Source organism: Caretta caretta, chromosome 9 (assembly GCF_965140235.1).
Source record: "Caretta caretta isolate rCarCar2 chromosome 9, rCarCar1.hap1, whole genome shotgun sequence".
NCBI classification, from domain to species: Eukaryota; Metazoa; Chordata; order Testudines; family Cheloniidae; genus Caretta; species Caretta caretta.
Window position 1 is genome coordinate 78,370,763 of NC_134214.1, and position 144,179 is coordinate 78,514,941.

The 144,179-nt window shown below is 45.3% G+C and overlaps 1 long non-coding RNA gene across 1 annotated transcript; it reads left to right on the forward strand.

Annotated features, from left to right (window-relative positions):
* The first annotated feature begins 37,992 nt into the window (after positions 1-37,992).
* LOC142073224 (uncharacterized) lies at positions 37,993-94,541 on the forward strand. Its single transcript, XR_012669990.1, has 2 exons — positions 37,993-38,114; positions 94,295-94,541. It is a non-coding gene; the product is annotated as an uncharacterized LOC142073224 (long non-coding RNA).
* The last annotated feature ends 49,638 nt before the right edge of the window (positions 94,542-144,179 follow it).

Sequence of the window (144,179 nt, forward strand, 5' to 3'; positions counted from 1 at the left end):
TCCAATGGTTAATTACTCTCTCAGTTAAATTTTTATATCTAATTTCCTGTCTGAACTTGTCTAACTTCAGCTTTGTGTTATTGGATCAAGTTATACCGTTCTCTGCTATAATGAAGAGCCCATGATTAAATATTTGTTATCCATGTAGGTACTTATTGACTGTAATCGAGACACTCTTAACCTGCTCTTTGTTAAGATAAATAGATTGAGCTCCTTGAGTCTATCACTATAAGGCATGTTTTCTAATTCTTTAATCATTCTCGTGGCTCTTCTCTGAACCCTCTCCAATTTACCAATATCCTTCTTGAATTGTGGATACCAGAATTGGCCACTGTATTCCAACATTGGTTGCACAAGTGCCAAATACAGAGGTAAAATAACCTCTCTACTCCTACTCAAGAGTCCCCTGTTTGTGCATCCAAGAATTGCATTAGCCCATTTGGCCACAGCATCTTATTGGAAGCTCATCTTCAGCTGATTATCCGCTGTGATCCCAAAATCTTTTTCAGAATCGCTGATTCCCATCCTGTAAATATGGCCTACATTCTTTGTTCCCAGGTAAACACATTTATATTTATTAAAATATATCCAGTTTACCAAGCAATCCAGATGGCTCTGACTTAGTGACCTGTCCTCTTCATTATTTACCACTTGATTATTTACTATCTGAAAACTTTATCAGTGATGAATTTATGCTCTTCTGGGTCATTAGTAAAAATTTTACTAGACCCCACTAGAAACACACCCATTCAAGGACAATTCCTGTTTACAATTACATTTTGAGACATATCAGTTAACCAGATTTTAATACATTTCAGGTGTGCCATGTTAATGTTATATCTTTCTATTTTTTTAATCAAAAGTACCAAGTCAAATGCATTATAGAAGTCTAAGTATATGACATCCACACTATTACCTTTATCAACCACACTTATAATCTCATCCAAAAAATGTCAAGTTAGTTTGACAGGATCTATTTTCCATAAACCCACATTGATTTGCATTAATTATATTACCCTGCTTTAATTCTCTGTTAATAGAGTCCCTTATCAACTGCTCCATTATCTTGCTCAGGATCAATGTCAGACTGACATGCCTGCAGTTACCTGGGTCATCCTGTTTACTCCTTTAAAATATTGTCACAAAATTAGCTTTCCTCCAGTCTTCTCGAACTTCCTCAGTGTTCCAAAGCTTATTAAAAATCAACATTAATGGTCCAGCAAGTTCCTCAGCCAGCTCTTTTAAAGCTCTTGGATTCAAGTTATCCAGACCTGCTGATTTAAAGAAGTCTAATTTTAGTAGCTGCTGTGTTTTGCTAATCTGCATAGGGAGCAGAGTCTCAAACCATGTTTTCACTATCACTTGTACAGTGGTTGTGGGACTTGTCTATATGCAAGAGTTGAACTAGTTTAACTTTCCAGTACTGGTAACTTAACAAACTGTACTAGTTTTAAAACCAGTTTAGTTAAACTGGAGCAAAGCCCTATGTGGACGCACTTAGATGAGTTTAAATCTGGTTATGCCAGTTTAACATTCACCTCTACATTGGCAGGTGCAAGCTCCACCGGTAGCAGCCAGACTTAAAATGGTTTAGAATCAAACCATTAGTTAAACCTGTGCAATTTGGTGTGTAGGCATCATTTTTGAAAAGGCACAGCCTGGCTTTGACACTTCTATGTCCTGCCAAGGTTAGCACCTTTTTCCAGGGCAGCGGAAATGTAGGGTCAATGCCTTCCTTTCTGCTTCATTGACTTTGCTACTACCACCAAATCCCAGTGGTCCATCTCTGACTCTAAAAGCAGCAGGTCAGGTTGAAATGATGCCCCGTATCACATCAGCCAAGCAATAGTTGCAGGACAGCAGTGTCCAGTGCCAGAGAAGGTGTAATCAATTAGAGCAGAACTCCATCCAGCAGGTGGTCTCATAATTTGTGTGTGTGTATGTAACTTGCACATGATCACAGTAGCGATCAGGACCCTTGTTTCAGAGTAGCAGCCGTGTTAGTCTGTATTCGCAAAAAGAAGAGGAGTACTTGTGGCACCTTAGAGACTAACCAATTTATTTGAGCATAAGCTTTCGTGAGCTACAGCTCACTTCATCGGATGCATAAAGTGGAAAGTACAGTGACCCTTGTGCGGGTTTGTAGGCAGTGGACCTATTAGCTGGAAACATGAGAGAGCTTCCTCACTTGCTCACCACAGCTACCACAGGCTTGTCTCAGTTGAGAGTCTCCTCCCCCTTGCCAATCTGGTAGAAGCCATGCTGGGTGGATCTTGGTTGGAAGCCACTTTGAGCTGATAGCTCAGGAGGGCCATATTGGTTTCAGTCTGTTCTTCAAAATACAAAACAGCATGTTCAATCTGCGAACGCCTTGCCTGATGAGCGATGTTAATTGTGTGTGAAGGATCTGCCAACAGCGCACAGTATTCAGCATCGTAGGGACTTTATTATTATTACTGTTCTTCTGGCAGTGGGAGAACAGCTATCCTGCTTGGTGATGGCCTGGGGAAGCTAGCAATGAACAGGAAACCAGGCTTTGCTGCCCTTCAGCTCCTGTGTCTGGAGGGACAAGCAGGTAACAAGGGAGTCCCTGAGATGTTCTGTCCTCAGCCTGGGAGAAGCAGGTGGTGAACCTCTCTAGTCACCTGATGCCATGAGCTCTCTGACTTTAGGGATTTTTAGGGACACTGGCCAGGTATAATAACCTCTCTGGGGAACGGCAAATAGGTTTGGATAAAATACGAAACAACCTGAGTCGCCCAAAATTTGATCTGAAACGAGTCCCTGGGAGAGAAGTAGGTGTGGCATAGTCCTCTCTACACAGCCTAGACAGCTAGAAGTGCTTGAGCTTTAATCCTGCTGCTACTGCCAGTTCTCTTTGTGACCTCAGATATGACCCTTCCTTTCTCTGTGTCCTCATTTCCCCCTTTGAAAACTGAAGATAATGTTACTTATGTACTTTGCACTGGGGTAGCAAGGGATAACTGACTGCAGACTTTCCAGGTGGTTGGAACTGTGTGCCATTGCCTTCTACAGTATCAAGAATGGGAGGAGGAAACACAGGGGTCTTTGGCCATGGATCTGTGCACTCTTTATGCCTGGCAAATGCAGACTAAATATGGAGAGAGACCTGGATGCAGCACTTGGTCTGAATCTCACCTCTGTGGGGAGGACGATGCTCTTTATCTGGAGAAATCCCCCAGGGCACATGTTGGGGGAGAGAGCACAGCAGGAGTTGTTCTCAGCATACACCAGGGCTGAGAGTGCAGCCCCATGCCATGATACAGGTCACATCCAGGTTTTAGGGCCACCCTAGACATTCCAATTCCAGATGTTCCTGGCCTGGTTTTGATTTCCTCACCTCTTTTAAACTGCTAGAGGCTATGACTCCTGGAGATGTGATAGCCTCCTTGGGACCATTGCACTGCCAGATAATCTGAAATGGTACCTCTAGAAAAAGGCAGTCAGAGCAGACTTTGCTGGCACCCCCTGCTGATAGATTAACCGAAAGGTGTGCGGGGTGCAAAACAGGCTGGTGCACAGTTGCAGCTGGGACCTGAAAGATGATTCAGTATCATGGGGGGTATTTGGGGAACAATTTGGGGGAATGTTGAGTGCTTCCTCCAAATGGTGGGGTTGGAGCAGAGCTAATGCTGGCAGGGAGGTAAAAGAGAAAGAAAAGAAAAAATAGAAAAGAAGAAGCGCTCTCCTTGGTGGGAGCTGAAGAACTGAGGCAGCCTCAGCCAGCACGTACAGAGCAAAAAGAAAATATTATTTCAGGGCAGAGTAGCACAACAAGCCTGAAAGAATCCAGGGGTGAAATCCTGGCCCCACTGAAGACAATGGCAAATCTCCCCGTGACCCCAGTGGGGCAAGGATTCCACCCCATTTTAGGTTCTTTGGTGTGCATGAGTAGCTCAGAGACATCTCTTTGTAAAGGTGGCCCTGCCATCTCGCAAGGATTGATTGTGAGGACACAATAACTCTGTATTTTTAACCCCTTCTTTAATTTTTAGAAGAACAACCAGATACACTTTGATATATTTTCAGAGAGAGAGAGAGAGAGAAAAGAAAAGGACCCAGCGGATGGCTCCTAAACTTCCCTCCTGTTGCAGAGAATAAATGAAGTGCTCTCCATTTCCCACTCATCTACCATCCTCCACTAAGCCTGTCATGGACTCATCTGTGTATAAATTAGCTTTTCACAGTGATGCTGTGTAAAATTATTTCTGTCATCCTTTTATATGACCAGTTTATCTCGTCAGCTTGTCAGTCTTAATTCTGGAACCTTTCTCTCCTCTTCTGTGCGGATGGAGGCCACCTAAGTTGTCCTCGCAAAAAGAAAAGGAGTACTTGTGGCACCTTTGAGACTAACAAATTTATTTGAGCATAAGCTTTCGTGAGCTACAGCTAAGTACTCCTATTTTTTTTGCAAATACAGACTAACATGGCTGCTACTCTGAAACCTAAGCTGTCCTGTCTCCCTAAAGCAAACAACAAGCCTTTCCATAACAGTGTTCACCTTGCATCCTTTCCAGCTTCCAGGATATTAGAATGCATGTTTGCCAAAGACAGCAGCCATTTACAGCTCTTTGAAGTTTGACACCGTAGCTGAGCGAATAGTTCGTGACAAATCATTTATCTGACCAATTTCACTGGTTTTTTTTTTCTATGCAGAGATTGTCATGTTCAGAAATTGTATCCAATTCAATGAAATTTATCGAAGTGGCGTCTGCTGTGTGGCCCCCTCTTTCAAATTTGACCTGTGCTGTGATTGGTTACATGAGCCTCCAGGTATTTTTTCTGTCCCCATATTTGATGACAGTAACTCTTTTATTCAGGCTTCTGTTATGAATGTTCATGGAAAGAGCATTTCGAATCTACTCTCTGGGAGCCTTTGTGCTAATAGAATTGGTTTGTATGTGTGCTTGTGGAAAGAGAACCCGTAAGGGATGCACATGATGCTGGGGCATATTCATTAAAGAGTCCAAACAAGTAGTCACCAACATCCTTTTATCACATTCCCTCAGCTCTGCTTGTCACACGGTCTTGTCTAGGGAGATAATGTCCAGGAGGGGTAACTAGGAGCAGTATACAGAGGATTAGCAGACAGCTGTGAATTGCACACATTACAGGTCATGATGCCTCCTCCTAAGTCCCCAGAGCATCAAGATGGAGTTGCAGCCTCATAATTTACAATCTAAATATTATGTAATCAGGGAGCTGAGTCCACCATATGCTGCTGCAAAGCTGTGTCCCCCATTCTGCTCTTAAATCTCCTCTCCCACTCCACTTTCACCCTTACAAACACCCTGACATTTGTCCCATCTGCACATCCAACCCCCACCCTCCCTTCCTTCCTTCCTTTGTCCTCTCCCACCCAGTGATCCCTTTCCCATCACTGGCTTCTCAGCCACCTCCCTCAATTACTGCTACGTTTCTATAGTACAGTCCTATTGATAAAAAGCCATGTGGCAGTTTAGTGAATTATGAGAAAGACCTAGTAAGTCCCATCAGGCCCATCTCCCAGGGTTCAATGGAGGAATGCTCCTTACTGTAAATTTGCTAGCATTTTGTCCACTTTAGTGTTAAATGTCTAGGTGATGGAATATCCACCACATCCCTTAGGAGATGATTCCACAGCCTGATACATCTCACTGTCTCTCTCTTTCTCTTGTTCATCTCCCTCTGTCTCCTCTATTTATATTGTGCTTTGATTTTAACAGTTGGTTGTTACTACTGGTTCCCCGGATTGTTCTCTTTCTGTCTAAGAAATATTGTGGGTTGTAATTCTGTCTGCTATACCTTGTGAATATTTCTGGACTCTGGGGTTTCCAGGCTCCAGATGTGTTGACCAGGCATGGAAAAACTCAGCATTAATGAAAACCTTTTGAACATAAAAAGTCGTATTGCGCACTAGTGACATCATGTCCGTGAAATATGACCTGATGATGTCACATCTGTGAAATGAGTAATGATGATTGTCTTTCTTTTCTTTTCTTTTTTGGCAACTGACCTTTTTTTGGCCAGACCTGTTAAATACACACATATGTATCATAAATATGTACATTAAACCCAGAAGTCAGGAATGCTGCCTTGTGGCCATCAGGGTCAAGAAATCTGACAAGATAGAACTGCCAATGGGGTTAATGTTTCCTAACAGAAACTCCATCTCTGACACGTATGTCAGTGGGGAGACAAAACTGGCTAATACGTTCCTACCTAGCAATGTGCATCGCACATTTCTGCAAAAGGAAAGGAGCTGGGTTCCCACATTGTACCTATCCTCCAATCTCTTCCCTTCCTCCTAGAAAGTATTTGCACTGAAACAAATATTCTGTTGCTCACCTTTAAATGCTTCATAAACTCAGAAAGGGATGATTTCCCCACCCATGTATGGAGCATTGAGCAACAGACCAACTGCATTAAGGTTTTACTTTCCCTTCCACTGAAGCATTAGTTACTGACTACTCCTAGAGTAGGATCATGACTCTTATGGACCAGTTGCCAACCAACACAAACAAACTGTGTAGCTTTCGGACCATATTAATTTCAATGAGTGAAGGCATTTATTGATCTTCTGCAGAAGAACACACATGCCGAAATGACAGGTTTCAGAGTAGCAGCTGTGTTAGTCTGTAACCGCAAAAAGAAAAGGAGGACTTGTAAATTTGTTAGTCTCTAAGGTGCCACAAGTCCTCCTTTTCTTTTTACATTCTGAAATGAATACCTCAATAATGGAGATGTATCATCTGCTATATGGGAAAACGCGGATTTGTAAAGAAAACATAAAATTTATCTGACCAAATCAGACTATTACTCCATCATTGCTCATATCTTGCCTCCAATGGTAGCCAACTCCTAGGAACGCAACGTTTCTCACCTCATGATGTACTCGGCCAGTTGTACAATGCTGTAGGTGGGAGAAAATATTCCTTCCTGACCCCTCTGACAAACCCATTGCACTCTAATTATCTTTCCAAGATTAATTGCAGACGTTACTCTATATGCTAACATTTCTAACACAGTGTATTTCAAAATATTATAAGCAACAGTCTGATAAAATATCAGTACCAAATTGCCCAGCTTTCTTATCTATAAACTACTGTACCTGGCAGAGTACTAGTGCCGTATATGTTACATGTGTCATACCTTGGATTGCAAATATCATGAGCATTGGCCAATATGGTAATATTCTAAGTGCACTTTCCTCTTTGGCACATATATTTTACATGTGTGTGCGATATCTTTTATGAAACATGTTGCCATGCTCTGGGAAAGGTCTATTTTTTCCATATGTCGATGCTTTTTAGTCTAAGCTTACAGCATGCTTTTTTAATTTGTCCTCTCCCTCGTCCCTTTTAGCTTTATTGTTCATGGATCATCTTGTCCTGTTCAGGTTGTGCAGACTGTCAGGGCTATCTTGGGTGACCAGCGCTCAGACACACCACTGGCAACTGATATCCTGAACAGAATTGGTTGGGAATTTTTTGACAAACGGGTGCACTGGAAAATGCAGATTTATTCAGACTGAAGCTTTTCAGTGTGAACATTTTTGAAAAAAACTTTGAAGACTGTCAAAACAGTTTGTTTGGGCATTTTCAAAATGAAAAATTCTGGTTTTCTGGTTCAAAATGACTTTTCATTTAGACACTTAGGCTAATTTTAGAAAAAAGTAATTGGTTGAAATCAAAATGAAACATTTTGAAATTATTGAAACAAAATGTTTTGATTTACCTGGACCTGCATCTTCCTCCGGCATCACGACCCCGACCCTGATTTTCAGCTCACAAAAATGTTTGATATTTTTTCTGACTCGGGAAGGGAAATTTTTTAAAATCGCGAACATTTTAGCGGGATGGGAAAATCATTCCTCTAATCATGAGTGAGGGATTTGATTACACAGTGCAATGGCATATCCATTAGAAAAACACAACAGAATGGTCTGTCCTGGGGTGCACTGCAATTTAAAATTTAGGGAATGTCTACCCAGCAAAAGCGGAGCATGGGCTCGCCTTGATCCCAGTTAGCAGGGGTGATAATAGCAGTGAAGACTATGCAGGGCGGGCTTCACGGCAGGTAGTCGGGTGACGAAACAATTTTTATAGGGGGTTGGGTGGGGATGACTCGGAGACATTGAACCAAACTGTAAGCACTGTAATGGAAACCACTTCAAGCCAGGGGGTGCTGCCACACTCCCAGCACCCCTAGTTCCAGCACCTATGCAGGTAGTACAAGCCTGGCATGGACCTTGTATACGTATGCGGCTCGCTAGCTCACTCCATGTGGCCCCAGAATAGGAACAGGAATGGTGAGCTCCAAAAAGTTCTGAACTGCTGTTCAGCTCAGCAGCCAAAAGAGAGATCGAGAGTTGTTATCTGAAGCTGTATCCAGATTTCTGTGAGCTAGAAATCTGGTGAGACTGGGTTTTTCTCGTCCAATAGACCCTGATTCTGGGTTGCTCAGAAATACCCCATGAGCTCCCTTGCTTGGGATATTTCTGCACTTCACTTCCAGTCCCAGACAGAAATAGGAAGTCTAGAGGCTCTTCCTTATAAGGTTTCCTCTTAGAATCATAGAATCATAGAATATCAGGGTTGGAAGGGACCTCAGGAGGTCATCTAGTCCAACCCCCTGCTCAAAGCAGGACCAATCCCCAACTTAATCATCCCAGCCACGGCCCCATCAAGCCTGACCTTAAAAACTTCTAAGGAAGGAGATTCCACCACCTCCCTAGGTAACGCATTCCAGTGTTTCACCACCCTCCTAGTGAAAAAGTTTTTCCTAATATCCAACCTAAACCTCCCCCACTGCAACTTGAGACCATTACTCCTTGTTCTGTCCTCTGCTACCACTGAGAACAGTCGAGATCCATCCTCTTTGGAACCCCCTTTCAGGTAGTTGAAAGCAGCTATCAAATCCCCCCTCATTCTTCTCTTCCGCAGACTAAACAATCCCAGTTCCCTCAGCCTCTCCTCATAAATCATGTGTTCCAGTCCCCTAATCATTTTTGTTGCCCTCCGCAGGACATTTTCCAATTTTTCCACATCCTTCTTGTAGTGTGGGTCCCAAAACTGGACACAGTACTCCAGAGGAGGCCTCACCAATGTCGAACAGAGGGGAACGATCACGTCCCTCAATCTGCGGGCAATCTGCTTAGTAGAAGACTCCCACCCATCTCTATTAGGGTCAGCCAGAAACTCTGTCTTATTACACAGAACAAAAGGGGCCCAAGAGTGTTTCTTACAGGGATGGAGAGCTCTCAGCAAGTGGCTGGTTTGGTGACTGTTCTTTCAATTAACTGGACTGGAACCTAGATGAATATTTCTCTGATCTGGAGAAATGCATTTCACTCGACGGCCAGAAAGCAGGGCCCCAGCAGCCTGTCCAGATGAAGTTCTTGTCAGGAAGATCAGAGCCACAGAGGTGACAGAGGATGGGTTTAGGGACATGAACAACAGGACTCAGGAGGAGAAACCAGAGGGTGAGAACACTGATGGAATTCACTTACTCTCATAAGACAAACAAGGACAGGGGCACAATTAGATTATCACACTGGATCTTTGAAATGATTCAGACCTGATAAATGTGGGAGGGGGGGATTTCACGGCTTTTGGAGTTAATGAATTGTAGCCAAAATCTTTAGTCTATATCAGCCCATACAGAGACTGCAGACCAGTTCTAAAAAGTTCTCTTGACAACTTTTGTCACCAGCAGTGGAGGAAGAAAAATGGGGACCTTGTTGGTTCTGGTAAGTAGGTATAGCATCACCTTTCCCAGGCAACAGCACTCCTGTCCAGAGGGCTTTGTGTGGGAACCAGCAGAGAACAAGGCACCTCAGGCACACAAACTCAGCCTGGTGGTGTCAGGAGCAGCAGTCAGAGATATGCCTGTTTAATGTAGGACATCCTTCAGCCCAATAAGTAATTTCTAGTCGTAAACTGACAAGAATCATTCTCACCATTTGATTGGTTGGTGTCCTGGAACTTAATTTTCTAGTATTGCCTGGTTCGTAGGAAGGAATGGACATGGCATGTCTGAAATCAGGGGTACTTATGCACACGCCAAAGGAGTAAAAGCAGATCATTCTCTCTCTCTCTCTCTCCACTTACACTACTACAATTATCATCATGATATCTGAACACAACCATTATGTTTGTATAGTGTATATTAATCTTATAATTGCACCAATGAAGTTAGAGCAGTAATGACCTCATGGTTGGATACTCCTTGGGGATGAATGAGCATTTGGAGTTTTCTGGACCGCACCTCAGGCTCCGAGCTCTTCCCATCCTGCCTCTAAGCCCCAGGAAATGATCTGCAGTCAGGCCATTATCACTTCAACCCATGAATGGTAATGAATCAGAATTGTGGTTGACTGAGGGAAAATGGTCTCACCAAATTTGCATTGTTTTGTTTTGTTTCCCTACAAAAAAGTTTAACAAAGCAATGAAACAGACATTTGGCTTCTACAGTAACACTCAGTTAACCCCTTACATGGCAGTCCTGCTTCCACTGAAGTCAAAGGCAAAAATAGTCCTTGGCCACTGTTGTCTTTGGGAGCAAGACTGGGCTCGAGAAAGGAAAGTCTTCCTTATTACTGAACCTAATATGTGTGTTTGTAGCATACAATGACGGGACTTCAGTGTTTCCGTTGTAGGCTGGGTGGGAGCTCTTTAACTCAAAACACTGAAATTGAGTAGTGGGATTTACTGACAATGCTTGAATTGCTGAGTTATCTGCATTGACTAAATTTCCCAAATTCTACCCCAGCATGCACTGGGCTCTGTTTAAAACTTGGGATGGAATCTCTGGGGCCCAGTCCCTTTTAGGATTGTTCCTAAATCCTGCTCAGGAATCTGGAGGCTTAGCTCCAGCACCTGACAGGCCACACTGTGATTCTTTGTCAGCCCAGTGAGCTGGGACTTCCAATTGGAGAAGCAAGGCCTTTACAGAAGAATCTGGAGCTTCCATCCTGGGGAAAGGGCTGCCCTGAGCCTGGGAGATCCATCTATGCAGCCTACTGGGTGACAGTTCTGAGAGCACCTCATTCAGAGCCAGGCATGCCATGTTCTGAGGAGCTGTTTGTCAATGTCACTGCTCTGTACATATCCTTTCTGGAGAGGCTCCACAGAAAAATACAGGAGAGTGACCTCCTTGTGTTTGTCTAATATGAAAGGAGCCTTCTTGGAGTCACTCCATCACAATCTTTCAGCACCCTATGCTCAACCTGTGAGTATCCCATAGGAATCACGCTGGTTAGCAAAACATTCTGTGCCTGAACAGACCCACAGTCCTGGTTCTTCACACCTCAGTACAGGGGTCATAAGACAAAAAGGGGTTTTTTTTACTTGAGACAGACAAGGAAATCCCAGACTGGATTTTTGATCCCTCTACTTCAGCTCCTTGAAAGAGGGTCTTCTGCCTGGCCTCACCCCAGCCTGTTCTCTAATAGCTCCTCTCCAAATTATCAGTAAGAACTTTCTGTATTCTTGAGCTTTACCCTGTCCTCCCTGATTCTTTCCTGAGATCCAAAATGGATCCTTATCTTCTACCATTCCCCATATTTGTTGCTGTGGCCTTTGCCTTTCCCAGCACTGGCCAGAAGCAGAGATGGTCTGAAATAAATAGGATAAAATACGATAAGAACACATACAAAATACTACACTTAGGAAAGAATAATCAATTGCACAAACACAAAATGGGACATGACTGCCTAAGAAGAAATACTGCATAAAAGAATCTGGGGGTTATAGTGGATCACAAACTAAAAATATGAGTCAACAACTTAATGCTATTGCAGAAAAAGTGAACATCATTCTGGAATGTATTAGCAGGAGTGTTGTGAGCAAGACATTCTTCCACTCTACTCAGCACTGATAAAGCCTCAGCTGGAGAATTGTATCCAGTTCTGGGCACCACACTTTGGGAAAGATGTGGACAAACTGGAGAAAGTCCAGAGAAGAGCAACAAAAATGATTCAAGGTCTAAAGAACATGACCTACAAGGAAAGATTGAAAAAATTGCATCTGTTTAGTCTACAGAAGAGAAGACCCAGGGGGACATAACAGCTTTCAAATACATAAAAGGTTGTTATAAAGAGGAGGGTGATAAATTGTTCTTCTTAACCACTGAGGACAGGACAAGTAGTAATGGGCTTAAATTGCAGCAAGGGAGATTTAGGTTGGACATTAGGAAAAGCTTCCTGTCAGGGCAGTTAAGCACTAGAACAGATTACCTAGGTTGTGGAATCTTCATCTTTGGAGGTTTTTAAGAACAGGCAAACACCTGTCAGGGATGGTCTAGATAATACTTAGTCCTGCCTCAAGGCGAAGGACTGGTCTAGATGACCTATCAAGGTTCTTTCCAGACTTACATTTCTGTGATTTGGATGATCCCCAAGTAACAAGGGAGAGGTGGTCTTGAGGAGATTTCCAGTCCAGTTTTACTGGTGCTGGTGGGCCAGTAATTTGGAGCAGCATCCTCACTTTTGGGGAGATATCCAAACCCTCTGAGGTTCCCCATCACTACCTTAATACACACCTGCTCTACTGGCAGGTGAATCAGTTGGGTGGCAATCCAAGGGGAGGGTGGAATTTACAGCTATCTCTGTAACATTTCTGAATTAAAGCTCTCAGTTAGGTCACACATTTAATTTTGTCTTCTCTAGCTACCTTTTTGTCTATCTACCACTCTATCTTTCTAATCGTATTTTTAATGAACTCATCACAATAATATCTAAGCACCACTTTATTGGCTGCTAGACAAACACCAGCCAACTTACAGTATTCAGACCCTCGGGATATGTCTATACTGCAATTAGACACCCGTGGCTGGCCTGTGTCAGCTGACTCGGGCTTGTGCTTCTTGGGCTGCGGGGCTGTTTAATTACAGCATAGGCATCTGGGCTGAGAGTAGAGCCTGGGCTCTAGGACTCTGCAATGTGGGAGTGTCCCAGAACTCAGGCTGCAGCCTTAGCCCAAAAATCTACACTGCAATTCAACAGCCCCATAGCCTGAGCCCCATTAGCCTGAGTCAGCTGGTGTGGGCCAGCCATGGGTTTTTAATTGCAGTGTAGACAGGTGTAAAGTGTGGAAAGAACAAACCACATTGCTCACTAGCACCCTGCTCTGTCTGATGTAAGAGCAACATTGACGGTTCTGTAGGCAAATTCCCAAGCCCTCCTTGGGCAGAAGCCGGGTACCCTGAGTGTACGTTATCAAATGGGAGGATATAGAAAGATCTTTTTGATTATATACTCACTGAGGATTAACAACCATGGTAAACATGCCTTATTTTGCCTCTCTGGTCTGTACAACATGAATCAGTAGGTTTTTTTTTTTTTTTTTTTTTTAAAAGCGGTATCATCCAGTGCAAAAGCAAATGAGCAAAAGTGCTTGTTCAGGGACTTTTCATAAAAAGGGCCCATGCCACGGCATCAGTCCTCTAAGAGGCTATGCGAGAAGCCAACCCACTGAGCCACCCCGATAAGCCACCCTCACTCATTTGGAATGCTGAGGCCATGTCTTCACTTGAATCTGGGGAGAAATAACAGATAAAGCCGAATCAGCATGAAACGAGTCTTCTGATGCTGGGGAAAGAACTGAGACCTGAATCCACCGGGAGATTCATGTTCCATGGAACATAGTGCAAGGGTGAATGTAATTGACTCACTGATATTTTTAAATATATATATTTTTAATAGTGCACAGAAGTGTGTGTGTGTAAGAGAGAGAAAATGACCAAGTGAGTGTGTGTATATTATAGCCTCCTAACTTTGACTCTTCATCTCAAAGCAAAAAAATATTTTAAAAAATTGAATCATATTCATTTAAAATAATAAAAAAGAGCCCTCTAAAAGAAGCAAATTCTTCAGCTAATACGATCCACAGGGAAACTAAACGGAGCTTAATGGTTGTGCTGTCTGAAGCAAAACCTTTGCAGCACCTCCCTGCAGAAGAACTTTTACCAGGAGTGTTAGATTTTGGTGTGGGAGGGGGAGAGAGTGGGGAGTGAAGGAGAGTGAGAGAATGAGTGGAATGAGGTTTCAGAAACTGTAAGTGCCTGATAAATGATGTCAGATGTCACAGGGTTACCCAAAAGGCCATAGGTCGTTGCCGTGTTATGTTGTCTTGGTGACAGCAGAAGTCTAGTAACCCTGACAGGTTCTTGCTGCTTTTGAGCTCTTGGCTCACCATGGCCATCAATTTCAATTCATTATGAAGAGAGACGTGTAATTTGCCTATTGTGTCATTAGCAAGCACGGATAATCAGCAGCAATATTGCAAACCCACACATCCCAGCGGCGGAGCTGGGATGAAGATGGGTGGGGGGGTGAGGGGGGGCAGAAAGGAGGGGGAAATAAAATCAAGTAAAATGGTTTTAATTTTTAAAGGAACCAGACCATTTCTGTGGGTGAGAACGGGGCTGGAATGCTTTAGTAATTTAATACGGTGCCAGGCCTGCTTGTCCGTCGCTGCAGCTCAGCTTTGCAAAGGGAACACATGGAAAGAATATCGAGGCATTTAAGAAAAACGTATATATGTTTCATAAGCTGCATGGCACACACATATGTAAATCAGGACAGGATTTCCAAAAGATATATTCAAAGATGACTGAAACAGCTAATTGGTACATTTATAATGCATCCTATCTTGCAGCATGGTTTAAATCTAATTCAGTGTAGTCTATTTTAAATGTTATCCAAATGCTGTTAAATGATCTCCCTCCACCCCTTCACCTTTCTCCTCCCATATATATATATATAGAGAGAGAGAGAGTGAGAGAGAGAGAGAGTTGTGGTTACAATGCCACACACTTGGCTAATGTTAATGTTATGTTAAAGGTATAGTATAACACAATATGCGTTAAATGTATTTAAGCAATAACAACTGCGGTGCTGAGCATTTCCTAGAGATTAATGACTGGCTGGAAAGGGCTGAAGGTCCACTTTGCACCTGAGGGTGCAAACCTTGACAACTCATTAGTTCCCTCAGAAATGCCCTGTGCCAGAATCGTCATTATTACATAACACTTAAAAAGAAAAGTGAAAAGCACCAGCATATGGATTTTTGTAATGGATGATGCTGTTTCAGTTGATCAGCACAGGGCATTCCTAGGGAATTAATGCCCTGTAGTCAGATTACTGGAGTCATCTCTCAATAGCCCATTCAACATGTTTAAAATAGATTAAGGGAGCTCATAGGATAGATCATTTTTTAAAATGTCAATTTAGAGTTAAGGACATGAAACAGAGTGACAGCCCTGGAAACGGAGTCCTCTGCGCACTGAACAGCTGGAGCATGGGGCAGCTGCAGGGCAAGCTCTCCACACACTCTGCTGGCAGCCTATGGGCCTCAGTCCTAAAGGGGGGATGAAGGGGTAGTTTAGTCTCCAAAGTCCGTTCAGTGCTTGGCTTCGCTGCTGAAACTACCAGCAAAGACAGGCAGACCTTCCCAAACCATTTCTCACAGGAGCCACCAAACAGTTTATCTTGTTGAAATTACTCAGAGGGAGGAAGTCTGGTCTGGTGGATAGGACATGGGACTGGACTGCAGGAGACTCGTCTTTAATTCTTGGCTTGGCCAAAGACTTCCTATGTGACGTGGGGCCAAATCCCTTAGGCCCAGCAATGAAAGTTTGGAGCCTAGATACCTTTGAGGTAAGTCTTTCTGTGCCTCAGTTCCCCATGTGTGTAATGGGGATGATGGCACTTCCCTATTTCACAGAGGTGCTATGAGGATAGAATCCATTAGTGATTGTGAGCTACTCAGACCCTACAGTGATGAGGGCCATCTAAGTACCTAGATAGATACTTACCTGGCTTGAGTTCAAACAGGATCCTATAGCTATAAAGTTCCATACTCCATAATGAACTAGAATGAAGACTAAACTCTTCTCTCCCCTACAAATGCTCTCTCCAGGCCAGGGCAGAGGCACCCTGATAGAGTGGAGGGTACCTTGCCCTACCTCTTCCGATTGTGCCCCTATTCTGGTGGATCATTAGAAGCCATCACTTTCCTGGCTGTCAGTTTGGTACTTTTCACCTACATGAAATTCACTATGATAAAAATGAAGAACCGTAGGACAATAATAAACAGGAATCTCCTCGATCTTGGAAGGAAAAAGGTGACAATTTAGCCCAGGCGCCACCAGCCATTGACACTGAGCCTTTTAGAACAAGATTTGCTTTTTACCAGGTTTTAAGCCAATAAGTCAACACTGTGCCTAAGATTTCTTGTTATCTTGCTAACAGTAAGCATGAGTCAGACTGCAAAGCTCTCACCCCCAGCTCTGGATAGGTCCTAATCACAATCACATGCTAATGTGATACTTCCTCTCTTCATCCATTTCAAACTCAAGAATTAACTTAGTCAGAGTTGGAATGAGGTGAGGAAATCCTCAGACGTGAAACTGTACATGGAAAACTGATCTTTTGATATTTTACCTCTGGGGCTGAAGCTGTGAAGCATCCAGAATATAAAGGAGCCAAGCCAGTGTTTTGGACTAAACTGAAACACTTAGCAAATTCTAAGCACACTCTTGGCATAATGTTGACTTGGTGCTTCGTTCCTCCCTTCTCTCAAAGGATGTGTAACTGATGGTCCTGTCACCCTGAGGCCATTTGCATTGCAACCTATGAGGAAAATCACATTGGGGAGCATGGCATATCCCCCCCAATGGCATATCACTCTAACAGAGAGCATCCATGCCAAACATATCTTCTAACAGAGCACATACATCCATAAGAGCATATCCGTCTAAACCAGGGCAAAGCCTTGCTCCTGGAAGGAGTGACTGTTCAGCCTAGTAACTCCAACGGGACTATTTGGAATAACAAGGATTACTCATATGAGCATGGGTTTGCAGGATCGTGTCATGTCCATAGTTTCCATCCATTATAGACATCCATCCATTCTAAAACTGCACAAACAGCCATTACAGAGCACCCATTCAGTACGCACATAAACACACCCATATAAAATAACAGAATCCCCCTGTTTTACCACTGTCATTCAGTACTGCATAGCCATCCAGTAGACAGAGCTCAGCATATTCATCTAGTGGAACCTAACCTTCCAGGATAACCCACTTAGCCTAAAATTTGTTTCTAATGTGGCCATAATAGAACTGTCACGGCTTTCCTGCTGATTGGTATTAGGCTGTAATTTGGATTATATTCCCCTTCTAGAATCAATACAAACTAAGCCTTGCATGGGTACATATGATTACTGCAGTCATGAAAACAAGTCAAATTTGAACCAGTTCCACTCAGATTTGAATACAATGCAGACATATCTTAGAAGTTCCTGAGTCCTGGCTCTTTCAAGAGGTTGCACGTGGAAAGTCTATTCTATTCTATACAGGTGCTTAGTACCCTCATCACCGTAGCTTCTGACTGCCATCCAGTAGTGCATTAAATGCCAAAGCCATACTAACATCTGTCACATGTGGTTCATTCTTTTTCTCATCTTCTTCTCAGGAGGAAAATTGTGTGTGATACAGTGGCATTTTCTGTTTTCTTCAAATTAAATTATATGTACCCTGTGCTATGTGTTTATATAAGCAAAAGCAAGGAGAACTAAGCCTTGCATTTGGAGTGGAAGGTGGTGAGGTTTATGGTGATTCCTCATTCCTGTGAGAGTTCATTCACAGCCTTTGACCAGCCCAGGACAAGGCTCTGTCTCCTGCACACATGACCTTTACCCTTGCAGTGGACACCACCATTGTGCAGTGGACAATTCTATCAGGGACCTCTAGAGATTTGGGTCAAATAAACACCTGTGGAGTGGAGAACCTTGGTATAGCTGCCTTCTAACAGAAGGTGGCCCAGTTGTGCATTTGCTGTTATTTTAACTTTGATTTAGGTTCCTGGGAAGGAAGCACAGCTCCCCTTCGCCTTCTTCCCTTTCCCATCCCATCTGCCAAACTGCAAACTTGCCATGCAACAAAGAGGTTAAAAATACTTAAGAGTTGGCACCTTCCTCAATAGCATGTCTGGTTGTCTGCCTGCTCCCGCAATGCAACCTACACCCAGTTCATACACAATCCAAACCCTGATGATTTGACCTGATCCCCTCTCTCTGCTCCAGCCACTTAAAATCTGACCCCCTTCATTCCATTGCTTAATCTGACACAATTACCTTAATTACTCCTCTGTAATCTATTCAAATTAAAGGCACATCAATCATGAGACAAGCCTTGGTTCCAGCCCAGCCTCTGCTGTCCTTTACAGGTAAATGAACAATTTAACTAGAATCTGACAAAATAATTGTCCTCATATGATTGGTTGCTGTCTGATCAACTGATTGATAACACATACCTGACTTGAAAGAAAACACTAGGTTAAATCATATCAGACGTACAGAGGCCTATCCGTTTGACTCTTGTGCCAAATGCTGCACACAGAACTACGTAGAGGGCTATGATGTGAATCAGAAATGTACTATACTCTGGATATTCCTTTTCAAGAGGATCCCTGTTCCTCTGGGCTTGGCCTACCCTGTGTCACTTTGCCCTTTTCACAGATTCCAAGGCCAGAATGGACTATTATGCTCATCTGGCCTAATCTCCTGCTTAACACAGCCCATAGGTTCAAACATGGGAGTTGGTTATGTGCTAGAGAGGTAGCAGTAATTTCCCATGTTTGAGGTTTAGTGCAGGATCTGACATACTCTGACCAGGCTTTACCCACTGGAACAGAATCTTGTGTGCGTGTGGCCAAGCTACATTCCACACTGCCGCAACCTGGGAATACAGCCAACCCTGGTAGGTCCCCTTGTTTCCCTCCTCTCCCACCTTCTCCTCCCCTAACTCCTAGTTAGTGGCCAGATTCTGTTACATTTACATGCACTGAGGAGCACCTTATTCCATGAGTGATTCTATAGACTTCAATAGGGCTACTTGTGGAGTGGGGTGAGTGATGGTATCAGACTGGCTTTAGATTGTGAGCTCATTAGGGCAGGACCCAAGACTTCAATTTGTCTGCTAGCCACTATGCACACTAGTAGGGTTACAGAAATAAATTGTCATCATATCAGACACCACCAGACAATATCCATGAATGCTTCCTTCTGAAAGTGCGATTATACTCTGAAAAAAATGACATGGAGGGGGCTCATGCTAATTTTCCCTCTGTGATGTCAGAGCCGATGTATTCAATGTCCTGGTCACCTGTCTAGTCATCAATAAGATGACTTTTCTAATTTCCACCTTGATCAGAGAATCCAGCTGAGTTCATTCTTCCTCTGACACTGGATCATCACAGCAGGCAGCCCTGTTGATGACGTGTGAAGCAGAATAGAATCCAGCTCCTACTTTGCTAGCTCTGCTGGCTCAGCACTCGGGGGAAAGAAACCTATTTGTTCTTGGTGCAGGGAGTGAATTCTGCCTGAAGACACAGAGGGAACAGACATGGTAAGTCTGAAGGGGTCAGATTGACATGGTTTTCTGACTGTAATAATTTCTGAATGGCTGCTGTTATTCTGTTTCATATCACCCCCTTTCTTCCTGGGTCCCTGCATTTTTTCCCTGATGTTGGGGAGCTCCCAAAGGTCTTTGCTCTGAGGTTCAGGGGTTGCCAAAGGCATCTCTCCCCTGTCTCCTTTATCACCGTTTGTTGGGGTCTGGCACAGCTGGAATCTCCACTATGTTTATTCAGCCATTTTTAGGGGGGAGAGGGGTGTAATTTTCAGCGATCTCTGACAGCATAATTAGCTAAATACAAATGAAAGAAAAACACACCCTTGAAGTCCAGGGACTTTCACATATTTTCCCTGTTATTCCATCTTGCTGGAAAAATAAAAGCAACTCAGCACGAACATTTATTAGCAATTACTGTCCAGGACACTTGGAACTCCCTGGGGCAATCTGGGCAATCAGAGCTTCCCACAGTCCACTCCCCATTCCTCTCCATTCTCACTCCTTTCTGGCCCTTGTCCTGTTCTGCCTTTGACTATGTGTTTGAGAGACCGGGCCAATTCGAGGCAGCAAAAACATCACTGAAACAGACTGCGGCCAGATATCTCCATGCAATAGCCCAGCCCTGATCTGCAATGCCAAATCTTCCACTCCGAGCTCTCACTCCAGAGTTTACTTTGTCAGCTAATCATCAAAGGGACCCAATTCCCCTTTTTAAAAATGTGAAACTCACCATAAAAGGGCAACAACAATAACTAGGAAAAGGGCAGCAGAGATGCTCAGGCCAAGTTTAGATCTGGTAATGCAGTCATGCTGGGTGCTCTTCTGTTCTCTCCCCTGTATACATACGGTGAAGGTGAAGTTCAAAGCTTTTGTAAATATGTTTAAAAAGGGAATCTGCCAACTTAGTTTAGGATCTAAATGGTAGGCTTAGATATATGTAAAACAAGGATTTGAAAAAACACCCATTGCTAAAAGAACTAGGAATGTTTCCATGAATGATTTAGTTTTTCACTTAAATGAAAACAGGTTTGGGGGGATTTAAACCATTTCCTGCAGTGCTGGGAACCTGAACACAAGAGCATCCTGTTAGTGCCTTAGAACCAGGAAGTGAAACTGACCAAGATAGGCTGCCTGTCTAAGCTGTGTGAAGTGCAAGAAGTAAACAAACAGCAACAATGGGGGGAAAGTCTTTTTTTTTTTTTTTTAAAAGTTGTTTTATTTACCTGCCAAGACTCGAGTTCAGGGTTTTGTGTTTTCCCTAATGAGCTGATGAGATCAGGAGTGTAGGAAAATGTTCTGCATTAGGCCTCTGAGAAACAATCAGCTCACAGAGGGAAAACCCAGAACCCTGATCTCATGTCTTGGCAGATAAGTGAAGAAGGAAGTGATTTTCAAATATTTTGTTTTAAAATCTGATTATCTGACATTTACACACCTAGCCTGCTACTGGGAGTGTTCAGAGGCAGTTTCAAAGCTTTGCAGGTCCTCTTTAAAGGGACACAAGTTAAAAGCTGCATATTTAGAAAAAAATATTCACATAATCAGACAGTGAAATGGAAAAAAAATAAAGATCTAATTGTTTTGTCACTACATAGACCAATACTTTGCATTTTTATAGTGCTTTCTGTTTGAAGGCACATTACAAATATTAGCTGGCCACACACGTGAGAGGTAGGGGAGACTGAGGCATTTGCAGACTGATTAAATGTCTTATCTAAGGTCACACAGGAGATTATACCCTCAGTAATCAATTGTTAAATTGGGGCTTTAGTCGCTAAGTAAGGTATAGAACCCAGATCTTCTGAGTCCCTTTCCTTTGCCTTTATCACAAGGCCATCTTTCCTCCCTGTGGCAGTGATTCTGCAAGGTGCTTAAGCACATATGTAGTTTTGACCTTGGGAATAGTCCCACTGAAAGAGGCCGTACAAGAGCTGGGTATTATTATGTGCTCAGTATTACACAGGTATTTTGCTGAATTGGGGCCTTTGTGCTGTTTATGCTCTTTGCTTAAGTTTTGTTCTTCACTCAGCATGGCCTGGTCTATTCATAGGCAGTTTCCCTTAGTTCCATGCAGTTGCCTTAATCTATCTGCGTTCGGGTTTCCAGCATTACAGGGTCAGGCTTACTGAAATCAAAATAGTGAGAACATTGTTGCTAATCATTCAGTTTGTCAAACTTCCTGAAAATAGCTCCATTATTTATTTATTTTAGTAGTTTTTGAACGCCATAAATCAGATCAAGTCCCATGAAGAGGGTCTGGTGTGTAAGCCACTAATTCCCATTCTCAGGTCATGTTACTGAAGCTGAGGCTGTCCCTTTTAGAAATGTGTACAGTGTGTGGTGCACAGCATGATGACAGCACTCCTGGCAAGATAATGATGACTATTTAGTATTTGCATTGCAGTAACACCTAGGAGCCCCAATCACGGACCAGGACTCCATTGTGCTGGGCGTAGTTCAAACACAGAACAAAAAGGCAGTCCCTTGTCCCAAACAGCTTACACTCTAAGTAATGATTATGATACCACTGTGATGGTGCACCCCATAAGGCTTTATGGAAATATGCTTATGAATGTATATATGACATAACTAGAATATGTTTTATGCTGCATATGCCATGTAACATATCTCTGTAGAGGTTATGATCTACTGAATCTATTAATCCTATTTGTATGCATGTATCATTTTTGTATTTGAATTCATGAATATTGGTTGTGTACTTGCTTGATTTTTAAGTAACCTTTGTAAAGCATTTGGTCAGATTCTATGTTTAATGTGCAAATTAAGTGCCCAATCAAGAAGCACTTAAGGGACAATGGATCTTGGAATGCTCCAATCCACGTAAGAAGTCTACTTGAGGACGTTCAAGGTAGCATGTGACCCATGGCTGCTAACCTGTAAGTTCTGAGTCATGCATGGACATGTGACTGGCCCATGTGACTCCAGAACTCCATTTTGGAGCTGGACTTTGCATAGGAGAGAGGAGGGGGTCTCCACTCACAAGAGAAAGTCTATTTAAACCCCTGGGAGACCGCTCCATTTTGTCTTCAGCTGGCTAAAGAGACAGCCTCTCCACCCCCAAGGATACCTGAAAGAAACTGGAACAAAGGATAGTAACTACAGGGGGAGTGAGTGATTGCTGGACCCAGACTAGAAGGAGACTAGTCTGTAAAAGGAAGCTTATTGGGTGAGGTTTTTATCAGTATTCAGTTTTCTTAGACATTGACTTGTATGTTCTATTTTATTTTGCTTGGTAATTCACTTTGTTCTGTCTGTTACTGCCCAGAACCACTTAAATCCTACTTTCTGTATTCAATAAAATCACTTTTTGCTTATTAATTAACCCAGAGTATGTATTAATAGCGGGGAGCAGGGCAAACAGCTGTGCATATCTCTCTATCATTGTTTTAGAGGTCAAACAATTTATGAGTTAAAACGGATTTATTTGGGGTTTGGACCCCATTGGGAATTGGGCATCTGAGTGTTAAAGAAAGGAACACTTCTTCAGTTGCTTTCAGTTAAGTCTGCAGCTTTGGGGAACGTGGTTCAGACCCTGGGTCTGTGCTGGAGCAGACTGGCGTGTCTGGCTCAACAAGAGAGGGTGCTGGAGTCCCAAGTTGGCAGGGAAAGCAGGGGCAGAAGTAGTCTTGGCACATCAGTTGGCAGCCCCAAGGGGGTTTCTGTGATCCAACCCATCACAATGACATCTTCTTGTCACACATGGTTTCCAACATTTAACTCAATTTAGGAATTGTAGATGCTTTGCCAGATTGGGGGACGATCCCATCTAAGATGTAAATGTTTCAAAACACTGCAAACACTTGGCAACACCACCTGCATAGCGCTAGGAGGACTTGAGAGTGACAGGAGATTTTTACTATGAAACACTAGGTTCCACCCAAATAAATAATTATACATGTCACATTTATTTACTGCCCTCAGTAATTCTTTGCTGGCTGTTTTGGTTTAGACATAAGTGATTTTTTAATATACATATTTTTCTTACTCTGGTGGCATGTAATAAAGCAATTGTGTAATTACTGTAGCAATAAATTTGTCACCTTGGTAAGTAATATTTAATACTTACTACGAGAAAAAAAAGGCACATCTCCCTTCTTTACGATGGAGTGATGTGGTTTGTGGTTACAGGCCCTTTCAAGGATTTGGTTGCTTTGTGTCATTCTAATGATTTAGACTCTTGAAATTTGTTTTTGTTTTGATCAAGTCTTTCCCCAATTGCCAGCTCAGTGTTATTAAAACACCTTGAGAATTAAACCACAGAAACCTACATGGGTAAGTTGGGTGTTAAATACCAAGGCACAAGGGGTTCACAGAGCCCTATCGTGCCTGGAATTTTAATGATGAATGTAAATATGCAGGACAGTCTTCAGCTCAAATGGTCTTTATGGTTTTGCTGAGGATGGGTGCATTGTCCATGCCAGTCCTGAGTCACTGTGCAGGAATTGGAATTTCCATTCTGTGAAAAATTCCAACATTTCAAAATTTGTTTTCACCCTGAAATGGCATGACATTTCAAAAATTTCTGTGAAACAAAATGTTTCAAAAACATTCCATTTGGATCAATCAAAACATTTTATTTTGATCATATCAAAACATTTTGTTTCAATGTTGGCTTTTTAAAATGTTTCTATTCTAATTTAAATTCAAATAAATTTCAAAACAAAAAGTCATTTCAAAACCAAAATCTAAATATTCCATTCTGAAAATGTCAAGAAGGAACCTCCCAACCTGACTGAGACCCTTTGCTTTGATTTTGTTTCTAAATGTTTCCACAGAAAGTTTCTAAATGCATTTTCCATGGAAAAACATTCAGTTGGATAATTTTTGACCAGCTTTAGCCCTGATTCAAAGCATTCCAACGTGGTCCTAAATCCAATTGACTTCAATGGCTTCCACTTAGGCATGTGTGTAAATGCTTTGCCGAATTGGGTCAAAAGCACTGAGAAACTGCTTATCATTGAGCCTATCTCAAGACCATGTATCAAAAGGAGGTTGGATAACAGTCTGTCTTGGAGGGTTTAGACCCATCAAATCCTGCATCTTGGCAGGGGGTTAGACTAGATGACCCTGGTGGTCCCTTCGAACCCTACGGTTCTATGATTCTACCCACCATGATTCTGGCCAAGGAGTCTGAACCGGGCTCAGAACCTGGCCATGCTGCATACTAATAAATGATAACAGTGAATTTGTCTTTTCTCAGCCCTTCCCAACTGAAAATCTCTATGCATTTGACAGACATTATTCATGCATTAAGCTCCATGATGCAGTATGAGGTGTCAGTGTCACTACCTCAAACTGAGGCACAGAGAGGTGAAGTGACTTGCCCGAGCTTCAGGCATGTTCACACTACAAACTTTTGCCAACCCAAGTTATGTCAGCATAAAGCTGCCCTAGTTAGTACATCACTTGTGGGCGTGCATACTTGGCTCCTTGTGTCAATGCTTGTGACAGTGCAGGGAGCGAACCGGTGAGCCTGCACTCTGATCACACAGATGTTAATTAGTTCCCCTTGGGAAAGCTGACAGAGATAATAAGACAATCAGGCTGGCCCGCTGGATGGGATAGGGAGTCAATTAGCCCATCAGCCCAAGGCTGATAAAGAGGCAGGAAGGAAGTGCCAAAGGGAGAGAGGGGACCAGCGCTAGTTGGGTCCAGTTACATGGTGGCCTTGTGGGACTGAGACCTCTGTTCCCCTCAGGTCCTGGGGAGAGGGGCAAAAACCATGGTGGTGCGGTAAATAGACCGATTGTTGCACAGGGATTGTTGTGGAAATGGTAGTGGGAACTTAAAATAAAATGGTTTGGTGAAGGCACAACCACTGCAGTCTGTGCCGTTTCTGAGGGGAAGAAGACGGGAGAGTAGCCATGCCCCATGACAGCACTGCAAACACTCACCAGGAGTACTTGTTTCGATGCACAGTGTGGTGCACCATGGGTGGGTACCTCACTGTGCAACTTGCCACCATCCAGTGCACATCATTTGGGAAGTTTGGCAATGCATGGTGGGGCCAGAAACAAGTTGTGCACGGGTGACTGGGACTGCAGGGTCAAGTTTCCATCATGCAACTTTCTCCCCTCCCCAGTAGTGCCATCTTTTCCCCATAATTTTCACACCTGTTCTGAAAATCCCACAAACCCACATAGGATTTGTCACTGTCCGCCATCTCTGACGGAAGCATGGAGCCTGTGCAGCTCTGCACTATTGTCATGAGCATTTCAAGCAGAGGATGCATGATCCTCCAGTATTTGCAGAGCTGAAAGAAGAACCGTGGGGGAACATGACGATTTCCTGGAGGGCAGCTGGCTGTGGGAAAGAGCAAGAAGCAGGTCAGGATTGTTGGTGACACCCATGCAACAGCTGCAAACAGTGGAGAGTTGCTTCTGGGCCCAAGAAACGAGCACTGACTGTGGGATCACATCATAACGCAGGCTTGGGATGATGATGGCTGCTGAACTTTTGGATGTGCAAGACCACATTCCTGGAGCTGCATGCTGAGCTCCAAGCCCTCTATTCACGGTCTGATGCAGCACTGGCTTGTAGGATCTCACTGAACATCATGAGTCCTTTTCCTTATCCTCCTTATCCGGCTCAGGCGTTCTGCAGGTATGGCAGTGGATCTCCTCAAGGCAGCAACAGCAGCACAGAGTTTTAAAGGGGAGTAGGGGGGCTTCCAGTCTGCAAGACCCTGGGTGATGGAGTTCATAGTTGTGACCAGAATGGTCAATGTTGGGCATTGTGGGACAGCTGCTGAAGGACTGCTAGGCTCAACATAGATAATTCAGTATCTAATTTGCCCTGCATTGACCTCAATGCATGGACCATGGCTCAACACCGCTTGGGGAGGTGATGTTACTATGCCAGCATAATGGAAAGTTTACGTCAGTGGGGACAAATTTAAGTGTGGACACATGTACACCTAGCTCAATGCACGGCAGCTTATGTTGACCTAACTTTGTAATGTAGTTTAGGCCTAACATAGTAAATAAGTGCAAGGGCTGGGATTAGATCCCAGGAAGTAGAACCCCCTCTTGAGCTGTAGCTGCTCCATTCATGAGGCTGTGCTTCCTCCAATAGCCCAAAGGGACAGCATAGCCTTCGCCATCCCTGGGGGGCTGGGCATTCTGCCAGCCTCTATGGATCCATTGAGACTGAGGACCAGCTTAATAGCCCCTGCCGCATTCAGACACTCGCTGACAAACTAGTGATTGCTGATACTCAAGAAGCATGTTTTATTCATGCCAAAAAGTGCTCTTTTGGCTGTGTCTCTATCAAGCAAATGAAACACAGAATGGGTCAGTGGGGTTCATCCCAGGGAATAATCTGTCTCCCTTAGGGAAGTGCTATGCAATGCCCCTAAGTCCTTATTGATATTTAATGGCATGAGTTTGATTCCGAAGCACCACCTGTGCACTGAATTTGTGTAGTCTCTGCATTGCTCTCTGGCATCTGTTGCTGAGGGAAAGGATTTCACCAACGCAGCCCCAAACCTCTCTCATAATGGGTTGCTAATCCTTACCCACTGCATCACATTTGCCAGCTGAATTCCCAGGGGCCTGAAACATGCCTTCCTCCTCAAGATGTTTTCTGGCAGCTTGGCAGTTGCAGGGATCCCCCTGGGAAATGGAGCAGTGACTGCGATAATAACCACCGAGCGACCCCTCCCTCCTGATAAAAAAGCAGTTGGCAGCCGGAGTGATACGCACATTACTGGATTTATATGAAGTGCTGCTGAGCAAGAAAGATTTGAGAGGCTTTAACAGCTTGATCGGACTGAGGGATGATCTCAGGACATTGGCTCGTGCCTCTGAAGGGGGCAAGAGCTTTAAAGCAACAGTACAGGAGACACTTTCAGAAGGCGAAAGTAAGTGTCCCAGCCTGTCCCCTGGAGAACTCTAAAGAGCCCCAGAGTGATGATGGGAGCAGTAGGCGCTTCGATGAGCTGTAAGGCCTTGTGCACGCTAGGAACTTAGTACTAAGTTCCCAGCAGTTGCATTCGATGGCATGGTGGTTTGGTGCCTACACCCTGGCTACTATGACTACAGCTGCACCAGGTCTGAAACATGGGTATAGGCTTCTCTAATGTAGGCTCACCTAAGGGATATGTCTCTTACCTAAAATTCATAGAGGAAGCAAGTGTTTGTAGGTTGTTTTTTATCTAGAAATCATGGTTCTAAGTGACTTGGCCTGGGAGGGGATCTTGTTCCTGCTGGAGTTACTAGCATTTCACTGATGTTTAAAGAGAATGCTTCGTGTTAGTTTGCCTTTTAATACGGGGGTGAATTTCAGGGAGGCTGTGTGTCTGATAGTGTTGGCTCGAGCCAAGCCATGCACCTCTCTGCCAATACACCTGGATCCTGATCTGCAGCACTGCCTGCAGTTAGCACCCACTCAACTCTGCCAATAGAACTTGCTCTTGATCTGCAGCTCCCCTCTGCTATTCTAGACCTGGGCTTTCCCCAGGCAGCTCTGCTGATGCATCCTGTACTACAGGCCCCTTTGCTGCGGTTCTCCACCCAGCTCTGCCAATATACTTTAGTCTCAACCTGCAGCATCGCTTGTATCAAGTCATGGGCTCTTCTTCAGCAAATTCGGCTGCTAATAATATAGAGTGCTGCCAGAATGTGTTTGAATAAACTTCCACTGGGGACTGGGCAAGGGGGACCCGCCAGACTCCTCCCTTGTGACCAGTGGCCAGATTAAGACAAGATCTCCAGAGGTGAGAAGCTGATGCGTTAACCCCTTCTGGGGTTACACACCCCCTCAGAAAAAGCTTTTAACAGGTCACCCAATAAAAAGCAGCCGCAAAAACATTCCCTTATCTGTTCTGCCATGCCTGAGCTCTGTAATATAGCTGATTCCTGCGAACCCACTCAAACAAGTTTATCTGTGTTCAAGGAATAGTCGTAGAGTGAGATTGCGATGTAATTACCTTCTCACAAACCTGAACTGGAAATCTTCACATCCAGTCATTAGCTTTAAGACAGCCAGACAGGCAATTATACATGAATAAATGTCTGAGAAATGAATCCCGGTGACTCTCAGCGCCGACTAAGCTCAGAATCTTAGGCACAGCAGCAAGCTGTCTGGCAGGGCCCAACTGTGCCTGGCTTTCCTTGTGCCAACTCCATTCTAGCAGCCTGGGCTGCACCAAGAAGCACGGTGGGATCCAAGACCCCAGGCTGCCATTGTGCATGGTGCAGGTCACCTGTCTGGCTTTCCTGTGGGCTCAGATGTAGCAGTGCCTGGCCTGAGGCTACAACACCTACAGCGTACTTCACTCTTAGAGGAAGGGGAAAGGTGACTGGAAGTTCAGCTGGTTTCTCTGTAGGTTTATAAATCCTAATGCTGAGCATATGAACCCTTACAAGCAGGTAGGCAATTAAACATGCAAGACTTTGTTACAGGGAAGGCAGCAGCTACCCAGTTATGGTGCACAGACAAAGAGCCAGAACACTTGGGGGTTTGGTGCCCAGCTCTGCCACTGACTCACTCGGTGGCCTTGGGAAAGTCACATACGGACAGATTTCCATAAGAGTTCAGGGCTTGATTTTCCAGTGCGCCACATGTACAAGTGCAGCCCAATTTTCAGAGCAGCGCAGCACCCAGCAACTCCCCAGGGGGCACTTATGGCCAGATGTTCAGAACAGCTCTCCACCCAAGGTGCCCATCAACTTTAGCCTCTAGGTGCCTCTGGAGAGTTGGAAAAATACTTCTCTCCCACCTTTGTGCCCCCCTCCCCCCGAAACGGGCAACAATCTGTATTTATATTTCCCTGTAGCTATTATTTTGAAAACCACTTTACAAACTGGACTAGGACATTCTTCTGATTTTGTCCTCTTTCCTTTGCTCAGACATTGACCTCACCCCCGACTGACCCATCATACGGGAGTGAAATGAGCCCAAGTCACTCGTTTGCTTTGTTTCCTAGCTTGTCTATCGGAATCTCCAGGGATGTCAGCACATGGTCCTGGAAATAGCCTCAAATCACCTGCAATTGCGGAACCAGCAGGGGGTGCACAGCCAGCACTGTTTTTTGGGGGAGGGGGGGAGGGGCTTACAGAACCGGTGGCTTGTTTTTCATTTTGACATTTAGGTGGCTATTTTATTGTATGTGATTATTTACTTAACAAAACACACATATTTGTAACCCAGAGGCCATTCCCCACTGGGGGGCTGGAATAACCATTTTTAACAGCACAGGAGATCAAACTTTGGGAGTAAATGCCTTTGACAGAGCCCTTTAAAGGGGGAGACGTAGCTGAAAAGATTGTTTGATTGTTTCCTGGTTGTGAAAACAGTCAGCTGGTTATACTGAGAAAGAGAGAGAGGAGTGGAAGGTGGGGGTTAGGGACTGCTGCGGATGGGAATTACATTGCTGGCATCAGATTTTTTCATATGGATGCCTGGATTCCAGTTGTTCATGGGTGGCCAGGTCTCCCTTATCTCACAGGGGAGGGTACTTCCTGGTTCCAGTGCCTCCCCTAGGTCCCTAAATAAAACAGCCCCAGCTATCGATCTTTGTTTTACATTGTTGCCTTGAACTATAATTTTGCTGTAGTACTGTCTGGCAAGGGAAGGGACTTCATGATAGGCCTTCTTTCTCCTTACTCTCCACCCTTCTGAAAGGCCGTGTTCCTCTGAGGGCTGTGCATGAGGGCTGACCCTATTTTTGCACACTGATTAGTGGAGAAGGTCTAGGATGATTCTCACTACTAATCCATGTGCAGAAAGATCCTGTCAAATTATGGTACCATCACAGTCCAGGTAACATGCACACTCATTCCATCCCAAACCATTAGAAGATTAAAACCAGACCTTTGATACAAACATGCTCCATCCTCATGCAGCTTCAGCGCCAGGCCCAAGAGCCATGATAAAACCAGTGTCTCCGAGAAATTAACAGTGCTAAAATATCTTAGACTAACCCCACAAAAAACAGCATCCGGCACACCAAGGAAAAAACAGACTGGAAGCAGTAAGAAGCTAAATTGCTACAGAACCCGGTACAGACATTAGCAGATGATCTTTCTACACTGGAATACACAAAAACTCTGCCAGATCCTCACTTACAGCTGATCCAAAGCTCAGTGAAATGAAGGAGATTCTTTCTGTTGACTTCAGTGGGCTTTGGATAAGGCCCTAAATGCAGAATCAATGACCAGAAATAAGTGGGAGACATAAGGCCCACTGAGAAATTAAAGTGAGTGAATAGTTCACAGAAAATAATTTATCTGGTGGTGACTCTAGCCACGTTTTTAAGCCTGTAGGATATCCGTGAGCAGACAGAAATTTCCTCATCATCTGAATTTATGGGACAAATTTTTTCTTCACAAATACTTCACAGGGTATGCTCAGGACTTGCTATTCAATGTTCAAGCTGCGTCACTTGTGATTGGTCACCTAGCTGGCAAGTCACATGATATTATTTCTGTTCCTTGATTGGATGAACATGACTCATATAATCAGAAGGAGGGTGAAGAAATCATGAAGATGGCAGGGCCTTGTCTCCCTGGGAAGAGGAGCAGTTTCAGGAGAAGGAGCTGATAAGTGGAATTAGGGAATTTTAGAACTTTCTTTTTTCTTTTCTGGGCCACACAGGCCTTGCCTGAGATATCGTTCCTATGAAAAATTAGGTCACTGCAAGATTTAGTGGCTGGATTTGGAGCGTGCATTTAATTTTCTATCATCATGTTAATATAAAATAATATCATGTGAGTGCACGTTCCTAGAATTGCCCAGGCCGATCATTTTCTTGCTTGTTGCATCCTCTCTTGACTAAGGGTCTGGTAAGAGACGAGGGACCTTGTTTCCCTGGTGTTACATCCCATATGAGATATTCTGACATAATGTTTGATGGTGGTAGTGTTCCCAGTCAGGAATCAGGACCACATTGTGCTAGGCTCTATATGCAGATATGAAAAAAAGACAGTCCCTGCTTCAAAGAGCTTACTGTCTTTTATAACAGAAAAGAGGTGGATAAAGAACACACAGCACCCAGATGGGAGAGTGTAGGGGAACAATAAAATGATTAAGATTAGTGTAATAAACAATGGTCACACTATCTGCCTGGCCATTGTCAGTTGCTTAGTGGACATCACAGGATAGGTGTGTTTTAAGGAGGGATTTCAATGAGGATAGCATAGTGGCTTTGTGAATTTTTACAGGGAGGGCCCCTTCCATGGCAAAGTGGAGAGAAATGGTGCATAACTTTGGAGAAGTAAGAGAAATAGCAGAGCTAGGGTTGGACTGCTGCTGGAGTAGATATGATGAATAGTCCCCAATGAATATATGGTACAGAAAAACTTTGCCACTGGGATCCCAGATGACGGGAAGACACTTGGTTGCACCTTAGCAACACTTGTATCTCTTCCATGCCACTTATCCAAACGAATCAAGGTCCTCAATGCCAAACCAAACATCAAATAAACGGTGTCAGTGCAAGATTGTAAGGTGCTATTTCTTCTGGGGACTAAGCAAGCTGCCCCTGCAGCACTCTTCCCAGCTCTGCTGGCCCAAGGTGTGTTGACCCAGGAGTCCCTTTCAGACAAAGCAGAAAGACCTGCCAAGCAGTCAGCAAAAGTTCCAATCCACAGTGCTGCTGCAGATGGGGCTCAGCAGAGATATTGCATGATATGTGGCTTAGGCATAGAACACCAGTTGTACTGTACAAGTCGCACTGTGTGCTGTAGTGTGGTGAGCTGTAGGCCTCACCACGTGTGAAGAGATGTCCAATCAGACATGACTTCAGACTTCAGAAGGCGTAGGCCAGTCTGGGAGTCTAATGTACTGCATGTTGGAATCAGAGTCCAAGCAGGTCCGTCACTCCCCAGACTAGCAGAGGCCAGCAATGCTGTGCAGGAAGCATGTTTAGCCCTTAGGAATGAAGGGGAAGCACTGCATTGCTCTCTGAGATCCTCCGTGTCGGACTCAAGAGCAATACTGATATCTCTGGAGGGAGTTTCATCCTGACTTTAGCCATGAGGATGTTATGATTTTACAAACCATATACACAGAAAGCACTTCTCCTGCCACTGAGGCCTATGACTATTTAGGAATCATAGAGTCATAGAATTTAAGGCCAGAAGGGGCCACCAGATCATCCAGACTGACCTCTTGTCTATCACAGGCCACCACCACCACCACCACCATCAATCTGGAAGAACAAGTTTTGTATTTTAAATCCAACTTCGGCCTAGCAAGGGTGTCTGTGTACAGCTGCTCCATTGCAGGAGCAAATTGGAGATGGCTCCACCATCCCTGGGGCAGGAGCCTGCCTTGCCATGGTTAGCACTCAGCTTATCTCTGGGGGACTCATCTAATATATGAGCATGTTGCTGACTGACAGCTGTTTGCCACTATGGCTGGAGGGCTTATGCTGGCTCATTAAGGGAGCCATCCTCTTCCCCTGATCCATTAACAGGGTGCCGCACCCTTTGTCTGCCATATATACAGTGCTGCTGCTTCCCAGTGTACTCCCCGTGCTGATTCTTCAAACATGTCTTCTGTACCCTTGGGCAATTGAGAAATATGTAAATGCCAATCTTATTTGCAATGCAATAATGTCTGGAGACACCAAGGTCATTATGTATTAACCTGACAATGACACTATTTAATCTTCCCGAGAGGTAGGAATCAAAGAGGAAAATATATCAAGCCCATTCCCAGGAGTGTGTCCTGTATTTGTGGGTTTATAATCACAAGAATGCAGTCTGTGTTTATACTTCCGTGAGTTAGCAAAGGGCCTTTATTACAGGGTTGTTTATTCAGAGGTTAATGCCTCAGCTGTAAGATACCCACCTCGAGGGGGAAAAGATTGTTCTGTCTTCACCAGTGATGGCTGACCTTTCAAAACTTTGGAGGTTCAGATAAGCACCCAAAAGTTTAGTTGCTTATCTAAATTTCTTTAAACATCTTCCACTTGAACAAATAGATCTGGAAGTCCTGCAGAATCTTCTTGCGGCACACCTGCTTTTGGACAGAACTCAACAATGCAGTCACCCTCCCTATCCACACACATTTTTAAAAGTTTACCAGATTTATTGGTTTTGAGTCCCGCACAAAGCCTGGATAAAGGATTTGGCCCTGGGCTTATTTTAGTCACATTATTTTATGCAGCTCTAGTCTCCACATTCATTCAGTCAAAGGTCTCTCTCCGAACACTGTCAGTTAGCTGTGATGGTGGATTTTGTTCTGTAGACTCTTGTCTGCTAGGAGTTGAATACCCTGATGCAACACACTTCACATTGGTCCCCAAACAGCCTAGAGTTGGTAATATCTTTGGTTACTGGTCAGAATTCAAGCCAGTGACTTAGAGCTGAAGACTTTGTCCCCCATTACCAAACCCTAGAGCTATCCAGGTCCCCTTCAAAGCTTTCCCTACCCTGGTTAGGAATTATGATGGATAATGTTTCCCTGTACATTTTCAGGAATTTCTTTCAGTGTTTTTTGCTGTCACAGGTTGGTAGCTATGACCTCACTACATGGAAATAAGACTGATTAGATGGAAAGATGGACTCTTGATAGGAGCTGGACACAGAGTGTGTGCAGGGGACTTTTCATATTGGATTGTGTGTGTGGGGGGGGGGGGTTGTTCATTTGCTGCTTAATAATAACATCCCAAGACTCACTCCTATCAGGTTTCGAAGCTTCCGAGTTCAAAAAGAAAAGAGTAATAAATATTGAAGCAACAAAGCATATTTCCATATCAGATAGGCACAAATACAATGGGCTCAAGGATAAAGTCCTCTGTGTTACATTCCCAGACTCGTGTCACTCTAAAACTTCTGCTTTTCTGGCAGCTAGGTCCTCTTTCCTCTGAGCTTTCCACCAGACTGATTAGACCCTGAGACACTGAGCTTTTGTGTTAGAGCTTGTAACAGACATGAAGTGCCAGCACACCTGCCCTGAGTTACCACCACATATAAAACAGAAAGACAGTTAAGGATTTTGTCCCTGCCCTCGATCAGTTTTGAGGAATATCAGTCATCAGTCGGATCACTGAAATTACTGAGAAGGAAAGATCTGCATGACCATGCCTGAAAATGCAGGTTAATCTAACCTTTCCCCCGAATTGAGATTGTATCAGAGAAAATTAAACTGATGCTGCACACGATTTTAGCCAGACTTTCCAATGCCCTTTGCTGGTCCCGGTCTGAAAGCTCCTGTCTGGTTTTCAGTGTACACATGGAAATGATTCTGATCCCATCCTCCACACAAATATCAGGAGAATTCTTCCAGGCTAATGTGATTACAAAGGAGACCAAAAAGGGAGATGGAGTCTGAGAGACAAAGCTCTTGGTTAAACAACATAGATGTCTCAAATATTTGCCAACATTTGCGAACACAAATATTTACACCGGCAGCAAAAGCCAAGGCATATTTTCACTTCAAGATATATTGAATGTTTCCTTGAGCGTGCAGGATTCAGAAAGAGCTCTTATATCACTCGCCGGCTCATTTTCCAGGCCACTGAATGCACTCACTTATTTGGCAAATCTCGTCATTAACAGTTTTTCCTCGTCTGATTTTACTGTCTCTCCTGCTTTCCCTGAGAACCCTGTGCAGGGAGAGAGAACCAAGGCATTTTTCTCTAGCAATCAAAATCGTGCCTCAAATTGCAAAATCCCAATGTCGGAGCTAGCTATTTGTGACCTTGCATGCTTCATTCTGATCCAGTCTTTCTTGAGGGGACAGGTGCATTCAAACACTGATCAAAGTCACATGTCCAAGTCAATGGAGTATAGCACTAGAGAATTTGGCCCAGCATGAGTTTGCTTGATCTGTAGCCTAGTCCTTAGCATAGCTAGGTTCTGATCAGAAGAGATCCAGAACTGGAGCACCAGGGCTGACCCCTGTGTCTGTCGGCTCTCCAAGGTCTGCAAGAAGAACAGCCTCATTGGAAGAAGGCCATTACTGAGGAAGCTATGCTGGGGCCCTTGGGTCTGGCTAGCATGTCTGGTTATGGCCCCATACTAATGGTGTCTCTTTTGGAGAAGTGCCTTTGTGATTGGAGAATCACCCCTGCTGCTGCCAGTGTTATGGCTCTTGACCCACTTTGTGTACGTGCAATGCCTCTGATGCTCGAGTGCTGCAGGAGAGAGCTCTGAACCTTCTCAGGCAGCTGCGCTCCCCTTATAAAACAGTATATTGTTCTAATAATAAACGGGAGGCTTATTTACAGTCTCAAACACTGGAAAAGTAAACAGGGGAAGCTGCAAGCAGTTCCCTGGCTGAAAATCGTAGGGATTAAACTGTGGTAATAAAACTTCAGTCAGTTCCCTCAAATCAAGGGGGATTAAGCGAGGCCATGGTCAGTCAGGCCTCAATCAAGTAACGGGAACACTAGGCCCACAGTAATGGCAAAAGCACATCAGAACAGAAATTTAGAAATGGTTGGCCAAATGAAGCTGTGGTATGGTGCAAAGCAATTAACTTGTATAAAAAGTGGAATGTTCCTAGAAATCATAATCCCCTCCCAAGCTGTTTTGCTTGTAAAAACAGCACAGATGTATCTTGCATTGGTAAGTGACAGCAGCTTATCAGGGCTGCTTCTGCAGAGAAAGAGCTAAAATGGCTACTGCTAACCCTGCAGGTCCCATGGGGTACACCTAGCCAACCAGGGAACACAAGCCAATACCCTGGGACTGAAACCACATGGCTTGATTCAAACCTTGAAAATTCACTGCAAAAAACCTGCACTGACATCCAAACAGTGGGAAAAATTATTATGCCCAGTTTGGTGAAGATATTTTATGAATGTGAAAAATTGGGTCAGAATGCTACATTTTCTCGGATTTCAGTACACATAAAAAAGCACCCCAGTTTGAGAGCTTGCAATTTTACTGCAACTATCTTGCACAGGCCTAGAAAAAGTTCATTGGCAAAGCTTTTTGAGGGGTGGGGGCACTGAGGAATATCAAGGTGTGCAGGTCGGGACAAAGGGACGTTGGCAGAGCTGGTTGGGTGCCCAGGACTAGAATAACAGGGAATGCTGCAGATCAAGACTGAGGTGCTTAGTCCCAGGACTGGAAGTGCAAGGGCGACTGTAGGTCTAGTATTGAGATACATTGGTAGAGCAGCTAGAGGAAGCTTGCCTAACACCTTCCCACTTGATGGCTGTCTTTGTCTGGCACTATCAGCCCTGTGCTTCACAACAGAACTCAGATTGGCACTAGAATTCACACCCAAAAATGCAAAAAGGAATGCACAGACCTGACACATTTCCAGTGCAGCTCGTATTCAAGAGGTGTTTCTATGCCTCAGATAAGATAATTGAAATAAGGTGATTCCTCAGATTCTGTACACTTCTACGGCCTGCCATTAATTAACCCTTTTCATACATGATTGAGGGCTGAGAAATAAATATAGCAATAAACAGATGATCCCAGGCTAAATTAGGCCCCATCTCTGTGGTTCACTGCATGGGAAGGACATGGGAGAAGCAGACACATTGATCTGGCTGTTGGTTTATGAAGCAGAAAGCAGACTCTGATGGTTTTTCTCATACCACCCCCAAGCCAGGTCAGCAAGTTATGACAGCAAATGTCCCCTGGGAAAACAGCTGGGTACTGCAGAGGCAGCTTCCATTGAGCTCAAGCCCATTTGAATTCTCCCTTATTATGTTTATATTTTCATTTTGTTTTCAAGTTAGAACTTTGTTGTTTCCAGGAGAAGGGGTCCCCACCCCAGAAATGAACTTGCAGGATGCCGTACCATTCTCCTGCTATGCCCCCAGAATTGGGAAGCTATAAATAAGGCACTTTGGAGAGAAAGACAGGGAAACACAATTTAACTCCAGTGAAATGCATTGAACATGGAGAGCTTCTTTGGAAGGGCATTGAAAATTGGAAAATACATTGCTCAAAAGATAGGGTCTGATCCTTTTGACTATGGACAATGGGGGGCATGTGTGATTGTGTATGGACTGTTTATGGAGTCTGGAGAATGAAATCCTGGTTAGGGTCAGGAGAATGAACTTAGAACCAGTCAGGACATCTGGCAGATAAAGAAGCCTTTTGAGGAGCTGAAAATGGTTAATTCTAGTATGGATGTATATTTGCTTTGGTTTTCTTTGCATAGGTCTACTAGCTCCCTTGAAAGATGTGAAAGGATAATTTCTGAAATACTGGAGAAACTCTGTCCCTAAGTTGTCTTCAGCAAGTCCCAGACCAGGAAGAAGTAGAAATCTCTGGAGAAAAGCCAGCCCTTGTGCATCCAAAAAGGTTCTGATAGCGCTTTGTATGAACTTTTGGTTGCCCCTCTGATTGAAATGTCCAAACCCATCACAAGTCCAAGCAACTGCTGGGTGCAGAGAATGGCTGCTGATTTTGCCTGAACAGCTTCTAACTCATTGCCTTAAATAGCACTCTTGTCATAAATATAAAGGGAAGGGTAACCACCTTTCTGTATACAGTGCTATAAAATCTCTCCTGGCCAGAGGCAACATCCTGTTACCTGTAAAGGGTTAAGAAGCTCAGCTAACCTGGCTGGCATCTGACCAAAAGAACCAATAAGGGAACAGGATACTTTCAAATCTTGGGGAGAGGGGAAAGGCTTTTGTTTGTGCTCTTTGTTTATGTGTTCGTTCTCTCTTGGGACTGAGAGAGGCCAGACAGAAATCCATCTTCTTCAACCCATCCTAATCCAAGTCTCCAATATTGCAACCAGTATAGGTAAGCCAGGCAAGGTGGATGAGTTTATCTTTTGTTTTATGTGGATTTTCCCTGTGTTAAGAGGGAGGTTTATTCCTGTTTTCTGTAACTTTAAGGTTTTTCCCAGAGGAGGATCCTCTGTGTTTTGAATCTGAATACCCTGTAAAGTATTTTCCATCCTGATTTTACAGAGGTGATTCTTTTACCTTTTCTTTAATTAATATTCTTCTTTTAAGAACCTGATTGATTTTTCATTGTTCTTAAGATCCAAGGGTTTGGGTCTGTGTTCATCTGTACAAATTGGTGAGGGTTCTTATCAAGCCTTCCCCAGGAAAGGGGGTGTAGGGCTTGGGGGGATATTTTGAGGAAAGAGGTCTCCAAGTGGTCTCTTTCCCTGTTCTTTGTTTAAAACGCTTGGTGGTGGCAGCATACTGTTCAAGGCCAAGGCAAAGTTTGTACCTTGGGGAAGTTTTTAACCTAAACTGGTAAGAATAAGCTTAGGGGGGTCTTTCATGTGGGTCCCCACATCTGTACCCTAGAGTTCAGAGTGGGGAAGGAACCCTGACAGCTCTGGAGAACCCAGAGTAGAAAAAGTGGTAGATCAAACCATGTGTTATTCTAGTCTGTTGTTCGATAAACAGTGCCTAAGAAGGAAGCCATTGCTTTCATTATTATGAAATTTAAATAGCTCTCTGAGTCAATAAGAGAACAACTCCTCACAGTACCCAATGGGCGTAATGATGTCCCATGCAAACTAACAAAAAGTAGCCAGAGACAAACACCAGCTCTTCTGGGCCACAACCACAATGTTCATAAGTTAATTCCCTATAGTTTGGCCCTTCATATTAGACCTGAAAATGAAGCATAAAAACCCTCTTTTTCGTCTCACAGAAAAGAGCAATGACGCAAGGAAGTACCATTACCAACCCCACCAGCCTTTAGTGTTTATAATTTAAATTAAGAGAAGGGAATGAGGCAAAGGTCCCATTTATCATGCACTTTTCCAGAATACACCTTCAAAGTCTACGAGTTGGGACTGGCTGATCTTTACAGGGCTCTGTTTCCTTTTACTAACATAAAGGGAGGGAGGGGGGAGAGGAAGAAGGTTGTATTGTGTCCAAAAAAACAAGCTGTTCACTTTTTCTCTCTCTTTTTTTGTTCTAAAGCTGTTGTCAAGCAATTAAGCGAGGACGACACGCTGTATAAACATGGCACCAGCAGGGTGTTTGGAATTCTGCTGACTCTGGACTTTCCATGCAGGAGGGGAGGAGGGAGAGAGAGCAAAGGGCAAAGGGCGAAAGAGAAGACAGCATCTCTTTCCTGCCATGGTGTCCAAATTTGAAGTATCTTCCCAGCTGGAGTAAAGGAACTAGTACACTCTGTGCCATTTATTTTGCATTCTCCTCTCTGCTTTCCTTTTCATCTGTATACGTAAATGTGGTTTGCAACTGCAGACTTTGTTTTGGGTGGCTGAGAAATTGCACCACAAGCACAGCTGCCACGCCCGGCAAGTGGCGCCCTTCAGTATGCTCAGTCTTGAAGCAGAGTTCACTGGCGGGTCCGGGGACAGCAGCCAGGTGATAGATAACATGGCAGCGTATCACTGAATAGAATTTGGAGCCCTGCAGACTTGGGATGGCTGATAGAGCTTCACAGGGTATTAAGTTAGATACCAGCAGTGCAGGAACTGCACAGGCAGATGCAGGTGCCATTCTGTGTGGGTTAATAGTTCACAGAGCCTTAGCCACTGCTAGAACCTGTTTGACTGAAAGAGAAGTTGAGCGGGTCTGTAAGGTAAATTAATAACTATGGGCACTTCGGTAGCATATTTCATCCCAGAATTTCAAAGCACTTTAAAAACGTTAATTGATTAATCCTCACAACACCCTGTGAGGTAGGCAAGGGTTATTAATTATCCCCATTTTATAGATGGGGAAACTGAGGCATAGAAGGTGAAGTAACTTGGCCAGGGAGGTAGTGGTAGAACCAGATACAGAAGCCAGGATTTATGGCTCCTTTTCCTCATCTCTAACCATTAGATGACACTACCTTTCTTCCAGCTAATTACATTTTTAGAGTTTCAGTTGGGCTCTTTTTCTGAAGATTATGGGTCTGTAAACCTGGGCTGGAAATCTCTCAGCAATGTAGACCGGCTGTATCACGATATTTCTCACACTTTTTGCTTCTGACTAGAACTGCGAGCAGCAGCCCAGTCAGTCTGTGTGGGAGTATTTTGGCACATCCATTTCTGGTCTTGACTGGATTGATGTGCAGCACGGCATGCCGGGATGTGTAGTCTCCACAAACCACACTTCTGTATTGAAAATATGTAGCTACAATCTGCTCCATTCTCGGCAAATTAGATGCATCACTTGGTCTCCAGTAAGTGGCTCTCACGCAAAGACCCTGGAAGTTGATGGGAGCCTTTCCATTTACTTCAATGGGTTTGGATCAGGTCCCAAGCATGCAACTCTGCTGAAGAGAAATGAAGCAGACCGGTGATTCCTGTATGTCTGCGTGAAGTATCCCATTGAATACTATCATGTCATTATCTGTAATCATGATTCAGCTGTTTGTACAGTACTGCAATAATGGAATGCCCATAGCTTCATTATCCGATAACATGATTGTTACCACATCACAACTTGGTCATAGAGGGACACTCACCCATGGCAAATATAACACCATCAGGTGACTGAAGTTAGCTCCTGCATTTAGATTTCTATAAACAAGATTTTACAAAGCCCCAGATTAGACATGGACCAAAACTAGGATCTTGCCTCCAACTCCTTTCCACATCCCTGGATCCCAGTGCTGGGAGCATGTTTGGGGGAAAGTAAATTGAAATAGTCAGATCATTTCAGTTTGAATAATCAAAGGTATCATTACTAACACATGGAGGGGCTTGCAGTTTGTAGCTGTTGCTTTTCTAAATATGTGGGGACAAATTCACTCCCGATGTAGTCCCATTGCCTGTAGTGGAGTTATACCAGGGATGATGGGATTATTTATTTTTGTAACAGCATCCAAGAGTGTGCTTTCCAAAGCAAATAGAATGAGAAGGAAATCTCCCCATGCCACAGAGTTTAGGTCTAAATTCTGTACCTGACTGAGAGCAGCTATACTGCTGTGCCTATGCTGAGGTGATTTATGTCCATGGGCTCTGCATGGGCAACCAGATGCAGACCTGAGGCCTAATGTTAGATGTGATGCAGTTGCAGTGAGTTAGCGTAACAAATATTAGGTGGATGAGAAAAGTTACAAGAATGTGACCACACAGTTACTCAGTCTGAGTACCTACTTACACAACTTCGTGGCTCTGTTCCTTTTAAAAGAAATGTACTCCATAGAGATGATGCTCTTAGCCTTTTATTTGGTTTATATTTTTAATCTGCCAGTGTCCATTTAAATAGCGAACAGTAGCCATGAAGATGCAAAGGCTGAATATTCAAGCCCTGGCACATAAAGTGTTATGTGGTGATCTATTATTTTATACCCAGCCAACTCTGCTCACAAAGTCCCTGTATGTTTTCCTGAATCAAGTGCTACCCTTTGGGGCATCTCAAATGAGCTACCAGAAGATTTTAACCTTGCCACCATGATAAGAATAATAACAAAAAGCTGTCATGAAATGAGCATGAGTTCCCTTGGCATATGAGGTGGACTCAGAAGCTCTTGTAAGAATATGGAATCCTGCTTTCCTGGCTAAACATATTTAGTATTTGTGTGGAGGGTGGGTTGAGGAGGGAGCACTTTATGCAAAAGGCAAAGGTGTAGAATTTGAAGGTTGCCATGGATACAGGTCAGATGCCTTTGTTCTTGCATTGTGATGTAGCTTATGGAGATTAGAGACATGCCAGCTTTAAACAAAGATGAGGGGGATATTTTTGATGCTTGAAGGAGAATATTTTCACTTTCCTATCACAGTTTGAAGTGAAAGGCATTAAATAAAAGAAAGCTGTAGACTGAACTCATGAAGGAGAGTCTAGGAACTGGCTCGGATGAGTAGTGAGCATCAAGGGGAAGGCAAATGGGCACAGGCAGCCGTCTATGGCGTCACAAAGCCACTTGTCTTGCAGTAACTCAGCACTGATACCGAGTTTAATGTTTTCATCCATTGTGTCTGTGCGCACATGGGTCTATGCACGCTTTTTGTTTTCCCCTTCTGAAGTCCCCTCATGGGCTCTTTATACTCTCAGAATATTTGATGCTGAACTAAGGAGGAGGTTTCAAACCAGGATCCATATGGGGCCTGTCAGTTGTGACTGGATTCATTTTAAAGTCCTTGTTAAGTCCAACAAAAAGCCAAAGATTAGAACTGATACGCTGGCTTCTATCCAAGTGCTGATCCTTGAAGGCTGCCTCAAGACCGCCAGGCAACTCACTCATTCCTCCCTCAGTCTCTTCTCACTCTTCTTTTCCTTTCTAATTACTTCCCAAGCTTTAGTTTATTAGTATGCTTTTGAAACCTAGGTAACCAGAGCCACATACACTTTCTCTTCTTTGTGCCTCCCTGGTACCAATCAGCCAGTTTCTCTTGGTTGGTTCAGAAGGTCCAAGTCAGCATCTTGACCACCAACATCAAATACTTGGCAGAGCTGTGGCCCTTTGGGATAATGCTTTAAAACCAGCTATTAACTAGCAGATATGTTACTGGCAGCCAAATATCCATGTCTAAAAGAAAATCAACAGGACAGAGTCTGTTAACTTCGAACTGTGCTTCCTGTTCTGTGAGTTCAGGGCTAGCGTTTACAGTTCCTCTGTCCTTGATTTCATTGTTTCAGGGATGTTTTCATCAGAATGTAGCTATGCACCTTGTAAGGTCTGTCACTTACAATTGGGAAGCTAATAGGGTCTACCTGGAAAATCGGCAGCTATCTGTCTCTAGAACACCAATTATCATGGAATCTCGATAAGCATTAAACACTAAGTTACACATATGTAACAAATTCAAGGTCAATGGGACATTCTTGGGCAATAGCAACTTATTTGCAGTATCCAATGTAGATCCAGCAGTATATCCTCACTTGGAGAATCTGATCCTTCCACCAAGTCCTGAATATATCTGAACATCAGGAGCCATCGACTGAGTCCCCTCTCTCACTTTCTATATCACAAACCAAGCATCCCTATTTGAAAATAGCTAGTCATGCCCAAAGCTGTGCACTACATCCATACATGGAACGGCAGTTGTGACAGATTAGTATTATGTCTGTAAATGTTTATATCAATCTGCAGACTCCATTCTCTTTTGGGAGCACCATGTTGACTGTAAACTGTCCTGTGTTCTTCATTTTTTACAGTGTAGCTTCCATCTTTAACTACGACACCCCCAAAGTGTTAGGAGAAATCTTTACACCTAGTAGAGGGGCTAACAATGGGAAAACTATCAAGAGTCCTCAGTCTTGAGGACCCTCCATTCATATCGGTCTACCTGAAAACTTTAGGCTGGCTATAGCCCAGAGGAACCTCTTTTCAAAATGTAGACCCAAATGGTGGGGAAGGGGCTGGAGCTAAGCAGCTGATCTCCTGACGAGGAGTCCAGAACTCTATTTAAATGCCAGATCCTTTGAGCCAGGAGGCTGAAGTCTGAGCAGGAAGAGGAAAGTGTAATAGGATCATGGGACCCTGAAAGGACACTAACCAAAATCCAAAAGGCTTTTAGAGTGTTGAGGACACTGGAGGAAGAGGTTTTGTATTCAGGTTCTTGTTCTTTTTGTGTAGGTGTGTATCTCCTGTGCTTTGTCTGTGAGTAAAGAGTCTATGGTTAAGAAGTTTCTTTGCAAAGTCTTTGTGATCCTTGTTTTAATTTTCACAAGGTCTCCAAAGGGGTAAATAGTAAGAGTTCCCAGCTGGATGGAGCTTTGGGGAGAGCATGCTTAACTAGTGAGGAGATTAGCACTGGTCTTGATGGTCCACATCCCAAGAAGTGATACAAGACAGGGGGCCTCTTCCCTGGGAATGTGCCAGAGAAGATGGATTTAGACAGTGTTTGGACATTGTTTAGACCCAATAAGCTTAAAGGCCTGTGGGATCCAAAAGCTGAGTCCAGTTCAGCAGCCTGGTGACAATCCACAAAGGATTAGCACAGCCAAGGCTGTGACAGCAATTCACTCACATGCCTCCCATATAGATAAGGCTATATACATTCCATATAGTCATTCGGTGTTTGTAGGGTTTGTAAAAAGTTACTTTGCTCCACATCTGCCACTGGGGCTACATGCAACAGGAAGCCATAAAAACATTTGATATTGTATTGTTCATACATTAATTTAAAATATGTGACCATATATAAAATATGAGGTCAATGTTCATGCAGTTTAAATTAGACAGTAGGACAATATATTTTCAGTATGCTCTATGCAGTATAGGGCATGTTACGAATCGCAGCAGATAGATGTGAAATGTACCTGGGGTACATTTGGACTGGAAACAGCTTGCAAAGCCATTCAGTGAAATATCCGGAGTGTCAGGGAGGGAAATAGGTTTGCTGTCTTTGTCTTTTTTTGTGACTACTTTAACTCTAGGCTCTCTGTCCCTGGAGTCCCACAGTATATATGCAAAAAGAAAAGGAGTACTTGTGGCACCTTAGAGACAAACAAATTTATTTGAGCATAAGCTTTCGTGAGCTACAGCTCATTTCATGTAGCTCACGAAAGCTTATGCTCAAATAAATTTGTTAGTCGCTCAGGTGCCACAAGTACTCCTGTTCTTTTTACGAATACATACTAACACGGCTGCTACTCTGAAACCTGACAGTATATATGGTGACCCTCCACAGGCAGCATAAAAAGAAGCCAGCCCAGCCCATTCTTTATACTACTGTCATTTCACAAGTTCAGTGGCCCTTTAATGAAGAAGGGTATTAAAAGGAACCAAAATTTCCATTCACTCCTGCCAGCTTTAGACTCTCTGATAATCCCCCTGTGCAGGCGGGTTTGCAAAAAGGCTCCCAGCCATCATCCAGAAACTGCCAGCTCAGCATGCAAGCACACATAGAATGCACATACTGTACATTCAGGGGATTCACATGTACAAAAACATATGCAGTTATGTCCTTCATTCTGACCTGTATACGCCCTATTGTTTCAGTCCTGCCCTCCGTACCTCACACATATACAGCTCTGTCAATGGACCCCAAACCCAACCCGTAGCAATCTTTTTCTGTTTCAGTCTTGATCCTTGCATAATTCTTTCAATGCACCTCTATTCTTCCCTGCAGTTCCAGCTACTTTGCCAGTCTGGGGATCTCTATCCAGCTCTCCCCACGTACCTCAAAACTGACCTGCAGCATAAATCATTCCAAAGGGGTATTTTTCTTCTCCACATAGTCAGTCAGCATGTGCTGCATTTTCTCTTTGATTATATAATTTCTAGAGACCAATCAGACCTAAAGCCCAGGATCTGAGTCTCCTGGATCTGAATTCTGCAGCTCATCTCCTATCATTTCTTTCTAAAGGGGAAATAAACCCTCCACTATAGTGGAACATTCTGCAGGAAGGAAACCTCCCTCAATACTGCACCACATGCTCAGAAATCCATACTTTCCTGTAAGAGGGCCGACTACCTCCTGAGTTCCATCTTGTGGCCAGCGGTCACTCTGCAGTGTCTTGACTCTGTTTCCTCCCGCTTCAGGGCCCGTTAAGAACTCCTCTAGAGACTTTCTAGTGGCCAATAACGCCCCTCCTGGGGGTCTGGATTTATTAACATAAACAGTCCCAACCATCCTCAAGGTCCCAAAATATAGTCTGTCAACCCAATATATAGTTCATGGACCCAACACCGATTCAGCTCTGCCAGTCCTGCCTCTTCTTCAGTTCCAGCCTGCTTTCTATCAAGCAGCTACTCCAGCCCTTCTAACTGGAATCCTTCCCTGCTCTTCCCAGCAGGGGCACCCCAGTCTTCCTACCTGGAGTTCTTTCTTCTCCAGGAAAGGGTCCCACACCCTCCAGTCCTGGGTACACTCTAGATTTGAAAGGTCAACAGTCAAAAACCTCTGCTGTCCTGGCCTTCAGCCTTCTTCAGTGCTTATGCTCTGGCTCTGGCTTCCAGGCCCAAACCCTTCCCCCAGCTGGGTCTTTTTCAGGAGCCTCCTCTTTGCCACAGCTTCCTGCTGCTCTTATGGGCATACACGTCCTCCTCCATCAGGCCCCAGCAAAGCTGTTAATGCAGTAGAGGTGGGCTGGAACAGTTCCTTTTTAAACAGCCCAGTCCACCCTGTGACACGAGCCTAGAGCCACAGGATGTAAACCTCTTAGCAAAATCAAAGGAGCGTAGCATGCTGGGGAGTCTTGCATGCGGATTGGTGGGACAGCAGTAACCAGATTTATGATGTAATTTAATCTGTCCAATCATCTATTTTCTCCTACTTTGCCTCGTTTTTCAGTTATTCATTGGACAGCCAAGTAAGGAGCCCATTTATTTGGGGGTTTTTTTGTGACTGGGCCTGGCTGATGTGAGGAGCTTGTTACTAGAGACGGTCAGGGAATGTTTTTTATTTCTGCAATAATTTTTAATGAAAACTAAAACAAACAAACAAACAAAAAAACAACTTTTTGTTTCCTTTGAAAGTTTTCTTCAAAAATCTTCAGGATTTTGTCAAAACTCCCCAAACATTTGGTTTCAAGCTTTTTTTGGATTTTCAATAAAAACCTGAAAAAATGTGTCAAAAATGGACATTTCCAAAGCCAAACTTTTTCACTGAAACAAAGATTTGGAATGAAAAATGTCATGCAGCTCTACTCATTGCAGGCCAGCAAGCACCATTTCAATGCAATGTGAGGCCCTGGGGCAGCTCCACGAGACCCAGTCTGTGTGCATGAGGAAAACTGGCTTGGATAAAATCCAAACTGACCCAGACCTTTACCCGAAACCACCTTAAACATCAAAGCCCTGAAGTTTGAGACATTTCACTTCATTTTCCCCCCATTTTTCTTCTATTTTCGCTCCTAGCGCAGCAATCCTGGATTCTGTGACCAGGAACAGCAGCATCAAAATACGGCAGGAAGCCCTGTTCTCATTATATTCTCAGGCCAATCAGAAAGCCAGAAGCAGAGGAAATCTCCTGGTGAGACTTTTTTTAGGCCAGTTTGTCCAGGCTGGAGGTCTAAGACTTTACTGGGCTGGCTCCCCAAAATGGCTAAGCTGTGCCTGTTACTGGAGAACCCCGGTGAGTGTGAAACAGGCGGCTTTCGTTCTAAACTCTCCTAGTTCAAAGATTAGGCAGCAATGCAAACAAATGAAGCCAGTTGCTGGAGAGGACAGGAAGCAATTACAGACCACCCTGTAAAGGCAGGACAGCAAGCAGCTTGTGTGGCTGCTGCTGCTGTTTAAACAACAACAACCCCCAGCCCGCAGAGCAGGAACATCTTTGAAGAACAATGCTGGAGCGAAATGCACAAGGGAAGCCAAGAAGGGGGATTAGCCTGTACTGCCTCAAACCAAGAAAAGGACCTTAGGCCTCACCTCCTGGGGCTAGCAGAGTCTCATAGCAGAGGAGGGGACAAACATGATGGGTTAGTGATCTCAAAGTGAATCCAAACCTAGAACACATCATAATAGTGAATCCAGGGAGCGGGCTCATCTTGGTCAGGAAGCAGGGTGGCCGGTGGGACCCCTTTCCCATCTGTGGGACCATTTTCCAGGAGGATTTTTTGCAGGAAGGAGGAAGAAGATGTTTGCTCCAGGATATCCCAGCTCAGCCTGACAGCTGGTTCCCATTGGGCTCCGGACCAAAGGCAGTTAGTAGAAAGGGTGGGAGTGGGCAGGTGGGGAGGGGAAAGGGCACCAATAATGAAGAGGAGGAAGAAGAAGGATGAAAGGCACTTAAATGAGGAGGATGGAACTGAACCAGGAGGACACACAGTGGGAGAGACAAGCAAACCTTTGAAGCGCCTCTCTATGGGGAGCCCCCTTTAAACACTACACCATGCTGGTAAGGGTGGGGGAGGGGAATCTCGCTGAAAGTTATAAGAGCCTGGGAGCCCTGCTAAAGCTGACCTACCTCTCTCTGTCAATTACCCATTTTAAAAGCTCGCCCCATTTCCCAGGGGCCAGCCTGCCACAGGCCAGGGCCTGCTTCAGTTCCTCTTTTGTTCCTGACGGGAGTCAGATGGGGGCGGTATCATTAATGATAAAGGCAGAGTTGCTTCCATGGAGCCTGCAGTAGGTCAAGCCACTTCCCCTAGAAAACTAAAGCATGTGGGAGACCTGCCCTGGGATACAGAGCCTTTCAGCCTCAGTCTGGTTCCCGGTGAACAAAATCCACCATCAAATGGCATTAATTGCTCCCCCACTGCTCGTCACTGTCAGCAGACAGGACAAGCATTGGATAGTCCCTGGAGACTAACTCCCCTCCCACCCCAGGATGGAGGCACTCTGGCAAGGTCTAGCAGGAGAAGCTGTCACCGCTGCCTATACCTATAATAGAGGCATTCAGGCTCCATCCAAGGTTGTCAGTCTGACACCTTTCACTGGTGCCAAATTCACTTATCCCTTGCCTCCCCTCCAAAACTAGTTACAGACTGAAAGTAGAGACCTCACTCGGTGAACGATGCTTCTGCCTGGGGTTATATTTAGACACTGGAGTGCCCTGTAATTTCAGTTACTTTGTAAGGGGTTATTTCTATGACAAGCAGACAGTAGCACAGCTGTTTGGGGGCCATTCACCACCTCTGCCAGCACTGAAACTTGTTAGCAAGATTCACTCCAGGGGAAGATGATGGAGGAGAATAGTGCCTGAATGCAGCATCAACGGAGCAGCGAGACATCGGAAGCACCTCCAATAATCTTAGAAGAAATCCAACAGTGATTTTTCTCAATGACTCTGGTCTCTAATGAGGTTTCCTCACTTCCATAACCTGTGCAAAGGTTCATTAGTGAGAGCAGGGAATGGACCAACTCTCAGAGTCACCTGATGACAGACGTTTTATAAAGCGATTTTAAAGGTGGTGATGTCAAAAATGTTCAGCACAAAATTTGACCATTGTTCTAAACCACTGGAGAGTGTTGCTGATATCTACAGGCCAGACTGGCACAGCTCTGTGGAATGACTGAACACCAATTTATGCTAGCTGAGGATGTTGGCCTAAAGGTCTGCTAATAAGAATCCCATCACTCAGGAGCTGAGACATTGTTTTAAATACTGTAAATAATGTGTTTTTTTTAAAAAAAGTGTAAATAACGTTCACCATCTATGTAGGACCAGCAATATGATAAGCTTTGAGCTCTACTGATGAAAAGCAGTAGATAAGAGCTAGATATTGTATTAAGTGCTTTGAGATCCTCAGATAAAAAATGACACATACGTGCAAAACATTATTATTATTTCACTGTACTGAAACAACTATTCCCTGAAAAGAGCTGGTGTCACCGCTGTTGCTGTTGCACAAACAAGGAAGTGAACCCTGCAGAGCCATCTTGCCTTCTGCTCCTAGAGAAGCACCGGGTGAGAAAACAAGCAGCATTTGCCATCTGGAAAAGGCCACTATGGCAAGGAGAACGAATGTAATTTGGGAGTAGAGCTGGCTGAATTATTTGCTGTGAATAATATGCATTGATAATGTAGCTCTTGGTTTGCAAATCATTCACAAACCGTTCTGATTTCTGTGAACGTATTTGTTAGTCCTGTTTGCCAAACAGTTTGGATTAAATTGTGACCTAATCTTGCAAGGGTGTGCTGGTGGGGGGGGGGGGGGGGAAGGGATGAGAGGGTCATGCAAGGAGCCTCTTCCCTCTTGCATAGACTGTCCAAGGTCAGGTCATAACAACAGTTTCTGTGAGCAGGGTCTGCTCCGTCCCAGCTCACTTCAGGGAATGAATCACCTGGAAATGGGTGGGGAGGAGGTAAGGTGTAGGTCCTGCTCTCTCTCCACACCAGCACAGTGGGGCTGGTGTACCAGGAGGAGGAATCTGTGATATGCAGTCCCAGCAGAGCCAGTATTTCCTCTCCCCTTGTGTTCTTCTTAAGGCAGTGCAGCTGCACACCCCACCCTGCACAAAGCTACTGACAAATTGCCCAACTGAGCCCTTTATGCCAACAGTTTCCAGCCCAGAGGTTATTTGCGGATGGTTCACTTCAGTTATTGGTTATTCGTGACATGTGATTGGCCACCAACATCACATAGTATGATTTCTTGCTCCCTGGTTGAATGACTGAAACTTTGAAAACAAAATTACCACTAAGGAATGACACACAGTAGCAAATGGTGAGTAGCGAATAATGCATAAAGCAGCTTGGGCAGATGTGTACCCAAACGGAATAACGTTTACAGGATTCACAGACATTGTCTCAAAGAAACTGGTAGCGAGCTAAATATGCAGGAACAACAGCTGACCTGATCCCATGAATGACAGAAGAGCCAACATTCCACGGTTAGCCACAAGAATAGCCTGAAATCGTACTGCGGGATTTCTTCATCTCATTCATTATTAATTTGTATTACACAAGCACGCAGGGGTCCAGTCACACACCAAGGGTTAAAACTGATGTAAAAATGTGCAGTGCTGGTGTTGTGAAAGGTGTGGCAGACTACCATTCCCCTCTCATCCTCCTTCCCCAGGACCCTGAATGGCAGTGGGTGGGTGCTGCAAGTTCTGGCCAGGTAGGGATGGAGGGGGGAGATGGTCTGAGGAAACCCAAAGGTCTTGTTAGCTTATTTCAGTGAATGTTGCTGTTGCTGTCTCCCTCTGGTTTCTGCCTTAGAACAAACACAAGGGTTTCAGTCAGAGTGGACTTCTGTGTTCCTTTCTACGCAATGGGAGCCATGAAATCATCCCTCTTTGGGTTTGATTTGATTCAAAAAAAGGGGAGAGACCACCCATAATATCTGTTTAATAAAGCACCCCAGAAGGACTCCCTCCCCCACCTCCTTACCATACCCAAATAGAGCTCTTGTGGAGAAAGACAGAAGGCAATGGCTTATTAAATTACCACAGACTAATTCAGAATATCAAGGAATAATGCGGCAGCCAGGCAGTAAAGGTATATGATCCATGAAGGAACATGTCCGACACAAACCTGCCATTGGTGTGTGGGACATGTTCCTTCATGGACTGTATAACTTTACTGCAGATCTGAAGCATTATTCCTGTTGGGTCTGAATTAGGCCACCAAAATGGAATAATGAATCTTTCTTTAAGGAGCAATGGAAAGTTCTGCATCCCACACTGGAGTGAGCAGCTCCACTTCTGTCTGGGTTGCCTGACTCTGAAGTAGCAGTGGGTATGCCTGGAAAGGGTTTGAGTTCTGCTGCGGCCTGGGAGTTGAGTAATGTAGCTCTGCACCGGGGCTCTCCTTCATAATGGGCTTGAACTCTCAAGAGAACAGGTTTCTCTGTGGTACTTTTGTTGCTTTCAGGCTGTCAGGAAACCAGCTGTGCAGAGGCATGTAGTTTCACAGGAGAGCAATGGGAGGAGAAAGTTAAAAATAACAAATGTTTTTTGACCACAAACAGTTTTAGTCCAAGACCTAGTTGAAGGTTCACATTGGTTCTTATAATCCACATTTGTTTGCCTGTTCTGTCAAATGATTCTACGGCAACATGTATGTGTTGGTATCCCCGGGACCTGCTTCGTGAGCTCTTTGACTAAGAACTGCACAACGGGTCACAGAGGCTCGGTGGCCTGGTTCCATGTCCATCAGGCTACCGAGCCACAGAACTCCTCAGCCAGAGTCTTTTAGATGGTCAGAAACAGGAGTGGTTTGCCAGACATGTTTGTTTAGATTATCCCCTGGGCACATCTCCAGGACTTGGGTCTGCAGATGAGAAATGGCAGCTGTAAAGGGAAGGGCACAGAAGTCATTGAAAGTCTCTTGCGAGCACACAGAGAAAGTCTTGCAAGCATCCATAGATGGGATATCCAGAAACATGCCTAGGGGTAGCCACATTATTTAACCAAACCCAGAAGCAGATGGGCACATTTCCTCCTTCCCTTTCTCTTTAAGATCAGACCAGGCCCTAATTTGGTACCTACAATAAGAAGCGAGTTACCTGCTCTTTATGGATCACATTTCATCTGGAGCTTCCAGGTCTTTAAAAGTGTGTGACAAGGTAACTGAAAATAACTGTAGGACTGAAATACCCCCATGTTGTATGGAGCTGTGCTGAATGAGCTAAACATGCACCAGACATGAGGAGAGGAAGAGGGAGCAGCTGTGTGAGTGTAATTGAGAGAGGGGAGGGCAGGGGAGAAGTTGAGGGGGCCACAGAGTTAGGATAAAGGAAGAAGGAAACCCCATGATTTTTAGTACCCAGTGAGACAGTCATAGAGTGGAAATAGTATCTCACATTCTCATAAAATACAGCCATGAAATATAGAGGTGGGCCTGAACCAAACCCCCAGACACAGAGACCTACCAGCTTTGGGGGTGACATCATCTGACCCTGGATTTGAGTTTTGCAAAGGGCCCAACCTAAAAGCCCCAAATATGGGTTACTCAAAATCAGGTGGCTTGCTCCCATCTCTAGGGAGAAGTGGGTTGGATTTGGGTTCTGTCCCCCCACCTGGGTGAGAGTATGTGGGTAGGGGCCTGGAAACTCAGGGTAGATGTTTCTCATAATGAACAATGGCATTGGCGCCAACTTCCCTAACAGGTCTAATCTTGGTGGAGAAGCTAGACGGGGAAGAGAGCTGGCTAGAAGATTCACCAACTTGCCACTTTATCGGCTAACCAACCTCTTCTGCACATGACTGGGACTGAAGAATAGAGAGGGGCAGGGCTGGACAAGACTTGACTTGTGGTGTGGCTGACAGTGCTGGATGGCTAGGAGACATCTGGCTGAGATCGATGGATAAGAGCAGCGCTGGAGGGGAACCTTGTCGTGCAAGGAATGGATAATCATACCTGTAAGGTGCAGTACAACAGTGCCCAAGTCAGCATAAGGAGTTACTTTATCCAGTGCATCTCTCTGCTCTCCTGACTTCCCAAGGATATCCCTGACTATACTTTTACTCTCACTAATCCTCTGTATTCTTCATGAATCCATCAAGACTTCTTCTTCCTAATCCCCTTAAGCTCCTGTGTTATAGCTGCCATCTTCTTAGATCAAGATCACTACATAACATATCTTTAGAGCCAGTCAACACCATTTTACTTTTCAGCCAGGGGGGTCTTCCCTGAGCTAAGTGATTCCCTCCTCCTCTTTAATCCTCATCCACTCAGTGCTGAGCATGCGGCTGCTGCATCATGCCCAGCTCCTGCCAGACCAGGGACCAGATGTGGAATTCAAACTCAGGTTCTGAAGATTGAATCTCAGAGCACTAACCAGGCCAGCACTGACTCATTATCATGAGGAAATCTATGTTGGTCTGCCAGGGATGTGGAAAGCTGCAAATGATGTGAGAGCTGAAAAAATATCCTTTCCAGCCAGCCTTCCACACTCTGGTTTGTATAGACAGAGAGGGTGGGATTGAATGTTCCAGCCTTCCCAGACACAATGTATGAGGCACCCCCTCCCTCGTGCCATAGCCTCCTAGAGCTGTGATTTATAATGAGAAAAGCTGATAGTCCATTCGAACCTCATAGTGGTGAACATGGCATAGCATGGATCAGGCATGAAACTTTCAAGAATGTAAGCATGTTCTTTGTATTATCTGTGAATGACTTTCACACATTTGTTGGTATAACTGATCACATGGGAGCCCTGAAAGACTGTGACTGGATGGAGGGGCTTTCAAGGATGAGTGACATCTTTCAAAATGGTGGCAGGATCGTTTGGAGATAAGTGGCTCAGGGTAAAATATCTAGGTTGGAAATTTTCCAAAAGACATTGGAACTCTATTGTTATGGATTCCTATTACATGGCAGCAAAGAGTCCTGTGAGGATCACATGTTTTCATGCCTCCTCCTCACCTTCAGCCTTGTTAGCATTTGTCCCAGGATTTGGTCCTCCTTTGTCTCTTACAAACTGGTTTTCTGGTGGTTGCCAGCAGCAGTCTAAACTCTGTCACCTCTCTCTCCCCCTGTAGAAGTGTATGGAGAGGAGAGATGACCTAGGGGAACTTGTAAGACAGTGTGTGCTGAGGGTGCACTTTAGGCACTGGCAGGCTAAGCACAACTGACTCAATTGTAATTAACAAAGAGTCTCCATTTAATGCAGGCCATTACCTCCTCAGAGGTTGCTGAAGGGCCTGTTCTTTTCCATTTTGCTCTGGCTGTTCTGGACTTATGTGTGAGGAGAACTGACACATGCTCAAGCATGATAAAGGCTAGTGGGGGAAATTCATTTCATGCTGTCAAGTGAGAAGCTCAGGGCTAAATCCCCATGTACCCGTGCTGAAAATATCCAGGCAGGCTCAGTGAGATCCTGCTGTGGGGAAACTTCCTGCTCATGAAAATTTACTGGACACTAGAGCTTTGTTACAGCACAGAAGCTATGTGCTGAATGGGATGGGACAAGAGCTGGATGGGAATTTTCCATTGGAATGATTTTCAGACTGAAAATGCAGTTTCCAAAAGATCAAAATTTTCCATGGGAAAATTTCAGTTTTGCAAAAAAAAATCAATTTCAGTTTATTTTGGGTCATTTCAACAAGCTAAAATGAAGGCTTTCAATTTCATAATGTCCGAAATTTTAACATTTTCAATTGAAATGAAACATTTAAAGTTTGGAATGTTGAAATGTTCCGTTTCAATTGAAAACAAAACAAAAGAAAAGAGTTAGAACATTTCCTTACTGATATTTTTCAGAATATTTCATTCCACATTTTAAAAAATATTTTCAAATTTTCATCCTAATTTTGGACCCAAACGAAAATGTTGAAATTTCCCACCGGATGGAAATGCTGAGTTTTCCCCAGCTCTCGGTGGAACACTGTGAAGGTAAAGAGCCAGTGAAATATACTGCATGAAATATGCACTTTATATCTGATGTCCATGATTTAAAAAGTATTAGCCAATATCCCTTTATAAATACCTTGCCACGATTACTGCCTGCAGTCCCACAGGCCGCACGTTCCACACCCATATATATATCCACACCATTCAGTGGAGGCACCTCTGTATGTCTTCCACCAAAACCCTCACCACTGTCCCTCACCTTGCTACAGCTCCCCACCGTATCCACATTTCCCATTGGTTATATACGTGCCACGGCAATTTGTTGCCCATCCTAAAACATTGCTGCAGAGGTGACCCAGGGACAAAGAGGTTTGGGTTTGCAAAACTAAATCAAAGGGGGTGGTGGGTTTCCTACCCACTTTACCCAAAGCACCCACATTTTAAGGAGATAAATGAGGGACGTTTGGCTAAAGATTCTGGCTTTGGCCAGTTTGGCTCTTCAGTCTGAACCAGGATGCTCCATCTCACTCCAAGAGTTCTGGGCTGCTTTACCCTAGAAACACTGCATATTTTTTTTCCAAATTAAGGTCATACAATGGAAGCAGAAGACATGGGACCTGATTCTTCCTGGGCACTGGTACTGACTTCTGCAGTGGTGAATTGAAACTTGGCCAGTCATGTGCTCTGAAGGGGGCTTGCCACAAAAATAACAGCACGGTGATACTGGAGGGCATTAATGGCTGCCATCAAGCGTGCCTTTGATCACTAGGCAATCACAGACCTGGTGAAAGCTGATGCATGTGCTAAATATCCTTCATTCAGGCTAAATGGAAGGACCAATTAATGTCCCTTTATGTAGTGACACAGCTGGAAACAATAGTAGGCTGCCACCTAAAGCACAGTGAAGCCTGAACATCCCCAGGACTGGTAGCAAATGCACAGATGAGGGGATTTTTTTGGCGAGCTATGTGTGTACAAGAGAAGTGAAGAAGCCAGCTGACAGCAGGGGATCAGTGGGGAGTGGGGTCATGAAAGGGAGCAGAGAGACAGAGCAGCTGGGGGCATGGAACTTACTGGAGAGGTAGCCTTGGAAGTTGTGAGCAAGGAAACTGCCTGGTGTTGTTTGTTTCTACTGTGCTCAGGGAAACAGGACTTGGTACATTCTTTGTAAATAAACAGGATTGCACCAAAGAAAATACCTGACTATCATCAATTTCTCCTTCTAACAAAAACAGCCTGGCAGGGCCACAGATATTGGCTAAACTGCTTGGGCCAAAGGGGCATCTGTATTTTCCAGCATTCCCTTCAGAGAGCAGTCTGGGGGTCTTGTATTGTTTTTAATCAATTTGGCCTTTTAATTTGTCCCCAAGCAGTGGCATGAGGCAGAAAGTGAGTATATGTTTCCTGCAGTAAGGCCTGGCTCCGCTCATCTGGGGGTTCTTCTCCACAACATCCTAATGGCTTTTTCGACAAGTTGTTCAGAGGCCCAGGTGGTGGGATTAGCAGGAAAATGTTCTATTGATCCAAAAATCTCCAGGAACACATCTTTAAAAAAGAGAAGAAGAAGAAGAAGAAGCAGCAAACAGCCCCAGGCTGGTCTGAATGGGTCCCCCGGGACCCTGGCTATTAGAATCTAAAATCACTTACAGGCATCCCAGGAAGGAGGAGAAGGGGAGTACACGTTCAAGGGGGGCTGCGAAAGAAAGTTTAAACAACTTCTGTTTCAGTTACTCACATCTCTCTCCCTCTCCCCCTTGCTCCCTTTCTTTGTTTGGTTTTGTATTAAGATCTGCAGGTGCCGGGTACACTGTGACGAATTGGAAAATTGAATGTGATATTAAGTTAATTAAAACTGCCCTCTGTGTGTTAATCTTCTTGTCGAGTTTTAATTAAGTGCTGATAAAGGCTCAGCATAGGGAGAAGGGGGCGGGAGGTTCTAGTTTCCCTGCCTGCAAGCCAGGCAGCCTATAGACACCAAGGTGCTTGTTAGGCTAATGTTTAGCTTATAATGGCTCCCCTAGCGCTTCCCAGCTCACATGCCAGGGGTGAGGGAGCCTGGTTATCCAACTAAAATATATGAGATGGATGCCCCGTAAGTGCCTGCACCCCCTCAACAGGTGTTGCCACCTAAGTAAGAGGACCCGGGAGGGGAAGGGGTGAAACTTGAATATCAACTTTCAAACCTACTTGGAAATTGAACCTGATCTTGTGTGGACAGCATCCTCACTGGAAAACACCACTGAAAATTTGCCAGCAACCTGAAAATTCCACTTACCAAAAGTCACCTTTGTGGGCTTGGCCTTCCATGTGTTACATCACAGGACAGCTTGATGACTGCACAGTTCTCTACTTTGTTGCCAGTGAGCTGGGAGTTTTAGGCCCAGGGCGTGCTGTTTGCCATCAACAGCCATTGTGATGGGCTGATCATGAGAATATAAGTGGATGGATGGGTGAGTGGATCTTAAATATAGTGCATGTGTAACGCTGACAGACCCCGGTTGTTAGCGGGCGGGATTGAACTGAGGACCTCTGGAGCTTAGTGCATGAGTCTCTACCGCATGAGCTAAAAGCCAATTGCCTGTTAGCTACCGCCATAGAGCAGTCTCTGTAGGATCACATTAGTATAACCCATGCCACTTGTTAGATGGGTCCTCTTTTTCTTCCTCCTTCCCATCACTTGAAGGAAAAGCAGAGACGGCAGATGGGTCACAGCTTGGGTATCTGAACTGAATCCTCTATGTTTCCTTGAATCCTGTGCAGTTTCAGGGGCTTCACTGATTCCTATTGGCCGATGCTGCTGAAATGTTGGGAAATTCACAAAATGAAATGCCGGTTAAAAACAGCACTACAGAATAAAATAATAACCCAGAATATAATGTAATTTTCAGGATCCAGTTAAAATAGGTTTTTCCTAAGCCAAGTCAGTTCCATAACACAGGTGCTGTGCCCCCACCATGCATTTAATTTGTCACAGTACTTCTGAGAGAGGTATGACTCATCCAGTCCGACAAGGGAGGCTGGTATTTCACTACCTTAGCTAGCCTGGGCCATGTTCCAAAGCCTGCATCCCCAGCACCACGGAATGCAGTTGTTCTACATCCCTTCCTGGTGGGAATATTTTGTGATCTAAGCAGTGGGGAGGTTGTGTTCTCTGCAGAAGAATACGAGCATGAGATGGTTGATTTTTTAATTTTTTTATTTGAAAATTTGCCATTTCAACCAATTTTTTTTCACAAAAATGTTAAAAATGGTTTGCAAAAAAATTGTGAACCTTGTTTTCACAAGCTGTAGAAGTGGCATATTGATGTGCATTGCAGGTGGAGTATATCTCATGCCCATGACCTGAACATTCATCCCAGGCCAGAACAAACTACCTTTTGCAATAGTGAGATGCCAGCTATGTATTTTAGTGAGCGTTTCTGTTTCCAGCAATGCTGGCACAACCTTTCCTTTTGTAGCAAAGCATTGTCCACCACGCTAATATCTTCCCAAAATGGTCAAGATGGTCCCAGTTTGGGGTCTAACTCTCTTCTTTCTTTATTGCTTTTAAAAATGGTGGATTTGAGACCTATGTTCCTACATGCTCAATTGTCTTTTTTTCAGACGGAGAATGTCATTTTGCAGCAGTTATTTCAATTATTGACCACAGACAGAGTTGAAATACATTTTCTCAAATTGCTATTCCTTCCTATACCCCATTAGGTCTTCTTTATATTGTGGAGTGAGCATTCCAACTATTTCTTTTTCTCCCCCTGCCCTGAATCAACAATTAAACTTTGTTCAATTACATCAAATATAAATAGCTTCTGTTAGTTCCATTTTTGACATTTTTACACCGAGTGTATATAAAGTGTCTTTCTCTTGTTCTCCCCACGAGTGTACATAAAGTGTCTTTCTCTTATTCTCACCATGATTTGCCAAGGGCTTTTTCATTATATTTTTAAGGTCGCAAACTAAAACATTATCCACCTTAATTTACCACACCTTGTAATGCCGCAACCCCCCCACAATTATTCCTTGAAATACTTTGGGACTAGAACTAATACCAAACAGAATGAAAAATTACTCGTGTAAAGCCTGACTCATCTAACATCAATTGCAACAATATGTCTCCTGCATCAGGTGTTGTAGACATAACACAGGTATATCACCTGCATTCACAATGAGAAAGTTATCAAGTGATGCTACTTTTAAAAACAACTTGTAACTGTTACTTACTCACTGACCCTTTGCTGCAGCTTTTGGTGGAAATTCCTTGGCTACAAAATTATTACTGTATATCCTGGAATATCACTGCAAAGTGCTGCAGTATCCAGCTGAAAGGATACAGTTCTACCACCAACCATTAGCTGTCCTTGTCAATCTCTAGGTGTGGGTTCTGGAGTTAGTGAAGCTATAAAGGGCCTTGTGTCACTGCTTTGCTCTTCACCGAGCGTGTGGACAGTCCAACACACCTTGGAGAGATGATTTTTGCCATTGCACTTATGGCATATTTGCCAAAATGCGTGTTCAACTGAATAGGGATTTTCACATTGGAAATCCTTTCAGCCAGTTCCTCAGCCTAGTGTAATTTGCAATAGGTCTATTGCCATCTTGGGAATTACAGTGATGTATGCCTGCTGAGGATCTGGCCCAATAGTCCCATGTTGATTTGTTATTTTGGTTCCCGTCAGTTCTAATTTGATCTTTTTTAAATGATTCAAGGTGGAGTAGCTGCTCAGTTGTCCCAACTAATAGAGAGCCCCTTCATTCAGAAATTACATAATTCCCAGAATTCACAAACTTGATCTTTAAAACCATCACCTTCACATTGTTCACCCTGTCTTGTCTGTTTAGAATATAAACTCTTCTGGGCAGGGACTATTCCTCACTCTATCTGTACACTACCTAGCATAAGGGGGCCTCGGCCTGGGTTGGTCTCTAGGCAATAATGTTAATAACCAACAATTTATAAGTAACATTTTTCTGGCATTACTGTTCCTCTTAAATGTATTCATAATCTGTACCAAATCCTCTTTATCTTCTTCTTCCTTCCATGTAAAAGCATCAGATACGTGTAACAGTAATGGGCCCTTCACACACAGAAAGGTCATTCTCTGCACTTTAGGTGCATTCTCTGTAGCCCCAATGGAAATGAGGGAAATGTCAAATTTGCGCTTAAACTGATGCCATGTTTCTGCAAGGTTCCCTTGCAAATCCAGTGGCCTTAGAAGAAATAATTGCTCTATCTTTGGTTTGAGCTAACTTCTGACATAACAAGCACGCAGACACCAGACTTGTCAGGAGAGAACGCACAGCCCTTTTAGTAACTGCATGGGAACTCAGCTCAGCCTGAGTTTGCGCTGGCTTCCAGACACACACTGTGCATGCTCAAAAGTTTTACAGACATGTTGGCATAATCCCACCCAGCCTAGTAACCTGATACCTCTCTTTACACCAGAGAACGGAAATTCAATGCTACAGAACACGGGAAGCTTTGTAGGGGGTTTCCCTGGAAAAGAGAGACCATGGACTAATTCAGGGAATCTGGAACAAAATGGTGGTGCCCAAGAGACTATATCATTAAAATAAAGACATTGCCCCATTTTCTCCCATCACTTTACAGATGTCTCGCATCTCCAGGATCTTGTTTGTTGGGAGCATGAATGCCAATTTGCTTCAGAGGCAAGCAGTGCTCCTCCTGACTAGCCACCACTTGTCCTTTTTTTAAGAACGATAAAGGCAAAGTGTGTTTTTTCCTTCTACCCACACAGACATGGGCACCCTGGTCCTTTGCCAGCTCAGGGAGCAAGAGACCTACATCAGGATCTGAAGCAATGCTGCCTTCTTAGAAGTTCATAAGGCTTCAGTCTTTAAAAGCAAGGACGGCTATAGCACTGTGAGGATGCATTATATCAATACAAACATGGGGCAAGAGACATTGGGTATGAAAATATCAGCCGAAGGTGTCTGCAGATGAGGCACATGTTGAGTGCTCTGGCAGCATGGATAGGCCTCTGCTGCCCTTCCTTCAGGGCTACTATTGTGAACTGCTCTGTATGTATGTCAGCACATGCCTCTGTCAGTGTGTTTGTGTGTCTGCCTGGGTGAGTCCGTGTTCCTGGGGCTGGGTCAGTTTTTGCTGGTGGGCCTTCATGGAGGTGTGTTTGTCTCCTTGCATGAGTGTGCATAATGGGCCTGATGCAGTGTGTATCTGGATTACTGCATGAGTGTGTATTCATCCTCCAGAAGGTTGTGTGTTTCAAGTTCAGGGGTTAAGGTCTGCATAGATCAGAACTTGTCCAAAGTTTCGGATTGTTGGATTCTGGGAGTTTGGTTCAGGCCTGCCGTCTGTGTGTGTGTGCGTGTGTGTGTGTGTGCGCACGCGTGCATGCATCCGCATGCAGCTGTGTGCCTATCCAGTGTATCTTGTTCATGTACCTGCATGAGGGTTTAACTCTGAGGCCTTGTGTGTGTTTCAGGCCTACTGGTATGTCCCCACTGGTTTTCTGTGGTTATGTGCTTGTTTGTCTCCATAGGTTTGTCTCTCTTTCCCGGTCCTTGTACGTTTGCATTGTGAATGTTTCTCTGCATGTGTGTGTGTGCAGAGAATGTGTCCCCACCTGAGTTATGAGTCTGTATTTGTGATGGTGTGCCTGCTTAGGGTGTGTGTATATGGGTGTGTTTGTGGCCCTTCAGGAGTGTGTCTGCCTGTGCCTTAGTGTGCCTGCATGGCTGGGCACCTGTGTGTTTGCGTGTCTTCATGTAGCTGTGTCTCTCTTTGTGTCTGTCAGTTGTTGTGTTTTTGACTCTGTGTGCCTACCTAGGAGTGGTGTCTGTCCCCTTGGTGTGTATGTGTGTATGTGTGTGCATAGGTGTATGGTATGAGTTTGCCACTCATCTGTCAGCTCTCACTGATTACCAGAAGGGAAGTGAATGCTGCCAGAGATTGAAGGTCACCAGAAGGACATTTCAATTATTCTGTGTCATCTGCGAGGAACTCGACTCTTGTCGGAGTCCCAGTGGAGTGCAATGAAACAGTAACTCGGCTGGAGGAAAAAAAGGAAAAGGAAAAACAGAAAGAAAGGAGGGGGGGGAAGTCCCATGCAGTCTGCACAGAAGCTAAGGTCGCTGGGATTGACAGCTGCTAGGAGATATCTCTATTTCTTGTGCCGAAAATAACACCTCTCTGGGCTACAGATCTGCGTTTTCAATTAAATATTGGGCAGTGAAGAGGGGAAAAAAACTCTGAGATAATTTCAGAGGAGGGGAGGAAATGGAAAATAGACTTATAAGGGAAGTCTGCCTTGCTGGTTCCTTTAACCTTATTTCCTCATGACTGTCTTGGTATATTTCTCACTCTCTCTTGTTCCTTATCTCTCACTCTCCTTTTGAAGTCCTAGAAAACACTAAAGGTGGCAAATAGAGAAACACCTTTTGAGAGAGGGAATCTTTCTCCTTGTATCACCCTTTGTGTGAAGAACAAACAAGCCCCAGTGGCGTTTTTGATCCCAGTTAATCTCTGAATCAGTTCCATGCCATGTCAGGTGGCAGCCACCATCACATAATCCTCAGCATTTTCCACTGATTTCTGCTTGTTTCATACATACATGATGCCTTCTGTAAGTAGTATTAATCCACAGCCAAGAAGTCCCCCTCTGTATGGATGCGCTTTTCTCACTCGACCTGCATTATCACCGAATCAGAGCAATTAGAGATGAAAGAGACCACTTAGGTCCCAGTTAGTCCAGGATTGTTCCTTACAATCTATTCATGCTGTGGCTGAGTCCAATTTGAAATGTCTTAAGTTATGGAGCTTCCACAACTCTCCCTGACAGTACAGTCTGCAGGCTGATAGTCTTCACTGTTCCTTGTATTGACCCTAAATACTTCTTTGCTCAATTTTGTCTCGTACTCCTAGTGTTGTTCAAGAAGGGGGGAGTGACACACCAAGTGCAACAATCTGCTATAACTGCCTTGCAAAATACCACGGTTTATTCCCAGAGCTGAAAAATCATGTTTCTTTTTCTCCCCATGTTTTACACACACACACACACACACACACACACACGTTCCTACAGGAACTGAAAAGAATATGTTTGTCTTCATTTGTACACTGACGTGAATTATATCAGCACCACCCAAGGAACAAAAGACGTAGTACTTTATCTTATTCCTGCACAAACCATGACTGCTCTTTGTTTGTTAAGCTGAATCTGGAGGGCATGTCACACAGCACTGCAAAAAAATTCAGGGCAGGTCAGATTTTGATCCTGAAGTTCAAGGACACCCGCCATCCCCCTTCCCTCACATTGCCCTGCTCCCTGCCTGTGGGACTCAAGTCTGAATGCCTTCTGTCCTGCAAAATGGACGGAAAATGTTTCTGCAGGGAGGAGCCCTTGAAAGCTCTATGGCCTGTAACCATCAACAGCTGGTAAGCTGCTTTGTCTGGCTGCGCTGGGCCAGCAGATGTCTGGGGATTTTTCTTCAGGTAACTGTACTGTTATCATCAGGAATCCAAGTGTATGGAATCTGGGGCTTTGGTTTGTTGTTGTTGTCATTTACTGGGGATGACCTACTTGTGCCAAAGCCACAGAATTAGACTCAGGCAGGCCAGCAAGAACACAGCAGGATGAGCTCAGCTCCGTTGCTAAATAACCAGTAAAACAAATGGCACATAAATGGCTAGGGCAGTCTGCTCTCCCCATGTCCTCACTGAGTGTAATCCGATTGCTCCAAAGGCTGGGAAAGCCATCCAGTCTTCCCTGCACCATGGATGCCACTAATAAATAGAATGTGGCTATCACAGCAGTGGGTACAAGTCGGAAGCAGCTTCAGGAACAGCACAAGGCCAATATCTGTTGCTTATTGCAAGCTGAGAAGCAATTAGAAAAGCATTTGGAGAATGTCTGATGTTTCTGTCTGGAATTCTTCCTTGTTCTAAGCCCCATGCAGGTTGCAATATGGCTCAATTTCCCCGTGTCTGTCCCCTGATTCATGAGCCCAAATGAAATGGCCCATATTAATTTCAGATGTCATGATGAAGCCACACAGCTTTGTAATAGGATGTTCTAATCCATATGACAAATGCAAAGAAGTGGCAACCCTGCCTGTCCAGGACAAGAGAACTGGAACATGTCAGATCTCAGTGACCTCACATTGTCCCTCCAAGCCTAACTCAAGTGCAAAGGGAAGCACACCAACCTTCTCTGAGAAAACTCACTGTAGTAACCAGGTTGTTTCCAGGGGTGATGCAGGCAGGCAGCTTGGCTATGGCTGTCACTGGGTGTGATAGTAGCCAGTAAAATGCACCGTGTTTGTGACTGGTGGTAGATTAGTCCGTGAAGCTGCAGCAGTGGGTGGCGCTTCACTGCCTGTTGCATTGCATTCAAGTGGCAATCTCTCTGTCCCTCCAGTCCTGGCTTCCCCCAGAGCCCAAATATGTCAGTTCATTGGGCAGTGGAAATCACCGCAGCACATGAATGCCTAAGTTACTGTGCCTGATAGAGTGGACTCTCTGAGGGTGAAGAAAACAGGACAAAGGGTTGTGACAGACTGATTCTGGGGCACTGGCAACAAAGTCAGAGAACTGACGATGCTGCTGATGGTTTGGAATCTGATGTGCACATAAAAAAATTAGCGTACCAAATGGATGATGATTTGCCTGTCCGCTGATGCCTGGGATGAGGGCCATTACAAAGCAGTAATTCAGTTGCGGGGTTCTCTAATAATGTCATAAACTGTCTGAAAGGCAGTCAGGACCCATCAACTGGATTACAGCCTCAGTTCATGCTAACAGCCCATGTCACTTAGGTGAAAAAAAGCCAACAAAGAGGAAGCATCTAAAGGAATTTGTGACTTCAAACTTGCACACAAAGAGAGAAAGGAGCCACTAGGCACTAGTAACTAGCTTACAGAATGGCTTAGGGTGTTGGGGAATATGGTGTGAAACCTTTCTCCTTTAAGCCACCATTTTGAATCCAAAGAAAGCTGGTGGTGACAAAAAGACACTACCAACTCATGGCTGCTTAGTGGCCTGTGTGAAATTAATTGGTAGGTCTCAGTCCAGATGCTTGTGGACAGGTGCACTCAGAACGAAAAACAGCCGCACAGGCAAAGTTAATTGGCCTCTTTGCTGGCATTTTCAACTGACAGTATGTCTACACTGCAATTAAACACCTGCAGCTGACCTGGGTTCACAAGGCTTGGCCTGCAGGGCTATTTAATTGTGCCCCAAGAGCCCGGGCTCCAACCCACACCTGAATGTCTGCACAGCAATTTATAGCCCCATAGCCCAAGCCCTGTGAGCCTGAGTCCACTGGCCCAGCACAGCTGCATCCATGCCTCAGGTCTTTTATTCCAGTGTAGACTTACCCTGAGAGGCCAGGGATTGGATGGGCCATTATGACAGAACTGCTGTCTCGTTTCTCAAGGTGGCCCCTGCAGGTCAGGGTTAAGGTATGTCCAGGCAGGCAGCACATGGGAGCCGCGCCCCCTGCTGCCTGTGCTCTGCCTGATCTGTGGATAGAGCACTTCCATCTACGGGGCTGTCACCAGGGGGTTGCCATGTGTGGGTCAGTGCTGAGAACATCCTGCTCCCAAGACAGCAATCCCCACCAATTCCATGTGCAGAATGCCCAGGCACAACTCTCCCCAACTCCTAGTTTAAAATGCACTTTATGTGAAATCCCACATCCCATGTAAGGCTCGGACTGTGGCTCATAACCTAGTACAAGTTGTGACTGTCATCTAGGGTCCAAAATACTGAGGTGTACTTAATCCATTAGCACAACTGGCCTTGCTTAGATGTGTACGGATCCTGAACACTTTCACCGCCAAGACTTGAGCTGGGATTTCCCAGCTCAAGAAGGCAGTAGCTCTGCCAGTCAAGCAGCAAAGGAGACATTCCCTGTCTGAGTCAGCAGGTGCTGGCTGTGTTAAGACTAGGGACTGGCTAGATCACTTGTTCCTTCAGGATGTCAATAGTCTTCCAGTCCACTTACAGCTGGTAGTTTCTGTTCTGAAGCCAACATCAGGGCGATCCTGGACACTCATGACTGGGACTTATCATGTCATATTGGCTGTCTGTGGGGATGCTGAACCAAGACTGGTCAAGAGCCATGCGGTTAGGTCTGGAGGGAGTTTTCTTTGTCATCACCTTGTACCCAATATCCACATGGCAGCCTTTCCGAAACGAAAGAGACAGAGTAGGAATAAGGTCAGTGCCATACCAGATTCCCACAGGCCAGCACGCAGGAGCTCTGGATTCCTGGATGCATATCTTTTTCCTGGCAGGCTAGTCATATCACCATCCTCCTTCCCCTCAAACATGCCTGAAGGTGAGACGTTGCAGCATTACTGGGAAATTGAGGGGGAGAAAATACAGGATTAAATGCAAAAAAAGGGTTAACTTCAGTTCCAAAGTCTCCTGGTGGTTACAGTAATTCTCAGCCCTAGATTCCTTTTTATGTGTATAAGGGGCAGATAGGGGAGAACTGGCCAGATGACACGCCACCTTCTAGGAACCAGGGGAAGACACAAAGCATGCAAATGGTGTAAATACCTCCGCACCATAATGACTGAGGGGACATTACACATCCATCCCCATGAAAATAGACTCTTAGAGGCCTCTTTATGACAATGACTCTTCCTTCCACTAGAGCCAGTGGACTGCGTGAGCACAGCCTGAAGTTGGAGCCTGAGATACGGCACTCCACAGCCCTCTAGGCCTTAGCAAGGGGATGTAAGAAACACAGGGGATTAAGCAGACAAAGAGGGCATGAAAGAACAGTTTCCCTTGTAAAGCTGGCATGAATCCTGTGTGTACAACAGACTGATATTAAAGAGCGACGGTTTGGGTGCACTGCCCAGGGCACCTGACTGCTATAGATTGCTCTCCGAAGAGACCTGATCTCCAGCTGGCAATGCCAGACATAGAGTAATTGCTCATATTGCTCCCCAGTTTGCTGCCTTCTCTGTGTGCCCCACCCTGCTGCCCCAAAAGCAGCACTTCTCTCTGCACCTACAGGTAGCCCTGTCCTTTCAAACTCCTCCTTTGTAAGGCCATATCCTCCAGTCCTTGGCCAGTGGGGGAGGGGAGAGGCAAAAGCACAGCTGCGATTCAGATCATTTCCAATCACCAAACACATCACATTTTTTCTCTCTCACACAGTGCCCATCCCGAACATGCTTTTGCCTTCCAGAGGGGCCTGAGGGAAGGAGCAACCAGATCCATCCCTCCCCCTCCCCACATCCCCTCAGCTGTCTCCTGGTGAATCATGTGCTTTGGAGATACCAAGCACCCCCCCTCGCCTCCATCATTGGACCCCTTCGCTGGGAGTCATGCTCGCACATCGTAAATCGTGTCAACTGTAACACAGACGGCCTTCTCTGGAACACGGGGCGATTTATTTTATATCCAAAGAAATATAAATGTTTGCACTTAGTGGCGGACAGGATAAGAGCAGATGCAGGTATTTCACCTTTGAATTCCAGCCTCATCGGCTTGCTAGTTGCTGAGCAGAAGGCTGATGAATTGCAAACACATTAAGGCCCCAGCTCTCTGGCAGCCCCCTTTGCTGGCTTTGTAAGCTGTTTAGCTGATGAGTTGTTTAAGTGGCATTTTTATTGTGCTTCATTTCCAATTGCTGAGTTTCGCTAATCGTTGCAGACTCTGCTGGGCTCAGCACAGCATTCCAGGCCTTGCTTTCACACAGGGAGGCTTTCCAAGCACTTTTGGAAGATGCCTGTGGGAAGATGGCCCCCATTATCCCCCTCCACCCACTGTTGGATGCAAGGATTTTATAACCAAGACCACCTAATGTGATTTTACTTTTTTTTTTCTCCTGGTTTGGATGTGTGAACTAGTTTGCTTTCATCCTGAAATTCTGCCCCAAACTTAAACAGCTCTCCCTTCCCTTAAAAGCTTTTATTGAAATTTGGAAGAATTTAACTGAAATGTGACATTATTTCCTGTTCTGGCACCACTACTGAACGTCTTCCTAGCTTTGTCCAGAAGCTGAAATTTCCCATGAAATTTCACCTGGAAATCTCATGAGAAATTCCAGTCTCATAGGGTCTCCATCTAATTTTGTAGATGCCAAAGCTTTGGGGGTTCTGAGGAGCCTACACATGAAAGGTGCTTCTTAGGACCAAATCTCAGAGCCTGCTGAGGTTCACCCATCTCTCCCCTGCACCAGCCTGGAACAGAAGGAAGATTGGCTGTGTTGCTTTTAAAGTTGGTAGCAGAACCTTGATTGGCTTTAAGGTCCCTGTGGCCAGGAATATATTCCTGCTGATTCCTAGTGCCCACTGGACCATAGCTAGGATTGTCTCCTGAAGCAGATGTGAGAGGTGGTCGCTCTGAACACAAGCCTCTTTGAGTTTGTGGGAAAGTGACATAGGCACCAACTTCCTCCGGGCCCAGTGGGTGCTCAACCACCTGCTCTGCCCCAGATCCCACCTCCACCCATCCCCTTCCCCCAAACACCCACCCCCGTCCCACCTCTTCCTGCCCCCACCCCACCTCTTCCCACCCAGTTCCGCCCCCTCCCCTGAGCATGCCCCATCCCCACTCCTCCCCCTTCCTCCCAGAACCTCCTGCATGCTGAAAAACAGCTGACTGTGGCAGCTGGGAGGCAATGGGTGGGACGGGAGGAGCTGGCTGCCAGTGGGTGCTAAGCACCTGCTAATTTTTTTCTGTGGATGCTCCAGCCCTGGAGCACCCATGGAGTCAGCGCCTTTGGAAAGTGATCATAATATATGCTGAATTTAACTGCCCAAAACACAATAAAGGCTTTATTTTCAGAGGTGCTGAACATGCACTGCTCCCATTGACTTCAGTAGGAGTTGGGGGTTCTCAGATCAGGTCCTAAAGATATTGCCAGTAGCATATATAGGTAGTAAATGGGGGGGTACGTTCTTTGAGAAAGTTGAGAGGGTTCTGCTGCAGCAGGGAAAGGATAAGGCCTATGGGAAAGAGGAACAGGACAGAGACTGCAGGATGAATGGACTAAGCACCTGGAAAGAATTAGCTGCTTACCCACAACAAAGGTTGCAAGGCAAGAACACAGAACATCTGAGAAAAGGCTAGGGCAGAATGAAATGGTACTAGTGGGAAAAGACATTCCTGCCTATCCATAAGGAGACAGTGAGACACAAAGACGGGCTTTGATTTTAACACTGTGGTTCTTTCTGGGAATAGGTGTTCAGACCGAAGGGATCACACTCGCCCTCTCTTACATTGACTTCTCCCCTCTTCACTTTTGCCTTTCTTCCTCCTCTTTCTGTCTTTCCTTTGCTTCATTTCCTCTTTCCCTCTTTCTTTCCTTATTCCTTTCTCACCACTCTCTTTCTATGCCGACATCTCTCCTCATACACTTCTCTCTTCCTACAATGGCCACGGAGTCTGGGTGCCTCCTTTTTTGTGTGAAACAACTGAGACCTGGTTCTGCAGAGGTGCTGAGCTCCTTCAGCTCCCATTGACTGCAGTTAGAATTGTGGGTGCTAAGTGTAACAGCCAGCATGGAACTTGGAGGGAAGAGCACAAGTTGTCAGAGGGAGGAGTTAAGAGGAGACACCAGGAAGTCAGTCTGCATGCACATGGCTGGAATGCTAGCTGCAGTTGCAGCACCTCTGTAAATAGTTCTCGTAATAAAGAGCCAGTTAATTTTAGAAATATCGAGCCCTCTCATGTTATTAGCCAGCATGTGATACAGGAAACTTTCAGCACTTCTGAAAATTAGGTTCTAAGTCTCAGAAGTTACCACCACCACCCAAAACAGAGGCCCCCAAAATCACTGCCCACCTTTGAAAGATTTGCCCATTGTGAACAGCCACTATTTTTGTGGGATGCCTACAGATACTATACATGAGGCCCCCCATTGCGCTGTAGTATGAGCTTCCTTCCATAAAGCTGGAAGAAGCATTTTACTTCCAAGCTTTTAAGGCATGACATTCACTGGGAAATTAAAAACGCTGAGCGATTAGGCAGCAGGTAACAGTGCATGTCTCTTTAAGGCTCCGGCTGTTATTCTCTGCACTATTATGCAAGTGTGTTTCAAGTGCCTTGTTCCATCCAGGTCACATGATACCTGCTTCCCCAAGTTCTTCTTCTAAAATAAATATTGCTATTAGCCTCCTGCCTGGCTTCCACTCGCAATCTACCAGGCCTGATCAGACCCATAACTCAAAGGGCAAGAGGAAATTCATCTTGCAAAGGAGTTTTTCTCCCTTATATCTTATTTTGCATGTTGTCCTAGATAGAGGCATCCTTCACCCCTATGCAGGATAGGCTGCAGAGCTGAGAACAGGGCTTTGCAGACAGTTTATTCTACTTGACAGTCTTGAATAAATTTTTTGTGAGGAGTCTGTTTCCTAAGCCTCTTGGCTGTCGTGGTAATAACACTTGCAACCCTCCTTGCTCTTCAATTGTGCAGGGGATTTGGTAGTGTGTACCGCTGGCTCTATTGTTGTGCAAATTCCCAGAGCAGAGAAGCAGAGTAGAAGTTGTGAACTGGAGCTCCCAGTCCTTGTTAGGGTTGGATGAAATGAAAACCCCTCCATGCCCCCCACATGCTCACCCAAGACCATACCCTTCTGTGGTTCCAAAATGTTCGACTAGTGATGTTTCTGGCCTGACTAGAAACAGGAATCACCAGAAATTTCCAGCAAACGCCTGCTCTCCTGAGATTTCCAGCTCAATTTGCTGGCTCAAGAGTGTCGGATAGTTTGGAGAAACACTCAAACTTGTGGATGTTGTAGCCAAACCTGAACTCCACAGATGTGAGGGTGGGAAAAAACCTGTTAGCTCATCCACTCCATCTCCCTGAAATTCCCAACTCCCTGAGGTTCCCCCACCACCATCTCCTGCCCCAGTAGGGTCTGATGTAATAGGGGCAGTAGTAGTAAAAAGTTACTAGGTATAAATGAACTGATGGGGATTAAAGAGCCTGCACATGCCTCCTGGAAGGCTTTAAAAGCATCCTGTTTAGAAACAGCTCTGTTTCTCTGTCCCATTTTCTCAGCCATTTTCTTTCTCCTGTTTTTTTCATTCATATGTAGAAATTACAGCGGGCGCAGACATGCTGGATCCCATTTAGCCCATCTTCCCAGGGCCAAGTGCAGGATTGACGCAGATAATCTCTTCTCCATGGCTTTGTCCAGTCTAGATTTAAATGCCTCAGGAATGGGCTTTCTACCTCTCCTTGAGAGACTAGCAGATGATTATTAAAGTTTGCCTGACAAGAGGGGCTCAGTTCTCCTGGTGCAGCACTGCCCTACTGCCCTGTACTTTCAGTGGCTCCTCATCATAGTGTTAGTGTAGTCAGCCCAGGGAAGATTACCCCAGTAGAAGGTGACATGGAGCCAGCCTGGAGGCTCCTTCACCAACTCCCCACACCCCCACCTGCTACCAGTGGGAAGAGATCATGGCTGGAGAAAAGGGGGTGCATGGCTAGGACCCTGTACACTTTGCTGATCCCCAGCAGCAATTTCATCCCTTCAGGGCTGTTTACAGTCAGTATATGTGGGAGCAACCCTGCAGGGTCTCTAGCCCAGCTCAGTGGGCCTGGCCCTGCAGAAAACTGCCCCAGATTCAAGGGAATGTAAAAGTGAACTTTACACATTTACACACCCAACTTGGCATGCCTCTTTCTGACCTGGGCTATGTGCAGTTTGGCCAGACCAAAGGATCTGGCCCAGAGTCTTTGCTTCTTGGGAATTTCAGGTGGATCGGCTATGGAGAGTGAGCTGTGTGTGATGTTGCACTCCATATGCTTTATGAAACTATGCTTATGAATGTGAATATGATATAACTGGAATATGCTTTATGCACAAGGTCTCTTGTAAAGTATCATTACAAAGCTTATAATCTACCGAGTATGTACATCCTATTTGTTTGCATATATTATTTCTATGTCTGGAGTTAGGCGAATAAGATATAAACTTGTATTACTGATGTAAACGTATTAAGTGGAAGCTATTAAGGGTGCTCCAGAAACAATCAGTTGCAAATGGCCTTAGTTACTTGAAAGCCTTCCTGTGTATGTGTGGGCCACCCCATAGGGAATGGAAACTAGGGGGTCTTACAGTGACATGTGACCATGTCTCCTGATAATGAAATCCATCTTAAATCTGGTACTTTTCCATTTAGAAGGAGGACTGGGGACCCAGAGAGACAAAAGATTCCTGCCTTGTACCAAAGCTATAAAAGGGGGGTGGAGCAGGACAAAAGGGGATGCCAGTCATGAAAAAACTCCTGCTTACCACCTCAGATGTCTGCTGGAACTAATAAAGACTATACTAGAGAAAAGGATTGGGCCCAGACTAGGAAGGAGTCTAGTCTGTGAAAGAAGCTTATTGGAACATCTTTGAGGGTGAGATGTTACCTGTAATCAGTTTCTTAATGTATTAGGCTTAGACTTGTGTGTTTTGTTTTATTTTGCTTTGTGACTTACTTTTTTCTGTCTGTTATTACCTAAAATCACTTAAATCCTACTTTTTATACTTAATAAAATCAGTTTTGTTTATTGATAAACAAAATGTAAGCAATTAATACCTAGGGGAGCAAACAGCTGTGCATATCTCTCTGTCAGTATTATAGAGGGCAGACAATTTATTAATTTACCCTGTATAAGTGCTATACAGAGTCAAACAGATTTATTTGTGGTTTGGATCCCATTGGGAACTGGGTGTCTGGGTGCTGGAGATAAGTAACCTGCTGAGCTGTTTTCAGTTTAGTCTGCAGCTTTGGGGGTGTGGACCAAACCCTGGATCTGTGTTGTAGCAGGCTAGCATGTCTGGCTCAACAAGGCAGGATTCTGGAAGTCCCAAGCTGACAGGGAAAACGGGCTCAGAGGTAATTTCAGCACATCAGGTGACAGTCCCAAGGAGGTCTCTGTGACTGAACCCCTCACACTGTGGAAAGGGAGAAAGTTGTGGTGAGGGAGGTACTTGAAAAGTAATAATTATGGCTAAATTCAGCCCAGGGTCTGACCTGGCTTCTTGACACTAGGCCCTGAGGTGGAACAACTGCCTGAGAGGAAGCTGTACTGGAGTAAAGTGTCTGCAATCTTTCTTCATCTGCGAGACCAACACAGCCCCTAAAGTGGGTTGCCCTGGCTGGAAGGAGGTTCTGTCTAGTGTGACTGGGGTTGCACTGATTGAGCACACTTCCTCTACAGCTTCTACCATGGGGGCTCCATAGGAGCCCTGGTCATTATCTAAAGCTGCTCCTTTCTGATGGGAAACCTGAATCCTCCTCCGGGGGTGTGTAATAGATCAACTGGTTCAGAGAGGTGTGAAGTGCACTGCACTTTAAATCCATCTGTGGAGTCTGTCTCTGGTTTGAGGTTAACAGGAATGTGCTCCACCAAGCAGTTCTGTCCCATGGCACTTATTGTTACTATTATCTCTTGTATGTATTGTGATAGTGCCAAGGGACCCCAGTCAGGACTCAGGACCCCATTGTGCTGGATGCTTACATAGCAAAACCACAGTCCCTGACCTAAATGCTGACAATATAAGACAATAGGCAATAGATGGATGCAGACAGATAGACGGGATGCAAATAAGAGAACTATGGGAGGTTTACAGCACTGTCTTGCTGGATGACATTGTTTGGGTCCCTGCTGTTCTAGTAAGCCACTTTGTATGCTAATGTGGCAAAGTGGGGTTGGACTGAGTGGCAGAGAGAAGACCAGCCTGCCTCGTTTTTTGCCCTGGTCACATCCAATGACTTTTACAGTGTTATTAGTGCCATGAGGCTGATGATCCCAGTCAGGAGATGGTGCCAGACCAGGAAAAAGTAAATGCACACACAAAAAGAATGTGTCTTTCTGGGTAGTGAATGAGTCTTTTTCACTCAGGGGCCTGAAAGATGAAACTGTCTCTTGGCCACTGGTGGATGGAGCTGAGCAAAGAGTTTACAGTGACTAATTACTCAATGAGTTTAGTCTCTCTATTTGTGAATGCCCAGGAGTAGATCATAAGTGTCTCAAATGTATTCACTTACTGAACATATTTTTGCTGTAAGTATGCTGTGTGGGTAGTTGCAGCTGGCTATATAAGCCCGTCACATGGGATTGTTTCTGTTCAGGGATTGGATGAGCATAATGTTTACCTTCTGGGAGAAGGTTTGCAGAGGCTGGTGTGGGTTGACTCTCTTGAGAAGAGAACTGTTTAGTTATAGGGAGCTGATAAGCAGAATTAGGGCATATTAGACCATTTTAAAACTTTTCCTTTCTGGCCCACGTGGGCATCATTCATAGGAGAATAAGGCTACTGCCACATTTATTGGTGAGTACAGGGTATACACTAATTTAGACGGTAAACTCTTTGGAACAGACACCTTCATTTTGTTCTGTGTTTGTACAGTACCTAGCACAATGGAATCCAGGTCCCTGGTATTAATTAATTAATTAATTACATTTTCTGTCTTCACATTCACACAAAGTAATACTAGATAGGTGTTTTAGCCTATTTGTGAAGGCTATTTGTTTTAGCCTATTTGTCAGATCTTTCTGTGGCTGATTTAATTACCATTCTGCAAAAAGGTTTTGGCATTGATCACCTACCATATCCATGTGTCCAGAGCCTAGAAAACATGTTTGTCTTGATGCAGAGGATGTGGTTAGATTCTTGTTTAGGTCATTTAATTGCCTGTGTACCGGGTGTCTGGCAAAGGATTCTGGGAACTCTTGACCTCCTCCTGTGGCAAGCAGTTTACCATTCCCCAAAACATACCGCATCAAATAATTCCTTGACTGTGTGAGTTTTGCATTGGCTCTCCATAAACATTTATGTGATTAAAATTCAATCACTCCAATGTTTGGTGAACACAAAAGCCGAGCGAACTTGGCCAAAGCTGATTTATTTTAACTGTGGGACATTTTTAAGATTCTTGGACATTTGTTTTTGCAGTGTTCATCAAGTCCTAGTGAATAGGGCCAGGTTGTCAGCTGGTGTATATGGGGGAGCTCTAGTGAAGTCAATGGCGCTAAATCAATTTACCCCTGCTTAGGATCTGGCCCTCAGGGGCCACTTGCAAATCCCAAATGAGATGGAACCTTGAATGTCATGTTTACTGAATCCCAAGTGAGACTTTTAAAGAACCAGAAACCGGTGCATCTCAAGAGATTTGGAAATTCTGTTCACTTCCAAAAAGAGCCCACCGTTATGGAGGCCATCTTTTGAAAGATCAGGCATCCCATGTGATTTCAAGTACATCCTTCTGATTCCGGTTGGGCTAGAAATACAATACTACAGCAATAAGCTGTCTCAAGCTATCTTGCTAATTTAAGATGAAAACCAGGAATCAGATAGGCTCGCTGACTTTTTTAAAATAAAAGCTAACCAAACATTTTCAGACTGCACTGGTTGGGAGTCATCTTGAGTTACTGGGTGAAGGTCTGGTCCAGTTTTTATTTTATCCAAGCCACTTGTCCCATACCTAGTCCTTCAGTGAAAATTATCTAGCTAGGGAGACATTCTCTATCAGCACCTCTAGCAGAAGGGTTGCATTATGGGTGATCTGAAGCTTTTCCCCATGGCTGTTGGGGAGAACCAGGAAGAAGATGTGCAGAAAACCAGCATAGGAGGGATACTGCTTAGGCGTAGTATCATCCCTATCCACACCTATTAGCAACTGGTTGCAGCATTCTCAGATCAGCTGGCTGTGTTTCATGCCATATCTGTGTCTCTTGCTCTCTACCTGTGCAATACACATGTAGATAGCATTAGCAGGAGCCCATTAAAATGAAGAGTGGGGACGACGGTTTGCTGTTTCCCTGGCAAGCTGGATATGATGAGGTGTGTGTGCTTCTGCAAAGACAACAGTGCTAAAGGAGTGTTAATATTGCAATGAATCCCTCATTCACAGAGGGATGGACTTTCATCCTGGAATTGTTAAAGCACTTTTCTGAGCTCTGCACAAATGTAACCCAGGAGCTGCTTCTATGTCCAGCTGCTGAGTGGCACCTTGTTGCACTCACCTGCTGTCAAACTGTGAGGCCCATCTAGAAGGGGAGACATTGCTGACACAAAACGTCCTGTTTTAAAGCAGATGTGATGGTCCCATTTAATTTCTCAAAGTATCTAAGATGTCCGTTCTCTCCCAGCTACTCTCCTGCCTAGTCTCCCTCTATCACACTCCCCACTTCTGTCTTTCTTCTTCTCTCTGCACAAGAATTTTAAACATTGTCAAAGCTGGCCAATTTGATAATCATGCAAATGTATTTTGCAGATGATATACCCAGTATAAGGTGGCTGTGTGAAATCTCTGGCTGGGTTTCTGGGCTTCTGGGCTGCTTTGCATCTCATCTTGTGCTTGCCTTCAGCTGCATGTATGTATGGCACAGACTCTTGTGCTGCTCCCATCTGCTCTTGTGCTGTTTTGCAGATCAGCGGCTGGCGCCCCTCCCCTGGAGACAAGAATGCTCTGACCCCTTCAGAGTCCTTGGACGTCACCTTCCCAGAAGGAAGGAATTCCAAGGTCTGCACCTGGGATGTGCAATGAATGCCAAATGCCAGGGAGATGATGCTAAACATTAGAGGCTGAGGGCCCAGCTCTACTCTAATTTACACCAGTGTCAATTCAGAGTAATCAGTCACAGCAATTGGCAATGCTTTGGATTTACACTCGGTAATGGAGATCCAAATCCGGCCCAGAAGGAAATGTTGGTGGGATTTCAGTGGATCAGCAACCTGAGCTCTGGAGGAAGCAAAAGGCCTTCCCCTCCCACACTGGAGCTGGAAGCGGCTCTTGTTGGCTAGCCACTTCTCCAGCAATCCCTCTCTGCCACCAGCACTCAAGAGATGGGCTCCTGGAGCTCTCCACAGCTACCATCAAGACACTGTCCCATCATGATGCAGTCTGGGTTTCTCCAGACTTTGTGGCTTAAACCATAACTTCTTGGAGGTCTCCCACCCTAGCCTCTATGTATGTATCTGAGGGCAGGTCCCTTGTATGAAAAAGATGACTTTGCCTCTACAGCCCCTCACCTCCCATTTCTCTTTATTAATAGAGAAAGCCTCCTTCCTTTCCTCAGTGCAGCAATTCTCTCACTCCATTACCCTGGCTTGCTGTTGTCCCCCAGAATGCACTGGCGTGTGTAAGGTTCAGTGCTGTCTTGGGCACATCCAGTGACTGCTTCCATCCATCTGTTTAACTAAAAAAAGCATCTCAATGTTGAGTGAGTGCAAAAGCATATGTGGAGAATTGGCAGTGATCAGAGCCTGACTCACAGCACCTCCAGTTCTGCCTGCTCCTACCGCTCAGCGGCTGGGTGCTGTGACTCTGCCGGCTGCACTGCTCACTGCCCCTCCTTACACTTGCTCTAATTAACAAAGGCTGAGCACTTTCTGGAAACATGCTGGAAGAGAAGAAACTAGCAAAACAGCCGCTACGGATGGAGGAAAGAATCAGAGAAGTTACAAATGGAAATATCTATTGGCTGGAATTTTCAGACCCATGCACGCATGTTATTTCTGCTGCTTATTATGTGGGTTATGGTAGCACCCACAGCATACTAGGTGCTTTCTACACACAGGAAGATGCAATCTCTGTATGAAAGAGTTCATAGGATAAGAAACTGTGGACTTGGGGGTGGGATTGTGTGCCCATTTTATGCATGCACTCATGGTAACTATGCCAGCAAATGCCCAGTCATTCATCTGATCGGTCACCTGCATAGAGAGTTGCATGGACTACATTGTATTCAAGCAGCAACAACTCCTAGATATACAATTTTGGATCACCCTAAATAACTCCTCTTCCTGACTATCCATCCCTCAGATCCTTGTACACCATTAGCATAGCACCTCTTAGTCTTAGCCAGTGTTTAGCTAAGCTGGACTGATTTTGTTCTTTTAATCTTTCCTAATAAATCAAAGGTCCTTTTCAGAAGTGCTCGAAGAATGCAGCCTACTGGCCTCTTACATTGCTGCCTGTCTGTATCACATAGCTGCTGGCTGTTACAGATCCTCAGGCAGTGAAGGAAGTGGCAGTGTGTGCTGGGAATGGGAAGACTTACTCTTTTCCAAAAGGAAGATCAAGGCCATGATAGGCTTTGTTTAAAAGGAAGAAGAGGAAGGCAGATGGAAATGGTGTCCAAAAGAATGGGAGTTGCCTCACCGCTGCCAATATTGCTTGGAAATAAACCATCCAAACAAAGCATGACCCCATCTGGAAGCTGCAGAGTAAGAAACTTGGACAGCACCCTTCTTCCTTGCAAGATCTGATAGAATTGTTTGCTGTTGCAGAATGAAGCACGCCTGTCATTGTTCCCTATGATGACTTGCTCCGTTCATGGCCAATACCATTGTTCGAGGATTCTTCGCTATCTGATGGAGACAACAGAATCAGAGGAAATCACACCAGATCACATCCGACATTTAACTGTGTCACAGCTCTGGGTGTTTAGTTTATTTTATTTTACTTTATTTTCCCACTGTAGTTTTTGATTCCTCTTGGACATGAGGAATGGTGGAGAACACAAACATTTTATCCCAAAAATAACTAGGAACTTAATAAATTGCTGGACTTGTATGAGCTGACTAATGTTCCAGCTAGACCTATCGCTTCTCTCTGACAGTGATGAATGCCATATACTTCAAAAAGAGGTGAAAACATCCAATGAGTCTCCTAATTGTGCATCCCATGGGAGGACAGTTTCTTCCTGACCACAGTTGATAATGTTCTGAAACAAGAGGATGGAGAGCTATTATTATTTATATCCTAGTTCCTGTAACTGCAGGTGATAGTCTTATTCATATTATCATAGAATCATAGGATGGGAAGGGACCTCGAGAGGTCATCTAGTCCAGTCCCCTGCACTCATGGCAGGATAAGTATGATCTAAACCATTCCTGACAGGTGTTTGTCTAACCTGCTCTTAAAAATCTCCAGTGATCGAGATTCCACAGCCTCCCTAGGCAATTTATTCAAGTGTTTAACCATCCTGACAGGAAATTTTTCCTGATGTCCAACCTAAACCATCCTTGCTGCAATTTAAGCCTATTGCTCCTTGTCCCATCCTCAGAGGTTAATGAGAACAATTTTTCTCCCTCCTCCTTGTAACAACCTTTTATGTACTTGAAAAAATATATAAATGCCTAAGTCCTTTCTGCATTTCATTAAGATATCTCAGTGATAATCCCTCACACAAATTTAAAGAAAATCTGAGACTGGATTTTCCAACTTTACATCTTTGGTTATTTGGCATATTAAATGTCTGAACTGTATTATCTGTCCAAGTTAGACTGTAAGAATTTTGAGGCACAAACTCTCTCTTCTCTGCTGCTGTATATTGTGTGATATGAACACGCTGTTGCTGCAGCTTAATATTTAAAACATAATATTCACCTCCACAATATCTTCCAGCAGCCAGTTCCACAGGATAATTATAGGCAGAGTGAAAGAATATTTCCTTTTAGTCATTTGAAATGTGTTGCATTTTAATGTAATTGAGTGTCTTCTTGTTCTTGAATGATGGGATGTTCACTATACAACCTGGTGCTCCTCTTTACCCTTTCTCATCACCCAAGGTCCAGGGAGCATTCAATAACAATTAAGGCAACATTTGTAAAACTGTTAAAAGGAAATTTATTTATAGACCACATAATTAACCTGTGGAACTCATTGCCCCCAAGATATTGAAGCCAAAGACTGAGTAGGATTCAATAAAGTATTTGTAGGATCCAAGGAAGGATTCAACATTTTTATGGATAATAGTCACTTCTAACCTTCCCTGGGGACTGCATCTTGTCATGCTGGGAAGGTCTGTGTTTTCCAATGATACTGAGAGCTAGGATGGTGGGAGTTTTAATTCCTGGGAGGGCCTCCCATGCTGCCCAGGTCAGAGGGTTGGGATGAGATGAAAAGCAGCCCTCTAGTCCTCCAGACTGAGAACTGAGAGATATGCTGAAAACCTATCCTCAGAAAAGAGCTAAATTATAGAAACAGAACTAGATAACCATTCCCACAAACAGCATTATAGACAGAGGAGCCCTGTTCACACTCTAAGCCTTGTCTGACAGCATGGGAAGAATTCAGATTCAGCAACTTCTGCATTCCATTATTAGATGAGGTACAGTTTGTATCTGAGATATACATCCTTCTGATTCAGGGAATGAGCCAATCGCTATCATATGAGGGTTAGGAAGAAAATTGCCCTGTGAGCAGGTTATTCAATACTTATCCATTATGTATTGGATGTAAAGGCTTCTTACAACTTTGTCTGAAGTATATGGTAGTGGACCCTGTTGGAGACAGGTTACTGGAGTAGAGGGACCCTGGCCAGGTCTGAACCAATGTGGCTGTTCCTATATTCTCTGAGTAGACTGTTCTCCCCCTGCACTGGGCAGAGCTGTGAGAAGAAGTCAGTTTGGCTTGCCATGTCTCCTTGCGTATTCCACAAGGGAATGGAATTTCCCTCTCCTCTCCTAAAGTCCCCTGAGTAAAGAAACCCAATAATTACCAAAAAGAAAGGAGTACTTGTGGCACCTTAGAGACTAACCAATTTATTTGAGCATAAGCTTTCGTGAGCTACAGCTTACTTCATCTGATGCATAAAAGTGGAAAATGCAGTGAGGATGTTTTTATACACACAGATCATGAAAAAATGGGTGTTTATCACTTCAAAAGGTTTTCTCCCCCCACCCCACTCTCCTGCTGGTAATAGCTTATCTAAAGTGATCACTCTCCTTACAATGTGTATGATAATCAAGGTGGGCCATTTCCAGCACAAATCCAGGTTTTCTCTGATCACTCTCCTTACAATGTGTATGATAAGTCATTATGCAAGGTAAGCTATTTCCCCTTGTTTTTTTCTACCCCCACCCCCCAGACGTTCTTGTTAAACCCTGGATTTGTGCTGGAAATGGCCCACCTTGATTATCATCCGATGAAGTGAGCTGTAGCTCACGAAAGCTTATGCTCAAATAAATTGGTTAGTCTCTAAGGTGCCACAAGTCCTCCTTTTCTTTTTGCGAACACAGACTAACACGGCTGTTACTCTGAAACCTGTAAGGAGAGTGATCACTTTAGATAAGCTATTGCCAGCAGGAGAGTGGGGTGGGGGGAGAAAACCTTTTGAAGTGATAAACACCCATTTTTTCATGGTCTGTGTGTATAAAAATATCCTCACTGCACTTTCCACTTTTATGCATCCGATGAAGTAAGCTGTAGCTCACGAAAGCTTATGCTCAAATAAAATGGTTAGTCTCTAAGGTGCCACAAGTACTCCTTTTCTTTTTGTGAATACAGACTAACACAGCTGCTACTCTGAAACCAATAATTACCAGCTGGCTCAATTCCAACTTGTTTCTGCTGCTGCTGGTGTCTTATGGAACCTGAGGGTCTCCACAGAGGGATTGTGGGAAACAGCCGAACCAGGTTCCAGTCCTGGTGGCTTCCCTAGGAAATCAATGAGAAGGTGCAAGGGCTGAATGCTCTGTTTGCTTCATGAAGCTGATAGATCTCCATTCTGGAGAGGCTGTGAAATGAGCCCCCAGGGGCTGCTAGATCTCGGCTTAATGGAGCCACAGCACTCACTAGAGCCCTGTCCTCTCTTCATAACACATTCTTCACAGCAGGCAGCAAACAAACTGGGGAGGAATGAGGAATAAAAGTCCTGTTACTGAAAGGCATGTTCAGACGCTGCAAGAAAGCCAAAGCCTTTGGCAGACTCCTTCCCCCATCCGAATGCAGGGGGGATGGGTAGAAAGAGAGGGAACAGAATGAAATGAGTCATTTCCTCCTCAGTGTTCACCTGGAGTGGAGGTGTTCAGAAGACAAACTATCCAGGTAAAGGGCACACTTGCGACTTCCGCAGAGGTTTCTCCAAAGGCAGATGTGTGGTGTCCACAGATTCCTGCATGCAATGCTTCACCATGACATGCCACGCTCCATCAGACATCACACTGCTCTGTGCCTCGCCACTGCTCAGCTCCCTGGGCGGCACTGCGGCTTGCTTTGCCAAGCTGCAGCATGACTTGCTTCACTGTGCCACATGTTGCCTTGCCATGCAACAAGACACCTTGCCTCCCTGTTCCACACCAGCCTTTCCATGCTGTGCCTCATCACCACTCTGCGTACATGCCTCACCTCCTGCCCGCCGGACTTTCCAATTCTTTTGTCTTTAACCTCATTGCTTGAAGCCAGGACACACAAGAATGGGATAACATGATTTTGGCAATTAATTGATCTTTAAATATTCATGGTAAATAGGCCCAATGGCCTGTGATGCGATGTTAGATGGGGTGGGATCTGAGTTACTACAGAAAATTATTTCCTGGGTATCTGGCTGGTGAATCTTGCCCATATGCTCAGGGTTTAGCTGATCGCCATTTTTGGGGTCGGGAAGGAATTTTTCTCCAGGGCAGATTGGAAGAGGCCCTGGGGGTTTTTCACCTTCCTCTGTAGCATGGGGCATGGGTCACTTGCTGGAGGATTCTTGGCTCCTTGAAGTCTTTAAATCACGATTTGAGGACTTAGACATAGGTGAGAGGTTTTTCGCAGGAGTGGGTGGGTGAGATTCTGTGGCCTGCGTTGTGCAGGAGGTTGGACTAGATGATCATAATGGTCCCTTCTGACCTTAGTATCTATGAATCTATGACTAACAACCCGAGAACCAGGCCTGCAAGCGGAGGCAGCTGCACCCACTCCCTCCCAGACACTGGATTTATTTTGCTAAGAGGAGTTGGTGGTGTGAGCACTTCACAGCCCCCACTGCCCCTTTCCACTGCAGCTTGTGCTTCTTCCCTACTGCAGCTTCCAATGCCCCAGTAAAGAATCTCGGTTACCTCCGGGCTAGTGAGCGCCTTTCATCAGACTCCACCAGATACTTTGACACATCTTTAAATAACGTTTAAACTGCCTTACTTTTCCTTTAGACAGTCTATTTAAGATAAAAGGTCTTCCCTGGACTGATGGGGGAAGAGCCTGATCGATAGCTCTGACAGCACTTCCTGAATGTCAGGGAGATGGTTTTATTCATTGCAACTGCACCGAATGCCAACTTGCTTCTGCAGAGAAACAGTAGTTCCTTAGCTTTCCAATGAAGAAAGATGGTTTTGTGGTGAAGGCACACAACTGGGAACAGTTGGGAGATCTGGGGTTTATTCCATACAGACTTGCTGTGTGACCCTGGACAAGTCAATAAAGACCTGATTTTCAAACAGTTTAGGCAAGCCTTCTGCATGGGTATGTGCCATGATAACATGAGTGAATTGGGTAATAATGCATGCTAATATGCCTAATTAGCTATTTGCAGGGGTGGTTGCTCTATTTGCAAAGGCAATGCATAGATTTTTACACCTAACTTGTCTGAAAATCTGGCCCTTACACTCTCTAGTCTCAATTCGCTCACCTTGCAAATAGGAATAATAATAATGATGATACACACTTGCTCCACCAGCACAAGTTACGAGTCTTAATTACCGTATGTAAAACTCTCCGAGGACCCTGGCTGTAGATAAAGAGAGGAAGGGGGTTATTATAAGCACATGCCCTCACACAACACAGTCTCCCAAAAAGCCAGTCAGGGGAAGCCTCTTAATGCAGGATATTTGCATATTTGTGTCAGTTAGCATTGTCACAACGGCATCCTGCAGTTTGCGCAAACACAGCTCAGATGTACAAATGTTTCCCAACAACAGCGGAAAGCTCCAGGTTCTTTTCAGAGCCTCACAAACTGCCTCCTTTCTGGGAGTAAAGTTGTACAAATTTGTGTTCATGTCAGGGCTATCTGAACATTTACATTAACAAGCAAACTGGAAGCATAAATTTTTTATGTCCATTCCGTAAACTGATTTAAAGTCTCAGTTTCTGCTGGTTCACAAGGCATCTACTAATTGATCAATCAGACCCAAATCCCATGGAAATTCCCACTTTGCAAGCACATCAGTAAAGCCTGCAAATATCATTGTCAGCCCACTTTCTGCACGCTGACTCTGAACATCATGGGCACCTCAGCAGTGCAGCCTTGGGATCCCCGGGGGTTGAGTCAGCCCCTTATCTCCAGAAAGCTGCCTGGATTCCCTTCCTCCAAATGTAGGTTCCATCTCTGTACCTGGATAGAGCGCTGGGGTGATGGGGAAGTCTCCCACGCTCATCAGATGCTTTTGGCCCTGAAGCTGGAATGTTTTGCAGAGCACATCCCTCGAGCATGCTCAGGTGTCTCAGTCAGCATGCTGATTGCTGGTGAATCTTTCCAGCCAAATCTCCAAAGTCCTGGCCAAGGCAAACCCACCCTGATTTCTGATGCTTAACTAACATATTCATTAATGACTCATTCTGCACACATGCAGGGGAGGCTTTCAGAGTATTTGCTCTAAGTCTGTGCAGCAGTGATCTGGCCACTGCTGTAAACTCTGGCTTGATTTGTGATCTCGGAGATAGAGAATTGTGAAAAATGCTGTTTGGTGAGACAGGCCATGTGCTACGTAACCACAGACACGCACTGAACAATACACTTAGCACAATGTGCAACACAATGCACCCACAGCACACCCCCACAGAATACGCAATGCTCATCATGCCAGACAAAATACAGTATCCCCCAGCACTAGTGCACAAAATACACATTACTAGAGCTGAGCAAACAATTCCTAATGAATAATTTAACTCATGAATTTCACCTTGGAAATTGCAATGTTCTGGGATCTCTCTTCAGTGTCTGAGAACATTTTCTCAAATCTTGTTTGCTCTAGGGCTTGCTGTTTGAAAATCAAAATTCAAGTTGCTTTACTTAGCTCTGATTGGTAACATAACTCACATAATATTAGTTCTGTCCTGTAATTGGATGAGCTGCAATCTGGTAACCAGCTTTCTGGAGTGATCACAGCAAACTAATTTAAAATGCACTCTCCAAGAGTATTTGGCTGGGTTAGTTTAAAATTGTCCTTCCACAGGATAAACTCCAGGAGTCCCAGAAAATGAATGTGCCAGGGCTCTGAGCCTGGGTGGGGCAACCCAATTCATAAAAAACATGTTTGCCGTTTCTACACAACCCACACCACCAGGTGTAACCCCATCGACATGACAGCAGAGATGGATTTGTTATGATGTCTCCAATATGCTGCCACCCTGAATGGTTATTTCCCACTACCAAAGATGAATCCTCAAGTCCTACTCTCTGAAGCAGTCATCCTGAAAGCAAGTCCCATAGCTCCGCATGCTGCATATGACCCCAGAGCTGCCTGCGTTTGGACTCCCAGAGCTAAAGCAGGCAGATTTGTTAGGTGATGTTTTCTAGAACAGCATCCCGCTCTGCATTCAGCTGGCTAAACACAGGATAGGAAGTCAGCGTTTTGAGTCCAGACTGCCAGGGCAGCTTGTGTGTGGCGAGTGCCAGTAAAACTCAGCCAGCACTGTCAGCACACCCCATCTCTGGTTTGGAAGCCCGTGATTCCCAGGCAGAAGGCTGCTGTTTAGGGAGAGCCTGAAGGGGGATCATGATGCTGCAGCAAGTTTCACTGGGTCACAGACTGAACTGGAAACGGAGTCATCTCCCCAAGGCTCTGGGGGTGGGGGAGGGGGGGGAGATGTTGAGAGCCCAGGAGTAGGAATCTGGCAACCTGGTCTCCTTTCCTAGCTCCATTGCAGCCTCTCTACCCTTTGATATGTCACATCACTGCACCTCCGTTTCTCCAGTTGGGCTAATGGCCATTCTCTGCCTCCAGGACCATGTGAGGCTGAATTAATGAGTGTTTGTAAAGCACTTTGAGATCCTCAGCTAAAAAACAGAAGGCGACGGAGAAGGGGAAAAGGACTCCCTGCACTTCCAGGAATTAAACCCCCTTTCCCAGTGCACAGAGGATGGATTTGCAATGATTTGCCTGTGCCATCGCCTCCTGCTGGCCTGGGCTTCGTTGCCTTGCCCTGCACTGTTATTAAAGAAGGGACTAGATCACCCTCACGCCTGAGCTCTGTCTCTTGCTGCCTGGGCTAGCAAAGGTGTAGGGCTAGGAGCACAGCTGAGTCGTGGCCTCAGGCCACGACATCTTTTGTGGGACCGCTTCCACCTCCTTCGGGTCAATGCTCAGAATGGTGTGTGTGTGGGGGGGTAAACAGGGATCACCCCCCAAAATGGCATTGCCTGTGAGAAACAGCCACATAACCCTGTCCCTGTGACTTCTGATCCATGTGCTTCTGTGGCTAGTTGGTCCTGCAGATCCACCATCACCGCTGCACAGGGTATAACTGAGCATGCTGGCGGAGGGGGTTATACTAACCATGGAAACAATTGGTACAGCTGAATGGATGGGCCCCGAAATCTCCATCTCTGTTTGCGGAGGTGGGGTGGCAGAGATGGGAATGGAGGGAGAGCTCAGTTGAGGTACTCCCAGGGTTGGGTGAAATGCTATCGGAACATCTTGAGAGCTGGAAGGTAAAAGAGACAGAAACAAAAAATGCAGCAGAAAAGAAACGTGAAATATTGTGGCTAAATTCAGAATTATCCTCTGCCTCACCATGAGCCTGGAAGGTTTGTAGCATGGGTTTTTCTAGGTCATATTAACCTCTGCCCCGACCTTCTCCACAGGCCCTTGGACAAGGGGTCGTATGTGGAGCCCTGCAGGCTCTGGCTCCTGTCCCAAAGTGACTAGGTTCTCTACCTAATGCAGACAGGTATTTTCTGAAGTGGGAGGAATACCCTAAAACATCCCTCAGAATCCCAGGGCAGGCCACTGATCCTCGCATACTGCATGGATGTTTAAAGAGGATGAGTGTTGCTTACATGCAGCGTGTTATACTGACCCCCAAGCAGGGAGCAGGGATAATCCGCATCAGTATAAGTGCTATATTTGGACCCAGCAGAGAAGGAGATCACAGTATACCATTCTATCAGTTTTCCGCAGTGGCTGGTGGCATCTGCTAGCCTTGACCCTTCTTATCTCCTCCATCTACGTTACTAAGTCACCCTGTTCCCTGGAGGGGAAGAAGTTCATGGTGACACTGATTTCTACACCAGTTGTGGTGTTCCCTCCAAGCTTTTGCATAACCCTTAGCCATTCTTGCTTCATTGGCCCATTGGTCTCTGTATCCCTGGCAGAGACCCTGGGATTAACCCTCAGAGTAGGGGTGGGGGTGGCTCCATTTGTCAAAGCCGTGTGCCTGCCTGGATATTTTGGGGATCCGTATATGAAAATAAATAAGAAAGCATTGACCTCGTTTTATTTCTAAGTAAATAAACAAACACACCCACAGAGGGATAGCATGTTGGGGGCAAAGTCAAAGCCCCTCCTGGATTGTAAATAGCACATTCCTTCCAGACTGCTCGGAAAACTATTCAGTGGAAATTGAAACAAGTCATTGACAAATGATGCATTTTGGTTCTGACCCCCCTGGGCAGACACTGTTATGTCTAATGCTAACCTGTAACAGCTGATCACAATGGTGGCGGCAGCTGCAGCTTTCCTAAAAGTCCAGGGGTTACCAGATTATTTCCATATACAACTCAAGCCCCATAGGCTGTGTCTGTACTAGCCACTTTTACCTAACATTTGTTACCAGATTTGCCCATTACTTTGGGGGTATGCTCATTAATTAGGGTTACTCTTCTGTGTGTGGGGGGGGGTGTTTCTGTAATTCTATCAATGTTCTACTTTTGTTACTTGTGTTTTCATATGGTGCTCTACTTCTCCCTTCTGCAAGTCCCCTCCCAATGGAGCTATCCTGCAGGACCTGGGTTCCTCCAGCCCCAGAATCAGATGAGCACACGCACACACACACACACATTAACAGAGTGCGTCTGAGCGGACTGGGTCAATCAGCATTACCAAGCTGACCCCTTATATGTCCCTGGACTCAGCAGGCTGGGTCGAGCAGCATTTTCAAGCTGTCACCCTTACATGCCACAGGCACCGCACTGGAATAGAGTACGCCGGAGCAGGCTGGGTCGAGCATGACTTCCAAGCTGCCACTCTTTTATGCCACAGGTTCAGCACGTCCCTATCCCCACTTTCACGTTACAATTGTTCTGGTAGTAACCCTCTGGATGAGCAAACCCCACAGGATTTTTGGGCGCGACAGGGATCTTTAGCTTAGGTAAGAGCAGCGTTGCCGCAGAGCAAATGGGGACGCCAAAAACACAAAAGAGAGAGAGAGAGAGGGAAGCAACCAGCTTAACCATAAAAGTTATTTATTGCCAGGTAATAACCATACAAGGAGAGCCAAACAAACAAAACTGTTACAATATTAAATCTAGCTTAAATTTGATTACAAAAGTTCAGGTTTAGAAAACTATACCTGATCACAGGTCAGGGTTATAAAGCTATACCTAGAGTAGAAAAACAAAAAACAAAGAGAGAGAGTTGGGCTCTCACCACTCCGTGAAGCTTGAATCAATCGGGGGTCCCAGGTGGTGGTGGTAGCTGAGGGTCCAGAGTGCTGGAGACAGGCAGAGCCACCATGCACAATCAGTCAGGAGAAGATGAAATCTCCATGGAACTCATGCAGATTTTGAATCCAGGCATCAGAACACTTACTTGAGCCGGGGGGGGTGGGGTGGGGGAGGGGGGGGGGCGTGTTTGTACGGAAACAACAATGGTTCAAGGGAGAACACTAGATTTGTTTATGGGTAAACTGGTGGCTCAGGGGAGTATACCAAAATTGTTTTTTCTTTCAGGCTAGACAATAGGAACTGATCATTCTTGGCTTTGGGTGGTGTTCCTTCAAGGGAGCCCACAGTGCAATTAGGCAGCTTCAGTATTTTGCATACCAATAAAGGATTTATTACTAAATAATAACTTCGCCTGATAACTACTGAGCTGGATGTGTGCAGGCATGGGTTCATTGACATCTGGAGCAGAGATTCCCCATCATGCAGTGCTTCCTTGCTTTTCTGGTCCCAGAGTTCAGTGCAGTTCTTGCCTTGGAATCTCTGTTCTCCATTCTGTATGCTAATGGAGATGCCTCCCTGTCCCATCTTCGATGCAAATGAGGCTAGGGGAGTTGCCTTAATCCTGTCACCCTTGTCTGGAGGGGTTTAGGTGTGTCTCCAAGTGCCTTTTCATTTCTTTTTGTAAGTCATTCTTCTGATAGGTTTTGGTTCAAGCAGAGGCTGGAGGGAGGGGGTCCTTCATGAGTCAGACAAATGGGATAATGCATCCTGGTGCCTCAAGAACATAGAGCTGACAGGTAACAAGTTGCCCGCCATTGCTAGTACTGGTTCAACTCTGCCTGTAGTAGCAACAATGGCAGTGCTAGTGAGGACAAGCTACTAGCAGTCCACGGGGTTTCAATCGCTGTGTTATCTAGGCCTGCTCAGAACAGAGTTAGATGATAGAGGGCTGAAAACACCAGCCTCTCATCAACACTAGGGTATCCACCGCTGGACCTGAGTGGATGACAGCAAGGATGGGAACTTTTAGGGGGAAAATACTAGTACAGGCAAGGGGTAAACTTTTCCAAAGTTCTGAAGTGACTTTGGAGCCTAAGTCTCATTTCCAGAAGTGACCCAAGCAGTTACCTCCCCAAAGGTATTTAGGCGCCTAACATACATTGACATAAATTAGTTGCCTAAATCCCTTTTAGGATCTGGGCCTTAGGAACCCAAATCCCATTGATTTACAATGAGACTAAAGCTCCTAATTCACACTGACACTTTAAAAAATTGTACCAAAGGTCTCACTGTGCAACAGGCTTTGATGAGACACAATCACATGGAAGGGATGCAGTTTCCTCAGGGGCTGACACATACAGAGCACAGACTGGACAGCTGGCAGAGTGGAAGCCATGGCCTGGTCGTGCACTTGTGGGAAAGCTTTAGTAGAGGAGATGGTGATGAGTAATAAACAAGGCACTGTCTAATTTTTGTTAGGAGGAAAGAGATGGAGGGAGCAAGGAATGACCTTGCTGAATTTTTCTGGCTGCTGTCCAGGTCACACTGATGCCAGAAGAACTCAGAGTCCCTTCTGGCTGGAAATGCACTCCTCAAATTAGGGGAATCACAGCTAAATTTCTGGAACATTACATGTTCACAGTTGCAAAGCTAACAGTAATTAGAAAAACTATGAGACCAAGGCAGGAAAAAAATGAGTCAAACTTCTAAGTGGTGTTCCTGTACTGGAAGGAAATCAACTCTGCATATTTCTGAAAGTCAATGCTCGTCAGCCTCCCCCACTGTGGGAGAGGGGCAACTCTGTTGCTTGGAGAAGGGTTCCACCAGCTCCATAAGGAAGGAATGACATCATTGTAAGAAGACAGGATGGGGCTCAGAGCCAGAGGGTCAAGAAGGACACGGCTGCTGCAGTCCCAAGTGCTCACAGCTTGTGGCTCTCTCCTGAGAGCCCTTTCTGAGGCATGACGTGTATTCCAGGATGTGACAGAAGTGTGCAGGGCCCTTTATTACACATTCAGTTCACTGTTAAAACTAGAGACTAAATCCTGGAAAGAAGAGATTGTCCCATCTAATCCACACCCCAGAACTGGGGCAGCAGTGTTCCCTATAGTCTGTTTACCTGGTCTCTGGACAGTCCAGTTCCAAATGAGCCAACAGGTAGCGCTGCCATCTTTTCCCTGAGGAGACAGCATTATCAATATGACACCACATGGAACTTTCACTTGGTATCCAGCTGACGTTGTCATTTGTTCAGTTTCTTCCCCCTATTTGGAGTCAAACCCACTTGGCCTGAGCTAAACAATTCTACAGAGAGCCTGCACGATCGCCTACTGGGGCAGTATGGAGTTGTCCTTCTGCTTACTGAGGGGTGGCTGCTATTGGATCCATCTCTTTTAAGGACCACCCAGCCATCCCCCCTCAGTCTATACAATGTTTTCTCTAAAACCCCATTAAACTGTTGGGACCTTTTCCTACCAATCAGTGTTAAATCCACTCTCTGTTCTTTCACCCATCACTCTCTTCCTGTCTTATTCGCTCAGCAATGTCCAACATTGATGACATCACATGTCATTGCCATGGACTCTACTGTGACATCACAGATGCTAGCCTATGACATCACTGGATAGTTCAGACTAGAGGAAGTGGCTAGTGTGAAAAGAGAAAGCGCTTATTGACACAAAATATCGTAGCAAGGTCATAAGTGGAAGAAGATCTGAGAAATCTTCTTTCAGCCTTATTCACCCCAGTGTAACTCCATTGACTTCATGGATGTTCCTCCTGATTTATACCAGTCTAACTGAGATCAGAATCAACCACATATCTGTGTAAAAACACAGGCACCTTTTTAAAAATCCTGGCGCTGCCCCTGTCACCACCCATCACCGCACAGTTGGCCTTCAGCCCAAAATTCAGGCGCTGAGACTCATAGATCCATTGTCTTTCATCGAAGCCCGTGTATCAATGATAATCACAGAGTCCTGAGTTTATCCTGGGCTACATATGTGGCTTGTTATAAAGTAATGGAGTGACACCTCATCCATCAGTATGGGATGGCGTTGCATCACAACAAGAGGACACAAGTCATCACACTTTGAAAGAACCTCATCCTGTATTGGTTGAGGCAATGTTGCGGGCTGAAGATGCAAACATCAAAACACAGCATTACAGCATCTTGCAAGGTAATGGTTTTGTTTCTGAGGACAAATATGAGTTGGCCGCAGCTCTAATCAACCAACCTATGCTCCTGCTTCTGGATTAAGCTGCCTTCCAACTGCACCACTAAGCAGGGGTTGCTAGTCCATTCAGTGTCCATTCATAAAAGCCAAAAGCTCCAAAGAAGAGTGTATCAGAAGAAGTGAAACTGAGGACATATTTCCCAGAATACGCCATAATATTCCTAGATAAATTACTACATATCTCCGCCAAGAAATCAAACACCCCTGCTAGAGTCGGTATTTATACAGAAGCCAAGCCCAAGATGTCCAGAGAGGCCAAGAAAACAACTTGGAGCCTTGTTAGCTAATCACGAGTCCTCTGTGTCTGCCCAGCTGGCAGGACTATCATTGACCTACATGGCCTTGTCTTTCCTGGAGCAACTCCATCAGCTTGGCCACAGTCCACTTAATAATGTGAGAATATAAAGATGTATCCAGGCTCAACCAAGAAACAGCTGGAGAGTATAGGGTTGACTCAATCCCAGTAGAGTAAAACAGGGAAACTGAGTGGGAGTCAGTTAGGATATTTCTGGCTGAGCTTTGAGAAGCAGCGGCTAATAATAAAAGGAACAAATGTGTTAGGTACGATCTGTCTGGAGCCACAGTTGTTGTTTTTTTAACTAATTGAATTTCAGTTCCGGTGAAAAGTACCAGATTGACAGTTCTGGGGGGAAAAGCCCTTTATTTAGAACAGGTACGACATTGGCAGCAATGTAAGTTTCCCGCCTCCTATTTCCTATTGCTGTTCTGGCATTGTTCTTCTGGGTGAGAGGGAAGGGCAGTCCATGTCCCATTCACTCATTGGCCCCTCTGCTGACAACTCTAACAAGGGGACATGTTAGAGCCAGTTGGGCTGGGGACACCCATTTGCAGGAAACTGCAATGAGACCCAACAACTCATTTCACGCAGGCCACCAAACTGCCATTGGTGGGAATGACTTTGGGTCACTGTCTCTATAGACATGAGCTGGCTTTGGACCAGTGATCTATCTCAGGCCAGTATTCTGTAGATAAAAGCTTCTTCTTCATAGAAAGTACACCTAGATATTGCAAAATGGAGTATGGTAGGGCCACTGGTCTGGGGGAGTGCAATGCACTGCCGCATAGCTAGGAGAGCTCTGTACTCCAGGATACAGAGAGAGGTGGGGAGGGAAGCTTATGTTAATCATGAAGCATTGCCTTTGGTCAGTACCTGAGGGGTACATGGGAGGGCCTTGGGAGAAATACCACCCAGACCTCTCCAGATGGAGTAAGGATTACTGGGCTGCAAGGCCTAGGGGTGACATGAACCACAGAGATGAGAACAGCAGGGAATAGAAGCATTTCTATAAAATCAGAACATTTTAGTGTTGCACCACTACCCCTGCTACAGTGGGGATGGGGTAGTGGGTAGCGCTCTAGACGAGTACTCAGAAAACCTGGGTTCTATTCCATTCCTTGCTACATGACTCTTGGTAAATCCCTTCCCTTCTTCAGAACTCAGTTTCCCAATCTGTAATATGGGGACAATTCCTACCCATCCTTGAAATGTAAGGATTAGAAATGCTGCGTATTATTGTGACATTCTGGCCTGTATATAGAGGAGATAATATGTGTTAGGCCAGGGCTTCAAGAATCTCTGCTGAAAATAGGGGCTGGTGTGGGGTTTGAGATGGGTCAAATATTCAGGTCAGCAAACCAGGTCCTTCCTTTTCAATCATTCCTGGTGAAGATGGTAGAGAAGCCTGGTACAGTCTACCCCTCCCCTTTGCACACACGTTCACTTGCTCTCTCACACACACATCTCAGAGTTGCAGTCAGAGTTGTCCATGAATGATCTCAGTTGAAGTGAGATTGGAATTGTTTGAGTGATGAGGAGTCTCTACACAATGTGCGGAGAGCTGTGAGGCACCATTACATTTTAGTCTTTAGTGGAGGTTGTTTCCTAGAGGGAATGCATTAGTGGATGCACCCTATGAGCCCAGGTCTATAAATAGCTGGAAGACAGCCCAGCCAGGAAGCAGTAGTGTTTAGGAAGGGCTTAGGAAAAGTCTTAGTTTCAGGCCTGCCAACTCTCATTCATGTGGAAGGACGACTCCCTCATTTTGGATTAATTTTAAGGCAATATTGAAAGCATCTTACTCTTCTGAGGAAGGATTTTGTTGCTAGCTGAAATGAGACACTTAAATGCTCACTCAGAATATTTTTGCTGTCTCCCTCATTGGGATTGCCACAGCTTGATAGAAAGAACTGCAGCTTAGTTGTTAGGGGCATGTTATGCCTGGGGGGTTTATATAAATACTTGGCTGTCCTTACTCTTAGAGAGGCTTTGGAATTTATTCTGCAGTGTGCAGCTGTTACTTGGGGATTAGAGGATCAGTCCAAACTAAGGTTGAGCTGGACCACACAGCTAAGATCCAGATTCAGACTTTGAGGGTGTTTCGATCAAGGTCCTGACAGCCAGCGGCTCAGAGGAAACTCCCCTCCCGCCCCCCGGGCAGGTTATTCCATAATTGTCTACTGTGTGTACCTCTCTCTGACGCACCTGGCACTGGGCACTGTTAGAGACAAGATACTGGATAGACACAACACTGTCTTGATCTGGTACACAGTTTCCATGCTCTGGCCCATCTCTTGTGCAAGTCTAGAGGGAATGGGCTTTCAATGAGACCTGCAGCATGTTGTGTTTCCAGATGAGTCAGCCAAATGATGAAAACTACCTTTTAGAAACTTGCATCCCAGTCCCTGGAGGTCACAGGAAGAGAGAAAATGAAAAATAGGAAATAACTTAAAGAATTGACTAGCCAGCCTTTGTTTCTGAATCTCAAATAAGACTGATTCTATTCAACAGCTGGTTGAGGGTCAAATCAATTCTTATATTATCTAAACCAGTTTGTTCATCCCTAGGTAAATTCTGCAAAGCCATGCCATTCTGCATCTAAATGTACAACTCAGCCCACTGTGTTTCTCTGAAGAAGAGACCTGGAGAGGTGGAGTTTCCAGCTTCTGGCACTGGTTCGGTAGAAGATCTTTGGTGCAAGTGGTACATGGTGATGAGAACCAGAGGTGTGCATGGGTTCCCCTCATCAGTGTGCTGAGAGCTATCCATTGCCTGTATATTAAAAATAAATAAATAAAAATGCAACTTCCCACATCCAATTTCTCCTGTTGAGGGGAATATCTGCGGAAAGAGGGAATCTGTTTTCACGCGTTTTTATTCTGTGTTCTGCTTGTTGGTGGCACTTCACTAGCCTATATCCCACAGAAGAAGATCTTGCCTCATATGGTGAATGCTTTTGCTGAAAATAACATGTGATATATTCTCTCCGTCCATTTCCCAGCCTGCTCAGCTGCTCTAATTACTGAACCTGTGTTCTCCGCAAAGAAAGTGTCCAGCAGGACTGGGAGGATTTAGAGGAGTCAGACTTGAAAACCCTGTAAAACGTTGTCTTTATTGTTATGTGACTCTCCTCAGCATAGTAGCTAAGCACCTCAGAAACATGAGTGAATGTGACTAAGAGGAATGGATTTAGTCCCGTCCCTGTCCTCAGAGTTCAGCCCCAGGGTAAGTGCAGGATGATAAGCTGAACCATGGAAGTTAGAGCTAGAAAAGACCTATCAAGTCACATCTTCTCCATCTCTCCTTGCCAGCATGTTCCTGGGCTCTTTGACCTCAGCCAATTTCCCTGCCGGTGTTCTGCAAGGCCCTATCGGAACTAGAGCAATGCTTCTATGGTGGCCTGTCACTTTCCAGCATCGTGGCTCCGAGCACGCCTACTCAGGACATTTCCAATTACTGTGAGTGCCTGTGGATAGGTGTCAATTGCACTGGCCTCTCATCCATTCAGTACAGCAGGGATCGGTAACCTTTGGCAAGGGGCCCACCAGGGAAAGCCCCTGGCGGGCCGGGACAGTTTGTTTACCTGCCCCGTCCACGGGTTCATCCGATCGCAGCTCCCACTGGCCGCGGTTTGCCGTTCCAGGCCAATGGGGGCTGTGGGAAGCGGGGGCCAGCACATCTCTTGGCCCGCACCGCTTCCTGCAGCCCCCATTGGCCTGGAACGGCAAACCGCGGCCAGTGGGAGCTGCGATCGGATGAACCCGTGGACGCTGCAGGTAAACAAACTGTCCTGGCCCGCCAGTGGATTTGCCCGGCGGACCACGTGCCAAAGGTTGCCAATCCCTGCAATACAAAGTCACTGGCTATCACCACAAAGACTGCAGGATTACCAGAATCCAGATAAGTGCCACCTGCCCATGGATATGTTCTCCTCCCATTCCCATCCTGCCGGGGCCTGGGAGCCTCCAGACTCTGCAGCTGGATAAGAGAACAAGAGCATCCCAGTGGCAGTCAGGCTGTTCAGCACATTTCACACTCAGTGCGGGACACAAAGGAGAGTATGACGGGGTCTGCTAGCAAGGGCTAGCTTCGACCATGCCCAGTCCCCACAGCCCCTGAGATGCACCTCGCTGCTGTTATTATGAATGACAGAACGGGGAGCTAGATAATATTATTTATGTTACAGTAACAAGCACACTTCACCTATCTGTCCTGCTGTTTTCCGTCTGGTTTACAGGCTGTGACCTACATACCTAGTGGATAAGAGCAACAGTGGGGTCAGAAGTGTTAGAAAAGGACAGAGTTGTGAAATATGGAAGATTAATCACAAAAAGGCCAAAAAAAAAGGGTTAAAATGATGCTTTCCCCCACCACCCACCCCCAAGTTGCATGCAACAGTCCAGGAAGCGGTTTTGTTTCTGCTAGTGCGGAACTTTCTCCCATGGGTCAGCAGCAGTGGCTTTCTATGCATCCCAGTCCCAGCAGCGCGAGAGGCCAGGGGGACGAGAGAAAGGAATTGAATAAACGGCAGAGATCTCTGTTAAAACAAGGAGCCGTGAGCGAGGGGAGTGAAAACATCATTGAAATGCAGACAGCAAACGGTTCCATAGCAAAGTAGGGACAGAGCAGGAAGAGCCATTCCTGTAAACTGGCCTTGCATGCCACCTATGGTTCCTTTGGTGGAGGTGAGTCTCTGCTCTTTGTTTGACTGCGATGCAGTTTATTTGCAGTCAGACTGAGGTGTCGGTGGCAGACAGAGATTCCCCAATGGGTCTCTATTTATTTGAAGTAAAACTCCAATCTAAAAACCATGAGAGGTAGGGCTGGCACTTAGTCACGGCTCTGCTGTGCATGATGGCTGCTTGTTCTTCCACACGTAACAGTTGCAATGTTAGCACCCATCCCAGGAAGGGGGATATTCAGGGTATACGCAATACAGGAACGGCGTCTCATTAAGGTGCACCATTTCAATCTAGTGATTTGGGGTCCCACTGCTTTGGTGCACTTGAAATGAGACACCCTAAAGGGGGCTGATTTTCAGCACATGTTGTGCATCCACCCTCTAACAATCAGGGCCCCTCTAAGGCATCTCAGATTGGGTACCCACAAAACGGTGGCACTGCAAATCACTCGTCTCTTTTGAAAATGTAGGCCTGAGTGTGGCTATCTCCCCCATGCTCCGCTGAACCCTCACTCCTACCCACTCCCTGCACTGCCTTCTCCCCTCAACGTCATGCCCTCTTTCACAGCACCCCCTCACCCCAATGCCTAGGAACCCCTCCCTCTCCCTGTGTGCTGAGGCCCTTCCTTCTCCTCCTCCAAATCCAGCCTCGAAACCAGAGATGGGCCTGAGACACAAAGTCCAGGCTAGAATATCAAATGCTTCCCCTACATTTCCAGAGTGTTCAGACTTAGCCTGTTGGCTGTAGCCATGATAGAGAGAGACACCAATCACAGAACTGAAATCCAGGCTGTGATCCTCTCTGTCACCCTCCCCCAGCTCCTGACATGTCTGTTACACCCACTTCTTGCGCTTTGTCTCAATTTAGACTGTAAGTTCCTCAGGGTGTTCGTACAGTGGTGCTCAGCACAATGGGCCCTGCTCTGACTGGGGCCTCTGGCCCCTACTGTAATACAAATAACTATTAGAATTAATAATAATGGCTTAGACTGCAAATTGATTGCAATGTTTGGGAGTGTCATGGAGTTAGGAATCTAATCTAGGCACACCTCTATTTAAAACACACTTATTTTCCCCAAACCTTCTTACACCAATCTCCTGACAGGAGCTTCCTACACCTTCTCACAGCTGATCTCTTGTCCCATGTATTGTTCTTGACTCACTGTTTAGGCTCTTCAGGGCAAGGTGTCAGCTTTATATCTTGTAAAGCACCATCTCTACGTATAGCCGTATATACAAATCAATCAATGATTCCTGAAAATTAACAAGAAAATCTAGAAAATGATGTGTCTATTTCTTTACATCTGACACAAGCATTAACTTCTCACAGTCTAGAGGTGCCCACCGTCTGAACCAGACCTTGTATGCAAACAGATGGCACTTTTGGAACTAGATCATGATCTGAACTATTGCTTAGGCTCTCAGGGGACCCAGATTATTTCTGGTGCATTCAACATGTAGGGAAGAGCACACCCCTCTTGCAGCAAGGTGCGTCCTGGGCCCTCTCAGGCTTGGTGGTAGCAGATCAGTCTAAGCACTGTGCCACCTCAGCAGCCTTTACAAAAGCAATAAATAACTGTTCCTCCAAACAACCCCACTTTCCTGAGAATGAAGGGGCCAGCACTGTAAACTGTGGGAGGCCCAGGAGACAGAAACAGTGGTTAGTATGTTGTACCATAACCAGGTCACCAGAATATCTGGAGCAACAAACACAGCTAAGAACAGCAAACCAGAGCACAGTGATAACAAAGCTTTAAGGCAAAACAACAAGAGACTGAAGCCACAATGTGGAAGAAGAACCGGCCAGAGCTATGGCTGTGGAGGAGGAACAGTGCTCCAGAACAGCGAGCTGGTGCACCAATAGCAGATCAGCAACTGCTTAGGGTGTGTCTACAGTGGAATAAAAGACCCGTGGCACTGCAATGAGTGGCCTGAGTCTGCTGACTTAGGCTCGCAGTGCTTCAGTCACAGGGCTAAAAATTACTGTGTAAACATTCCGGCTCGCACTGGAGCCTGGGCTCTGGGACCCAGATCTGGGTTGCCAGAACATTTATACAGCTACTTTACAGCCCCAGCCCTGCAAGCCCAAGTCTGTTGAGCGGAGGCAGCCGCAGGCATTTAATTGCTGGGTAGACATACAGTCAGTGACCAAGCAGAACAGCAAACCAGAGCACCAATGGCCGGACAACACTGCGGCAGAACAGCTCACTGCTGTGTTATCGCTCACACTTTTGTAATTCATATGCAAGGTTGCGTTGGCAACAATGGGCCAAATGCAGTTTTAGTGGAATTACAACAGCTCCAAGGTTATTAGTTTCTAAGGGTGCGCTATTGCCCCGAAATGTGTTCTCTCTGGCATAGATGTCATCTTGCTGTGTGTTGTCATTACCAAAAGGTGCAAGGGTGCCCAGTATCCAGTGAGTGTGCAGCTTGTTAGGGATTACTAACCCCAGCTGGGTGGCTATCTAGTCACTGTACACCGTGCTGTGTGTTATCATCCGTGATGAAGGCACTCCTTCATCTTCTCCTGCGTTACTGCTCCAACGGCATCCAGATCTTTATCTGAATTCGGTTACTCCCCCCAGGCATATGGATAATCACTTAGTTCTGGACTTTGTTGGGCTTTATAACCCCTGGAGTGTTCAGGTGTCTGTGATGTAACCAGTCCCTGCCAGCCACCCATTCCCTTGTTGGTTCCCCTACAGTGCTCTAAACCCCTGAGCTAACCCAGTGGGCTGTGGAGTTTAAGTCCCATTAGCCTATTTCTGACTCCAATGGTATTCAGATGCCCCTGTGTCTTGCAGACCCTCTGAAGCCATCTCTGTCCTGCATTAGGGAGCTAAGCTCAAAAAATAAGGGTAATGGACAGGAAATTAGAGATAAGTAGGTGGTTTGACAGGATTAGGGATAAGCAAAAGAAACATAATTATTTGATAGCTGCTATCGAACAAGGGCTCATACGAAAGGGAATGTAAATGACCTAAAAACAGCAGATCAAACAGCTACACTTCACAGATAACAACCCAAAAACACAGGGTATAAATATTTATCACCAATGAATTCTCCAAACACTCCCTCCTCACGATCACATTAACAATAGATGGGTTTGAGGATAATACAGGCAGCTTTACAGGATTTTGTATTTTAATGTTCATGCTCTTATACATGTACAACTGTGTGAGTGCGAGTTTGTACATGGGGGTCTGTGTTTATGCATGTGTGTGTGTGTGTGTGTACGCGAGAGCATGCGTGTTCTTGCACTTCCATTTCTGGTGAGTCCCTGTGGTGGGTCTGTCATGCTCTGCTTTGGAATAGCTCCTTGGGAGCATTCTAAGGGTGCTCAGTGCACAATGGGTAAAGGCTTTTGACAAAGGAAAACATCTGATAATTCCTCTGCACTTCTGCCAGCTAGAGCAAGGAAGCGGTGAAAAAAGTGCCCTGGATTATGAAGATGGGGTTCCATGGTCAGAGGTTGTATAGTTCAAATTTCCTAGCACACAACTCTACGGATGCTTTACTAACCTGCCATGTTGCTTGTTATTCCAGCCCTGGACTGCCACAGAGCTCTGCCAAAGTGCCATACCCAGGGCTGGTTTTGTGCTAGGCTCCCCACACACTGCTCGACTGATGCTCCTCAATCCTGAACAGCAGCCCTTCCCCCAATTCCAGTCCTGTGTGTCCCAATGAGCTGTGCCCATGCGCCTCAGTCCTGGCATGCAGCAGCCCCGGCTCTGGCCCCCTGAAGATTCAAAGCCAGTCGGATAAGATAAGAAGTGACCCAAACCTCTGTTTAGAAATCAGAACTCCAGAAACTCTTTCTGAAGTTCAAATACCTAGGTTAACTTTTCACCTCCTTATTTTCACACCACTAAGCGTGTCTGGGTTCAGAGCAGGAGCAGAAAGAAAGGGCTGCTCCCATGGGACTGCTGGCGGAGGGACTGGGTGTGTTGAGGAGAGAGAAATTTTTCCAGAGCAGGTTTACAGCTGAAGTCTGGCAACAAACTGGACCATTTCACTTCCTGTCATCTTGTGGGGGTCAGAGAGGGGGTGAAAATAAATTAGCCAGGGGTGTGCTGCCGCTCCCATTGAAGCCATTAGCAAAACTCCTTCTGCCTTCAAAGGGAGCTGGGCTACGCATTCAGTGTTTGTGAAGCACTGTGAAGATATAAAGCTCCTCTGTATCTAAGTGCTAAGTATCATTATTATTGTCACCGTAACTGACCCTCAACCGCTGCCCCTCCCAGTCCGAGGGAGAGTCATCCTTCATGCTCATGTTCCCTTGGAGGAGCTACCCAGCTCTCGTGCTCTCATTCTCTTGGACAATGAAGGCGCTTCCTCCTCCAGCCGTGCAGTTACCTTCCGGAGCTTGTATCTCCCCCCAGCTTTCTCCCTCCCTCCCTCCTATATATATATATATATATATATATATATTTAACAAGAGGGAACACAAAGCCTCCATAACCTGTGCTTGCAAATTACTGCAGCCCAGGAAATGAAAGCTCCGCTGCAGCATTAATTGGAGGGCTTTTTAATTAAAATCAGCTTGTTTCCCGATCAAAGATTAAAGGAAGGAAGAAAGCTGAAAGAAAAAAAAAAAACAATTCCCTCTCTGCCCCTCTCCAGCATTCATGAGGCGCGAGCCGAGTGCGGCGTGTCATCCTCACTGCTTTGCTCTGCTCCCTTTTGATTTTTGAAATTTCTTTTTCATCTTCTCTTTCCATCTTACTTTGTCCTCATCTGCTTTTCCATCTGGCAGGGGCCTTCAGAGCACGCGTACCTGGGCACTCTGGGGGGAGTTCCCTTTGGTGTTTGCCACGTGGCTTGTGGGCACTCTCCACAGAGTCGGAGGTAGTATTCAGCATAACTGGTATTGCCCAATGGGGAGTTCTCATTGCTCTGGGGGCGAGCTTGCTATTTCTCACAGTGACCCTCCTCCAATACACTGTACTAACAGGTGGACAGCACTGTGTTTTTATGGGGAACCTGGTCGCTAGCAGGAGGGATGAGGAATTCTAGTCCTCCCTACACCTCCAGATGTCAAAGCTTTTCTACTCATCAGGGAGAGAAAGGGGTGATACCAACCCTCCCCAGAGCCCAAACCCTTAACACCTCCTGGGTACCAAAACCCATTTACCTCCCTTGCTTTCCCATGAACCAAGGTCTCCAACCCCTGAGCTTCCCTGCTGACATCTTCTCCAGTACAGTTGCGTGTTCTCCATATAAAAAGTCTGTGGGAGTTGAATTTAATATCGGAAACAGTGACCAATTCTGTCCTGGTTTGATATTCAGTTTAGTACAAACCTGTGTTTTAGAAAGAGCTCCCAGTGCCCTGGGTTATACACCTCCAGAAAGCTATAGGGACCAGGATTCTTGCTACAGAATAGAGGTGCATCGTGCCACTGCGCAAACCAGGCCTTGATTCTACCCTGGGAAGTAAACTGAGACAAATACCAATCCTATGGTATGTGAGGTGTGGGGGTGAAGCTGAGAATTTCTTATAAACCTTTGGGGTTCCTGAGAATAACTCAACCAGGGCCCAGCTCTTATGAGCAACAGAGATACTATTTATGTTCATGAGATACAGATTGATTACGAGAAACATATTCACTTATGTTTCACAGCTACTGTATGCAGTTATACATATCACTTACATCGGAGCCCAAATCCTCTATCAGTGTGTTTCTAATAATCAGCTGGCATTTCATTAACATAAATAACTGTCTTCTCCCATTTGGGAGAGAAGCTCTGTGGCTTGCTAACTGCACATTACAGAAATGCCAATTGCTTATTAGAACAATCTTTCTGCAGGTCTAACTCCCACGGAATGGCGGTGTAATAAGACATCACTTGTTACATAGTTGTTAGACCTTGGTAAATATGTTTCTAATCACCAATTAGCATTTAATTAGCATGCTGAAAATATCATTTTCAGTCTAAATGAAGCCTTTATTGGAGAGCTGGAATGGGGTTGGAGGGTGGTTACACAGCTGGGTTGGGATAGGTTACAATGAAAAATCAAAGATCCAGAACAGAAAGTATTAAAGAATAGCCAAAGCACCAAGCTTTCACCTGATCCTCAGGGTAGACTTTATCCTCATCTGCACATAAGGGGGTAGCTCTAGGAAAGATTGTGTTTGTTGTGGCTTCACCACCTGAACACCCAGAAAAGATAAAAACTGTTCATGCAGCCCTGACTGCCAATCATAGCGTTAAACTGGGAAGGGCCTCCCAGGTTTCATCTGCTTCCTCCCATCCAGGAGCCTGTGTGGGACTGTCCCTTTGTAGCATGTACTCATTATTAATGATATGTATTCTGATAGTGCTAGGCACTGTCTGCCCACATTCAGGAAGATACAGTCCCTGCCCCAAAGAGCTCACAGTCAGGAAGTTTCTAGCCAGGATTTTGTCCAGTCTGGGTCTAAATGACTCAAATGAAGGGGCTTCCATCACTTCCTTTGGGAGAGTCTCCCCCAGACAAATTGATCTCACCATGAACAAATGTTTGCTGGTGTTCAATCTAATTTTTCCTTTGCTCAGGGGGGCCAACATAAGAGCTCCTCTCCCCTCTTTGTGACAGTTCGAAGGGGATGCCTCTGACTGGGATCACCTCACAAGTGGGGACTTTTGGGGTGTCTGTCAGGGAGCTTTAGACCAAGCCTTGATGAGCAGGGTTGAGTCCAGGTAGAGTGGGGCTAAGGAAGGCGCGCTCTGTGCTGTGCAATGCAGCAACAAGAAACTAAGTCTGTCCCTGGAATCTCCTCTTAATAAGAAGGGAAGAGCCAAATCCGGCAAGTGGCGGTATTGCCAATCATGGCCTAAAGGTCCAGCCGTGCAGTGCCCTTTAGCATAGCCCGTTCCACAGGTGCAGCGCAGCAGAGTCCACATAGTGGCCTGTGGCCACAATACTCAGAGCCAGAGAGAATGACATTAGCATGCTTGCAGGTGTAGATTCAAAGCTTTAATCTCCTCCTCCTCTTCAGTGTGTTTGTCCTTTCATTTCTCAAGTGGTTCAGAGAGAATCCTGACTCAATGGCGGAATCATTAATGCAGAGCAAACAATAGGCCTCTTTAGGTTCTTTTCAGCTAATCACCATTGATCCAGGCTGACCTTTCTGTTTCTCTCCTAATCCCGAAATCTGGATTTTGATTTGCATTAAGCCACTGCTGAGGGAAGGTATCAGTATGGATAAACTGTCACTCCTGAGAGAGGGATGGGTCACCCTGATCTCGCTCCAAGCACCGCAACCCACATTGGCAGCAATTGTGTTAAATACGACAACCCCACTCCCCTCAAATCCCCCCTTGAAATCACATAACAGTTGTGAGGCAAAGATGGGAAATCCAAGAATGGCACAGGCTTCTGTCCTTCCCTCAGGCTATCCACAGCAGAGAGACCCGGTGCTGTGTGCAGCACACTGAAGGATTATGGGAGGAGCTGGTGCCTTAGCATTCAGGGCCATCTCCAGGAGCTGAAGTAAACCAGTATAGTCCCACTGATTTCAGTGCCAAGTTACATAGCTGAGAACCTGGCCCTCAATTTCCTGGCCTTAGTCAGTTTTACCAACAATGCTTTTAAAACTATTTAAATGGGCAGATTTTACATTTAATTTCCTTTTTTTGTGTGTGTTCATCTTTGTTTTTAATAGAATTAAAGGAAAGTCTGTGCTACAAAAGGTACTTGATGAGATGTATACCTAGGGAGGTGGTGGAATCTCCTTCCTTAGAGGTTTTTAAGGTCAGGCTTGACAAAGCCCTGGCTGGGATGATTTAACTGGGAATTGGTCCTGCTTCGAGCAGGGGGTTGGACTAGATGACCTTCTGGGGTCCCTTCCAACCCTGATATTCTATGATTCTATGTCCCCCAGGATTTCATCCTCTTCAGGAAAGTACATGTGGAATCACTGCCATAGGTTTGCCACATTGTGTCCCTGCATTTGCTCCCAGCAAATCTTTCTTTCCCTAGAACTACACCCTAGTTCAGTGGTTCTCAACCTATTGCAGGCATATGCGGCCTGCAATGTGTTATGTGGGCTGCATCCAATGCTACCTGTATGGCCCTGAGGATGTCACATGGGCCGCAGCTGTGTGTTGATTGGGCCACAGGTTGAGAACCACTGCTCTAGTCTGTTCAGGAGTCTGCTGGCAATTACCTGTCAATGGGGTTTCTAAATGTATATTATATCTGCTCAATGAGTAAATAGGAGGGAAGCTAGGATCCCAAGAAAATGACTTCACTTTGAGTCACAGTTATGGAAGCTAGAGATTGAGAAATCCAATCATTTCACTAGTCCCAGGCAAGGCAGGATTGTTCCCATTTACGTAATCTAGTGCTTTGTCCAGTCTAGTTTAACAGGTCCCAAGTAAAAGCCCCTCCATCACTTTCTTGGGGAGATTATTCCATAGCCTAACACATCACACATCTGGGGTCATTTTTAAGCTTAACTTCTTTTTTCCGTTCACTTGAATTCTGTGGAAGGAAGGGAATGGAGGAACGTGACTGAGGGAATGTAGTGGAGAGACACCAACACCACGTACTGCTTGTGCAGATGTTCAGATTGGGCCTCAGGTCAGCCACAATGGGTTATTTTTACTAAGTGAGGGCCCTTGTTACCCAGTCACTCAGCTACAACCCTCTGGCATGCTGTGTCCCTCTTAAACCTGGATCTCCGGCACTGGGATTGGTCTGCCCATTAACCTGAAGTAGAGCCCTGCTTTAGAGGGTCATTTGGGCTGATTGTCGTGTTAAAGGTAATTGGATCTGAAATCACATAATTTTCAACTAACCTGCTATCTCTGACTATAGCTCTTTATACTCAGTTCATCAGGCCAGAGTCTGCTTTAAATCCCACTAAATTGAGTGACTCAATAATCTCTTGTAGAGGTGAATCCTGCAGATTAACAGCTTCCTTCGCTTACCCTAAATGAAATGGCAGCACTTCAACTGTGCCACTTTTTGGGGTGGGATGTTACCAGCTTGGCTGCATTTGTACTGGGAAGTTATTTCCCAGCAGGGGTGAAATGAGTTTTTTGGCTAGTGCCTCAGGGACAGGGCTTTGTATTAAAACTTTAAAAGAGGGCTGTAAAAACACAAGCTGTTGGTGATAAAGTGGAGGGAGGGCTATAATTATACAGTGTGCACGACAAATGCCCTGAGGTTTTCATAAGGGGGTGGGGGAGAAAATCATTTCCTTGGTCGTAGTTTGAGGAGGTCAGACAAACGTGTTGGAAGTAGTAGTCAGGAAATCCAGGAGGGTGGCATCGACCTCACTACCTTGCAGTAGGCCTGGCATCATTCATGACGCTAGCCAAAGCCACTCAGATCAAGTGAAACCTTGAAAGGCCATGTGCAGACAAGTCCAGGTTATGTCACCCTCCCATCCACCACCCACCTCTGTGGTGACAGCTTTCTGGAAAAATAAAGCAGAGGTGTATAAGGTTTTTCACAGCTGTAGTTCCCTGGGGTTCCATGGATGAGTCCCTGATTTCACAAGCCAGGACAGTTACTCCACCCATCCCTCATCGCTGAAGTATCTGGAAGATGCCATTCAGCAAGTAGGACACTTTACCCCTACTATTGTCTGCAGTTTATTACTCTCTTGAGGAGAAGGGTCTTTCTTATACCAACCATCCAAGTCTCCCTTCAGTTCTAGCCCTGCTGCGGTACCCATCCCTTTGATGTAGGCATGTTTCCACCGCTCTCTTGTCTATGCATAGAGGAAGACGTACTTACTCCCCACTTGCTTGCATCAGGGAATATCTACCCATCCCCGCTGTGTGTGGGGCGGTGTCTGGGCCTCACTGCTGGACCCCAATCTGAGTCTCAGCCCCTTTTTCATGTGACAAGGCCTGAGCCTGTTGCAACATCTCCGAGGTCTGGTTCTGAACACGGGCCGGTGTCACCCCACAGACTTCCATGGGGGTCACACTGGTGTGAGTGAGAGCACAGCCAGGCCTGCCGTCACTTGCCACTACCCTGCACCGCTGCTGAGCTAGGCTTTGAGTCTGTCCTCAGTGAGGAGAGCTGGCAGGCTGATATGCTCAGACAGCTAAGCCAGCTGGGGCTACAAAAACCCTTTTCCACCAGCCAGCCTGGTGCCAAAACAAGCCCGTTCAGCTCTGGTTTAAAGGCTGAGAAGTGAGCTGTTCATCTGTGAGGCTGCTGCTGGGGCTTGGAGTCCCTGGCATAGGGCTCCATGCCCCCTCCCCAGCTACCACATGAGGCAACGTGTGCAGTGCCAGCCCCCTCCCCGCCGCTCACACCAAGCCCTCCCTGCACAGGCCTGAAGAGAAGGTGGCGTAATGATCTTAATTAATTGACCTAATTAAGATCCCAGCTGGTAGGAAGCTGGATTTCATGACAGCTGGTCTCACTGCGAGGGAGGCAATAAAAACATCAATAACTGCGAGGAGTGGGAAGTGAGCGACTGAGAGTTCAGACAGCAGAGCAGCAAATGGGGCCATTTAGGCAATTAGATGGTGGCACTGACTTTCCCAATTGTCATTTCCATCCAGGAGACCGCAAGGCGCCTGCTTCCTCTTGCTTAAGCCGGGCCCTGCCTCTGGCCAGGCTGCGAGAAGAGGTGATTTTCCTTCTCTGCACTACGCAATCCTTGATTGCAAAGCTCTTGCCTCCCGCTCGCCCAGGTTGCTGCTTGCCTTCGCAGTCCCATTTGGGCACCCATATGCCTATTGTTTCTGCCAAAGCCTCCCCCATCTCTGAGCACAGCACCCATCTGTTCCCCAGCTCCTGCCTGCATCCACCCTCCAATGCCTAGCATCAGTGGCCCATATGTACAGCTCTGGCCAGGGGTGGGTTGTGGGATTTTTTTTGTTTTGTTTTCTCTTATCTAAATCGCTCCCCATATGTTTTTCCCCATTCCCAGCTCTGAAATTTTTACAGCAATCTGGTTTTATTGGTTTTGAACAGCCTGTGTCGGTGGGTGATGCTAAAATGAGTGGCTTTAACAGGCGCAATATGCCAGCAAACGGATGCCTGGTGCTTGGCTTCTCTAGAGTGGAAGGACAGCTGCTTTCTCGAGTCAATGGCTGGAGATTGATTTTTAACTTAGTCCCTGATAAACTCATCTCTCATTTCCCGCTTTCTCTTAATCAGTCGGCCTCCGGTTTAACAATCAGAGGAGAAGGTGGCTGTTTAGTGTTTGAACGCAGCATCTGAAGTTTATATGGTGGAGGTGTTGGTGGGCTCCCACAGTGCAACTGCCGGTGCCCAAGATCACGTCTCTGTTGAGCAAGATGTGGCTGGAGAGAGGTGGGGGAAAGGGAAGAGGGGTCTATGGAGGGTGATTTGATCTATGTGTTCCAACTACTGAGAAGTGCTCTGGACGCTTTTCTCATGAGCTGTGTGGCACTTCCTGAATTTGGCAGGGCTGGTAACACCACAAGAAGAATTGGTACTTTTTGTGCAGGAGAAACCCACAAAACATAAAAGGGCAGGGGATTTAGGGCCAAGTTTTTGTTTTTGTTTTAATTATTACACAGTCTCATATATCCTCATATATCCTCACAACACAGCCTAGGAGGGGGATTTAGTGCTGGATTCTGAAATGGACAACAAACCATTGAACAATAATAACATAATAAGGAGACATTTAATTGAATACACAAAGTGCTTCTTTTCAAGCCAAAACACATGGGGTGCCACCCAGACATTAAAATCACAAACATAATCTATATCTATAAACAGCAATTATTCAAACATCATAAAATACAGACTAAAAGCTAAATCAAATATTAAAAATACTTGCAAAGCTGCTATTAAAACTGTTTTTCTCTCTGTTCATATGTCTGAATTGAACACGTGTGTCTGAACGAGCAGTAAGAGAGAATGGGAGGGAGGATATCTGTATGAATGAATGTGGGAGACAGTATGAGGTGTATGTGTAGTTAGTCCTATATAAATGCTGACTATTCTTAAAGTAGGAAACATTTCCAATGGAGTAGTATTTGGAATTGCTTGTTTAGAAATGGGTGTGGTGGTCTGCCAGACATTCCAGACCTGGGGGGCTAACCATAGCAAGAGACGTGAGCTATGGAGTGACGGCAGAACCCCTAAAGGATAGGATGATGTGTTGCCAGGTACTAGTGAGCAGAGCTGGGCAAAACTGTTTTTTCACTGATAAATGAGGATTTGAGTCGATGGAACCATTTCACAAATACCTATTGATTTCAACAAATTGTTCTGGTTGAAACGAAAAAAGAAAGCAATTCAGAAACGTTGAAACAAACTGTTCTGACATTTCCAAAATGAAACGTTTGAATTTTTCAAGCTAGAGTCACAAGAGGATTTCTAAACTGAGGAGGAGCTGGAGATAGCTGCCTCCCACATAACCTTTCGTCCAGTGGCTAGGCATTCACAAGGGATGTGAGAGACCTGCCTTAAGTCCCTGAGCCAGACAGGGGAATGAAACCTGGGTTTCCCACATCCCAGGTTAGTGCCCATCTTTTGGTGAATGCAGCCCTTCCTTTCCCAAAATGAAATGTTTTGTTCCAGGTCAAGCAAAACAGTTTGAACTGATTTTTTTCCGATTTTCAGGCTTTGTTTCAACCTAAACCGAACAATTTTTTTAGCTTTTTATCCGTGCAGTTCCACTAGTGAGGGTCTGAGCGCCCGCATCTTCCAGCAAATGTTACGAAGTCGGGAGCTGTCTCAGCTGCTGTGACAAGTCTCAGTTCTGTGTCACTTTCAAACCCAGCTTTCTTGCTGTGCAGCTGAAGTATACACTGGAAATAAATAAATGAGCAGACACGAGCGAGCCAAGAGGGACAGCCTTTTGTACATCTGTCTGCTGCTTTCTGCTGATGGAATTAACTGGAGTGGAGTTTTATCAGATTTTAATAACTGGTCGAGAGAGATCTGGAGTGTTCGCTCCGTGAAGGGCTTTTGTGAGCCCAGCTGGGGAATAAATATCCAAGATAACAGTGGTGTCTCCCTTTCAGGCTAGTCATTATGGATCAAGTCCTTTTCTGCTTCAATATTAAGAGGAAAACATTACACCCTTGGCAGCAGCTGTTGTGGGGGTGTGCTTTTTTTTCTGTTTTTTTTTTTTTGTTTGTTTGTTTGTTTTTTTCTTTCCCTTCAACTTTGCTTTGGATTTGGCTGGGCAGTGGGGAACTTCTCAAGGTTTGGCAGGTCAGTTCAGATAAACATATTGCGCTCCTCAGTCGGGGAGCTCTCAGACCAGGCTTTTCTCCTGAGCTGTCCAGTGTTCCCTGGATTTGGCAGAGCTGGGAATACCATGGGAAGAATCTCTCTGGTGACATTTTGGGACTTTCTGCTCTCTACAGAACCCACAAGGGCAGAGAATTTGGGGACATGTTTTGGATCGATTTTATTTTTCCAGTTAGGTTGACATACCCACTGTCTAATCTTTTCCAATGGAGACAGAGGTGCCTAACAATGTGGTATCCAGCGAACACGCAGGGCAGCAGCATATGGGTGACATAAGCAGTGGTCAGATGGCGTTTCTGTGCTGCTGTCTGTTTTTATTTCTCGCGTCACTCACCTTGCACTGGAGTGGGTCCAGCATCCTCACTCCTCCTTCATCTCCTGCACTGTGGTGCTCCGGGCCTGGGTTCTTTCACTCCGTCCTATCCGTAACTGACTCCCTAACAGACAGCCCTGCTGCCCTGCCCTAGGTCCTGCTATTATGAGCCTGGAAGATCCCCACGCCCTGCAGTGGGGTTTTTCCCCCCCACAGGTGACAAAAATCTGTGTGGCAGAAAACGTATTTAAAAATAAATGGAGGTATACCTTTTTCCAACAATAAAAAACCCTAGTTAAACACAGCGCCTTCTTTCCTTCCCCCTATCCCCCCGCCTGGGGCACTGGGAACACTCTGACTGTGTGTCTGTCTGTCTGTGTCTCTCAGTGCACCGTGCTTCATTATTAAAGCTGACGGCCTGGGAAGGCCTTTGAAATTGATCAACGATGCACTTTTCAGGGGACTGACACAGGATGGAAGTCCAACTCCCATCCCCAGGGTCACTGTCAATTTCCTGTCGCCGTGGCAACTTGAAATGCACAGTCATCTAGGTTACCCATCCTCAGAAGACAATACGTGCAAATCTGGGAGCAAAGGCAAGAGAAGGCAGCAAAGGCTTAAAGCAGGCAAACAGACAAACAACAACAGCGTTCTCCCCCTTTCAGAGAAAAGGAAAAGAAGGTGCAGAATGAGGGGCAGGAGGAACTGGGGAGGGATTCTGCCATTTTCACATCAGCTGGAACCCGAGTGTCGGGTTTGTCAGCAGCAAAACCAAGCCTCTGAGATTGTAGAGAGCAGAAAACAAAGGACGGGGAGTGGGAGGAACTTGCATCTCGATAAACACAAGGTTGAAAAGGTGATAGGTCGAGGGATTAGGGCAATAAGAACTTTCTCAAACCATAAATTTTAAATAGCTGCACTGGAGCCAGGAAACCTGAACTGGGTCTCCGAGATATATTATCTGAGGAGCAGACAAGGTCAGCACTCAGACTCCTGCTGACGTTCCCACCTTGTCTTCATTAACACTGTGCCCCCTGCTTGCACGTACATATGCACACGCACACATGGGCATATCAAGATTCCGGAAACCAGAATGCAGCTACTTGAACAGGGTTGGTGCCATTCTTGTGTGCATGCCGCCTGGAATGATAGTTCCTTTCTGGAGCTGGGGGAGTGATGAAGTGTCACCTGAGATTCTTAGATCTTTCTACGCTGTAGCAGCATGAAGCTGTGCCTCAGGTTCCCCTCTGTACAATGGAGGGATAATTATTGGGACCCAACTCCAGGGACACTGTGAAGATCAATCAGTTAATGTTTATACAATGCTTTGATTAAGGACCATTTTACTAATAATTAATGATCTATTATTTCTCTATTACATCACTAGATAGGCCAGTGGCCACCTGCATACTCTTTGCATGAGCTGGTAAAATGGTCCTTAATCCACGAGGTCCACAAAGTAAAAGGAAAGGTTACCCCCCTGCCAGCAAGGAAATTTGCTAGTCCAGAGGAGCCAGAGGAATGGGAGAGCAAGGGGTGCTGCAGATCAGGACTGAGGGGTGCATCATCCGAGCCAGGATTGGATGAGAGACAGGATTAGATTACGGGGTGCTGCACATCAGAACAGAATTGGATCGGGGGAGCTGTATGTGGGGAAACCAGGAGTTAATAGATTCACCAGTTTGAAGATCAGAAGGGACCACTGTGATCATCTAGTCTGACTTCCTACAGAACACAGGCCATAGGACTTCCCCAGAATAATTTCTGTGGCTGAACTAGAATATATCTTTAGCACGAGAGGATGCAGGCCAGGTTGAGGGTGCATCAGCAGAGCTGTGTCAGGGCCCAGCACTGAAATAGCAAGGTGATGGCTGAACCCAATCTCAGTTTGAACCCAGGTGTTTTGGCTTGGAGCTTGTGTGCCCAGTACCAATGGGTAGGCTGTGAAGGAAAGTTGCGTCTCTCCACTGACTGTTTTACTGCCATGCATCAGGAAATGAGGTCCTTTCCCACTTTCCAACATTCCTTCAGGGGAAAGTGACATTATTGTTGTTAATTGGTTTAGTGTTGGTAACACGGTAGCAACTAGATGTCCCAGGCCTCCATTATGCTAGGCACTGTACAAACACATGGTGAGACTGCCCCTCCGCAAAGAGCTTCTCTGCCTAAACAGACAAAGGGGAAGAGGAGAAACAGGGGTATATATGAGCACGTGACTTGCCCAATGTTCAACAACAGCTCCCCAGGTCTCCTGACTCCCGGGCCAATGCCCCCTTTACCGTACCTGGATAAAAGTCAGCCCTGTCATTTGTTGAATGCCCTCAGTATGCTTTTTAGTGCATACTATGTTGAGAAAAATAAGGTCTCCGCCCTTTGGCACTTGCCGCTGAATTGAGACAGATGATGTTGTACAGGAACATAAGACACTTATTGGGCAAATGAAGGTTCATTCTCAAAATTACTGGCCTTTTAAAAAAAATGGTTAGATGCGTTCTGTGGTGGGCGATCACCACGGAAGGTACCAACGTTGCCATGTACAAATGACACCACACCCCTCTTAGAATGACAAGCAGTTAAACCGCCTCTCAGGGACCCCACAAGGAACGAATTACAATAGCACAGTTTTACTAGAGCAGCAGAGCTCTGGTGAGTGACTGACAGATGGTCTTTTCTGTCTCCCGGTCTGAGGGATTTGGCCTGTAGATCTGGGCTGGGCTGGGAAACGCAGAGTATTGCTCTTTAATTGCACGGTGCGTAAAGCCTCTCCTGGTTTCTTTGCTCAGAAGTGGTCTGAGCTGTTCCCTGTGCCTGCTCTGTGGCTTGGGTGCCCCACTCTCTCCACTAACCTATTAGACTGATAGCGCTGGGCAGCCTTGAATTCACATTGTAAGAGCTGGCGTGAGAAAAGAGACACATAGTGGGACATGTATTTGTTCGTGGAAGGAGGCATTTAATGGAGAGGTGGCTTTTTCTATTGTCTGGGAGAGTGAGTTCTTGTAGAGAGGTGTGGCTCAGTGGTTGAAGACATGCCTGGGAATCAGGAAGCCCTGAATTTTAATGCCAGCTTGCTGATTCTGTTTGTAGCCTTGGGTCAGACACATCGCTCCCCTGCCTCATTTTCCCCAGCCATAACAATGGGGAGGATACTTACCTGTTCCCTGGGCTACTGTGAAGGTTCATTAAATAAAATAGAAAGCACCTCATAAGTGCTAAGTAGAGGTGGGGAATCTCCTCTAAAAAGGCTCTGTGAACGTTGCCTGCAAATTGTGTTTTGTGTAACTTTTGAGCTCGCTTTCCAGAAATAGTCAAGCAAGCATGTTCACTGGCAGGAATGTCTATGGAAACAGCACATTTAAAGAGCGACCTGGCCCAGGAACTATTTATTGGAAATATTTGATGAATAATTTAGAATCAGAATTACAGTCAAGAAAATTGTAAGTAGTCATGGGCAATTCATGAACAGGAAGAGAGGTTAAAGCTGTCTGATAAGGGATTTGCTAACAATTAGTCAAAGACTGCTAGTGCTGACCAGTATTATTTAGAAGGATGGACAGCTTGCTTTCTTTCTTTCTTTCTTTCTTTCTTTCTTTCTTTCTTTCTTTCTTTCTTTCTTTCTTTCTTATTATAATATTCTCAATGCTGTAAAGGTAAATTATGATTGTCCCTGTCCCAAAGACTTTTTATATAATCTAAAAGTCAGACACAAATAAGGCAGGTTGCACTGGGACAAGGGTTAGCTCACAATTTTTGGTGGTGGGTTTTGAGGATCTCCATTCAGTCTTCTCTTTTACTCCCCTGTCAGATACAATGTGGGAAAAAGGAAGCTGAGTACTATGGCTGGGAGGTCAGGGGTGGGATGTCTCACAGGAGAAGTGGATCATTAGTAGGGATGTGAATGGGGCTTAGGAAGCCATTAATGGAGGCAGCATGGCAGATGGTGGAAAGGTGGGGATGGAAGAAGGAGACCAAGAGGCAATGAGGCCATCACTGGTGAGATAAGAAGCTAGAGTCAGGAGGAGACATGAAAGAACTTAAGGGTTTAGATCCCAGCACTCTCCCTATCCCTCTATCACTAGCTGTTTGCATTTCTAGGGCTCCCACTCCTATGGCATCCCGGTGCCATCACATCACTTACGTTCAGACTAGTAACAGTGCTTCAAGAGGAAGGCCAATTCCAAGTCATCTTCTCCATCTCCCCTACTCTTAAGGGACTTACAAAGAGGGAGTTGCCTCTATAATCATCAGAGAATGGCACCAACGTGGGGGAAGGTCTGAGAAACAAAAATGAGAGCATTTTACTGCTGGACATTCATAACAGGAACTCTGAATAGGAATATCAGCCAATCAGTGGGATATTTCCCCATCCATTTCAAGCTAAGAATCCTCCTTCTGAGTAAAGAGTCCCATTCTCCCACTGTCTGTACTTCCCCAGGGTTTTTGTGTTTCCGCATGGGAGATGACACTGTGATATCTTCCTCCCCACTCTTGGACCTGAATAGGGAGCAGCCTTCTCACAACAGCTAGTGTCTTAGGAGGTGTGAGCACAAAACCAGCGCTCCCAGCCACAAACCTCTAATCATCCTAACAGCAGCACCTGAGTCCTCAGGGGGTTTTACAGCAAAGCTGCACATTATGATGATTCCAGAGAAAAGCTTTGGAACCAGGGCAAGGATACCACCAGTCGGAGCATCTGGGCTCCTGCTGAGGGCACTGGGATGGGAGCCATCAGAGCCAGCTCTCTGGGATTTCTGCTCTTTCCCCAGGCAGTTCACAAATGTCTGGCAGATCCAGCTTGGCTGGTCATGGAAATATTACCCCCCACACATACATATTCCAGTCAGCTTTGTCCAAGCTAAGTAAAGAAAGAGGTTGAGCAGCACCCCATGTCTCGTCCCTGGGAATCCAGTATGCTCCTAATTTCAATAGGTTTGGCAGATATTCAGTCCTGGGCAAGGGGGATGGAGACAAAAGTCAGGAGAGCGTAAACCAGAGGGGCAGCGGTGTCTGTGCATACAGCAGTATCCATGTGTGTGACTGCGTGTGTGTAGGGTGAGACTGTGTGTGTTTGTTACCCATGTCTGTCTGGATGTGGGGCTGAGGGATTGGTAAGGTTTGGATCGAGAATGCCATCCAGATGTGCACTACGTTGCATACCCAACCCACGAGGCAAAGTGCAAGTGCCAGGAGAGGCCTGTCCCGGTTCTGCCTCCCCTCTCAGTATACAAAACAGCCTCTCTCAGAGCAGCCACTTTGCCCATCTGCTCTGCAGTTGTGGCCTACGGTGCATTCCGATGAGCTTTCTGTTTCCTACCTCTCCAGCCTAATGGGAGGATGATGGCCATTATGCAGCCCACACGCAGGAGGGGAACATGCCTGGCACATGCTGTGGTTGAAGGCCCAAAAATGTGATGGTTTAACAGCTTTCGAGAGAGATGCTGGTTTGTTCATGGTTTCCATCCTCAGGGGAGTTTTCCTTTTAACTCCCCTAGTAAACAGAATGTGTCTATATGTTAAAGACGGATGCCTGCACAAACAAATCTCTGCCAGATGTCTTTGTCCCAATTAAGGCAAAAGAAAAGGGAGAGAAAAGGCAATTAATTAGCTGGGAATGCAGGAGGTACAGTGGTGCATGGAGCATTACCTCCTCCATAGATGTAATGAGACTCATCACTGGAGATCTGGACGTCAGTGACCTTCCATCCTGCCCTTCCATTGTGAGCTCAGCTGGGCAGTCAGGATAATTCCATACGTGCTGTGCCACAAAGAAGGCATGGCAACAAGAGAGGAATACAGGGACCAGATCCCACCCCTTCTCCACCAAATTATAAAGCGCAGCATTGGAGTGGGGGTGAAGAAAAGCTTTGAGTACCACCCAGCTAGCAGGCCTAGTGGCTGGTGATGTGGCTGTTACCCTTGGAAAACGGAGGTTATTAAGAAGCCAAGGTGTGAAGCAGGTGTTATATGTAGGGTGCATCCAGCCACAGAAACTGCCCCTCTCAAGTCGTCTACACTGAGTGGGGTGGCTGACATGGGAGCTCACTTTACCCATTCCACAAATCTGCTTGTGACCTTTCTGGGCTAATGCAGCACCATTGCCACAGTGTGATCATGCCATAGCACTTCAGGGGCATGCGTCTGTCTCCGTCTGGAGTCTCCCATCTCTACTTTAATCTTGGCCACACATCTAATGGCCTATGTCCGCTTTAAGAATCTGCTGGGGAAGCAGCATTATGCAATGGAAGAAGTGCAGGTCTGAAAGCCAGGTGCCCCTAAAATGTAATTCCGGCTCTTACTATGATTCTCTCTGATGCCTTGCGTCACTTAACTGAACCTAGATACCATGGTGATTGCTCATCTGAAGAAAGGAGGAGAGAGAGAGCACCTCTGCCTCAACTTTCCCGTATAAGAGAGGGGTAATACTACTCACAGAGGAGTTGTTAGAATTAACTAGTTAATAGAGCTGTCAAATGCTGTTTTGTTGAAATTGAAATGTTTTGTGGGAATGTGTCAATTTCAACAATTTTCAACAGAAATTTTTCTAAATTATTCAAAATGAAATAAGTCATTTTAATTTTCTCATTTCCATCGGTATCGCTCATTTTGTTTTGACCTTATGCTATAACATTTCAATATTCTCTAGAGGAAACATTTCAATAAGGTCATTTCGATGTTTCCAATGTCATTTTGTGAAATATTTTGAGATTTTGACTTTTTGTCCCAATTTAAGATAAAAAAAAATTGTAAAATGTTGGAATTTCCCATGGGACAGAAACAGCGAGGAGTCTAGTGGCACCTTAAAGACTAACAGATTTATTTAGGCATAAGCTTTGGTGAGTAAAAACCCCCACTTGACCCATGAAAGCTTATGCCCAAATAAATCTGTTAGTCTTTAAGGTGCCACCGGACTCCTTGTTGTTTTTGTGGATACAGACTAACATGGCTACCCCTCTGATACTTGGCAGAAATGGTTTCCTGACCAGCTCTACTAGTTACAGTTCGTACAGTGTTGTGAAGTTGTTGTGTGATATAAGTACTAAGCCTTATGATGAAGAAGATGATGAGCAGTTTGGAAACTCCTATGGGGAAGGACAGATTGTGGCTCCTGGGGTCATTTCCCCTGTTTAGAGTTCCATGAATTGCACTGAAGAGAAATTTAAAATTCAGGTGGCAACAATATAGAAAAAACAACCCAAATTGTCCTATTTGCATATGTATTTCCCTTCAGCATAAGAGTGAATAGCTTCCAAAATCACTCTGGTGACAGCGTAGGGTTATTTTACAGAGTGCTTCAATATATATGCTGTATGCAGCCATTGATTGGTTATATATACATAAAAAGGATTGGCTTCTTACTTTATAGGAGCTGTCTCCACAAGAAGTGTAATCTCCTGTTCCACCCTCTCGTTTAGGGAGAGCTCAGTTGAGCCCTTCACCTAGTGGGTTCCCCAGAGCTTGAAACAAGAGGCAGCCCTGTGAAATCAACCTGGCTTGGCTTGGACAATATCTTCCTTCTTTAATCGCTCACTTCCTGCACAGCCAGTTTGCATTACTCGGCCTGAGCTGCTGCAGCAAATGAGGCACAGGGACTGCATTAGATAAAGGGGATCCAGCTTGGGTGGCATGTCATGGGCACAGTGACCCACCGCTCCCCGGCATGTAGTGCCAGCTCTAGCTGGTTGAGGGGAATCTCTCCACCTCCTGACTCTGCCACCTGCTCTGGCATCAGTGACAGGAGTCCAGTCAGCAGATGACACATTTACAGGCATTTTCAGGGTGAGGGTTTATGTAGATTTATGTTAAAATATTCATGTATCTCCCCTCCTCATTTATTTTTATTGATTTGCAAATGTAAACCTTTGTTCTGTGCGTAGTCCATAAATCTGACAGTTTGTCAGTAACTTCTGATTGAACATTTTAATATCCTCTTTTTCTCCTCTCGTAGTCTCTCCGTTCCACCCTTCCTCCAGGCATCTCAGACTGGCATCAGAGAAATGTTAGACAATCTTATTTCTCAAACCCCTGGTTTCCTTCTATCACCCCTGCTCTCCCTCCTCCCTCTCCTCCATGCCAAATTTCTGCTCCTTCTGACGCACACACACCCTCCTGTCAACTCTTGTATTTTTGCCATTTTTAAAGTTAATTTCATCCTCTTTTATGATATGAGTCGTACAAGGGCTGAGGGAAAAAAGAGAGATGGAGGGGGGGAACCACCCCCTTTGTCGCCTCCTTGATGTAGGCTTGAGTGGGTCTCTGCCTGTCACTTTAAATGGATGTATTTAAAGCAAATGCAGAAATTGCCATCCAGAGCAAGGCTTGTAATAAAGACGTCTCCATTTCCAATATATATTTATATGTATTTTAGGTTTTGTCTGGGGGGACTTGAGGAAAGCAACGGGAAATGCCAAGCGTTGACATGTCCATGATAGAAAATAACTCAGTTCTTTTACTGTGAAATGCCTGGTATTTTCCAAAATGACATTTAACTGAAGAGATCCTGCAGGCAGAGCTTTTGCTCGGGGCAGCTTTTCAATGGGTGATGCTTCCTATATGAGGCAAACAGGGGGGGCAGCAAAAGACCTCAGAAGTCTGATAGTTCATTCAGGGCACATGGCAAAGCCTGAGACTCTGGATGGAGGGTGCTGTTCTGCAGCACGTAGCTCGACTGGTGCTGGGTACATTGCAATTAATGTGCAACCAGGGTGCAGCCACTATGCAATTAATATATAGCTACGGAGAACGAGTCCCTTGCAGGCCACATGCGGAACGTGATCCTTGAGGTCAGGTCATCACGTGGGTGGCCTGTTGTTTTGCAATGATGAGGTAATGGGGGCATTCATCCATCAGGCAGCAAAGGACTGACTTATGAGGAAAGATTTAAAGAGCTAAATATGTCTAGCTTGGCCAAATGACAGCTCAGGGGGAAGGGGCAATATGATAACCATCTATAGGATTGAAAGGGTGTAAGCACTAAGGAGGGAGAGGAATTACTTAGTGGAATGGAGTGAGATCAAACAAAGAAAACATTTAGGCTGAAAACAAAGAAAAGCTTCCTGCTGCTGAGATGTGCAAAAATAGCCTTCAAGGGGAAGCACCATCATCTGGGTCCTTTCAATCCAGGTTACACAAAACACTGTACTGCAGGGAACTATCCCGCACCAGCCCCAGGGCATAGGAGACCAAGTGACTTGCCATGCTAGGTCTTTCCCTTTTCTGATTTCTTTGATCCTAGGGCGTGTGCTGTGTGCTCTTGGGAGGTCGCACTGTTCTAATCACACAAAGAGATCCATTTTTGATGGCTGTTCCTTCCCTTCTAGCACCCAGCTCAGTTTTGGGTTGACTGACGTCACTTGCTGTTGCCTCTTATGTTCTGCTCTGATACCCTGCCCTAGATCAGTGAAGATAATGGCAAGATTCCCATTGACTTCAGTGGGCTTTGATTCAGGGTCCTACATTCAGGAGGGCTGGTCTGTCTCCACTCTGAGGAGAGGTTAGTGCCACCAGTTGTCCCACTCTGCCCTGTATCCTATTGTATCTGGGGAGCATACTGCAGGCCTAGGACTGTGACAATAGAAGATTCAGGAAGGGGGTTCTGAGAGTCTTTAGTTAGACATCAGCCTCTGCGCTCCAACATGAGTAAACTACATCTTACAATCCCAGACAGCAAATATTGGGACCAGAGAGACATGACCCACTCATGTTTAATTTTGCAGGCCCTGCCCTGTGGTTACTGTGAAAATCACCCCTGTAATAAATATACCTCCACTGAAATAAAGACACCTCTTCTCAAGTTCTGTCCTCATTAAACTTCTCTCTGGTTAAACAGGAGAGTTATTTATTCATTGACTTAGCAGCTCTCTCTCACACACATTCCCCTGGAATGAGGTTTATATTTAATCAAACTATTAGCAGTGACTGCATCTCCCAAGCCCTAGTTATCATGGATCTTCTTCCAGCCAGCAGACTGGGTGCATCCGTCTAACAGACTGTAGTGAGACACCTACTTAGTTCATTATTTACCAAAGTCTCTGGTGCTGGTAGCTAGCAGCCCAGAACCATGATTGCTTGTTTCCCAAATACGTTTGTTTGTTGGCTGAACTACTGAGGCAACTGCAGTCCCAGAATCACCAGCATAATCAACCCCAAAGAGCCCTAAATTGCGATGCTGTTAAACATTATTGTATGTAGAATGTTTAGAGTGATTAATTTTAATCCTGCTTGAATTATCCATTCTTCTTTGCCCAGTTGCCATCATATTTCTTCCAGTGTTTGCCTCTGTCTAGTGGCCAGAGCCAGCTGGACTCATGCATGGTGTGAATAACTGGCTTGGAGGCTTGGGGAAACTGTAAGAGGAGCTAAGCAGCACAGAGGGAAGAATAGAGGAGGGCGGAGTTCAGAACTTGCAGGTGAAGTCTCTGCAATTTTCTAAAAATGTCCCTTTTAGGGCCCATGGTGACCCTCGATCCCTACGCGGCTCAGCGTGCAAGGCATGAGAAAGATCCTGCCATCTCCACTTCTGGTGTTGCAGGAAGAGTCTGTGGTCGGAACATAGCTGGAGGTTCAGTGGAGGGAGCACAAACAAGGCTCACTCTCCATAGGTGCACTGGTGGCTTGTCAGCTCTGACAGGAACACAAGTGTGTGTTTGTCAGCAAAGCTAACACAGGGGGCATAGAACTAGATGGGGAGTAAGAAGGTGCCATGTTTATAGTCACGTTTCTTACCCATAATCACTCTTTAAAGAGGTGCAGCCAGGGGCACACAGACAGCTCATTTCTCACCGCCCTCTTTTAGGCCTTTAAAACAAAGGTACACACAGGCATAAGCTGGCCATCTGGGGGGAAGGTCAATGGTTTCCCCTTTCCTCAGAATCCAAAGTCTGGCCTTAGCCCTCTCCAGGTGCCCAGGGCTTAACTGTCTTCACAGTGCTCCTAACAGAGATGTGATACTTTGAAGAGCAGTCTGAGCCCAGACACATGGGACTGTGGGACTAACCTGCAGGAGGCCAGTGAGACAAATAGTGTAACAGGATATTCTGAAGGACTGGATAATTTTATGACAATTAATAACATTTGCAGCTACTGCATACAAGCAAAAGTCAGTGTTACAAGGATAGCAAGACCTCGTGCTTCAGTGCTAAGGTTGACGGATTGGAGGTGCCGAGGAGGAATCTCTTTGCTCCCTGTGTCACAGCCCAGAACAATTGGCCAGAATCATTATGGGATGGCTCTCTTTCCTCTAAAGCAGCTGGTACAAGACATTGGTGGAGCCAGGATAGCAGGCTAGGGGAACAAATGGGAAGGCAGGAGGTGGGGTACTGGGGTAGGTGGCCCAAGGGTATGTTCTGTTATAACACGAGAAAGGGTTCTAAACCAAGTCCTGGAGCCAGGAACTGTTACCAGTCCTGTGAGAAGGGAGGGTCATTTTTACAGTCATTCAACAGAATTCACTCTGGAGGGCATGTGGAATATGTTCCCTTTGCTGGATCAAAATGTTGAAGGTCCTATACAAACAAAGGCCATACCATTTTTCTTTATTCCTCTCCAACAAGGTAGTAATCTCTTTAGGGGGGGAAAGGCAAACCAACACAATAGCAATTTCACATCCAGTTAGCATTTCCTATCAGACTGTAACCATGTTAAACAAGGTGGTTGTAAATGGACCGATGACTCTCCTAAACTTTGAAATTCCTTACAGTCACTTTCCCATCTCCAGTTCACACCATAGCATTTCCATATTGTCCTTAAATTAATGCCCAGCTGGGGTGCATAATTACCAGCTCCCTAACGGTCCAAAATATCCCAAAGGGCTAAAGTTTCCTTTTTGATTTGTGACTCCGAGGCAGAGTTGTAATTACCAAATCGATTTTAAATGTAGTCTCCGCTGACAGACTATTGGCAAACAGCATCTCTGAGTCTTCTGCCATTCATAAAAAAAGAGGAAGCCCTTGATGAATATACCTTGATCTGCAGCTGCTGTTTATTTAATACAATTTGTGGGAGATGGTATTAGGTTTTATCAGGGAGCTGCAGCTTTGGAAATGCTGCTTTGGCAGGAGCAGCTGAGCTGAAAAGTTGGGTTGGAGCTGCGAGCTGCCGGACTCATTTTTTCACAACGACCTCCCCCACACTGCCCTTCCCACTTCCCCCCACCCTCTGTGGTTCAGACATTATGATTGATACAACGGTAATGGGAGAGTATGCAGGGTTCCTGGGCTGCCTGATCATAAGCAGGTAGATGATTGGCTTCCAAAAAATAAATAAACACAGACACAGCACATTTTCTGGGTGCTGATGCAATGCTGGCAGGTGGCCTAAGAATCAGTCAACATCCACTCGCATGCTGTGCAGGCCCAGAAACCCGCTGAGTGATTATCTCACTGTGCTTGGCACTAGCTGCCGCTTGCTCCAGAGTGAATGTTGCACAACGTGCTGGAGGAGAGGTTTAACCACACACTACTCACAACTGTTCAGTCTGTGCCTTGGCTCCCCATCTGTAAAATGGGATGATAATGATTCCTTTCTCCCACCCTTTGTCTCGTTAGATGGTTGGCTGTTCAGGACAGAGGCTGTCGCGAACTATGGGTTTGTACAGCACCTAGCACAATGGGGCCCTGATCCCAGTTGGGGTCCATAGGTACTACCATCATAGAAATTAAATAATCATAATAAAGAGGGCTTCAGTCTTTCCTGCAAAAACCGTCTAACCCTAAATAGGACCTTCTGGTTCTCCTCCCATCGCCTCCTCCATGGTTACGAGGAGAGGTTGAAGAAACTGGGCTTGTTTAGTCTGCAGAAGAGAAGAGTGAGGGGGGATTTGATAGCAGCCTTCAACTACCTGAAGGGGGGTTCCAAAGAGGATGGAGCTCAGCTGTTCTCAGTGGTGGCAAATGACAGAACAAGGAGCAGTAGTCTCAAGTTGCAGTGGGGGAGGTCTAGGTTGGATATTAGGAAACACTATTTCACTAGGAGGGTGGTGAAGCATTGGAATGGGTTACCTAGGGAGGTGGTGGAATCTCCATCCTTAGAGGTTTTTAAGGCCTGGCTTGACAAGGCCCTGGCTGGGATGATTTAGTTGGGGTTGGTCCTGCTTTGAGCAAGGGATTGGACTAGATGACCTCCTGAGGTCTCTTCCAACCCTAATCTTCTATAATTCTATTCTATGATTCTAACAAGACTAGTGACAGAAGAGGACCAGGAAGACCCAGATTGGCACCCTAGGTTTGGACAGAAGGGTGGCAGGGCTATCACATCGGGGATATGTGCAAAACAGTAGATGCATAATGGAGAGGTTGGGCTTCAGTACGGGGAAGGATGGGCATAACTTTGGCTGCAAAATTTCCTTTTTGTTCATTGTTTTGCAGAGCTGAGCGAGAGGACACACAGGTCAGCAGAAAACAAGATGTGAGAGGCCAAGTTAGTCCTATGTAGTGTTGCTGTAATGAAGTAATGCAGGGATTGAAATAAGAACCACACAAGCATTCTTAAGCTAGACAGAATGGATATAGCTAACATCAGCCAGTTCCGTGGGTCGGTACGTACATCTGTCTGAGAAGCACTGTAAATGGCCTTTCCTGCATGGGGCTCTATTGTCCCTCATTAGCGAGAGATGAGATTTTGGAGCTCCCAAGAACAACTTCCAGCTACATTTTGCTCTCTTGTTGTCGCTTTCTCTTGCCTACGGGAAGCTTCCTGGTGATTTCAGCAAAGTTCTGCTATCTGTGAATTTTCTCCCAAACACATGTGAACATCTTTCAACACCACAATGATTTCGCTATCCAGAAACCTTGGCAAGAGTGTTCAGGAGAAGACAGAATTTCAGCAATCCTCATTCAAAGAGAGGTTGCAGAGATTTTGTTGTCTCAGCAATTACTTTTGTTAAAACTCTCCTTTGGTGTTTCTCAAAGAGCTGAATGTTTTCTCGGGCCCTTATGCTGAGAGCTGCTGAGAGCCTGCAACACCCAGTGAACAAGGGGAATTGCAAGTGCTCATCCATTCTCAGGAAGAGGCCCTTAATGCCTGGATAATGCAGTTATCAAGAGGATTTGCAGGAGGAGTTAAGCCAGGTTGGCCCCCTCATTCATAGCTGCTGTTTGGAGTGGAAGATGCTTCCTGGGAACTGGCTCTGGCAGAGTTCTACAGTGGATTCATTTTTTATTTCTGGCTGAGACTCTTGTCATTCCTGGATTACTATTGGGTTACGCTTCTGCAGTAGGGTGGACGAGGTTTATCTCACCTTTAGTCAGCGCAGGGAGCTGCTGTCTAGATTAGAAAAATGAAGGGTCTTAAAAAGTAAGGTGCTTTGTAATTATCAGCTGCTCCTTTCCCTCTCTTCAGAAGGGGAGGATGAATTGCTTTGATGGCATCCCACAGGTCTGAGATATCGGATATCCCTGAGGGTGACTCCGGGGGCAGGGCTGCACAACACAAGCCATGAGGGAGGAGGGAATTAAATGGAGAATGAAGAGTACCTGGAGTGGAGATGCAGCAGGAGTAGGAGTTTTTATGAAGAACTATTTCTTTTTTCAAAAGGGCTGAGTTAACAGGACAGTGATTGGTCTTCTGAGAGCAGAAGCTAAGGATATGACACAGAGGGTTGACAACTGGATGCCAGCCTGATGCAGTAGCTCCTGCTGATAGAGATGATTTCAGAGACCAGGAATCTGAGAGTAGTTCAGGAAAACTTCAGGCCTAGATACTTCGAGGAAGGAAAGGTTCAAAATGAGGGATGGGCAAACTGGCCCTGCCTGAGACTGAATCCAAGCTTTTCTGAAGATTGAAAACGTTGTTGTTATGTTTTTATTTTTCATTTGCCTGCACTTGTGGATTCCAGCCAGAACCAGAACCAAAATGGCTGAAATGCCATGAGTATGTGCCAGCAGCCAAGGAAAGCAAATGGGAAGGGCTGTTCTCTGAGGTGCGGGAGAGTCAAATGAACTCAAGCTCCAGACCTTCTGAGGGTATCCCCTCACGACTGAGAACTGCAGGGCTGACATGGCACTGGCTACTGGGGGAGCAGCAGGGTTGATCAGTGGGATCTGAGGGAGACAGTGTCTGGCTGACTAGTGGGGATAGCTCAGACGATTCGGGAGTTTTCAGACTGCTGGATCTAGCTGGGAGAAGAAAGACGCTGAGAGGGGTGTGGGAGAGGCAGGCTGATAGAAGAGCAAATATTTTGGCTGCTACCATGGAAAACTACCTGGCCTGTTTTGTTTCCTAGATTAGTGATGAAGGATAAGGACTTAAGGGAAAGGGAGGGCGAGCAGCAGTTAATCCACTGATTAACGTTAGAGGAGAGAGGCAGAAGGTAAATCAAACAAGAAGGGCAAGGAGAGAAAAGTTAACACTGTATTCACAAACACTAGCAGCCAAAGTGCAGAGATGGCAGATCTCAAGGCAGTTACTTGAGGCAGGGTTTAAAACACCAGGGCACAGGTAGTTGACGTAAAGCTCGAGGAAAGGTGATCATATGGGACAGAAGAAACTGAAAGGGGATGGGGTTGGATTTGCAGGGAGAAGTAGCATGAATATTTAGGTATTTTTGCTGCTGCAGCAGGGGGTGGGTTGGGTTAGAAGTTCAGGATAGAGTGAAGGCCATGAGGCAATCAAAACCTGGTGCCAGAGTAAGAAGGCGGTTCCCTCCTGAACACTGGCTGGTGGGGACCGGAAAGGAAGATGATGGCAAATTCCCTGGAACACTGATTGTCTCTGAATGCCTGGAGGAGTTAGTCAGCGGAGGGCCTCTGTTCCGCACACTGGGATGAAGGGCAAAGGGGAAGCGGAGACATTTTGCACCAAGCAAAGGAAAAAGGCTGGCTGCTTCTTACTGCCACACATATTTATTTACTTGTGAGGTTTGCATAGTGTGTTTGTGGGGGGGAGGGGGAGGTCCCCTTGGGATTCCCTAGCACATTTGAAATGAGGATGGAGGAGGTGCTTTGGCGTCAGCAGTAACCCACAGCCCCTAAGGCAAGCAAGCAAAGGCAAAGAGCTCTGCCCTTAATAGCATTATTAACCGGGGTCCCTTCCAAGCTGCGTGGCTGTAAGGATTGCTTGTTGGCAGATCACCCAGAGGTTGCACTTTGTCTGACATAGCTGAGAATTAACCCCCGTCCCCATACACTCCCACAAACAAATAAATAGAACATACCAGCACCAGGGCCCCCTGAAATCTGCCTCTGAGCAACACCCCCGCAGCTGATGCAGGCCCGGGCTATGCTTTTCAGCAAGCATTTCTTATTCTCTTTCTTTCTGTTTCCACGTTGGGGAGAGGTAGCTACGTCAGTCAGCCTGTTCAGGAATGGAATGGCGTCAGCGCTTGGAACCAATTTAGCTGCCCTTTTAAAAGAGTTGTTAATCTCCATTATTAAGACAACTTAACTGATGGAAGCAAAAAAAAAAAAAGTCAAAAAAAAAAAGCCCCCCGGCACATTGTGGAGATTGAGATGCAAGGGACAGATTCTGCTCTTGGTTACATTTGTGTAAATCCAGAGTCACTTTGCTGTATTCAGTGCCGTGGCGGTTCCAGATTTAGATCTCTGTGCCTGAGAACAGGATGGGGCCTGTAATTTTATTTATTTATTTGTGCTTCGCTCAGGGCTAGAAGCCCTTGAAATGAAACCTAGTGTAGATTGAATTTCACAGGAGACATTGGACAGGTTATTTGGTGTTGTGTGTAGGGGTGGGGCGAGAAAGGTGTCTTTGGGGATACAATCTACCAACAGTTTGTACAAAGCACCGTCAGTGCAGGAGACACTAAGAACTTCTCTCCCTTCCTTCTGTAGCACAGCACTATTTCGAGTGTTAGCCATGGGGTAATGGGATGTGCTGCATTGCAGTTTACTCTCCTGGGTTTGCTAAGATTTGGCAGTCTCGTTCCTTGGAGTAGTGGGTTTGAAGGGTAGGGGTCTCTGTAGTCCCGTGAGAGTGGAAATGGGCCTAATCTTAAACAAACACCCCTGCACTTTGGGATTATTTGAAACCAGATCTGAATTTAGGAGGTCAGGCCCCATCTGCATATGGGAGGGTCAGAGACAGAAAGAGACAAGGGCATCTTCAGTTTCATGGGCTCTGGAACAGCTTGGGCTGTTCAATGCCCCAGAGTTTGATTGGCTTCAACACCTCTGTAAGAAGAGTTCTCTCCTTCCCTTAGAGAAGATGCCTGGGCAATTCCACCATTTTAGTGGGAAAGGGCCTTAGCACCAGGATTCCACAATGAAATGGGACCTCGGGAGAAACTGGGTTTTCCCATTTTGTGCTTTTGGATGTGAGGTCTGCTTGAACTTGTCAAAGGCAGACATAGTGCCCAAAAGTCCTCCGTAATGCTGTCCAAAAAGCCTGTGAGCCTTCTGTCTCAGAAGCCTGTGTCATGCACTGCACCTCTATTATTCAAATTCTAGGACTTGATGGAAGGTGTGCAAAACTGTCTGGTATGGTTTCTCACTGTGATTAACTGCTTGACAGCTGCTGAATGTTCCAGGTACATCCTGGCACAGGATCTGCATTGCTTTTGCATGTGTCAGGTATATTAACATTCCTTTGATTTCAGTGGAACGTACCAGTAAATGAACAATGCCTGCACTGCTGGGATCTAGTAGTAAAAAGGGTTAAACAAAGATCTCAGCTGAGACCATCAAACTCGTGTCACTTGCAATAGCCAGTACACCAAAAGTGCTTGAATCAAGAAGTAAAAGCTGAATGCAAGGCATCCTCAACATCATTTCATACCTTTACTGGATTAAGTTGCACGCTTAATGTTGTGTAGCTAGAGATAATTGTAAGCACGGTTTGTCAAGTGTGTTGAAATGTGTATGTCTGTGTGTTGTGTCTGTGTGGTGAAGTATATATTGTGAATATTGTAAAGTGTATGTGATTTGGCCCATGTATGTATCTGTTCAATGTGTATGTGTGTTTGTACCTGCTGCATGTGTGTCAATTGGGTGTGCTTATGCAGGACATGTTTAGGTGCTGTTGCGCATGATTTGTGCGTGTATGTGCACATATGTTTCTGCTTTGGTCGCTATCATTACAATGTATTTACCACTGTGCGTTTGGCAAATACGCTGTTTGTACTTCAGTACAGTGTGTCATGCTTTGCATTAGTCCAGCCAAATTACAACTTCAAAGGTCTCAAGTTCAGCGGGGCTCTTCGTCTCTCCCTTGACTGAGGAGCAGTCGCAGGTCTGAAAGGTTTCTTATTCATTTTTTTCAGTATGAAGTTAAGGAACCACTTTCCATCTGGAACCATGTGGAATTTTTGCATTTGAGATATTTAACCTGACTTTAATTTGAGTTGAAATGTCTGATATTTCTGATAGTAATAACATGCCCTGGATATAGAAGAGGGAAAAAAACACCAAAAAGCTCTTACTGTTCATTTCACAGAAGCATTCCAGCCGGTCCCTGTTAAACGATTCCTGGCATGCTAATGCGTGGCAGACGGTAATGGAGAGCCTAATCAGATCTGGGGAGCTCAAAATCACTGGAGCGGTGGCAGAGTAAGTGGGTGTCCATGAGAAACCCAATATTTCTGAATTCATTTTTCTTCTGGCCACGATCCATCTATTTGCTGAACGCTCGCTCCCTCCTCGTCCCCCTGCCAGCCCAATCCCACATAACCACCCTCAGCCTGCTCCTTGTGACTTGCAACAGCTGCTATTCCACCTCTGCCTATAGATGGTGACAACGAGCTAACTTTCCATTGGCATTCCTCTGAACAGCATGCAGCCCAGGGCAAATTCAACACACTGTGCCAGGTAACTGACAGAAGCCGAGAAAGTCCAATGAGTCCTATTTTTTGAAATGCCAGTGAAGAGCCTCTCAGAGGCATTATTTTATCAGGAGAATATTAGACATTTGCCATTTATATCTTGTTGGGTTCATTACATGGAGATTGCATTTATCCTGTGTGCATGATTTACCTCGCTGCTTGTTAAAAAAAAAATTGTTACTGTCAAGGTTGGTAGGGTTCTAAATTTGAGCTGCTTTTCTACCCTGCTTGCAAACTTTGTGCTATTCTTTCTATGTGGGTATCTTAAAAAATAATATTTAAGAAAAATGAATTCCAGTAGTCTAATGCTCTCAGTCAACACTACAATAACTAAGTGGTATGGACAGCTCCCGCCTCTGGGTAACCCTACAATAACAAACTGCGGGGCACTGCCTAATGCTTATCAGCACCCTTACAATAACAAACAAGCATGCATATGTGCAGGAGGAATTTTTCCTTTAGCAAAGACAGAGTTTGGTTTTAGCCTTCCAAGGGTTAAACAACAAAGGGGCAAGAAAATAATTGTAAAAATTAAGAAAATACACCCTGCACAATGGCCTCTTTTAAACTTCAATAATGTCTTTAAAATGTTACTTAAAGGAATATTATGTTATTACAAATCAGATTTCCTGACTCTGGTCCAGACATTGTGAAAAACTCAATAATTTCACTGCTGATCCCAAGATAATGAGCAGACTTTAGCACACCACTCTGCAGCTGTGCCCGAATGTTACAGATATTAAGGAAATCCTCCTTGCACAAACAAAGTGCCCGGGCTGACCTGAGCTCAGAGGTACAGCTATGCCCACCCCAGAATGGCAGATCCAGGTGCGGTAGGCACTGAACAAACTCAAACATCCAGGATATGGACACTAGTGCTGAGCAGGAAAAAAAATGCTTTGGGGTCCACATCAGCTTCTGTACATAGCAGGTCAAGACTGGTCACTCTGACCAAATGGCTGGAGAGGATCCTTGTGGGGTAGAAGATTCTCCAGCCTGCTGATCAAGAATTAGTAGAGCAGACCCACTGTTTCTTGGTTCAGATGATAAAGAGCCTGATTTGGGTTGTTATAATCTGTATTACATTTAGTCTATGCAATAAACTTTTCAGTTTATTGATGCCAGACTGCAGTCAATTACAGCTGAAGTCACCACCAATGGATTAGTGTTTCCAGTGCACGGTGAGTGACCAAATGGATTGGAGAGGGAGATTAAGTGGGGGTGGGCTCCGTGGGCGTGTGCATCAGCCTGTCACCTCCATAGTCCTCAATCTTTTCTTAAATCACAAGTGAAAATAAATCGGGGAGTGACATTTTAGTCCCTATTACATGTGTCACAAAACCACTGTGCAATTCCGCATGATTGGCAGTTTCTGCTTGAGGGAGGCCCAGGACTGGAATAGCAGGGGGTGCTGCAGGTCAGGATTGAGGAGCACCGGCAGAGCTTTCAGGGGTGTGGAATGACCCCAGTTCTGGAATAGGAGGAGGGGCTATGGGTCAGGAATAAGATGCATTGGTAGAGCTGAGTGTGGGTCCCAGGAGTGGAACAGTAGAGTTGCTGTAGGCCAGGATGGAGGAGCACTGGCTGTGCGGTGTGTGGGAAGCATGCCCAGTGCCTGCCTGCATTATACTTGACTGCAGCCAGCACTGTCAGCCTGTCACTTTCATAAAAACTAAAACACAGCCAAAAATTGACTTTGAAAACAAATACAGCAAGGTGTCAGGGCCTCTGTCCCTTTCACATTGCTTTTCCTCATCTTTACATTGCGTAACTCAGGTTTCCATGATACCATCATCTAATTCCCCTCCGCCCCCGCTTCCTGATTCTACTCTATTCCGCCCCAGCACTCCTCTGACCTCACTCCTTTTCCTAATGCACCCAAGTCCCCTCATCTATTCTCTCTAGCCAGGACTGCACTGATCCCATCACCAGTTGTTTACATGTCCTGAGGATTTAGGGCTCCTCTGGGCAACAAATCTGCCTCTCAGAAAGAGAACTCCAGAGGGAGTTTCTGTGACACTGTGACAGGTTGGGTCACAGAAACCCCCTTGGGACTGCCACCTGATGTGCTGGGACTACCTCTAAGTCCATTTTCTCTGGCAGCTTGGGACTTCAGTACCCCCATCTAGTTGAGCCAGACACGCTAGCCTGCTACAAACACAGATCCAGGTCTGAACCACATCCCCCAAAAGCTGCAGGCTTAACTGAAAAAGGCTTAAGACGTGCTCCTGTTTCCAACACCTAGATACCCAGTTCCCAATGGGATCCAAACCCCAAATAAATCCGTTTTACTCTGTATAAAGCCTATATAGGGTAAACTCATAAACTGTTCACCCTCTATAACTCTGATAGAGATATATGCATAGCTGTTCGCTCCCCCAGGTATTAATACTTGCTCTGGGTTAATTAATAAGTAAAAAGTGATTTTATTAAATATAAAAAGTAGGATTTAAGTGGTTCCAAGTAATAACAGACAGAACAAAGTAAGTTACCAAACAAAATAAAATAAAACACGCAAGTCTAAGCCTAATATGGTAAGAAACTAAATGCAGGTAAATCTCACCCTCAGAGATGTTCCAATAAGCTTCTTTTACAGACTAGACTTCCTCCTAGTCTGGGTCCAGCAATCACTCACACCCTTGTAGTTGCTGTCCTTTGTTCCAGGTCCTTTCAGGAATCTCTTTGGGGTGGAGAGGCTATCTTCTGAGCCAGCTGAACACCAAATGGAGGGGCTTTCAGGGCCTTTTAGATCCTCTCTCTTGTGCAACATCACAGCCACAAGATGGGGTCTCTAGCCATCTGGGCAAGTCACATATCTATGAATGATTCAGCTTTCCGCAGGCCAACATCATTGTTTACATGTTAGTTTGAACGTTCCCAGGAAAGCTCAGATGTGGATTGGCATCTTCCAAAGTCCATTGTCAGTTAAGTGTTTCTTGATTGGGCACTTACTGAGAATGATCCTGTCTCAAGAAGCTGACCAAATGCTTCACTGAGGCTACTTAGAATGAAACAAATACATAGCCAATATTCATAACTTCAAATACAAAAATGATACATGCATACAAATAGGATGAATATATTCAGTAGATCATAACCTTTGCAGAGATATGTTACATGGTATATCTAGCATAAAACATATTCCAGTTATGTCATATTTACACTCATAAGCATATTTCTATAAAGAATTATGGGGTGCAATGTCACAGCATCATCACACACTTGGGAAGCAGAGTTTATTCATAGAAAGCTGACCAGGCATGAGATGGTTGCTGAGGGAGAGCATGGGAATTGTTTCAAAGATGGTTTACAAGCAGTCCCACTCTCTGCAGCATTCTCAGAGGAAGGTGCTGAATCACCTCCTTTGAATGCTGGTAATAGAAATCCAAAGCAGAACTTGGATTCTCCATTATAGCAGAACAGACAGAGCAAGCATCTCATTGGGTGTACTAAGCATGGGCCCTGGCCAAACTCCCCAGTGGCAGAAAGAACATGGACTTCAGTGGAGTTTTAGCTACTCCCAGTCGTTTTACATTTTGCCTGGTAACCCTAGGACAAGAGGCTGCATGTTTCCAAATCCCCTGCCATGAGATAGTACAAGAGCTGGTTAGAGAGTGAAAAAAATCCCTGATTTCTCAATATGTTTGACTTGAAGTGCTGAGTTTGTTTTGCAATGTTTTATGGGATCATATTATTTGTTATTTGAGAGTAACTGGAAAACCACTGGGGATTCATTAAAATGTTCACAAGCCCAAAGTCTGACACATTATTTGCATGAATAATTAATTGCCAAAAATTGAGATGAGAAAGTGAGTTATTTGCTGTTCATTATTCATAATCCTACCCTTTAAAAAGTTCCAGTTATCCAACCAGGCAGCAGAAACAGTGCCATGTGACTTAGATGACCAACCCCACAACACGAATAACAAATAGTCAGATTGCAAATAACTTGGAGGCTGGAAATTATTTGTCCGGACTATTCAGCATATTCTTATGAATAATGGATGCATGTGAATGAAATCATGATCAGGTAAAAAACAATTCACAACCCTGAAAACGGGGGCTTAATTCATAATGAATATGACTCATAATGAATAGTGTGACCAGCTCTATGTAGCATCATTACTGGCTCACACCTTGGTTTTTTGTCACTTTAAGCTCCATATAAACACCAAACAGACCTACATTAAAGTAACATTAAGAAACAATCCAAGCCACGAGATGAAGGAAATTCCTTTTTTTTTTTTCCCCCGACTGAGCCTTTTTTGGTCTGAACCCTGGCAAACAAACAACTGAAACCAGTTCCCAATTAGGTAGTTTTGGCCTCTCTGCAAGCTATAAGAGACCTAGCTGAATTTAATCATTTCCCCCACTCCCTCGCAGTGAGATTCTCGCACTTATATAAAAGTGCTTAGTTTGGAAGCACTTGAGTTCTGGTTGCTGATTGCTAAACCCAGCTGGATTGAGGCACCGGGTATGCCTCACGCTGCCCGAGTCAGACACGATGTCACTTTCCAGCAAGACCTTTGAAATGCTACTTACCACCTTCATTTTCAAAGGCATCTCCCAGTTTATGCCCATTAAGAAGCACGTCCTCCCCCAGGAATGTTCGCATTGTGCCCCAGAGAGCAACAATGGAGGCAATTGTCTCTTCTCACAAATTGCTGAATGAATAAAATGGTACCTTCCGGTGCCACTTGCCCCCATGCCAGCCTATGCTCCCCCATGTGTACCAGAAAGAATGTGCTGCTCATTCGAAAGGGGCCCTGCAATCAATATAGTCTGCAGCTATAGCAGCTTGGAATATGGCCTTCTCAGATCTCACAAACCTAGCAGGATGGGTTTGGGTCAATATGTGGATGGGAGATCGTATCATATACTGCAGGAAGCTGTAATGATTCAGTTGCTGGCAAATTTCCTGCTGAGTCAATACTGTGCCAAGCTCCCAGCCTCAGACTCGGGTTCTGTGCTGTGGGAGATGCTGTCTTTCAGATGAGGTGTAGAACAAGACTCAATGACTTGTGGTCTATAAAGATTCGGGGGTGATTTTTCTCAAGAATAATTATGTTAGCACCATTGTTATAAATTCAAATTGCATAAATACATTCAGGTTACATTTTTCCCGCAGTTTTGGTTGGATTTTGTATTCTTATTTGCTTCCTGTTCCAGATGGCTAAACAGTGTTACTGTGTGCCTTTAAACAGCTGTCCATTCCATCCCAGAGGTGGCTGCATTCCAGTGATGAGTGGATTGATCCCTGTATATATAATGGCCCTGCCCTGTCCTGCCCGTGAGCCCCCTCTCAAAAGACCGAAAGGGTTACTGAAAGCAGACACTGGAAATGGACTGGAAATTTCGATGGTATATCACAAATTTCTATCGGCAAAAGGAGGCTGAGGAGAGGCTGCAAAATAAATAATCACCCCAGTCCGAGCTGCAGTAGAAGAAGCAATAAAGCAAAATGAAAGCACCAAGCAAAGCCGTTGTGTCTAACAGGAATCCTGACCCCTGCACCGTACTCCCCTCTTATATGTTTTTCTGGCTTAATCGCTATTGTGGGCAGATGCCTTTGAACATGATTTATTTGTTTGTCTTGGCATCAAAACAAGGAGTCCTGAGACCAGAAAAGACTATCAAGAGCCCATTTCCGAATTCTCCTTCCCCTTTAATCTGTGCATACACACTGCCCTGGTGCTGTTGCAAAGCTTTTGTTACCAGATCCAACAGGGGGAAGGGAGCAGGCAAAAGTTGATGGTCTTAAAACAATACATTTCACTGGCCCTTGGCCCAAAAGGTCAGACGCTATTACTCTAACTATCAGAGGTGATTTTCCTAATGGATCCAGATTCTGGAGAGGAAAGTGTCTCTCTCAAAACTAATTAATTAACAATAACAATGGGACAAATTCTAGGTTCCTCGCTTAGGCTACGTCTACACTGCCCTGGAATTGGACTCCAGGGGTGTGAATAACAGTACACATCAAAGGTTTCAGAGTAACAGCCGTGTTAGTCTGTATTCGCAAAAAGAAAAGGAGTACTTGTGGCACCAATTGGTTAGTCTCTAAGGTGCCACAAGTACTCCTTTTCTTAGTACACATCAAAGTGCTGCTCTGTAACTCCCCCATGTGGACACTGCAGGCACGAACTAAAAGGTTCCCATTTGGCAGTAATGTAGTCCTCTTCGAAGAGGACTATTCTAGGAACCTTTTAGTTCACGCCCGCAGTGTCCACATGGGGGAGTTACAGCGCAGCACTTTGGTGCACACTGAAATTCACACCCCCATAGTCCAAATTACAGGGCAATCTAGACATGCCCTTAGGGTCAGATTCTGTTGCCCATACTTGCATGGAGTAAATACCTTACTCTGCAAGCAGTCCTACTGAAATCAAACACCCATTGATATCAAACAGATCAAGGATTAACCTCAGGCTTCAGACCAACAATAATAGCACAAACTAGCCCAAGAAAATATTGGTGTGATTCCAGAGGTGTTCGTGCCTTCAAAATTTCTACTGCTGGATTGGGGAAAGGGAGAGTTAAAGCCATGGCCAACCATCCACCAGAGTGGATTAGTTTCCTAGATTTTCATGCCAGAAGGAGCCATTAGATTATGGACTCCGACCTTCTGCATAACACAGGACAACATCAGTCTGCCCAGTTAGTGCCTGAAAGCTTGCAGTTGCAGCCACCAGTGTCATCCACCACTATGTTTCCTCTCTGTCTCACCAGCATTCAAAATGCCCATCAGTCTTGCTGCACAGAAAGCTAAGCTATGAGCCAATGAGAAGCTCCGCATGGTCCCAAGTGAGGCAGCCAATGGAGGCACATAGAGGAAAAGGAACACTCACACTGATTGGCTTGCTTCATCCCAATCTCACCCCTATGGAGTTTTATGGTGTGCATATTCCCCTCTTCCATCCAGCAAATGAGTTCCCCACATTCTTGATGCAGCCTGTAGAGTCCCTGGTTTGATAGGTGACTGGCCTGGTAGACTACAAACAATGTGGTTAGCTGAATGTTGCATGCAGGGCTGTGTGCGTGGTGTATGTATAACTTGTGATGCCCTGATGAGCTCATGAGCCCTCTAATCTCCAAGATTTAGTGAACAGATCTGTAATGTAGGGAGGAGAGGGCAGAGCTCACTCACCTTGCTGCCCTTCTGGTAATGTTCATTCAGGTGTTAAAAGCTTTGCAGAGCCTCTGGCTGCTTCTGAGAATGAGAGAAATTGAGATGGATATAGACAAGCTCCTTCCTCATCTGGTCTGCAAGATAATGAGCTGGAGACCTCACTGGGGCATATGCTCTTGGGGGATTTTCAGTCAGTCCCTTCTGATTTCTTTCAGGTCAGAAATTCGGAGGGAACAGTCTCTCACATGGTATTGGAATTACTCTAGGCCCCTAGGATACCAGTAGCATGCCCAGTGTATCACCTCTCAGAGGCAAGCGCTGTAGGTGCTTCAGCAGCTAGGCCTTGTAGGTGCTAGCCTTGGTGGCTCCCAATAAGCATTCAGGCATATGGCTAAAGTAAAGGTATTTATTAGGGATGGCAGGAAAGGGGAAAAGTGCAGCTACCCTATATACAGAGGGTTAACAGTTACTGTTCAAAGTGAGGAACAGCGGTTTCTGTCTGGGTCTGTGAGGCAGCCCAAATGAGAGTCAGGGTTTGTCAGGCCTAGACCCTGGGGTATCCTCTCCAGTTCAGTCTCCATTCAATAAGCATTTGCTGGTTTCCAAGACAGGCTCAGTTAGTGTATCTAGCACAGTAAATGGCTATTTCCAACTCCAGCTGAAACCCACCGAGGCTGAGGCAGGTTTTGGCATTACCAGGTGATTCACCAGGGTATTTATATACCTGAAGGAAAGTCCATTTGGGCTCAGGGCTGGTATAGGGTGATTCCATGCCAGCTGCTAATAGCTGCAAACAAGCAGCAAAGGGCGCAAACCTATCTGAATCTGAATGCCCATCCAGTGCAGGGGTGTTAAGTTTGGAGTTCTGGGGCATGCCCATTATACAGGCAGGCCTGAGCCACTCAGTGTGGATCTGGATCTGAAACATATCATTCAGGGAAATGATATCCAAGATTCTGGGTCAGGCCCATCGCAGCTGACCTCACTTTGTGGAAGGTTTAAGACTTTCGGCTGCTCACACAGCTCCCTCACACCCGCAGCATCTATATGTTAACCTAACACAGCAAACTTTCTATGGCCAAGGAAGCCTGCACGGAACTCCCTTTAGCTGCCAATGATACTGCTCCCTTCCTGCCTACAGGGGGCTCTGCTGAGTAACAGAGTAGAAAAGCTCTCCTTTGCCTGGGGAGTGAGACTCAACCCTGGGTCTTTAGCATGGCAGCACACGGCACTAACGCCGAGGCCACACGCTAATGCTTTCTGGAAGCCTCTGTCACAGACATGGGAAATGTATATTTATTTATTTTACCCTAGCCATACTGTCCCCCTCCGCTCAGAAACGCGACACTGAATTTTCTGCATGGAAACTGCTGAGCTGTTTGAACAGGTTTTTCTATTCCCAAATCACTCACCAACTCCACAGCACAAGATTTATTGACTTTTATTTATTTATTTTGACTGAGTCATTTTTTCTTTTGGGACGGCACAATGTGCCAAGTGAAGAAGGCCTGGAAAGTCCTCAGTGTGAGTCACTGCTTTAAGCCTTTGAACTGCTTTGTTTCCTTTGGTTTCATCTCCTGACCGCAGCAAACATGCTGGACAAAGCTACACTTGTTTGGGGAGAGCGGGAGCTAGTGCTTCCTGGAGGCAGATAACAGGGTGTGGTAAAGGGTGGATGGGAGAATGGAGGAGCATTTCTGCCTTTGCAATGCACAGACTTCTCTCTGCCTCTCTCCAGCTCCTGTGTGCTCAGACAATACTGGCCCTTGCAGGTAGGGTGGCTGTCCTGGCCACAGGGGATGTTGTTCCATTTCAGTAGCAGGGTGTCAGGGAGTTGCCCTGAGCAGCGATATCCCGGGGTGCCCATTGGAAGCAGATATGGGCTCTTGGGCTCCCCAGCACTCCCTCCCACTCTGTCCCCCACGTAGGTATAAGTTCCCTTTCATGGCTGCATCACATTGCAGAGGCAACTGCTGAAAAGTGCTGGCAAGCAGTTTGTGGGGAAGTTCGCTGGCCTTTGTGGGAACTCAAGGGGCTTCCCTTTCATTTTCATTTGTGGGGAAGCGGGAGGAGGAAGCACATGACTGAGTAAATGCTTTGATTGGAACCTGAAGCAACCAAATGGTAGCTGCCCAGGGATTGCCACCCCCAACGGGCAGCCCCGCATGCTTTCACCAATCCCTTGTAAGATGCTCAAGCCACTGCTTTTCATCTCTCTCCTGTTAGAACAGCTGTTGGTGATTCTCTTCCAAAATGGTTGGCTGCTGGCAAATAATCCACACTGGAAGAGCCGTGTGCCAGATGTGCACAGCTGCATGTGCACAGCTGCCACTCCCTCTGCAATGCTGGACATACTACATGCCAGGGGGTGCTGAGAAGGGGGTATGGTGTCTATCAAAGAGACAGTCCACAAGCCTTAAAGCATCTGTCAAACAATGGTGTCACCTCATTACATGTTACAGAGCTGTAGAAATGAGAGCTCTGTGCAGAAGACCTATTAGGTTCATCTTTCCTGCCAACGTGTGCACATTCCTGAATGCAAATTCCCAAAGGTGTTTACACTAATCCTGAGTAAGTCCAGTGAATGGGGTTTCCATAATTTCCTTTGGCAGAGTAATTTACAGTTCAATTAATGTTATTGTTAGGTCATGTTTTTATGTCTAGCCTGAGGTTTCTTTTGCTCTTTTTCACCCCACTGCTTCTTGTTATTCCCCCTTGGGCCACTTGGTGTAACTGCTCTTTCTCCTTCAGGCACTTGCAGTTGTTCAAACTCTTGTTCCCTTCTTAGGACCTGCCCGGCATACTATTTTATTTCCAGGTGTAGAGAGTCCCATAGCACCAGCTCCTGCAAAGTGCTTATTGACCTTAACTCTTTGGTGTTCATGGCATGCTTGACACACATGCCTGACACACTGTCCTTTTCGTCTTTCCTAGTTGGACGGTGCTTCCAGACCCTTCATCTTCTTTGCAGCTCTTCTATGGACCCCTTCCAAAATATCAGTGAACCAGAGACTATAGGATGATGTCACCCACCAAGTTATGTAAACTTATAAAAAGGCATCTATATCACAGGCAGAAACATGATCTTTTCTTCCTACCTCTGATTCAAACAGCTCTCTAAAGGGAGGGACCCATAAACAAAGTGTCAACAGTTTTGCCATTATTCTCCTCCATGGATAATAAACTGAGCCAACAATAAATCTGGTACAACATCTTCATCACTAGAAGTGTACACAGTTACGTGCATTTGTTTATGAGGGGCAAGGACGCAGGTGTGGGTGGGTGTGACCAAGCATGGATGAGTGTGGCCAGGTCTGAGTGGGCATTTGGAAAGGATGGGTCGTCTCTCCCTCTATTTTGATGAGCAGAAAATTATTCCAGTAATAATTTCTGATCTTGTTCCTATTCTGAAGATCATAGAGCATGGGTAGAGGAACGAGTGACCACAGGAAGTTCAAACCACTTCCTTTGGCTTTTCCTCTGCCTGCAGCTTTGTTCTATTTCTAACAAACCTCTGTTGAAACTTTTTTTAAAAAAATCCAGTCATTGGATGTGTGCAGTATTTGGCAAAGGCAGGACAACAAGAGGCCAAGGGGAAAAGAAACTCAGCCAGGTCCTGAGCTGATCTATTCCTGATTGCTACCGAAATCAGTGGAACCTACCCCAAACAGGGGAGCAAATGAATGACCTTTCTGAATCACTTCCTGTGGTCGTTCCGCTCCCATGGGTTGAGAGAGAGGCAGCTGTAGCAATTGATGAAATAGTAAATTGTTCTAACTAGTCCTTTGGCCCGACAGACCCTGCTTCTCCAGCAGGGTTTTCTAATCGCATTAGAGAGATGCGTTTGTTTTTTCGTCTCCGGTTGTTGTGTCCCTTGGGGCCCCCTCTCTAGAGCCCCTTTGTTTGTGAACAGAAAATACTTCCAAAATTTAAACTTGGCTTAGAAATCCTGAAACAGGTTATAAATCTCCTGAGCCAGCCGATTGACACACACACCTGTTGGCTGCTGCTATGCAGCTGGGGAGAAAAAAAGCGAGCAACCTTGTATTTTCTTTCTCTCTTTTTTTTTTTTTTGGCCTTTCTAAAACTATCATTATTTCCATTCTCATTTTCAAAAGAAATTTTTACAATATGAAGCAAGGGGGGTGAGGTGGGGGGAACCCTGCAGCCTGGTTTGTATTTGATTTGCTTGAGTGACTAGAGACACCAAGTAATGAATGAAACCAGCAGGGGATTTGTGGCAATGGCTCTAGCAGGGGATTGGGGTTATGGGACCAGAAGGAGATTTAAGGGTAGTGGAACCTATAGGGGAACTGGGTGTGATGGAACTCATGGGACATTTTATAGGGTGATTTAAGGGTGTTAAAATGAGCAGAGGATATTTTTGGACAATGGCACCAGTGCAGGGGAATCTGCTTTAGGAATGTGAAAGAGATGGGGGTGGGACTTTGTGACTGATTTATTTTGACTACTTAAAGTCAAAGGAAAATTGTGTTTGTTTTTTCTTTCTTTTAATTGTATGTGGGTAAAATTCTAATTCAGCAAGAGGAATGGGTTTCAAACCAGGGATTTTTATTTAATTGGCATATTGCTGCCCCAAGAAAGGAAAAGGAACCTGTGCAGAATTACAGTCCCTAATAAAACACTCCTTTTTCACAAGTGATTCATTAACTTTACTAGGAGCGTGTTTAAAAAATAATTCTAAAAAGAAAAGAATGAAAGGACCACGATTTCCAGTGCCTGTCTGTAATATTAAACCTTCTAAAGCTACAAGGAGAGGCCTGTAGATATAATTGCACGTTACCAAAATCCTGCATCCATACACCCAACTCCAAACAGGTCTCTGAAGCTAGAGTGGTTTCCCCTAGCTGCAGCAGGGGCAGGAAAGGAAAAAAGTCCAAAGGCCAAAGGTATGTGGACCCTTTTCATCTCACTGTGTGTAGTACGCAGAGTCATACACTGGCCTGGCTCTCTCCCTTCTGGATTCAGATTAAAACAAAAATATGGCCACAGCCCCATATGTTTAATGGTTCCCATCACGCAGCACTCTGAAGCCAGAACTGTTTTCATACAACCCATGCAACCCGCGGGGCAGCTGTGTTTCAGGGTTTTGACAGTGGGTTTTCTAAACATTTGCAGTAAAGACCAAAGGGTATGAAATAATAATACCATCAGGGGAAAGGTTGCATTCTCTCTCCACCCTGACCTCTGTAGGGCCAGTAGGGAGTAGATGGACTTCTTTCCAGCATTGCTGCCCAGCCTGCTACTGATGGCAATCTTTGAACGCGTGGAGAGCTCCATGCAGGGAAGAGGGAAACATGGACGGAGCTGTGGAAGTGAATGAACCTCCCTTCTGTAAGGGAAAGTTGGGATCACTGCATGGCTCAGGGGCCCTGAGGCTTTTTGGTTGTTTGCGTGCTAAGTTACCCCCTCCGCCTGGCTAATATTGGGTGAGAAGTGCTCCTTAGTCTGATGAGTGGGGAGATTTAGCACGTCTGATGTCAATGGGAATATACCAATATTGCTTAAAAATCACCTTTACATTGCAGGTGAGACAATCCCTTGGGATGAAGGTTCCCTCCCTGTATGGTACAGTCATTGTGAGGGAGGTGTTGAAGGTAGGAAGAAGGCTAAGGAGGTGACACCCAATTTCTGAACGGTCAAAGAAATTTGAAAAAGCCAAGCAAACCAGTTTGGGTAAAACAAGCTTCAGTCCAAACCTCTGCCACAAACACAAACCAAACATCGAAAAGCCCTTCTAGGATTTTTTTTTTTTTAAAAAAAATCAAGAATCTTTTTTTGTCATTACTGCTTTCTTTCATGCAACTTCAGAAATTGAGGTCCTGATCCACTCTGAAGCAGATCCAGAAAACTGAAAATATCACCAGAAGGGAGGCTATTTGGGAGGAGGGGGCCTTTCCAGACTGAGCTTAACCCAAGAAGCACTGGGATCTTCTAGGAAGGCCTGGTCTGGTAAAATTTCCTGGCCGATTTGCACACCAAAGATGTTACCTGGAAAATTTGGAAAAACACCCGAAGTTTTGGATGCTTCTCTGAATTGAACCTTCTAACCTTTGAAGGCTCAAGCGTCACTCATTAGAGTACAAGGATTTAACCTGAAAAGTCCATCATTCTTTACCTGTGAATGGTAAAAACCCAGTACATAAAGTTTTAATTTCTGCTGACCTGGCGATGTATCCTTATTTGGTCACAAAACTAATGACATTGTTAGTTTCAATCCAGTGCCCAACGGAATTGATGCAACTCATTTCAATAGGAGCAATCCTAGGTCCCTAGTTTCTTGTGATATTTGCCAGCATCACAAAACCACTATAGTTGGCAGAACTGACGTTCTTGGGAGAAGCCCAACTCTGGAATAGCAGGGGGAGCGGCAGGTTAGAGGAGGTACACTGACAGGGCCGAGTGAGGAGGCCCAGGTCTGGAACAGCAGAGAGTGCTTCTCTTCTGAAATGAAGTACATTGGCAGACCTGTGGGAGGGGAGTTTGCCCAGCACCTGCCTGGCACAAGCTGGCATTTTCGTTCCCACGCTTGACTGAACAGTAAAATGTAGCTAGTTCGCTGAGGTGAAAATGGATGTGTCTGACACCCCCTGGTTAGCAGTCAGAAAGTCAGTTAAGTGTAGCTTTTACTCTGACTATGGGATGGCTGATAGGACAGAGGAAGCTGAGAATTCATGGTACTCGTCTTTGTTAATCTTATTATACGGACCCACACACAACAAGAAAGAACAAAACACGTTAAAAGAACATTATTATGGTTGCAAAGTCAAACCCTCAAAAGTTAGGTAGTGTTAGAATTAAGGTTGCTTTTGCAACCTTAATTCGGGCTCACTTGTGTGTAAGAAAGTCTTTAATTACATGATCACATGCTATTTTTTTTCCACGGAGCCCCGGTGTCATTCAGTACACAGGATGGATGCTGCTCCCTTCTGAACAGCTATCTGGTATTTTGTTTTCTCCTAATTGTTTAACATGTGGCCCTTGGCCTTATTTATTGCACACTATTCAATCCCTGTTCTGAAGATAGAACTATTAATTGCCTCCTGATCTTTCCTGTGGTGCTCATCACTACTGCGTATAAGTGCTTCACAAACATGAATTAATTTATCTTCAGAACACTCCTGTGAGGTGAGCAAGTGGCATTATCCCCATTTTACAGATAGGAAACTGAGGCACCAAGAAATGAAGGTCAAAAGAATCCACTAATTTTGGGTGCCCAATTTGAGACACCTACTATCTCATTTTTCAGAGTAGCTAGCATTACATAGCACTTTATATGTTTAAGTACAGCTCCTGTTGACTTCAGGTGTAGCTGAGAGTGCTCAGCACTTCTACAGATCAGACCCCAGGGTCTCATGTTGAGCACCCAGAAAGTGAGGAACACATAGTTAGCTGCCAGCTATGAAAAGTTTGGGTTAAGTGAAATGCCTTCCATCAATAGGAAAAAATGAGTCCTCACCCCTGGAAGCTTGCACAGGGAGTAGAGCTCTCTCTTGCTCTTTCTCTGATATTTAGATGGCTACAAAATGGATTTGTTTTCTCACATCGCATTATGCCCCTCCTCCCTCTTTTTGGTTTCTGGCTCTTGCTGCCATTTGGCAAAAGTGAAGCATGCCAGGACTTATATGACAAAACTGCCTCTCATAGTGTCTGTTGGGAATTGATAAGACAGAAGCTTGATAAGCCTAAAGCGCTGCTTCTGCCGGACAGTAGAGAGATGTTTTTATCTGTGGATTTGGGATTCATTTGGCCCCTTGGGTGCAGCAGCCATGGCACCATCAGGAACTGCACTGGGCTACCGCCAAACACTCAGAACCGGAAAATCCAGCATGGTCTTTGGAAGTCATGGGCAGCCTCTGCCGTTGACTCTGCTGTTTACTTTCCAGGCTGTTGACTGTTTCACAAGGTTAAACACATATTTAAAATCAAACCACAATCCCAACTAGTCATTCTGCCTTGAATAAGTGTCTACAGTTTTTTGGAATAGATAACAATGCTGTCTTTGTTTCTTTCTCTCTTCCCCCTTTCCCACCACCCATTTTTCATTCCATCTCTCCTAGCCCATAAACCATAATACCAACAACCTTTGGTTCCACAAATAGTTAGGAAACTGGTGCTGAGCCGGTGGGGTGGGGTGGGGGAGTACCAGTCTAAAACACAGGCTGAAAGGAAACATGAATGTATTGTGATGAGAATAAGATGCTCTCATATCGCCCCCTGGCTTAAATGATACACTGTCATTACTGTGTATGATATCATATAGGAAGCCATGCAATGTGCATGTTTTGCAGGGTGCATTACTTCAGTGTAGGCATGGATTTCCTGTGACCATATCTGCAACCGAAAATTTGCTCTA